The sequence below is a fragment of the Channa argus genome, chromosome 1 (genome assembly GCF_033026475.1).
Source record: "Channa argus isolate prfri chromosome 1, Channa argus male v1.0, whole genome shotgun sequence".
Classification (NCBI taxonomy): Eukaryota; Metazoa; Chordata; class Actinopteri; order Anabantiformes; family Channidae; genus Channa; species Channa argus.
Window position 1 is genome coordinate 18917425 of NC_090197.1, and position 144179 is coordinate 19061603.

The 144179-nt window shown below is 39.3% G+C and overlaps 2 protein-coding genes across 6 annotated transcripts; both read left to right on the forward strand.

The window, feature by feature from the left end:
* The first annotated feature begins 17878 nt into the window (after positions 1–17878).
* On the forward strand, positions 17879–62757 carry col8a2 (collagen, type VIII, alpha 2). Of its 5 annotated transcripts, XM_067505075.1 has the most exons (5): positions 17879–18659; positions 19081–19160; positions 19477–19553; positions 52089–52276; positions 57428–62757. In XM_067505075.1, the coding sequence occupies exons 4-5, from the start codon at positions 52114–52116 to the stop codon at positions 59326–59328; spliced, it is 2064 nt and encodes a 687-aa protein (XP_067361176.1). In that variant the 5' UTR covers positions 17879–18659; positions 19081–19160; positions 19477–19553; positions 52089–52113; the 3' UTR covers positions 59329–62757. The 5 variants fall into 5 exon arrangements, with proteins under 5 accessions (XP_067361176.1, XP_067361168.1, XP_067361184.1 ...); XM_067505067.1 differs by lacking the exon at positions 19477–19553; XM_067505083.1 differs by lacking the exon at positions 19081–19160.
* Positions 62758–64010: 1253 nt separating this feature from the next.
* On the forward strand, positions 64011–86297 carry ptp4a2b (protein tyrosine phosphatase 4A2b). Its single transcript, XM_067505106.1, has 7 exons — positions 64011–64167; positions 81079–81371; positions 81710–81818; positions 81904–81996; positions 82088–82218; positions 84409–84483; positions 85036–86297. The coding sequence occupies exons 2-7, from the start codon at positions 81367–81369 to the stop codon at positions 85145–85147; spliced, it is 525 nt and encodes a 174-aa protein (XP_067361207.1). The 5' UTR covers positions 64011–64167; positions 81079–81366; the 3' UTR covers positions 85148–86297.
* Positions 86298–144179: the final 57882 nt, after the last annotated feature.

The following is a 144179-nucleotide window of genomic DNA, read 5'->3' on the forward strand; positions in this document are numbered from 1 at the left end:
TGACAGTTTAATTATGGCGAATGGTGCTTTTCCTCCTCTAGAATGAAAGCTATGTTCCCACTTGAACATGGCAAAAACGCTGTTAAAATCACTTCTTCATCTGTAATGCCCAGGTTCAAATACAGAACAACGATCCACATGGATACAAAACCACTAAACTTTGTAACAGTAAAGTGTGAACCTGCTTTAAATGAACAACATGCTCTCGTTAAAAGAATAGAAATTGTTATTTGTTTGTAATATTACATTATAAAAATGTTCTATAGAAATGAAATTTCTGTGTGCTAGCAGATTAATCTGTGCCACAACAATTATAATCCATAATGTATAAAAAATTAAAATGGAATGCCCAATATAATTTATGAGAATACTGTCACGTTTCTTGATAGCAAAATGTAGGCTATTTGTCACTAATAGTTTATTTTAAGGTTGCTGTACATTTTACACCAGATAGCCTCCACAATGCAGAATTATCACCGTGTATTTAGGATAGGCTCAGTAACTATGAACAGGATTGGCCAAAGTTGCTTTGTATGAGATTGTATAAGGTGCAAAATGGTCACTGGAGGCACACACATTTTTATTTTTTTTTACACACATATATTTTCTTTACAGCGACTATTGAAAAAGCATTGTATACAGATAGGAACCAGGTAACGGCCTCAGAGCCGCATAAACCCTTTCTCATTGCTAACACCAAAAAAAAACAAATAAATGAATAGTAGGCAGCATTACAGCTTTAAGTACTTGGCAGGTCAGATATATGCTAATACTATCCATACAGTGTGGACAGACCATGCATTTCTTGTCCACCAAAGTATCTGATCTTGCTGTAAAATATCCACATATTGTCACCCAGCAATATTTATCCTTTCATGGTTATGGTTAGCCACTCACAGCACTTGTTGAAGTTTGGAGACACATCACGGTCTGTTTTAATACAGAAAACGTTCACAATGACTTCAGACATAACATATTTATTTACACTTACCCCAAACCACAATCTTTCCCTAACCTTGCCCAAATTGCTTTTCTTGCCTTAATCTAACCACAGACAGGACCGTAGATGAACTGCAGTCTCTGGTTCAACAGACGAGAGCTTTGTATACCGCCATCCACCCCCACCCAGTCCTGGTGACTCTGATGCTTTTAATAAATGTAGCACCTCATTTATTTAAAAAAGTTGCTTTTGAAAGCAGTTCAGCCAGCAATTATGTGACCACCACAATATAATTAGGAAAGTGTTTCATAGTAAATGAGTACAATTGCCATGTGACAGGGCTGGAATTTGTCTCTGCTATTACCTAGGCTATGCTATAATTAGTAATATATAACAAATACAAATTTAAGTACCGACCATGTTTGAAGGTAACAAGTTAAAGCGGACTATTACACAATCCGTAACACATCAAACACACAATGCTTGCACAATCACATAGACTGATTTTGCAAAGAGAACTACACAAACATTAGCTTTTATGTGGAAGTTTTAAACTGTGTGTGTCTGTTTTTGTGTATTTTGTCAGTTGCAGTAAGGAATTTAAATAGTCACATGTGCAAGTACTGTATGTGCAGTGACCCAGCTCATGACTTGAAGTCATAGTCACATAGTAATCATATAAAAATATTTCTGAATAAATTTTTTACAAGCCACATACGCTTCACCATGAGACAAACTCAGACAGAGGGTCTTACAGAAATACTGTCAGCCAGTCAGTCATCCAGGCAAACAAGAATGCACACTCACACCGTTCCACGAGTTAAATTCACTAGCTGACCCAATAATGACCTTTAGAAGTATTCTCATTATTGCTAATGCAGACCGGCATTCCTGTAAAAAAAGGTTCAATGAGATTGTGTAAATTCAAATATACACATATTTTACAGCCTGCTATCGGATCCACATGTCAGGGATAATTTAGGAGAGAACACACTTCTACTTTGTGTATCCCTATGACATGTTGATTGTTACAATTAGGTCCTGTTCATGTGCATGGCTCTTGTTAAGACTGCTGACCGTTTATGGTTTCCGGCTGAGTACACAGGTTCAAATATTTTTTTATTCTTATTTAAGGGGGAACATTAAAGACCACCTCTGAGGCCTTGCCGCAGATGGTCCAATGATCCCTACATTGAAATAATTGTACCCCTTTCCCTCCTTCTCCCCTTCCCTCTCTTGTTCCTTCTCTGTATTTTGTCATTTCTCCTTCCAACCAGCAAATCTCAGCTCCCTGAAAGCCATAAAATGAGTGTTTTAACAGAAAACACTGGCATGTCTTTGCACTCCTTCAAAGGGGACTTTTCTGGTGTTGGAGACAGTACAGAGACTCCACTCATGTCTTGTTGGATATTCTTAAACACATCTACAAAGATAGAGGGGTTGGATATTCACATAGCGACTCCAAAGTATCGCCACAGACACATGGTACATAGACACAAGATGTGAGTAACAGTCTATAACAAAAAAACACAACAAACAAACCAAAAAACAACTCACCTCTACCTTAATGGTCTTGAGTGTGAACATTCCCAGGGCTCTGATTAGAGCTGCACTCTGGCGCTGTGGTTCCCCGGAGGTTGGGCGCTCCAATCTCTCTAATGAGAGAACCTTCCAGCCTAGACATTGTGGGCTCTGGCTCCAACCTCCAGCCCATGCTGTTCTCACCACAAAGAAACAAGCCAAGTTATTCACTGATTCCTCTCTGACATCCGTGGCCAAAATGTCTCCAATCCCATCCTCTTACTGCCACCACTCTCAACTTTCTCTTTAATACTCATCTTTCTTTTCTTTTTGTCTTTAAATTTCTGCTTTCTCTCCTAAAATGTGGTTGTTATTATGACTCAGAGAGCACATACTTTTCTATTGTCATGGGTATGAGCCATAGAAATAGAAAATGTACGGGCAAACATCTGACATGAACAACTTTTAGTCTAACTGACTCAATGATTCAAACTCTTACTGGAGAAGTCCTCCAAACTAAAATGTCCAAATGTTGTTTCTCACTTATAAGGCCCAGACAAATATGTAATGAAAGAGTGCCCCCATGGAGGCAGTCATCTGTGGAGAATGTACACCTTTGGCACCAGGCACTAAAGTAGTGGGTACTGTCTATTATAGTTGCACCAAAATGGCATCATATATTTTGTACAGTTTTGCAACAGTGGATTAGTTGGGTTTGGGCAGGGAGTCACATGGGATATGTTTAGGCGCTAAAATAACATGGTTAGGTTTATAACAAAACAAAAAGTTGTTTTACACTGGTGTTGAACTCATTTGTTCTGTGAGGAAGTATTTGCTTTGTTTAAGCTACGTGAAGCTATGTGTCACGTTCAATTCATGGGCTAGTCATCAGCCAACTGTCTGATGGTGATTCTCTGCTGCTGGGGTGTTTAACAGCAGGACAGTCTCTGCAGGACCATTGATGTTTACACAGCATGTGATAGCTCAGACATTGGAGTGTAAATAACATGAGTAAATACTCATATGAATATAAAAAACTAATATGAGTAAATACAGATACTATCTGTGCAAACAGCACCTTATTACGTGTATTATTAAATACCCAGGGTCATTAGCCAAACTTTTGGCACACCACAAGAACAGGAACACAAGGGCACGAAAGGTGACTTACTGTAAGATAACAAATGGAAACCAGAGTACTGGATAGTTGGCCATTTTCAGAACCACATTATGTTGCATTCCAATCAGGTTTTTTACACGTGCCCACCTCTTTCTTTCAACACTTTCCCTTAAATTTAGGAAAGAGGGGTCAGGGTCTTTTTTTTTTTTTTTTACCTCACTTTTGTTCTTTCGAATGAAGAATTTGTGCAATGCTTCTCAGGAATCCTACCTTGTTGACTTTAGTTTGGGATAAAAGGCAAAGCCCTCTTCTTCTTCATAGCTGATCTAAAAGGTGATTAGACCAGACTCAACATGAGCCCACGCAAAACCCAGCACACTGTCTCCTACAGATTACTCTACGTTCCTGCCTGTTCCTTTTCAATTGAGGCAACCCAGGTGAAGAGATAGATGAGAGGGGAGAAATTAGGGGAAGAATGTTGGTAACTTGGTGGTGTAAGAGGGGAGGGGAGTAAGAGATGCTGACAGCATTAACATGCTCTTTCTGGACGTGAGGCTTATGTGCACTGTGGCTCTTTTCTCTGTAAAGTGGGAAAATATGTTGGAAAATATTGATCACTTTGAATAATTTCACTCTGTGTGAATTAGATTTTGGTCATTAGAAGATACTCTAAGGTCTCTGAACGTCTGACATCATTCTCTGTTGTTGGATACATATTGAGCCATGAATTCAATTTATTTTTTCTCATGATTGAAAATTTTTTCATTTTATGTCAGTCACCTAACAACTTTTATCTTTGGACAAAACTGGGGAAATGTTAAGCACTAACCAGGTCAGTTGAACTGACTTTTATTTGTTAAAGTGATGGTGTTAGGATCTCTGTACAAGAAGTTATTAGAGCATGTTTGGCATTACACTGTATGACAACAATTTTTTCGAGAGTATGTGCAGCGGATGGTAGGGAGAACATGCAGAATCAGAGAAAGGCCACACAAAAGTTACTTTAGACGACATAGCTTTGGCCTCCATTACTGTTGTGAGGAACTGTGGAGATATTATGTAGAGAATATGTCCATTAACTCACACATAACTATCACTAGAATAGGCTTCTTCCATCTTAAGAATATCACCAAAATTAGAAACATCCTGTCTTAAAGTGTTGCTGAAAAACTAGTCCAAGTCCTTTGGAGTCCAAGTCCGGCTTCTCATTGACCATTTCAGACTCACAAACTGGTTGAGAAGCTGCTATGTTGTTGGCCTGCCCTCACTAGGAGCAACTTGTTTAAGGTTCAGTGTCTTGCTCAAGGATGATTTGACATGTGACAGGAGGAGCTGGGATTTGAATAAACAACCCTGGGATTGATAGACAACTGCTCTACCTCAGTCGCCCCCAGTATTTTCTGCATAAAAGTCCTGAGTTATTATGTAAAGTGTAAGTTTATTGAACTGAAATCAGTACCAGGAACACATTTAAAATATGACTTATGCCTACCCACATGCTTTGTTGAAGCTGTTTTTGTTTCAATTACAAACTGTGCCAATGTGATAGCTCATGCTGAACTTTTTAGTGGGCATCAATGTCAGGATGAACCAAGATGAACTCTTAACTTTTATTATGACCAACAGTTGATTTTGGTAAGGCATTTTTGCTCCCTTGCTGCTTCAGTATTCTTTTTCTCCCTACACTGTAATTACCCTCCCCCTCCTTCTAACCCCTCTCCCCAAAAACTACCATCAGGAAGCAGTAAGTAAAACTGGTGTTTTGAAATAAGGACTATTTCCACATGCACCATACTCTGATGCATGGGTGAGAGAAAATTGTGATTGGCTTACACGGGCCAACAATAATATTGTGTTTAATCTGGATATCATTACATGCAAAATGAGCAGGAGAAATTCAAGGGCACCATTGTTTGCCTCAGCCATTTCTTCAGGGGTCCAGTGTTTCCTTTAGAAATCCAACCCATGAGAGATGTGGAGGTGCCACTTACAGTACTAGGACCAAATGAAGAAGGAAGAACAAGAATACAAAAGACAGAAAGAGAGATAGTGAGACAGCAAGGGGCAAACTATCTTTATTTAACTTCTAGAAATGTTTTACACGTCTTTACAAAATGTACAGTATGGGTGGGTTTTGTCTTAAACCATGGATGATCTCAGTTTTTATGTGCACTTGAAAATACTTTCACACCAAGTGAACCTTTACTATTTTTGCCCCCAATAGTGTCAAACTATTAAGAACGTCATAAGTCATTAATCAGTCACTGGAGAATAAAAAGGATGCAAATTGTTTTGTGTTTCGCTAAAACTTTCCCTAAACCTTACACACTGATGTGTTGAGCGAATTTAGAAGTTAATTTTGAATAAGCAGACCATGTATTTAACATTATTTGCTGACCACTTATAAAATCTGTGGGTGATACTTTACATTTTGTAAACATATATAAATATTTGTCAGGTAAAACTGAACCTGGGACTAGTTGTTTGTTGTTGTTGTCAACTTGTCAAAGGTCAGGAGAGGGAATGTGAAGTGGAAAACCCAGTTCTTCTTGGCACTTTGTTCTCACGGATAAACCACTGGGACACAAACAAACTCTGCTTCGCTGTTTTGCTGTTCTCATTGCCTCTATCCAAGAGAATGAATCAGAGCCAAGTGCAGCAGTGAAGACACAGGTGTAGGAAACACAGGCAGGGACAGCTCTAGGTCAGCCAACCGCCCATTTAACCTTTAGCTGAAACTTTTAGTATTTAAAGCCACAAATATCATCTTAGCATCCCCTTTGTGAGGGGAATTTAAGTTAGTTGCAGCATATCAAACGAAACATTTGATACTGTACCATTTTCTTAAATGCCACTGTGTAAAATAGAATTTGAAAATGTCTGAATTTGGCGACTCCCAGTGGTAACATTCAATGAGACACCCTAGCAGACATCAATGCACGCAGTAATGCTAACATCACCATTTTGAGCGTAGATATTTTCCCTCTGGATGTTTAATTTTTGTGAAATTCTAAATTAAATTTAGGAATGGTTCATCAATATGCACGTAGCACACTAAAATCTGTTATTTATGTTTAATTAATAAATATGAAGAAAACTAATTTTCGTAACATTACACCAAACAAAATCAGTAATCTTCAGTAATCTTTTCATAATAAAATGTGAAAGCTTTAAAGATGAAACTCAAGAGTTCTTCTTCTTTTCCTTTCGGCTGTTCCCTTTCAGGGGTCGCCACAGGGAATCATGTGCCTCCATCTAACCCTGTCCTCTGCATCCTCTTCTCTCACAACAACTAACTTCATGTCCTCTCTCACTACATCCATAAATCTCCTCTTTGGTCTTCCTCTAGACCTCCTGCCTGGCAGCTCCAACTTCAGTATCCTTCTACCAATATATTCACAGTTTCTCCTCTGAACATGTCCAAACCACCTCAATCTGTTCTCTCTGACTTTATCTCCAAAACATCTAACATGAGCTGTACCTCTGATGTCCTCATTCCTGATCCTGTCCATCCTCGTCATACCCAAAGAGAACCTCAACATCTTAAGCTCTACTACCTCCAGCTCTGCCTCCTGTCTTTTCTTCAGTGCCACTGTCTCTAAGCCGAACAACATCTCTGGTCTCACCACTGTCTTGATCCCCTTTCCTTTCATTCTCGCTGATACTCCTATCACACAACACACCTGACACTTTTCTCCACCTGTTCCAACCTGCTTGCATTCGCCTCTTCACCTCTTTTCCACACTCTCTGTTGCTGATGAAGAAAGATGAAACTCAAGAATTAAACCCTTTTAACAAAACTAAAAGAACACCTTGCCCAGCTGTTTACAGACTAGCCTGTAGTATTAGCTCATAATTAACTTTTATTTATATATTTAAGCCTACACGTAATGCATATTTATTTTCATCACTACAGCTGTACTTGTATGTTTACAGAAAATTTCAGTAGCATGTACAGTAGCATTACCATAGTGAACCCAGCTGAAAGCACAATCACCATCTGTTAAAGTAACATGTTTCCTGTTATTGTTTGTGTAATCCTCCCTTAAGCATATGCATTGCTGTAGCTGTAGTTGTGTGTTTGCTGATGCTTTTATGGTAAGTGTCCCAGTAATGTATCCCATCAAACAGGCATAAATGCCTTAGTAAATCTTGTCCCTCATCTTTTGATTCATAATGCAGCATTAAAAAAAAGCTTATACCTTTCTCTTGGTTTGCTACAATGTGTATAAGATTTTGTACTTTTCTCTGTCTCTGTCTTGATCATTCTTGAAAGTGAGAGTTTTCATGGAGGTTGATGTTTAAATACTGTCAGCTTGGTTTTGTGACCAAATCTTTTAAACCAATCACAGGACCGAAGTGGTATTTTCATTCACACCTGACTGTCACATCTGTAGATCCTTTAAGGAATGATGTGTTTTCATTTCTTGTAAATTTTCTTGTGAATTTTTCCTGTAATGTGCAATCCACTGCAGGTAGTGGGCCAGTTGTGATTAATCAAAATTTACTATTGCTTGGTCAACAAGGCACTTTATCCCAGTTGTTAAGAAGAATTTGGTGAAATTTGGTGTTTTTCAAATACAAAACTTTTATGCACCTTTCCACAAGGGAGTTACAGTGATCTATTACACAGAAAAGGAAGACAGGATCAGCTAATGCCCTTAGTCTTCCCACCCCCTTAACTCCTCAGAGAGGACAAGAGGAAGAGGAAGGAGGAAGAGGGAGCTCAGAGAGGGTAAGAGTGCCACGGGATGTGATTAGACTGGACCTCCCATTTATGATTTCAGTATTACAGGAACTTGGTGCCAGACATTCCCTCCATGGAAGGAATGCCTTCCTAACCAGTTCCATGTGAATGGTTTAGGAGGCAACCACAACCCTCTGGTTGGGTTGAGGGCTCAGCCTTTAAAACACACACCAATGGAGAAATATGTAGAGGATGAAGGGCAAGAGGCTGGGCTGGAAGGAGAACAAGAGAAGGAGAAAGATGATGAACAAAAGGTCAGAAAGGAGTGAAGGGTTTAACCTGTGGTCCACAAAGGAGACATATTTCCCTACACAGTGTTTGGTCAACCATGTCTCAAAACCTCCATGCATTCTAGCTGCCACGCACATAAATTAAAATGGAATAAAATTAGAGAATACAAGAGATTCAAATAAAGTTACTGATGTGGCTTCCAGTTTCATACAAAAACAGGCTGATAACTTTTCCAGGACAGCATGACTTCAGCTTTACAAAGCAAAAAGAGAGAAACAAAGCCAGGTTAGCCCCAAGCAAGAAAAGAAAGACTATTTATATGAAATGTGCTGGCTTGTCACAAATGTCAGACATATTACATATGGGTATATTTTGTTTGATGTTTCATTGTTTTGGCTGCTTATCATGCAGACATCAAATGCAGACAACATACGCAGGTATTAAATGGCGTCATAAAAGCCCCGCATTTTGTCTGTGTTTAAATGTGAGACTTTATAAATTCCACTGACAGCATTTGTGACAATTTTACAGAATTGCACTGTAATTGTAACACTAACAAGCCATTAATATGTTGTTATTCAAAATGCTTGTTATCCCACGGGAAATTGGCCTGGAAAGAGCACAAGCCCCACTCCATCTCTCTGCAGGTTATTTGCATTTTATAGTTCAAGAGTAGCACGATGTTGGATGCAAAGTGTGAACGTGTGTTTGTCCTGGAATTAATGCTGGACTGGATTATGCTGCTGGTGATTTTGGCCACATGAAACAAAATAACAGTGGTTTTGTTGTGTCCGGCAGCAGTATCTGCGCATGCTGTGCAATAAAAGGCAGTGGTTAACAGCAGGAAACGCAACTTTACATGCACTGTTAATAAAGTATGTGTCTCTTGTATTCCCCTGCTTATTTTCTGCTATTATTTCATGCATTTAGAGCCCAGTCTGTGTGTGTTTTCTGAACACCCACACACACCCAGACAACTGACAGAAGTCACAACCTTGTCTTAAGATACTGGCCATAGCTCCAAAAATAATGTTTATGTGTCTGTCTCGGTAAGGAAAAGCCATGCTTACTGCCAGCAGCTAGTCAAAGCAGGAAATCAATGGGAGAAAATGTAGATGTCCTGCACATGTTCAAGCCTAAACATCATCCACATAAACACATGGAGGTGTGTAAACAGACACAGACATGTAGAGAGAACAACCTGTAGCCCCAGGCCTGATACAGGCAGCTGTAATTGAGGAAGGTGATAATTGGTTAAGTGTTGGTGAGCTGCTCAGCTCTGTGAATGATTTGGATGTAAGGTGCAGAAAAAGACATGCAGAGGATAAAAACCATTTCCAGGTCAAAACAAATGGTGCCACTTTCTGCCTTTATTTTAACAATGAATCTGTTTGTATTTTTGCGAGGAAGAAACAAGAAGGAGCCACATTAAGTTGTTGAAGAGATGACAGATTGCACAACCTCAACTCCTCAGCTAGTAATTGCTTTGTGCCCGTCTATTATGTGGAAGAATATTTACAAAGTAGCTCCTCAACAATTTTTCGCTATGGAAATAAACCACACTTGCTGTTACCATGGTAACCATGGTAAATTCCAGGGCTACTGGGCTGCATTATAACATGTCCACATTTACCCTGTTTCTGTCCACCCTCGTCTCTCATACTTTCAACACATTTTGTGGTGCATCTGTATCTGACTCTTCATCCATTCATGCATGTTGTGCTCATTATCTAGTAGCGCCCTGATCCAAGAAGCTGGTTTTGGTCTTGTTTGCTCACTTGCCACCTCCATGGGTGGTCCTTGCTACAGTTTTTCTGCTGTGGTGTTTGTACAGTTCAGAGGTCTTTGTTTTTCTGGCTCGTCTCCCCATGCTAACCAAAGCTGGAGGCCTGCTGCCTGTTTTCCTTTACATAGCTACACATCTGCAGGCCTTCGAGGAGAAGCAGGGCAAAAAGTTGAAAAACAGACGGAGGGTGGAGAAGCAGAAAGGCAAAAGAAATGCAAACGCACCGGCTTTAAAACTGAGTTGTCACTTTCTCCCCATAGGTGGATGTATGTGAGAGTTATTGTTAGTCCTGCTCTCTGACATAAACTGTGGTTTGCTGGCAAAGGCTTGGCACACATGTTGACAGGCTCATTATTTATACTACATTTTGACAGCTTGTTTTGTATATATACAGACCGACACACTCGTATTTCCATCCTCGTGCCTCCCTGTCTTCTCAGTTTCACAGGAATAAGTCAACTTAATGAATTTTGTATGAAAAAACAAGTGTTTCCCCATAGGGTGTGTTATGGATCAAACAGTCATTCAGTCACCAGTACTTTATGGCTAATTCCCCCCACTCTGAACAAGGTCATATTGTTCCCTATTTATACTCCCAGAAAGATCAAGGCGAAAAATGATCCCTTCCGACAGTTAATATTTCTAAATGTCTCGCTGAGAGCCAATTTTCTGTTATTCAAACCGGTTTCCCAGATGCATTTATCAAGACATATTAGTCATTCAGAATTTGAAATGCATGATGAGATATCCCCAGACTGTGCATGAACTGAGCTCTGAGACAGTAAGTACAATGCAATTTCTCTGTTTCCTTGGGTTTGGAGGATGGGTGGTGGGACACGTGGAAACAGCTGTTTAGGGAGGAGGTTCCTGTGAGCATCAAGGTCGGGACACATTCACAAAGCTAGACAGGATGCCAGGTGGGACAGGGCACCAATATATTGCATGTTGATGTAAGTGTGTTTGTTTAACAGAATACTTGAGTATGTGAATGTCTTTTTTTTTACAGATAGCACAACCAGGTCTTCACAGTGGAATCGCAGTGGAGTTATTTGGGTATGAAGGGGCTGTAACACAAAACAAACAGTCCTGGAAAGTTCTTTAGGGTCAGCTAGTGGTCAAGTGAGTAGATGAGTTTGTTTAAAATGACAAAACTTAACAACAGCAAGTTTGACAGGTCCTCCAGAGGCATTTGTAGTGGGAACAGAGAAGCTACTTAGTGTGAGCATAAAGGTCAGGGAAATGATTGCTGCCACTCAGCAGGTCAAAACCCAGGATCTACAAGTGTAATACTGCTGGAAAGTGGGCTCTTCTCATGGGATATTGCAACCTGACACAAAGAAGAGCAGCATAATATGTGAAATGGTGAAATAATATGTCCTGAAAATTAAGAATAGTTTTAACTGTTCTGACATAAAACATCTGACATCTCTGCTTAAGAAAACAACCAGCATAAACATACTACTACTATTTGCCATTTTTCCTAAACCTAACCATGTTCATTTAATACCTAAACCTAACCACTTCACTGTTTTAATTCAGGGTTTTTCAATGTTTTGCCACAATAGCATTCTGTTAGGCGTTGCTTTATGCTCCTCTAAGAGATAACAGACACTTAGACAACTAGTGGGGTTGTTTTAACAAAAGCTGTGGGTCCTATGAAAGGAGGTGGACAAACAATTGTTCTCCTGTGAAACATGAAAGAGTAGGGTTGTAACGTTCTCCTAAAACAAACAAGAGATATATGATATGTCTTACACCCTAATGACATCTAGTGGCTCACACCATGGCATAGTACAAAGTTTGTCGGGAGGCAGGTTAGGTTGGAGGATTGCCCACAAAACAGAGGACTTCACACAGCAGAAACACGAGAGTTTGATGTATAGAGGGTGGATACAAATTACCTCTGTGGGCTTTAAAGTTTGAGGACTTGTTGTGGAATTATCAGATAATATTTTACATGTATTATATTATACACTGTACATAATTTAAATATATACCTATTAAGGTGATGCACTCGATTATTAATATATGTTTTTATTCATATATGCAGTAAAAGCATTGTTGAAATGATAAACTGGTCAATTGAGGGTAATTTATAGGCAACGAGTTTGGTAATCAAACAGCTCTCTGATTGAACTTTGTCATATGTGAACATTTGCAGCTCTGCATCCCACTGTGCTTATCCTGCTGCTCTTTTCAAAGCCTGGTTATTTATCATGTTTATTTGGTCTGCTGTCTCATTTCAGACAGTTTCACAATAAAAAGGATTTACAGAAATTATGAATCTAGTGACAACAAATATGCATATTCTTATATCAGATATTTAAACTGCTACCTCTTACACCAGCAGATATGGTCTAGAAATAAATTTTGTGAGCATAACAACACAAGACATACACAAAAAAATATCTAAGCTAAACATGCTTGACATCTTACCGTAATGAATGTCTGACAGTATGTGGTAATTAATGGGCATGGCACCACGGCAATCTGGTATATCAAGATAGTTAGATCATAAAGACAAAGAGTTTGTTGTGAGAGTGCTTTGGGTAACTCAGGTGTGACACTGAGATGTCTCTAAAATCACTTGCAGCCAACTCTTTATCTTTTTATTTTATCTCAAGTAATAGACCCAATTAAAACCTCAACTCAAAAGGCCTAATGTTTTCCCGTATAAACATTCATTCTTGAGGGTTAAGACACCCATGGAAAAACAGTGCCAGCACCTCATTTCTAGTTGGGGTGGAGTTTTGGATGTGGAGCTGAGATCTCTAAACTCCAGCACTTGACTTTATTTATTCTAACCTGATTGTTTGGGTTTGGGAGTTCTGTTGCTCCTGCTGCGAAGGAAATTGCTCTTTTGCCTGAGGTTGTGAAACGGAAAATGGTTTTAAAAACTATAACAAAACAAATCTAAATGTTTCTTTGTCTCTCTTTGTGTTTGTAAAAGAACGTTGTTCTCATTGCCCTGTTGGGGACTGGCTAACTGAGACGAGTCTGTCAACGAAGGGGGAAAAGAAAATAGAATTTGAATTGCTAAATAGATGGTGGGGTGGTGAGCTTAAGAGTTGAGTACAGATCTCAATTGTGTTTTTATGTTTGCGTGCAAGTGTGTTAGCCTTTACAGAAGATTGACAGGATATTGGTTAGAAAAGTAACTTAGAAAATCACATTTGCAAAGTGCCTTTGTGTTTGTATGCTGCTGAAAGAGGAATAATTAGGTGAGTTTTGGGCCTCACTAATGCCACACAATAGCCTCATAATCTGGTAAGTTGGCTTCAACTCAAAGCATCGACCCTCATTTTGGAGTCCCATCTGCTCACGCACACATCCCATAACCTTGACTTGCAGTATAGTAGATGTGTGTTAACATATGCTGATGCATAGCGATGAAAGTTCCTCAGTTTGAGATACAGCAGCCCTGTTGGACTCTGGAAACAATTACCATCCAATATTCTTCACATCTTCACATTCTTTCATTCCACCACTAGCTCAACTGATTAGAATCTCCACTGGTACACTAAGAATAACCTTAAACATGTTCACACAAACTTGACCATTTACTGTTTCTAACCATACATTAAAGTACAGTAGGTGCTCTTGCTCCATCTTTCATTACAAACCTTCATCTTTTTCTCAATGCACACACACACACACACTTCATTCCAAACTGATGATTAATGACCCTAAGTCTTCCAGCAAGGACCACCCAGGGTCAAAATAACCTGTTGTAAATACAGAAGCAGTAAAATACCATTCAGTCGCCACTCTTCTATTTACATGTGCTCGCAACCTCTTTTATGTGTGTACATGTGTGCATGCACATAGGCAAAACAGGTGGACTAGTTACCCTGGAAACTTTGAAAAATGGGCACTGCATCCATTTGTCTTGTGTGTGTGCGCACATATGTGTGTGTGTGAGATGAAAAGTGGAAGGATTTTCTCTGCTGACACCTTTCTGTCCTGCATTTCTTCTTTGCTTTCTCCTTTTCTTCCTTTCTCTTCTCCTTGATCTTCTCTTTCAACAGACGGAAGAATTACTCTGGCTGTTCTCCAATCTCTCTGGAGAGCTTTTTCCCAGGGTGGAAACACTACCATCCTTTTTCTCTTCACTGACCACCCCCCCCCCCCCCCCCCCCCCCCTTCACTCTTTTATCAGTGTCAAATGATTACCCAGGGGGAAACTGAGTACTGCAACAATATGCATCAGGTGAGCCAGTGGAAGTTCAGCCAAAAACATCCCCTCCTTTACCTGTTCCCTCCATCCATCCAATCATCCATCCATCCATCTACCCTCTCCTTCTACTCTCATGCCCTTCCATCACCCTGTCTGTACTCTAAACCCTGTGCCACTCGAGTGCCGTGGCAAAGCCCCAAGTCCATCTCAAAGGAATTTCCGTGTTAAAATTTATATCAGTTTCAGAGGCCTCAGGTTTTATCTATAGCACGTGAAAAACTGAAACTTGCCTCTCCTTCTAGCATTCACTTTTCATTCTTTCTTCTCGTCTGCCTGGAGCTTATTTAGGTCTTTCTTCTGTTTAACATCCCCACATCTACTCTTTTTTCTACTGTTTTCTTCATTTGAGTTATGCTCCTCCGCAAATTCACTTTACTTGTGCGTTATTTCTTCTTTCCCGTCCTTTCCTCCCTTGCCATCCTTTTTTCGTTCTCTTTAATGGCTCTGTGTAGGCACAGCCTGGTGAATGCCAGGCATTCCATTGTAAGGTTAGAGCAGACAAAGGTGGACCACATCACCTGAGAGAAAACAGCCTTTTGAATCATCGCCCGAGGGAAAGAGAGGCTGGTAGTGAAGAAAAAAGGGAGGATAACAGCAGAGAAGAAAGGAGAGAGATGGAAGAGAGAACCACCTGTCCTCTGCTGTCCTTGTGTGAACCTTCAACTCTGACCTGTGTTACTTGATACTGATGCCTTGTTTGAATAAAAGAGGCTTAGCTGAAGGAAAGAGCATTGGGTTTAGGTGCAAGCTTCCAATCCAGTTTTGCAAAGTGATCTATTTAGGAACATTTAACGTGTATTTCAGATTAAAATCAGATTAAACACTGTCAAAACCATATTAGCTTGTACTATTAATGCAATAACTGCCATACAATATTTCACTTAGAGAGTAGACACTTACTCAAATAAACAAGGTCATATTCAACCCCAATTGAAATCAAGTTGGCAAACAACTCCACCCTTCAACACACTCCAACCTTTCACAAAGCTCACCCACGGAAAATACAACCTCAATGCAGCCCCCCCAAAAAGTCCACCCCACCCTACACACACCACCTTTGACTACAACAGACCCCCATAGGCCAACACACAGCAGGTCTATGTTTGCTGCCGCCGGGTGTGGTGTATGGTGGAGTGTATCAGTGACGCCAACCTGCCTTTCACCGCTTATTTTGGGGCTTTTGACGAACATCAAGGGCAAAGTCTGTGCGATGTAAAAGGCTGCTGTTTGTTTTTATTCTTACTAATGGAATAGAGTGAGAGGGAAAAGTAGAGTAAAAAAGGGCAAACTCATGATGACCAGGTGTTTTTTCCCTCTTCTCGGGAATGTTTCACCTTGTAAAAGCATGGGAGTGGGAGGGGACCTGTGTACCGTGCTGAAGTGAATGGTTTGGGGTTTTTTCAAGGGGTGTGTGCTAACCAAAAGGTTATGAGTGAGAATGAATCTGTGTTGTGTGAGAGCAATACAGGGTGAGCTAAGGAGCCAGAGGCAGAATTCTTCAGTGGAACTGTAACGTACCCATGAGTGGAAGAGGTGGAGACTTTGTCATGTTTGTGTCTGAGCCTCCACCATCCAATATTTTGCCTCAATGAGCCCCAGATATTACTTCTGTGATCAACAACACACACATGGTTATGCAAAAACACACACTTAAGGGATGAATGAATGGCAGGTCTGACTACCACACAGGGCTGCTATTGATGACATCATCGCTAGGCATCTGGTTACTCCACCCTCCACGCTCAGAGAGCCTTTCACTCAAATGCACCGTAACTCTTTGACAGACATAACCCCTATTGCTTATTTTTTTTTAGATTATTCACTTTAGCCGGCTCCAGTCCCGAACAGAATACTTTTCTGTTAAATCCTATTGCACAATCAACAATCGGGCAAGTATATGACGGATCATATGAGTATATGTTTATGACTCAATTCTGTGCTTTATTCCTTCAAATCAATGTTTAATCATTTTTGCTAATCTGATGTTGATAGAATTTCCTCAAAGATATCAAAACAAACACATAGTACTGCATCTGGGTCATATCCACTTTAAGCAGTCACTCAAATTAAATATATGCCCTTTATTTAGCCTATAGTTCTCATAGCCTGGTATTGGTTTTAATGGTTGGTTGACCCTCCCTAGATGCAGTCTGGGTATATTTATTAGTCTGCATTGGCAAAAGATGAATGAGCACGATTCAGCAGGACTGCCAGCTGTTGATAACCAGCTGGAAATCATGCAATGACTAAAGCAATGATTGTGTTGATGCTGTCGAAATGAAAAACAATTTAATAGATCAGTCCAAACTGGCACAACGTGGTGATGTGTAAAAACTTAGACAAATGTCACTGAGCTTTTTTGTGATTCTTCCCTCTCTCTGTCCTCTACTTGGAATCGCAGTCTCTATCTGATCCCTAACTCAGCCAATGGCTTAGTCCCAGTGGGTCTTTCAGGAAAAGGCTAGGCCAGCTTTCCTCTGGCTTATCCAATCTCAAGCACAGAACATCTTGCTCTTCAAGGTCCACTACCAAAGTACAGGCCCAGCTAACAGTCTGCCAATTAAACACTGAATGCTAAGCCTGTACTGGTATTACTAAACCTTTTTTTCAGTTGGAAGTTACTCTGTGAATGATAAGAAACGACTGTAGCTTATCCAGTTTGTTCACTAACGTCATAAACATGATTTCTAATTGCCCATTTTGATGAGAATTTATGAGTTTTCCCTGCAAATGCATCGCTCATCTTCAGTGTAATGTCTATATGATACATTGTGTAGCAATGAATAGATAGGCTGTAGTAGTGAAATGTAAACCAATGTCATTAACTGCCGAGCTCTGATTAAACCCAAGAGGCTGCTATCATGTAATGATTATACGCAATCTGCTGCAGGTTTTGAGTGACAACACAATGCCCTTTTATCTATTACATCTGTCCAGTGTTATGTCATCTACACAGACTACTTATTGGTCCCTGGAGCTAATTGGCAAACTGCAAAGTTTTGGGTTAAACTCTGGGGTGTTTCCTGTCTGTATTTAGATGATTTGATTTGTGAGCATGTTTGAAGGTATAATTCCTTGCAAGGTTGCATTGGCAAGAAGAAAAAAACGAGGAAGGCAAAACATGGGCCAGTGAAGCCTCAGAATCCCCTTCTTCTCATTTCTATCTCTTCATTCCCTTCCGTCCTCTTCATCCTACTCCACCCCTCCTCAAGCAGCTGCCCCACCCCATCCGGCTAACTCCCCTCCTTCCTCGGCGTAGCCAGCCACAGACACTTGCTTTTTGTATGAAGGGGCTTAACCCACCAAACAATCCTGTCTGTCTTTCCCAAAATAAACCAGTGAGAGAGCGATCATCAAGTAATTTAGGGAGATTGTAGCAGCGAGGTGCACAGCCCCTGGGTTATAAGACCTGTGAGTGTGACTGCAGCTGGCTTGGACCCACAGCCTTTAGCTCAATATACATTGCCCTGCTGCCTGCCTGCCTGCCTGCCTGCCTGCCTGCCTGCCTGCCTGACCGACTGAGTCTTACTCCACTGTTACTCTCTCTCCCCCTCTGTCCTGCTCCCTCGCTCCTTCCCTCCTACTTTCCACCCTGGAGAGCGAGAACGCACAGTTTAGGAAGGTGCTCCTCAGTCCTGCGTCTGGACAGCTTGAAAACGGCACAGAGAGGACATTCCCCTCTCCTTTCATCCTTTGCCTCACTTTCACTATCTCTACCAAGAGACACATGGATGGACTTCTTGTTTTTTTGCTGAAGGCAGATATATAAAAGTTAAACAATTTGCTCCACCTGCAGTTGAAAAAAATCCTAACTGTTTTTTTGTTTTTTTTGTTTGTTTTTTTCGGCACTTTTGAGCAGCACTGGACCAATTCAGGGTTGCAGCTCTTTAACCAGGAGGACGTTACTCCTCTTTTTTGGCTGCATGTTCACTGAATATCTGATCCCATCACACCTCATGGGAGACAAGCGTGGCTAAAACAAGGAGGGAGGTAGAAGACAGACCCACCTGAAGCTCAAACCTACTGTTGCCCTTACTAAGTGCATCCCCTGCCCCTCAGCCCTGTGAGGAGAGAAAGGTAAGTCCTACCTGCCCTCTTTTTTCTTTAGGGTTTGGCAGAATCCTCCTGTCATCTCTGTACTTTTAGCACATGTGGCTGAAATTACTGTGGCCAAAAGAAACAGAAGGGATGAACAGGAAAGGAAAAGAAATTTATAAAAATATAAAACAGGCGCTGCAATATCTTAGTCATGGGACCTGCATAATTCTTCTCAGTCCTAAGCTAGTTCACAGAGTAAAAAGTTGCTGATTGTAAAGCACCAGTACAATTTGTTCACCTACCTCCAGCATATACTTATGGACAGCGTATGGAGACTGACTCTAAATTTGAAAGTTAAGGAACTTTTATTGCTGTACTTTTGAAAGGGATGTCACTCTGCTCTAAAAGTTTTGGTATAAATCATGGTCCTAGAATCTGCTTTGTGCATGTACGTTTTCAGGTGCTTGTGCCAAGACGCTGTTGATGCAGCCATACCCACTGACATCGCTGACTTCTGCTGATGATGTTAAAGTAGGCGTGGTGGGTACTGGGAGTGTGTATCGAGCTGGGGCAGTGTGGTAGTGGGAAATGCACAGTGGGTTTGGCTCTATAACAGACATGCTCCATGTGGCCATGTGGATGGATCATGTGAATGTAACAGCTTGTTGGCATGGACAGCAGCTTGTTGATAGATTTGGCAAACAAAGCATGTAATAATCTTTATATTTTGAGAGGAATGTACGACAGTTAAAGAATAGTGAAAATCGACACACTGGACTTATTTTTCTCTTCTCTTCTCTTCTCTTCTCCCTGCTGCTTCACTCTGTCCATCCACTGTGACGCCACTGGCAAGCAGCACTGCATTCCACTGTAACGACATCCCTCCATCACAACACAGAAAGCTGAGAGATAGCCAGGACTGTGAGTCCTCAGGTATCCCGCTCGACAGAATAACAGAGAAAGACAGATTTAAAGACATGTACAAAAAGGAAGGGGCAAAATGTCCAAAAATAAAGAGATCTAAAAATGCATTAATCACATTTTTCAATCACATGTGTATCAGTGCACAAAGTAGAGGTAGAGGGGGACAGAGAGAGATGGAGGAATAAAGTGCCAGTAAGAAAAAGCAAGACGAAGCAGAAAGTCTGGAAGAGACAGTGGGCTAGAGTTCTGAAATCCCAAAACATTTGGCGGCATCCCACTATTTCACTGGCTTTTTTCAAGAAAACTGGATTTGCATTTGCGTGTGTTTCAGTGTGTTGGTGCACGTGTAACTACACATGCATGCTCCTGGTTGACTGAATGTGTGTGAGAATCAAAATGTGTTACACAATCTTCATGGTGAGTGGCTGAATGGATGCACACTAAAGCCTGAACTCTTCCCCCCCCTGGCAGTGAGGCACGACAGAAGTTCTCAGGTCTGTAGTGCTGCCGGTGCACAGCAGCGTCTTTACAGCTCTCAACAGCTTTCCTGTTCAAAGTAATATTTGCTCATAAAGTTCAAGGCCTATCCAACAGATTTAGTGGTTTCTAGTTGGCTTCCCACCTTCTCTTTATTTCTATTAAAGAACCCACAGGTAAGAAAATTTATGCTTTTCTCTTCTGCTGCCAGCATCACTGGCTTTTTGCTTGGCAACGCCTCACACATAGGCCATGGCAACGTTTGGCTGTAACCACGACAACCTTATACCACTAACTGGGATTCTCTGTTTTGCATTTGATGGTGACTGGTCAGCAATTTGGTTAGTGGTGGTTACAAGCAGCTCAAGTGTGAGTGGGATGTTCATAACTGTGACAAACAGCCTCCAACCAGCTGGCCCTTCACGCCTTTGATACAATGTGCCAAATCATGACTAACTATCCACAAACAACAGTCATGCTGAGTGCACAGTGTCACACACATGCAAATTTTATGCTCTGAGCAATGCAAACATCTACAGAGATTGAAAACCCCTTCCCAACACATACACACACATTTTGCACAGATGAACACACTCACCCAGACCATTGCCAAATCTACTGCTCACATAGGCTCTTGGCTTCTTATGCCAACTGCAGTTACTTTAAAGGCCAGAATGTGTTGAACTGAGGATTTCAAAATTAACATCCGCTCGTTCAATTTTGAAAAATTAAAAAAGTTAATGGCCATTTTTTCAGTATGTAATCAGTCCTGTCTGATGTCAAGGTTAAAAGAGATAGGAGCAGCTAAAAAGAGCCTTATTTTGCTTATTCCTGGTGTGAAAAATATTCTCATCAGACAGGATGAGAGCATTTTTTTCAAAAAGCAGAAAGCATAACAAATTTAAGTGTTTAAATTACAAGGAGTTTGAACTTGTATTAGCTGTAACTGTCTGACTGTGATAACTTCAGTGTCTTTTTTTCCCTTTAACTTGTGAAATGTTGTGGCCACAAGGGGGCACAATACCTGGCCAATAACTGGCACATAGACAAACAGACATGCTAAAAACACATGGCACCTTGGAGTTTAGAGTTTAATCGTTGTTGTGTTTGTGCGTAAATATCACAGCTTTTTGAGTCACCTGAAAAACTGAATTCTGCCCCAAATTTGCCCATAACACTAACAATATTCAAGGTAGTTCTTTTTGATCATTATTAGTTACATCTGTGACTAAATAACAGGCTCAAGCTGTTACAACACATTTCAGGAACATCTGAGGTATGATGAAGTCACAGTTATGTCCGTATTGTTCTTTAAGGATGATTTTAACAATGCTTAAACCTCGACATTGTACATTGCCAATTGGTTCTTTAGTGTATAACTGTATATGCTTTTTCATATGCGTGTGTGTGTGTGTGTGTGTGTGTGTGTCTGTGTGTATGTGTGTGTGTGTTTGCACAAGAGTGGCCGAACACATGTGCCTCTATTATTCCGACTCTTATGCCGTGTTAACAGGAAATGAAGGAGAATGCCACTCATTCTCAAGGAAAGGCAAACGCCCATTTATTCCCTTACTTTCCTGGAACCCAAACACCTTCAGAACACACACACACACACACACACACACACACACACAGACACACACCCACTCACATTGTTTATGGTCCTTTTGTTTAATAGGTACATTAGCATATAGAAGACATGGAGTGAAAACAGGGCACATTTTAAAGACTTTTCCAAGCAAGTGTGTGTTTTCTTAAAGTGCGCTTGTAGTCTGTCATTACAGCCCCAAACTCAAGCACATAACGTACGTGACTCTAGTGCACACATTTTATGCACAAGGCATGCTAAGTGCTGCTCCTTTTGAATGAAGAATTGCAATGAAGGACAGTGGAAACAGAATACAGGCATTGGTCTTAATTAGAGCCTGGACCATAACATTCAAGAATAATAGGCCAGATTTCTTTTTCAACTAAAAAGGAGAGAAAAAAGAGACACAGACAGTAAAAGACTGAAACATATTTTTATGCGCAGATGCATGAAGATTTGTATCTAATCTCCCAGTACTTCCCTTTGCCTCATGTGTTTATACTGTCTAGGCTTATTTGCACATTGCCAGTAGTCATCTTGGCTTGGACATGCAGCTGATATATGTGGAAGGCAGTCAGCTATACAGCAGATAGTGAATCCGCACAAATATACAGCCCTCCAGAGTGGATGAACCAGCACATTATTAATCAGGTCCTTGTATTGAAGGACATTGTTTTGGCTCTTAGCTCTGTATGAGCCAGAGGACAGAGAGAGGAGGTGGAAGTGGAGGAGGAAGAAAACAAAAAAGTGTGTTTTTGGAGTTTTCCACTATTCTAATTTTGTTTTGAGTGAACTGAAATTTTGGCAGCTTCATTTATTAATTTCTCTTTTTCTGTGTTAGTCTCTGTTTATGTCTCCATATTTAACTGTGTTTCCCACTTTATTTCTTGTCTGGGAGCAACGGGGGGGCAGAGAAAGCCAGGGAGATCAACCGTTGGGGAGGCTGGGCAGACGCCCCTCGTTATTTTTCATCCTGCTCCAATTGATTCTGTCAGCAGCAGTTCTGTCTTAGATGGGCCTGTAAGCTTGAAGGTGTTTGACAAAATGCCCTCTACAGCTATCAAAAGGAACTTATCACAGACACAAGTATGAGACACAAGCAGGAGGAGTTGGAGAACTATCATCATTTTATTACCACTTTTTCCTCCTTTTAACATCCCCACTTGTTTTTACTGTGCTCAAATTGCCCCTGGTTCTTGCCTTCTTTCGGTCCATCCCACAGTTTTTTCCTGGTCTAGACTCCAACCCCTCTTTACTGGGCTCAAATCAAAACCCCTATGGTAAACTTCAATGCCAGACCTCGCGTTTAGTCAGTGAGGCCTGAACAAGGCGCAGAAACTAATCCACTAACAAAACAAGTATTGAGCAATGCTTCCTGGAGTCCGATCTATATTTTTCCAATGGTGTGTCGCAGCTGCTCATGTTTTCAGAAAGTCTCCAGAAGGAACAAACACAAACTAAAGCCTCAGTGTTCGTGTAGCACCATTGCTGTTCTTAGTTAATGGGATGTGAAATCTTACGTTCTTCATCCGAGGCGTAATTTTCCCTGGTTCTATTTTTTTTTTATACAAGGAAACAATAGTTACCCCGGCTGGTTTGAGGAACTGTTTGATGAAATCCAAATGATGATTGTTATAAGTTTGGCTGGCTGTGAAGAGCAAATGCTTGTATGCATGAGTGTACGGTATATGTGGTATATATGGGGTATTGTTTGGTGTGTTTACAGCGTGGACTTTGGTACCTCTCATTTATTGCCCCACAGTTCAGTGTCTGGCAAGAACTTTTGATGGGGCTTCCAAAAGCAGGACGCTGGGCCAGCTCTTAAGAGGGGTCAACTCCTCAGCATAAAACTCATATTATCCTTCTTTTTATCTTGTTACAGTCATACGTACCAAGCCAACTGTTTATTTTTATGATTTTCCTTCAGATGCAGTATGGATACATCTCTCTCTGATGGGTCAATATTGAATAAGGGATTGGAAAAAGCTCTTATGAGACCAGACTTTGTTATTGTTCAGTCTGAGCTTGATTTAGACATGTGCTTGATTTAGGTGTTTGTAATAAGAGAAAAGAGAAAGGGGTTATTGTGTTGTTATGGTCCCCTTGGAGCAGGATGATAAAAAGCATTTTACTTCTCTGAGCCAAAGTTTCTGAGTAGGAAATTGATGCTTACTAAATGACACATGTATTTTGTGATCACACACGGTGGAATTTTCCCCAAGCTTCAGTAGCAGAAAGCAACCTCATATCTACCATTTATCAGCAAGTTTCGTTCCACAAATTACCTCATCGTTAAACATGCATCAGCTAAAGGAATAGTTCGACAAATAAAGCTTTTTTGATCCACAGTAATCAGGGTCATATTATTTTTAAATCTCATATGACATTGTTCCAGAAACAGAAAGCTCGCAAATGAAAAATATTTACAGTATATGATATCATATATTTGAAGCATTATTAGATTTTTGTCCACTTGGGGGCAGCAAAATGGGGTTTAATGTGATGCAAATACACTACAGACATACTGTAATATTTCCACAGAAGTAACTGTCCACCTGTAAAATACATAAAGAAAGGCTGATTGTACCAGCAGCCATAATTACCTAAAGATGTATTACCATTTGGTGACATCTACAGACTGTAGTTATTATAATACTGCCTGTTTTACGGTAAACATTTTATCTAACCCTTACCATGTTTATATAGTGCCTAAACCTAACCAACTAACTAAATTGTTACGTTTAGATAGTTGTAATTCAGTGTCACTTTGGTGCCTGATGCAATTTCAACAGATACCTACCTACCTAAATAAGGGTACTGTTTCAGTACCAGAGTGTAGGGGCAAACAAGTTTTATGGGCATAAAGGCTGGAGGACTTGTTGGTCTACAAAGTTCATTATTTATTATTATTTCTAGCAAAAGCCTGGAAACACATTGTTTGGAACTATAATAGAAAAATCTTCTTTATTGCCCAAAGGATTCAGTACATGGGCAGGTAGTATAATATTCATTAGTGCTGAACTGTAATGTGGTCAGACTTAATCCAAGATGTGTTTTAAAAGTTAACTGAAGGATATTGGTGAATAATGTTAATATATAGCTGTGGTTCATGCTATACTGTTCAGTATCTTGACCACGACCTTTAATCCAGCCTTATTCACTATTTAGCAGCTTATTTGTTAAAAGTCCAGTCTCCCTCACTTTCTTTGCAGGTTCCATGTGAAGATTAAGACATGTTTATAAACTTATATTTTTTCAATGTTTTTAGCATTGAAATGGAGCAAAAATTGCACTTGTGCAATAAAAAACTGATTCTTAAAAATGATTAACTGTTCATTCCAATGAGAGAAAAAGGCAATGACTTAAAGATGTCCCAGGAGACGACATCTACTACCCTTATAATGGTAATGTAAATACTATTCAGCATGATGTGCAATGGAAACACACAAGGCCGTCAGTGTGTTTAAAGTCCTATTACATATAAATCACTCTGCCAGGTCTGCAGGTGCCCGCCACATGATCATGAACATCTATGAACACTCTTTCCTCCAGCCTTAAACAAACTAGCAGGGGTTACCAATCTGTGCCCAGATAAACACCTGAAATATAGTTTGGCTCCAATGTTTCTCAAAGAGCTACATTTATAAGGAATTATATCCTAAAGTGGAGTTTGGGTTTGTACTATGCATTACATAAGCCGCCTTACACATTCAGTGATGCAATTTCTGTGCACACTAAAATAGTATGTTTATTGAGCCTAATTCCACACAAAGACAGTAAGGAAAATAAATGAAACCATTACAAATTGCAGGGCCCTGGTTCCCGCAGACTTTACTTTTAAATGATCTTGGATTAGAGATTTAATCCATTCTGTACAGCCCACTGAGCAACATGTTTCATAATTCAACACTCACGGGCATTAGCATACAACACAATCAGCTTTTGTACTAATTATTTCCTGTAATCAGCAGGAAAGTAGTGAAATGAAAAAGCGACTTTGTGTTCATTCCAGGTCGATCATGAGCATTGCTCCGCTAAGTTGGTTTTATGTTGTGTGTGCATGGTCTTAACTACAGCAATCTTGTTTCTGTTTATCCCTACACTATACTGTATGTAATGCTTCCCAGAGTTAGACAGGAGAGGCAGTGCTGCTTGGCAGCATTCCCACGTGCTTAAAGAAGCTTTGAAGAAGAATTATTTTGTTTCATCCTTGCAAGACAGGAAGGGTTATTGATCTGCCTACAGAAACAATTTAGGATGGATACAAGTGGAGTACAGTTTCATTGAGAATGTTTTAGATGCTGCACACTGAAGCCTTAGATCAACAAACACAAGAATAATTGGATGACAGCCTTACTGTTTGCCTCTCCATCACACATTTCCTGTGTTTTGTCTGTCAATTTAAACTTAAGCAAGTATGAAAAGATTTTCCTTATAAAAACTGGTATTTCATTTAGGGGTGCCTCATTGAAAAATTGTTAAGCAGTTATACTTACCTTAAATATGCTAAATTGTACATTCCATGTATGATAATTTGATAGATTATTGTACGAACACAGCTGTGTTCATAAAGCATAGCAGAAGTGAAGGTTAAAGATTTACATGACCTGTTTAACAACTTGGATGTTCTGTGAATGATAGATTGCAGAAAAAGCAGACGGAAAGACCTGATGTTAACCATGCAAGCCTGTGACTGTGTGGACAGTTAATGTTACAAAAGTACAACCACTTCTGGGAGGGTATCCTTTGTCCAACCAACACGATTCTTTATTAAGGAGGGCTTTGAATCAATTGCCACTCACTTTCATGTGGTTTGCAGATGGCCACTTTCTCTCACAACTTTTCCTTCTTTGTCCTCTTTTAGCCGCCAGGAATAAGTCCTGTTGTGCAGCCTTATTGATAATTTGATCCAGAGAAGTGGTCATTTCCTAACAGTGGGCCCCGGTCTGCTCCACAAGCTGAACCGACAACCAACCCAAAGGAGCCAGAGCTGGATGGCTCCTAAAAGTGGGCAGAAACCACACAAACCCAAGTTTTCCTGACATGTGGTGAAAGTGTGATGAGTATATGGGAAACATCAGGAAGGGTTAGAAAAGAGAGAAGGTGATGGATCCATTTGGAAAAGAAGGAAAGAACAATGAAGTAGGACTAAATGAAGATAGGAGAAATTGAAGGAGCGGTTATTGTGGGGAAAAGGCAAGCCGAGGTGAACGTACAAGAAAAGATCTGAAGGTAAAAGAAGCAGAAAAGAGAAAATAAGCTTTGGTCTGATGAACATGCAGTTTGTAGCAGCCATGTGGCGTCTTTGATCTGGCTGAAAATTTAAACCAGTGTCAACAGAAAGATGCAGGGGCCATGTGTGTGCTCTCAGACACAGATCATTCCTTCATGAATTAGTCTACTTCACTTTGCCACAACCTCTTTGCTACTCCAATGTTTGTTTACCCTGTTGGGAACATGGGCTCATTTCTTAAGTTGAGCAACAAGCTCAGTAATACCCCAGAACTACAACAATCAGCTAAACCTTTTGTGTAATTAATCACTGGAGAAGGCAAAAATCGGTGTAGTTTTGAAGAATAAAATGCTTTATGTGAGTCAGATGGTGCTGCTTTAATATTCTGTAGCTTATTCAGCAGCAGCCGTTTTTCATGCAGCCCTTCAATATAGGATCCATTCACTCTACTCCAGTCACTGACTTCCATTAAAGGGCTAAGGCGTGTTCTTTATTTCTCATAGACTGGAAGGAAGAGGGAGGGATAACAGGGAGACAGAGGAAGAGTCGAGGATGCAGACATGTCCGCCAGTACATCACAGTGAGAGATTGTGTCCAGAATGATGTGTCCCTGCCATATGACAGCCTGCTGATTCAAACCTCATGTTGGGAGCAGAGAGGCAGTGAAGAGGCAGAAGAGTTAGAGGTTTGCTCACTGTGAAAGGGGTTGCTCATATTGATGGACCTTATCAGAAATCAAAGGAGAAGCACATACAGTTAATCCTGCTCGGGGAGTGGATCGGCTAGAACATTTCGTCCTCTTTAATGCTGAAAGAGTCCAGCTGAGACAATCCAGGTGTAGCTACAGTAAGTAGGGAAAGGCACAAATAGCCATCCACCCTCACATGGAAACAATGAGAAATTCAGACCCCTTTAACAGGGAGGGTGTGCACACCACTTCCAAGTCAGCACAGTACACTGTTACATTGTCCTAATGAATTAAGGGCCTTTCCCCAGTGAGCTGTATTCAGTATCCAGATTTGCTAACATATCTTTCATATCTTCTTCTGTTCCCATGGAGATTTCTGTTGATTACAGATGTTGTGCTGTTTTCTCCAGTGTTTTCTTTGTCAAAAGGTATCTCCCAGTGGGCAGAAAGTGATGATAGTCATATAGTTTTAATGCAGAAATATTTCCAGTCACAAACTTTCTTCTCTAACCATTAGGCTTCCACTGTCATTACAGGGCTGGGAAGATATTATCAAATATGGTTCAACAGTGTAAGGAATGTTTTCAATATGGCTACCATTATTAGAGGAATGTTCTAGGTGAAAATAGCAGAAAGTACTTCTTAAGTCAATTGTAACACTTGCACACACTTCGAGAGGCATATATAGGGGGACCAAAACTTCATGAAACAGAAGCTGAGCTCCGGGTTTTCTCACTGCTGCTTTCCTTTTTGATCAGTTGTGCATATCAAACAAATGGGGGATCAAAGTTTAGGAATGTACTCCATGGAGTCTGCATCGATTAATCTTCTAATCTACTCCATGTGACACTCCTCCTGCCTTCGTCCTTACCCATTATACTGCCCCATTATACTGTGTGATTATTCCAAGAGGAGGGGAAAAGAAAAGCATTAGCTGTAATGCTGCCAGGGTCCAAAATTGTCCAAATATTTCAAAGCCTTGCCAGACACAACAGCATATTCACAGTCTCAGCCTGTCTGTGGAATCCGTTCTGTCTGGCACATTTTGATTCTGTCCTCTGTTGTGTCCTTTTAGCCATTTTGACATTTCGCTAAGATACTGCCCACATGTCTTGTCTGTCCATTGTCAAGGAATGGCATGACAGCACTGTTGTTCTTGTGCATAGTTTGCAAAACACATATAAGCATCACCCTTGTTCTCATGCAGATGCAAACTTTATGAATCATTTTCATATTCTTAGCTCCGTGAGGAAGGAATCTTATCATGCATCATCTGTAACCTCAGATGAACTTCATCCTATGGCCTCACAGCATTTTCTTTCCCTATGTTCCTTCATTGGTCCATCATTCACTCTGCAGAGGGCGTCTGGTATGTGTCTGTAATCCTTTTCAGCACATTTTCTTTTCAGCAACAAGACTTCAGACAGTTACACAAAGTGTCTGGAGGGTGAGAGCATATGCACACATGCTTCGACATGCAGGCAAAGCAAGTAACGGTGACGTTTGTCAGCTGAGAAAATCATCTGATGTACAGATATTGATATTAGGACTGGCCAAAACCGGATTAGTTTCTTAAACATGTCTTAGAACAAAAATCTTTTTTATTCTGTTGATTTATGCTTTTGGAAACCTAGTTTAAACCCAGATGGAAGGGTTTTGTCTTTAGTATCAGTCTAGACTTCATTTATTTACACATCTGTGCTTGTGCGATAAGCAAATTGTAGCCATTACCTTATGAGTTTGAGAGGGCAATTGTTGTTTTGTGTTTTTCCCCATGGTGTGGAGAAAGAAGCAGAGGCAGAAAGGGAAAAAAGGCACACAAGCAAAAATGAGTGTGACCACTGTGGGAGATGTGGTGAACATCAAGAACTGGGGTGGAGGTGGAGGTCTGGGGGAGGGTTAGATGGGTGGGTGAAAGAAGTTTGGCATCGCTAATGGAAATGGGGTCTGGAGCCGGCACACTCATGCATAAACACATACATGCACACACTCAGAGGACAGACGGCAGCACCCATCATTCAAACAGCATTTTAAGGGCCATATATGTCATTCCAATAAAAACCACAGCCGTTATAATACGTTGTCCAGGGGAAACAGAGGGAGGGAAAGTTACGGCATGGGCAGGCCAGGGGTAAAGGGTTGTAGAAAGAAAATGCAGGAAAAGTAAGTCAGACAATGTTTGTTTATAAGTCTGTACTTTGAATCTTCTCATGTCATTGTGCTTCTTTTCTTTTTTGTGCAAGACGGAGTTGAGTTGTCTAGTCTGGTAAATTATTTTGTTATAGCAGAAAGGTGTGAAGAATTTACATACAGTACCTGCCAGTCTTATCTGTTCTCAGTTTACTTCTTCCCTCAACTAAATGTAAGACATTTCCCACCAGTGTAGTTCTATGGGCTTATACACTGTTATTTGTCCATATTTGTCCATAGTGCCCAAATACTGACCCAGTGGTGGTAACATTTTGCCAGGAAAGATTTAGCTGTACATTTGACCTCGTGGAGCACACGCTTGTATCCATTTACTGTATTTACCCCTGTATTTATGTGTAGCCAATCACTCCTATGCTGCTGTTGTTTGACTTAGTCACTCAGTGAGACCCCAGACTACCCTCAGATAGAAACCTCCTCTGAAAACATGGCAGAGTAGACCAACGTGTAACAGGAAAGTTGGAAGAGTTTGTCTGTCTGTCTCACAACCTTGAATCTCCATCCAAGGCTAACAACTCCATATGCAGAGTTGCATTCCGACGACTGTTATTTCGGCATTATGTCTATTTGCACTATTCTCAACTGAGGGGCTGTGAAAAGCCATCTAAACACAACTCTCACATACCACACCATCCTGGCCAGTTGGTAGCATAACCAAGTGAGTAAAAATATATGGCGCAGAGAGTGATAGCAATGTTGGATAATCACTCCTCTGTGACTTTATGGATATTTCCTAATTGTGTCTTGATTTAATGTCTCCCATTGTTATCATTTCCATCCAGCATCCAAAGCATGAACATTCTAATACCGGTTTCCCTAATCCTCTACCTTGATTTCAGAAAACAGCTTTTCTGTTTCCATGACAGTTAGGAAATCAGCTTTCTCGAAGAAGCCGACTGTAACCTTGTCACTTAAGTATGTGTAAATGCACTGAATTATATATATGCGTATATATATGTATATATATATACACACACAAACACACTCACACACCAGAAATGCACAAAAACACCTATATGTACGTATGCTGCCTCACCCATACTGATGTGCTAAAGGCTCAGACCTCAGAACATTTTTACAGACAATTTAAAAGCCTTTGATTTTAAGAACATGTACTAGCTTGTTCTCATTTACGCCCCCACTACCACAAACCTCAACCTCGACATACACCACCTCCACCTCCAATACACGTATAGTTTTCTTAAACTGCTTTCAGCATGAGGCGATGTCTCCTGTCCCCATCTAGTTTTGCATAGAGAAAAGAAACACACAAAGTGTGTTGGGGTTTTCACTCCTACCTCTTTAAACCTAAGTAAACATGCTAGCTTCCAAACCATACAAAGTCGTGCTAAAGAGACGCGTCAGATGGGGCCTGGGGTTATGCTTTTTCAGCAGTGGATATGTGATTTGAAAGGAAAGAGAAGCTTTGTGGGTAATTTACATACGCGGGAATTTAAGTCATTTTGGGGTCGTTTATGGGCTGCAATCTGCTACTCCTCTGGCTCTGAATTGAAAATCCTGTTATTTTATAATTTCCTTTGTTCAATAGTATTGGTTCACTGGATTTCTTACATTAGAGAAAAATAGAATAGAAACTTTATTGTTATTGAATGCATATACATTTAAGCCTGTATATTACTAAGAAATTTGTCTTCTGCATTTAATACATCCCCCTTCAGGGAGCAATGGGCAGCCACAGGCAGCAATCGTGGAGCTAGTGCTGACTGTCCTGCTCAAGGACACACCTGGTGTGTGGGCTGGGATTTGATCAGGGAGGCTGCCAAGGAAACAAAATGAAGGAAATATGTTAAATATGTATTTGAAATGGGAGAGAAAAGGGGTGACAGACGACGGAGACAAAGATGGAAAGATGAGCCATACAATCTGTTTCCATTGTGTAGTACATACCCTTAGAGCAAAGATGATGTTCAACTGGAAAACAATGGCAAAACTTCTCCATCTGGTTGTAGTTTGTATCCAATGCCAGTTTTAGTGGGAGTGATATGGAGACCTCCAAGGGGCTTAAAATAACAACAGCTCACAGCTGAGAAGTCTGGTTGCATATTTCCAGCTACTGTAGCAATAAAAACACAGACACACACACACAAACACACACACAGACACTGTTCATACAGAGTGAAATCCATGAGCTATTAAACTGATTAAAGTTAGGGGAATGAAATTAGGGGATGACACAACTGACAAGATATTGAAAAGACACTTAAATTGTGAATTTGTATGATGTGACAAAGAAAATGCATGACATGTATTGAGCCTGTGGTATGTGTAGTGGGGTAATATCCCAGGGTCATTTAATAGAGTTTGTTTCTCCACACCTATGGAACTACTAGCGAGCCACTGAAGTCAGGCGTCCTATGAAAATATTTGGTGGAATGAGAGAGGGGGAGAAGGGGGTGTGGGCCAGTCCTGAGGTTCATACCTAAAGACAAGCGTGTAGTTTGGCTACGGCCTAGGATTTCCATTAAACGGCAGGTTTAAGGAACAAGATAATTGCTCTAGCAGGTCTCCAGCCTGAACCCGCATCGCTTTCTCTATCTCTGTTTCTCATAGAAACACTCTAGCCCATGTCTCACAGAGTCTCTCAGAAGTAAACAGAATGTGTTTTCAACTTTTTTAAAAGATTAATTAAAATTTATTTTTACCTATGCAGCATTTCATACAATAGGCTTTGCTTTTGTATTTGTATATATTTCATCACTAGCCATACAGATGTGAACATCCCCATTGTTATATTCTAATGAATATTTGAATATTTAAAACTATTGTAAAGCACTAAAAACTTCTGTGGGAAGTTGTGACCTCAGTGTGCCTGAAACTTTTTTTATAGACAATTATATGGCTTAAAATCTAAGGCTCTCAACCTAAAAACGCATTTTCTGTGTGTTTTTAACTGCGATATGCCTTCAAAGGTTTTATGAGGTCAGCAAAAGAAGGAGCCAGAATGTGGTGTGAAAACGGGCCTGGTAGATTCGGAGGACTGGTTGAGGCTTTCTGCTGATGCAAACACTCCCCCTGTTGTTCCCTCTGTGTTTCAATGATGGCAAGCTACATTGTGTGACAATACTCCCAAGTCCCTTTTACAAATGGGAAGTGATTGGAGTGGGGCTGGGCCTCTTTCTGTCCAGTGCAAAGTATGGATGATGTTTATCCGTTTTTGCTAAATATATCTAAATATCTCTGAGTTCTTATTATATTTTGAACGTCTTCCTTTTTAACCAGGATCATTCCCGTGATGACTATTGGATGGATTGCCATAAGATTTGGTACAGATATCCATTGTTTCGTTTGTTAGAACTTCCCTGGGATGAATTGCTACTTTGGTCATCTGTCTAGTTTGATTTGTGACCATGTACTGGCAAAACATAAACCCTTGAGCTGTATTTTGTGCTTAAGGCTAATTAATGAATGCTAGCCAGTAAACATATCAGTTAAAGTAAGATAGTAAATATTGTAAAAGCCCAGAATGTCCCTAACATAGGTGTAAACTCTTACAGAGTGGTAATATAGAGTACATACTTATTTAGAATTATTTTCTGGATTCATGTTATTTTGTAGGGAAGTAAGTTATTCTGACTTTTTTGAGACATCTACTACTCTCCTTTCGGCTTATCCCGTGTGTTCGGGGTCGCCACAGCGGATCATTGTCCGCATGTTGATTTGGCACAGTTTTTACGCCGGATGCCCTTCCTGACGCAACCCTCCCCAATTTCTACCGGGCTTGGACCAGCACTGCATCGCTGGGGAGGGGACTTTTTTGAGACATCAAAAGCACTTTAAGATTTTACAAAGTTAACAAAGTTGGACAACCTCTGGGATATTTTTAGCATATTATCAAAATTGTCTTTCAAATTAGGGTAAAGACACTAAAGGCATATCATCCGCATTAGTTTGTCTGACAGCAAATAATGTCATAAAGTAGAGGCATGACACTAATTTGTTAAATATTTATTAAAGAATCAAAGGATATACGTAAAAATGTCTGGATATCTTGTGATCTGAAGACTTAACTTTAGTTGCATTGTCTTCTGGAATAAACTTAAAGCATAAGAAAACAAAAAGGTCACAGTCTTTGATCTAAAAAAAAAAAAACTGAACTGAAATACCCCTTTCTCTGTATTAGGTAAAGAACCCGCCCTGGGGTGACAAGGATAACAAACATGATCCCTGAGAGAGACTGACATTATATTTTGACCTCCTGGCTATTCAAGCTCTTCCATAATTGGTGACATTTCCTAGGTCATGGTAGGTCATAGGGCATGCACAGTTGGAATGAAGGGGGTGGTGATTTTCTGGTGTTTTTTTACTGACAGGTGCTTAGCTGGTGTGGAGATGATGGTTGATAAACATAAAAACAGACAGCAGGCGGGAGGTTCAATGGGATGCTTAGTCCTTTCTTCTACACTACCACAGGTTACATTATTCCCTAAACGCATACTTTTAAATTCTTCTAGAGGTGTTAGAACACGAGGCAATGAATGGATAACAGGATTTTTGCTCAAGTGAAACAAAAGCCCTCCTTTAATTCCCAGCCACCTTCTGTCACTAAAACAGAGCTAGCAGTGGGCAGACAGAGGACAAACAACTCTGTGGATCAAGCACAAGCTAAAAGCTGTGGCAACATGCTGGGCTGCCCCCTACCACACAACCCTCCCCTCACCCAGACTTTAATCTTCATCCCACTTTGTGATCAAAGATGGAATTGCTAATGTGGGAGGAATGGAAGAAGGTGGCTAGAGGTAGGAAGAAGGGATGTAATGTGATGGAATCACTGGAGAATATTATTTGCCAACGCTGTGTTTTTTTTTTTTTTATGAAGCTGAGATATGTATTCAAGTCTAAAGATCAAACAGTGCACTGCTTTTTATGTTTTCAGAACACAGTGAATGAAAGAGCTGAGGTTTCCTGCAGTGGTTTCCTCTGTGTCATCTGTGGGCTTGAGCAGCTTTCCCTTTTTCGGACTACCTACAATATGTTTCCTTATTTTCTTTCTCCATTGTCAATCCAGTTCTTCTCATTAAGCGGCTTTTCTTGGTTCGATAAAAGTCCCTTAATCAGTCTGTTGTCTGTTATCTTCTGCTCTGACTGGTAAAACGCCATACAGAAAAAACTCTGGGCCATGTACGTCTGCACTTTTACCTTTTATTTCCGAATAAAATAGAAAAGCTACCTCTCCAAAGCATGAAATAAATTACTGAAGAACTGACTCACTCAGAGTCTGTAGCTGTTGAATTATCAGGTTTTTAACAAAACAACACGTCTGCTGTGTGTAAAATTTGACAGATGATTAATGAAAGTGTATTCCCAGAGGAAATGGCACATTTTCTCATCTATGATATCACCCACACATGTGCATATAGATTGGAGGCATCTGTCTCAGTAGGGCAAGATCAAATAGTCAGCCTCATCTGAGTCACTGTTGTCAGCCCAAGTTATTCCGGCCACTCCTGGTCCAGTGCACTCCATACTGCACTTACTTGGAACTTTTGCAACAGTTGACCAGGAAACTGACAACTGCTACGGTAATCACACCAATATCTGTAATGTAATGTTCATCTGAGATTTCAGCAACCTGGACAAAGCATCTGCATTGAAATTAGTTTTACTTGACTGGTATTTTATATCGTATACAAAGAAGGGAAGCTGTGCAATGCAGTGCTGTTCCACTGAACATGGGCTATCCATTTGCATATGAGCAACATGGTCATTTGGCCGCAGTGAGATAGTCTTTAAATTTCTCTAAGACTGCACACTTAAAGACTAAATGGAAATAGATCTATAGTTTTTATGATTTCTTTCCATGGTGTACAAGCATTTACTTGCACGAGCTATCCAGTACTGATTTCAGTACTGTTCCAGTACCGTTCCTGTACTGATTAAGCGATAGTACTGCATCCCCTGTGTGGACATCACCGCTGCCTTTGGCAAAAGCCCTCTATAAACAGCAGGGTGTATAAGTCTCTTTGTTATTGCTCAGACTTATCAGATCTATTAGTTGGTTTCCTGACATCTTTAGGTAGCTCCTGATTTCCACTTTCCGCTGTGACATCTATCAAGGCTTGACAGCACCATCCTCACCAAAGACAAGCTCCAGTTAGAGGTTCCATACACATCAGCTTTATACACATGTATGCTTTATATACCCTCCCCACCGTCTGGTAACAATCTACACACAAGCTTTAGGTGTAAAGGTTATAATCACACAATTAATCACGTAGGAATTCTGACATTTTTTTTACCACCCCCATTGTTTTAAATACTCTCGCATCACTATTGCCTTCACTTCAAGTACAGTGGTCAAATATTCTAAGGCCCATCTGAACATACATCTGATCAGATGCCACACCAGCTGGCTGGGTGCACATATCACAGCAACTATTTCTCTGTCATGGTGGCCTCCGCCCATTTAATTCCGTCATTAGGAACAGGAAGCAAAATTAAATGAATCATGTAATCAGAGGTATAAATAAACATAAAAGTATATTACCAAATAAAAAACCTCCTGTCCTGTGACAGAGTCCTGAATAAAGGCAATCAGCACCCACTTTTCCTCGAATCCCTTCTTCATCCTTGTCATCCCTTTCATTTTGGTGGGTCAGTCTTTTAGTTTTTTACTGTAAAGTAATAACACTGCAAAAACTGCAGTCTTTGACAGTTTTAGTTTAGGGGAAGGGCTGCATATGATTTCATGAAGGTATATTTTTGCATTCTGCCTTCTTTACTAATAATTTAAACATTTATGACCCTTTGTGTGTCATAATCCATAAATATTTTCTTGTTCCAGCATGATTGTAAAGTAATTGAGCTTTTTATGACAGATTTTTCGGTCACTAGTAAGCACTTGTGTACTACACATCTGGCACCCACACAACATCCGCAATCATTAGCACTTCTGACACGATACCTGTCAGAATATTTCTTCTGCTTTTTGTCTCCAGTACTGAGGGGAATATCTGCTTTTTGGGAAGTGGTCTAATATACTTACCAGATAATTGCTGCTGTTTGCTGCTTGACAAGTATCACACATGCAGCCTTTATCTGCATTTTTAGAACTTCTAACTGAGAAATTTGCTTTGGTGATGCACATTTAGTGAGTGGAACATTTGCACCTGTGTCTTGACAAGGCTCATGTTCACTTTCTTTAGTTGTAAATAGATATGTTCAGTTGAGCGTTTAGAAAAAAAAATGCACAATGAACAGCACTCTTTTAGGAGCTACAGTGGCTGTGCTACTGATTTCATTACATCATATTGAGCACAGTGTAGAGTCTTATGAAGTGATGTTAGAGCAAGAAACCAAGCAGTTTAATACACTGGTTGACTCACCATGAAGGCACTGTCGACAATGTACTGTTTTTTGTCAACATCATAAGTTTTGTACGGTTGAATTAATTACATACAGCTGACATCTAATAAACTGATAGAGAATGACTGTGATTGGTTGTTTTCTGTGAATGCAGAGCCTGCACGTCATTACTTTATGTATCCAAGAACCTTTAAATCAGAGCAAATTATGTTGTCAGACTGACTTCTCTTGTAGATTAGTCATGGAAAATGAGAAGAGAATGTAATTTTTCTTTTATATTAAGGAGAGCAAAAATTGAAGCATGAGATGTTTGAGTTCATTTGCATTACATGACATTGTACGTCATGTAATGTGATTTTTATGCAGCCCCATATTAAAGCTAAGTAGGACTAAGAGTGACTCCAGAGATGGGTGATAATTGTCTGTTGGTTTATCACTATGAATAATTCCTTTCTCATACAAGAAATAATGTGATCGGTTGTTGATATAACAATAATCCCTGTAACAGCTTTAAATCGGGAAACATCTAAAGTTCAGACAGAATAACAGCTGCATTACGAAGATGTTTCAAAGGTCTTAAGTATTTTTTTTAAAACATGTGCACCGTGTGCATGCCTTTAAAGACAACATGAGCAGTCTTTCTGTCTGATCTGATTTATTTGCTCTGGATAGGCTCTGTTTAAGGAGTCTGGCCTCCACCGCCTCTCAGCATCTCTCCATCCTCCCCCACTGCTCCTCTAGTGTCAAAGGATATGTCTCATTCTCATGTCTGTAGTGTAAATTTTATTCCTCTCCAACTCTCATATTCCGCCCACCGATCCTCCCGTCCCTTACAGCTGCCAAGGGGAGACAAAGAAGCTGCTTCAGCTCTCCTTTGGTCTGGTGATTATCTAAGCGAGAGCCCATCAATCTAACCTAACTCCAGACTCTCAAGAATGTCCCCTTCTTTTAGCTGCCAGGTCGAAGATAAACACATATCTGATCTTGAGAATCAGCCTTTAATGAACCATTAGATGCATGTGGACTGCTGTAGCCTCCCTCAGTTATAACCTCCCAGACTGTACTACATCATGGCCAGTATCCTGATATAATCTGATAAAGCAACAAGCACACAAATACCACTATTTTAAAACAGAAAAATACTTGTTCAGCATTTCCTTCTTTCCACTTAATTTCAACTATTTGCTACATAAATATAATGAGATGGTTATTATTGCGTCTGGCCTCGCAAAGGTTGAATGTGCAGTTTTATTGGCTCTTGGCAGTATTGCAGGAATTCCATAAGGCAGGTGAACAAGGAAATGGAGTTCATTCAACACTACACAATTATCTGAATGTTTGCTGTTATTAAATGCTCTTTTTGTTTTTTTTCTTCCTTCCTCATGAACAGCACTCAAACCCTACATTCTGGAAAGCAGGCTGGATACTTTTACAGTCCATTAAACATACATTTAATCAACATTTTTTTAGCTTGTTTTTATGGTGGTAGCAGATGTGCAAATATGTACATTGTCTCTGACATTGCTATAAAAGTCACACTTTAAAAGTCATATTTACATTGCGATGTTACTCCAAGACTGAAAAAGTTGACTGACACTGTCTTTAATCTTGGTCTTTTTATCTTGTCTCATAGCAACTGGAACATTCCAGTATGTATCTGAACACCTCCTGATGAGTGGGCCTAGTAGATAAGCGAAGAAGAGTGAGCAGATCTGGTTTTAATATAAGTAGGAGCCTGATGAAATCAATCACACAAAAGGGAACTGAACAGGGAGTCACCCCAATTGCAATTAGTGTCAACAGAGCGGAGGGGTGATGACAGAACGAGATGGAAGGTCAAAGGGAGAAACAGTGTCAGAGAGTGAAAGACAGAGGAAGGGATGTCCTCCTTCCCATCTGCATCGTAAGTTTTTAGGGAGGAAATATTAAGTCAACCCCTGTATCTGTGAGGCACACTTCACTTGTCCTGCTTCAGGCTTGGACTGATTTATTCCTTCTCTCTTTCTCCATCTCACCTCCCACATACTTCGTAGTTGAACAGATGACAGAGGGACAGCCAGGACAAGTGCAGTAGTAACATTAGATGCGATCTCACTGTGTTTCTTGTCAAAGTACTGTAGCATGACATGGTACAACCAGCAGACTGCCATTTTCTTTAAAGTTTATTATGGCACGTGTTTGCTAATATGCGCTCTAATTGCTGCTTTTATTTTTGAGTTGATCATATTGACAATGATCTGTGAACACGCTGATGTCGTGGCCTGGCTGCAGACCTGCAGCCTCTTTTGCTTTTCCGCTCCACAGTGTGCAAATTCTGATTACCGAAACAAGACACAGTGCTTCTGGCAAACCTACATGTCTCTGTCTGCTTTCTTTCCTTGATATTTAACAAACACGTCCATATACCGTAGCTGTGCTGGATCACAAGCAAATTACTGTAACAAATAGCATACTCCATTTCCCTTCTGTCTAAAATCTGGAATATTTGAGCTAATGAAATAATCCAAATCTGATTTCAGATATTTGATAAATTTGTTGGCTGTTGCTAGCATTTTGTAATTTTCTTTTGGAAGACTATTGTCGTGATATTTCCAAGTTTGCATGTCGGCCTGTTTCTAATTGACTGACCTGGAGAACACTTTGTATTTCCACATGAAAGGAAGTCACTACTAACAGCTTACAGACTACACTACTACTTATTGTAATAGAAAACTTTTGAGACTTTCACTGAAAATCAATTGTACATACATGTTTAGCAGGAATGAATAGGGTTGGGGGTCAATACCTAAAAGTTACAAGAATATGTTTAATACATGAAAAACACTGTTTAAAAACTATTGCACAACAGAGTATACAACAGAAAAACACAGATCAACACAGATTATTAGTGTAACAGTGTAATCCATACCTAAAGAAGACATATCTATATTAATATATACATATATATATACATATATATATATTAGTGTGTATATACTAATAGTGTATATTAGTGTGTTATCTGTAGCAAATCATTACAACAAACTGTACACTGGAATTATCATTTCTAAGTTTTGCATTCAGCAGATTAAAATAATTCTTATTCTGCTTGTATCTACGTCACTACATCCAAAATACGTATTTGTATGTATTATTAGGAATGCATACATGTAATGAACATGTGCATGGTCTAGTATATGTATACTGTATGACTTGCAAGCACACAGTTACACGAGAGGCTATGAAGCCACTACCTACAGTAAATCACACATATATGTAGCTGTAATAGGACCAGGCATAATCCCGGCCCTTTCCTCACAACCCTCTGACAGTTCCCAGATCTCCTGTGCTGCTCTCTCATGGCTCTTACAGCCTTCTTACGGCCTGGCTTACAGCCAATGTGCTATACACAGATGGCAGGTATCACTTACTTTTTACATGACCCCATGGGTGCAGCCATATCACTTTTTCTATATGTTTTATGCTAGAACAACAGACTGATTATGACTGCACAAATGTAGCCACCATAAAAACCCATTTATCACATGCTGGCCTCACTTACACTGCATTATACTTTATGGAAGGATGACTGGATAAAGACAAATATTACTTTTTTTGTTCATCTGTAATTTGGGTGCCTGACATTTTATTGTCATTTTCCACTTTACATTCTTCTCTGAAATGCCAGGATCTCTCAGCTTCACAGCCTTTAAAAGTACAAAGACAAAGCCTGGACACACATTAACACACACACGCACACACACACACACACACACACACACACACACACACACACACACACACACAGAGCGATGTTTATTCAGCCCAGCGGTGGATTTTGGGAGGTGTGAGGCCAGAACTGGCAGGGTCCTCTTACTCTGTCAGTGCTCTTAGCCAGAAGCTAATAAAGACTTGCATTGATCCCTATGGGTGGGGTGCACTTCAGGGAGAGCCACGGTCAGAGAGGGCTATGCACTGTATGCTGGTGGTCTGGTTAATATGCGGGTTTGTGTGTTTGTGTGTGCGTGTGTGTGAGGGTGGGGCTAGTGGGGGGGTGGGGGGATTTTTTTTCTGCCTGAACCACCCAAAGGAGAATGATCAATCAAGCCAATGAACAGTTAATGGAGTTAATGGTACTCAACTGGGATTCAAACCATCCATTGAATTTTCATTTAAAGACAAAATCAGCAAATTTCTGTCTGGCAAATAGAGCAAGAATTAGGAAGTTGGGGTAAAGTATCACAGTTTGGTTGTGGCAGTGGCCCAATTGGTAAATTGCCTGCCTACTGAACATAGGGTCAAAGGTTCCTGCCCTGCTATTCCTAACCACATGACGAAGTGTCCCTAGGCAAGACGCTGAACCGGCAACAGCCCATACCCATCCTCAGCTGCGCAGTGCTGGTCCCTAACCCAGTGGAAATTGGGGAAGGGTTATGTCAGGAAGGGCATCTGCTGTAAAATCTGTGCCAAATCAACATGCAAACTAATGATCTGCTGTGGTGACCATGAACTTATGGGATAAGCTGCAAGGACAAAAAAAAAGTTTACACCCCTGTGCCCCAGCAGTTAGCTGAAAGTGCTGCTTGTGTGATCCGATCTCCTAAACCATGCTGCAGTAGGTATTAAATTAAGACCACAAACTGCTAACACATTACTCCAACCCATCCGCCCACACGCTGTTGGGAATGCAGAAACATAATTGTGATTGTTGAAAGAGCTCACAGCAAATGTACTTTGACTCACCCAGTTCCACCTCCTCATCCCCTGATGGCCTTCTGTCACTGTCTGAGCCCTCAAGCAGCAGTCTACTTGCTAGCTCATTTCCTTTTGCTTTTTTTAAAGCCCACAATGCATTCACTCAATCCTTTTTATTGTAGGCTCTCAGGAGGAGCTTGTGTCATCTTGCTATAAACTTCAAACTTCGAATTGGCCAGAGAGAGATCGGTAAACCCGCAGTTACTCAAACCTAGGGGTTTCATTGTGAGTGATTTCCCCTGTGTAGGTATTTTTTGTTTTGTTTTGTTTTAAAATGAAAATATTTAAGGAATAAAAAAACATGACTGTCTAATGACTGTCTGCAAATTAAAGGGGGAATTTTGATACATTTAAAGGTTTTGCTGCTACAACCTCACTGTGGTTAATGTTAGCAAATATTAATAAACTTAAATAAACATTTCCTTGCATTACTGAATAAGTTTGCTATCTTAATTGCAGATTTTTTTTCTTAATATTACACAATAATTCAACAAGTAGTAAACACTACAATAATTTTCTCATATAAACTCCAGACACTGTCTAGAGAATCAGGTCTGGACATTGAGTGGAGTTGTTTTTTTAGGGCTGTGCTCCTACTAAGCCAACACCAAGGATCTAGCAATAAAGAAGAACAGCAGCTGCATCCCTGACATCGGCTTTGGCAGTGCCTACAAATAGAACGTGTAGCTGAACATCAGCTCATAAGTTAGAAGTTAACTAAAAGTTGCCAGTGTCAGACACATCCTCCCTTACTGGAAACACAGCTCTTGATGTAGGGGAGAGGTTGATGCCTGGATACAGGCATCACCATGACACACAGAGTACAGTGGAAAATGTTTGTGTTTTGTTCATGTTTATTGGTTAGGGCTGCTGGATATCACATTTCAGTTGGATTTACTAAAATGTCTCAGAAATCTCACTTTCTGTTTGTCTGAGGAGTTTTTCAAATTAAAATGTTTTCAATAACTAGAATAAGCCAATAGTAGGGGAAGTATTTTAAAGTGTCCCATAGACAAGGCATAAGATTAATTTTAATTATTAAGCAATGCAGCAGTAAAAGTAATATATGGAAATGTTGAGGAGCACTTCTTAAACTTTTGCTCTTGTTCACTCTTTTGCCAACCAGAAAATGAATTACTGTGGATTCACTAGAAATTCCCAGCTAGATAATTTACATAGGAAATGCAGACCATGGTAGAGTGGGATTTTTTTATTCCTTGTCTATTGTCTCCTTTTTTGCTAGTCAGTCCTGTTGCCTGTGCCAGAGAAACCCATTCAGATGGAGCCCAGTCCAGTATCCTCCAGCACAGAGGCATTTCAGCTCCTTCAGGGGATTTGACCAAGATTTCCTGCCCCTTATTAAATTATAATCTCCCTTCTACCCCCCCCCCCTGCTTTTTCTCCATTTTGGGCAGAAAAATAGGCCTCCCTCTCTGTTTTGCTGCCAGCTGATCTGTGTGTTTGTGTGTGCAACGTGCAAGCATGTACGTGTGAAACTCTTTGGCTGCCAATGGAAGGAGCAAGTGAGATGAATGGCAGGGCACACATCTGAAGTGGGTCAACAGGCAGATCAAGAGCTAAAGCTTTACTCTCTGTTCCCCTTTATTTCTTTTCTCTATCTCTCTATTTTTCTTTCTGCCTGTTGTAATGACATCCGTCTTTATGGCGTCTTGCTTCCTCCTACCCTTTATTCTGCTCGATAATGAGATGTTTTTCTCTTCCTTGACATGAGTTTCCATCTTCCACCAGTGGTAGCCTTTGACAGTGTGATCTGTAATGTCTTAGTGTTTTCATGGAGCGTCAAACTGTCGAATCATTTGATAGAAACAGACTACGAAAGGACTATTCTGGGCTTTTCCCTTCTGGAAATTAGCCTCAGCTACGTGCAGCTTGGGACTTTTTCCAGTCCTGGCAAAAAAAGAATGGAACAATTGATGGTGTGCAATTCTTCCAAGTTTAAGTCCTCTTATTTCAGAATCCTAGAACATTTCTCACCTTCAGAGCACTGAATCTAAATTAGACATGTGCACTCCCTCTCCACAAGGGCTTTAATTCCTCTCTACAATCAGCTTTGCCTTTGGATGAACTGTCACCAATCATGACACACAGTCAAGGAAAAAGACATTGTGTGGCAAAGACGCACGCTGTGAAACTCGATACGGAGAGAAATTTGTGATTCATTTGCACAGTGGCTGTTTTCTTTGTCTCAACTTTGTCAGTTTCCTGTGTGTTCCATGGCCTGAGCGTCTACCGCACACTTCAGAGGCCCCCATTCTGGCTGAAGCAAAGCCACCCACCCAGTGACAGGAACAGGGTAACAGCTACTTGGAGCCATGGCACAGAAACGCAAGACATAAAAGAGACTAAGCCCAACCTGGTACATTAGGTCCTATACAGTCTATACAGCCCTGCATACAATCCATAATCTTGGACAACACCACCCTGTCTAAAACTGTTCACTTCTAGATGAGAAATTAGTATAATTTTTACGGTAAGGGCAATTGTGCCACTGTTACCTTTAACTGCAACTGTGCAAGAGTGGACAGTGTTAATTTTACTTCCTGCAGGCTTTGCCATTCCCTTTCACTGGTTCTGTCTCCAGGTTGCTCTTAACCCTTCTTTCTGGACCTTTACTTTTTTTTTTTTTTTGTTTAATTTTTTACTTTTGAAGAGTAACAGAGCACTGAGTGTCTCTACTAGTGGACTTACAGAGGAGAAAAAGCACCTTGCTTGGTCAGGTCTTGGCAGCATACAATAAAAGTATTCACAGCAGCAATGATCGTCACAGCGAGCAGGAGGCTTAAGGGCGAGAGAGTAAGGAGAATGGAGAGAGAGAGAAAAGAGCTGGGGTTGCCAGTCAAGTCCTATGAGGCGAAGAAAGAGTGATTATTCTGATTTACAGGAGATTATCTTACTGTTTTTTTCTGTTTAAGATGAGGTCATCTCCACACACCCTTTAACACACTATCCCGTGTATGGTTATATATTCCAACCCACATATTTCTGTCTTTGTTTTAATTTCTAAATTTTCATATGATGAGAAAATAATAGAAAAGCCAGAAATGTTAACATTAGCTGTGATGTGTGCTTTCAGAGGTCTGTCTTTTTTCATTAAAAAGCATAACATTTATTGCTCTGGAAAGGTAAAAAGAGATCGCCTTTTATGAGATTATTTTTTTACTCTTTCCTCACGATTACCTAATCAGCCTCTCATATTGGGTTTGGGTGCACTGACAGGTCAGGCGGAAACATAAAGCGATGTCTGTGTGGCTACAGGCTCTTGTTTACCCCAATTCTAACCTTTCCTATACTATAAGTCATATCTTGGCAGGCTGGTTGGTCTGGAGGTTTTGCAGACTTACCTATTATGAATATTAATGCTTTACAGAAAGATGAGGTGATAGAGTATGAATCAGTGAAGTAGCAGGGGGCAAATCTCATTCATATTTTATAACTGATGCCTTTGTATTGGCCTGAAACAGTTCCTACATGGGGCTGAAGAAAAAACAAATCTCACCTTGAAAAACACACATGCAACTCTACATGTGTGAGGTTAATAATTCTGACCAATCAGCTTCACTTTGACTGCTTCACCGCTTGTCCCAGACTACATACACATCACCTCTCCACTACTTACACCTTAATCCCTCCCCCCATCTTATGGTTAGCATGTCTGTTTCTCTACTTACTGTAGATTAGTGCCCAGAGGTAACCGTGTTCCACTGAATGTAATCACCAAGAAATGAACACCCTCTATCTGACATTTTCATTTTCTTTCCCCTCTTTGTGTTTTCTTCACACTCCTTTAACCTGTCTCACTACTGGCCCTCTCTGACATCCTTTATTTTCTCTCATTATTTCCCTCTTGAACCATTTCATCAGCAAAGAGTCAATCGCTCCACAGATACGATTCTCTGAATTGATGAGTCTCTTTTCCGTGATCTCCTCTGTGTTTTCTGTATTTTCAATTCTGTCTTTTTACTGATTCCTTCTATAAACATTAGCACCAATCTATTTTAATATCAAGAGTGCACAAAGTGTGCCCTTAGTTATCTGCTTTGCAAATAATGTACATATCATCATTGTTATTACCCAAAAAAAGATGGATAGTGATGGAGCCTGTGTGTCAATGGGTTACTTTTCTTACTTGACCAAAAGTATGTGGACAATTAAAGATTGGATCTAGAGATGATAACTGAATACATCTATTGAAGTTATTGGACAAACTTGGAAAAACATTTCTTTTTGAACCTCAATTACTGTATGGGAAGACTTTCATGTTGATAGAGGAATTTATATTTGGCTGCATTGTTAACGAGCTCATTTCAGTAAAGGGTTAAAAAAGATGGTGTTTCTGTATTTGTAAGTATACTGTTTGGTTTAAAAGTATATGACAAAATGTTTGAGTTGCGCATTTAGTGTAAATCAGCGTGTTACAGTGTAGATTAAACTATTCACCCCCATGTCTAGACATTAAACACTACTAATTTACACTTCACCCAATGACTGTTCCTTAATGATTAACTGAAAAATACCCAAAAGAGAACATAGGAGCTTTTATTCTGGTGGTGGTGGTGGTGCGGAAAGAACAACTTTTTCCTGAGAAGTAACCAAACAAAACCTTCAATACACTTCTGGCTTGTTGGCGAATTAAAGCAACAGATGTTAATGACTCATCATATATGAATTAGCTTTCTGAACAGCCATACTGTTTCCCAAGAGCTTATTTGCACAGTGTTGACTAATGCAGGGTGCATTCATAACCATTAAAAAAATGGACCACTACTTAAGAGTTGTGCCACTCAGGATGAAGGAGGGATTACTTCTTTCACAACAGGTGATTCTCTAAATAATTGGTTCTACCTCACACACACACACACACACACACACACACCTGTTCCCGCTTTCTCCCTTCTCTCGTTTCTTTACTGTCTCAGAGACTAAATGTGTAGAAAAAGGCATACACACAGGCCAGTGGTCAGTGGAGCTCTGTCTTGTCTCTCTGTCTCTGTCTGGAAGTGGTAATTTAGCAGTGTTTTGTCCTGTTCATGTATATTTACAGAGTTTGCTTTTTGCTACAAATCAGTAAAATCCCGGATATAGCTATAGGTCCAAACTATAAATGCAATAATGAATGCATATAAATGTATCAATTCAACTTGTTTTCGAGTGTGTCTTTCTACTCTTCCTTCACTCTGCTTAAAGGTCTTTCTTGCTGTTAAAGTTTCCATCATTTGCTTGTTGAATTTACTAGAAGAGAATTTAAGCAAAAGGTTGTGGCTGGATAACAGTAATGGTCCTTGGTTAAATTTAGGAATAATTACAATCATAGTTGTGGCTAAGATTTGCCAGTATTGAGTGAATTAGCTGAAGTATGTGGTCAGGTTTTAAGCGCAGTTCTCTGTGAGACCTGTGGTCTAAACTATGTAACCATCATAGACTTTGGTTGTTGTTGAACCATTTTGTGTTTTTGTAAAAGTTGACATTATGTGGTACATGGTGTTCAGGTAATGATTCCTCCACTCAAGGAGCATCTCAAATGTTCACCACAAAAATAACTGCTTTCACTTTTCTCCATGACACTGAATTCTCACACTTGGTGTACCTACTGAATAATCTGTCTGTGGCACGTGGTTTAGGAAATGCCTGACAGTCTGGATCCACAAATGCAACGGGAAGTGAAGGCAGAGCACCTTCAACCTCCCCTCCTCAGCGCTGCTGATTTCATTAGCGGGTAGACTGAGCAGTTAGGGAAGTGTGTGCTTGGCTTCAACTCAGCCATGGTGTCTGTGTCTCTTCTGCCTGTCTGAGCAGGCCACTTGAGATGCTGCTGAGTTCAGGTTTGGATGCTGTTGAGTCTGCTTTGGCGGCCTGAAGCCTTTGCAGATTAGCGTTTCAGCTCTGTTCAAATGCCATCTAAGACATGTTCCAGAAAGGCGACGACTGCAAGTTTTGAGTATGGTTTGCGTTCATGACCAAGATTACCAGGTGGTTTGGAGTAAGATCTGTGAAATATATTGTATGTGGGAAAGTGGGACGTATATCTATGCGCTTTTTGAGCACTTGCCAACATGTGTGTTTGTGTTTGATGTGGGTATGGATGGATTATTGAACAGACCTACTGGACATGTGCCCATGAACCCAAGGACTGAGAGAGCCTCTACTCCATAGCCTTGGTTTGAAGTGAAATTTTTGGTTGGAAAGTCACATGGATTCCTTTACTCCTGCTCCTCTATGTGTTTGTAAATCTGGAGTGCCTGCCAAACACATACAATCCTATATTTGTTTTTTAGTTTATATTTTGGCATTACAGCTGCACAGCATACATAGGCTACAGTCACACTTCACTGAAATACAGTAAAATTAGTAAGGGCATTTCACTAGAACAAGAAACTGTGTGGCTTTAAGAACACAGACACAGGCATCTCAAGTTGACTTGAAGATTACCTACATTTGCATAGTGCCTTAGTATTTTATGTATAGCATTTTCTGAGGTGTGGAGGCAATGGCAGGGACCTTCAAACAATATCTCTTAATTTCCAATATGACCAGAATAAACAGCAGCATCTACACTTTACCTGCAAAATGTGACTTTAAACTGCAAAGAGACAAAATTGAAGTTAAAGGAGAAGCAAAATCCTACAAAAAAACTACAAAGACATACAAACAAGCTACATTACTATGAGAACTACTTTCTCATCATTCTTTGATGTGGGTGTCAGACATATTGCTCAGTGACTTGGCAGCTGTCTGAAAGTGGGAACCGCAAAGTGCTGCCTACAAGAAAGTTATGATGGAATTAGTGGTGCCCTATTATATACGAGGGACAAATGTCCTTATTGATGCAAATGTTTTGTTCTGCTGTGAGCTTCCAGTGAATGTGTGATTTGAATTGTTTTCTCAGCAAAATCTGTTTTTTATAAAGTGTCATTCAGCTGTCAGACAAAGATTTTTCACTGTATCTTCGGGTGCTGTTCTTGTTTAACAGCAGACGGAAGCTTTGATTCACTATTAGCTCTTTTATCCTCTCAGATCCAGAGTTTTGTTATGCTTTGTTTTTAGTGGATCAGTTTTGTGTGGAAATAGTGGAAAGTTAATGCATCTGACTATTTTCAAGACACCCTGTGTAACCACTTACCAGAGGTATATTGTGTTCTCATGCATACCAAGAGTGTGTGTTTTGTTATGAGGGTGTTCCTGTGTGTGTGAGAGCATGTCTTACAAGCCAGCCAGAGAGGATTGCGTGAGATTTTTTAACAATGTCTGCAGAGCTTTTCAACAAAAACATTTGATAAACAGATTGTGGAGGTCTCCGAACCACCCGTCTGTGCCCAATTCCTGTTCATGCACAGCTTCTGTGTTTAAGTGTTTGTTGCGCTGGTTCTTATGAGAACCAGCGCAACTATACCAGACGAGCATCCGTGCCAGCCAGCCAACGACCAAACACTGCACTAGCAGTACTGCTTCCTCTTTCTCTTTATTTTGGTTAACAGCTTTATCTTTGCTCTTTTCATTTTTCTTAGATTAAGCTTTGGTGAAAGTTGATCTTTTGTTCTTCAAATAACACAGAAACAAGAACAACCATAAATGGACACCGCAGACACACACTTATGACTAATTACAAAAGTACTAGCTCAAAAACCTAGAGAAAAACTTTGGTAAATGGCTGTAAAACAAGAATTTGACTGCCTAGCTATGTGGTTGCTAAACAGTTACAGACCTGATCCCAGCACACATGGTGGCAATGAAAACCTATTTTCACCACCTAGTTTCAAGTACTTGTGATTTGACGTCTACTGTGAATTCCCAGATAACTGCCGCCACACTCTTCCAGTTAACTGCAGTGTGTAATTTGATGTAATTTTCAAATCAGAAAATGTCAGATAATTTTCTAATTAGAAAATGTCAGTTTATGTCCATGTTACTGCTATGCTTCTCACACACTCTCAATTTAAACTGAGTCACACACACACTCAAAACATGAGTACAACCCTATTTCCAAAAAAGTTAGGATATTCTGTAAATGTTAAATTAAGAGAGAACGCAATGATTTGTTAACCACATGAAAAAACTTTTCCCTTACAACTAAACATGTCAAATACTGAAACTGAAATTGTGAAGATATATATTTTAATTATAAATCCAATACCATCAATTATCTTCCAAAAATTCTGACAGCGACATGCTTACATCTTCATTTAACAATGCACTGTATGTGTATAGGAACAGGGCACAGCGATTCCTTTGTTTTGAAAGGTATTGTTCTCCATTCCTTTTTGAAATTTGGTTTCAGTTACTTGAGAGTTTGGGGTATATTTTGTTGTGGTATTTGCTTTTATGCTGTACTACTTGTTTATTCGATTTACAGCTTTTCCTATGTACAGTGATTTCTCTGACTGCTCTGAATCTTTTAATGATATGCAGATGATCAAATCCCAAAATGATTTTTATTGTCCTTTGTTTTCTGTTGTTATCAGCACCAAAGCTTTGGGCAAGTAGGTACCTGCTTCTCGTGATAGTAGGCTCAATAGATCCTGCATTATAATGTACTGCAATGATGTTAGGTTTTGGTGCAAAAACAACAAGATCGGGGAAACATTCTTGTTTGGGTATAGAAACAACATTGACTAATAATTTAAAATAGGAAATGTACTGATGTGTCTTATTTTAAAGTAGGTGTTTTCTCACCTACTTATCAACACTGAAAATGGGTGTAACAATAACAGTAATAGAAAATGATAATTAACACAGAATGCAGAAGAGATTAAAGATTGAAATTATTATTTGAGATCAAAATTGCAAAACATAAACAGAAAAGGGGGTTTATATGATTGGTTGACATTTGTTGTCTAGGTCTACACCTCCCATAGTTGATGGTACCTAAATGTCCCCTCCAGTCAAACATCAACACATTTCCAAGAAATGTTCTTTAAAAAAATAAAGCAAAAGTCTTATTATGCTTTTCCACAAACTTGCTAAATATTTTTAAAAGCCCATCAAATTTTTTTCGTCTGATTGCAAAAAATCTAAATCTTTGAATGTGTTAACATTGTTGGAGGATGACCTTAATATGACTGATAAAGTCACTTGCTTGTGTCTGATTGATTTGGACCTAATCCTCTTACTACTGTTTCTTTGTTTTGTATTCCAATAGCGTAAGTATATGGCAATAGTCTATCAGTTGCAGTAAATCAGATTAATTAAGATAATTATGTAATATATAGTTTTCCATGGACGTAATTCTCTTGTCTGAAGAAAATGTAACAGTTTGATATTTAAACAGAAGAAGGGTAAAAATGAAAAAATGCATCCCTTATTATCATAAGTCATCAGTCCAAAGACAGCTGAGGAAAACAACTGAAAAAAGAGTTTAAGTGAAACTTTAAGATATTTTACACTTCACCAGTTAAAACCAGCGCTGGACACCTACAGTTGGTCACTTTTTGATACATACTGTAAACACGCCTCTGGTGGTTATTCGTTTGCAGCTGACCACGGTTGTGAAAATATTTAGCAGAAAGTGGTGTGGTAATTTCTTCCTGAAGTAAATTAAATTCAACAGATCTGCCTGTCACAGTTTCTCAGAGGCATCTAAACCAAACACTGCCCCTGCCAAGTACTTAACACATACTGTACCTGTGCAGCATCTCAAAGCAGAGAAAACTTTATATTCGTAGTAAACTTATAGGTTATAGTTCAATGTTTCCTGCAGTTAACACATATCAAGCCCAAGTTATTATCAAAATAACAAAATGGTTTCTGTCTTTTGTGTGAATAGCATGACATACAGTTTTTGTAAATATTAGCAAACCTTTAATCCTTAACATCCTGCACTTTCCATCCTTTTGTGGAAGAAACATGTTTCCCTGCTTGACTTGTTTTCACCAGCTTAGATAGGATGTTGAAATTCTATGGTTGTAGAGATGTGAGATCATTTTGAAATCATGCATCATCACATGACTTTGAAATGCTAAATTATTTCAGGAGTTTTCTCTGGTAAGCATATTTTGTGCTTCATAAGGATTTGCCTTACTTAATATTAATATTATGTTATGTTGGCTGCATAATTGTAACATTTCAAACTTACATCATAATGGTTTCACAACCTACAACCTACTATCACTGTGGGTGCAAAAGCAAACTATGGTTCATCCTGTGAGACCTTTCATGTCAGAAATCTGCTAGTGAATATTCTATTTTTTTGTTGCCTGCTGTAGATTCCATTCTGCAATAACAACAGATTTAAGTTCATATTAACAAATTTCCCTCGCCCTCTTTTTCTCTTGCCTCTAGTTGTTTCTGACACCTGAAGCTTTGGATGCTGGTGACCATGCTGTTGGCTCCTGTCTGTGTGCTACTAATGCTGGGGGGCCGTGCTCTTGCTGGAGGTTATCCCCCCATGCCCCAAATGAAATACATGCAACCCATGATGAAAGGGCCTATTGGACCCCCATTTCGTGAGGGCAAGGGACATTACGTTGGTGAGTAATCCCCAGGGGTATAATGTACTGTATGTTATTTCAAATAACAGCGAAAGCTGGGTCAGCAGAAGTACTCATGACAGTAATTTTGAATTCTATTAATATTATTTAACCCTATGACACTGTGACCCTCTAATATTAACTCATGCATGCACAAAAACTGTAGTAAATTGTTGACTCCTAAGTTGTTTACTACGGTCATTACAGGCCCTGTTGGCAGTGGCCTGAGGATTTGAGCTTTGTCCAACTATTTGAACCAAAGTGAGCATAATGTGCATTATACTTAACAGTCCAAACATAAACAGTAAAGAACAGAGACAAACAAAAACAAACTCCAGAATGAACAATCAGAGGTCTCAAGGAGAAACAGAGACCACAACAGGCTTAAAGCCACTGGTTTAGTGGTTCTCTTAAGGCAGTTAAAGGGCTTGTTACATTATGTGTCTTCTTACCCTCTGGGTCCACCAACATTTGGCAGGTCCCCAGATGAGGCCTAATTAAGACCCGATTGCCCGCTGTTTGTTGAGCTCCACAGGGCCAGTTGTTCTCCAACCATCTGGATGCTGTTACCCCTAAAAACCCCCTCTGTTTATCACAGATTCTTCAGCAGTAGGATGGAGGAGAGAGTGTGAAGAAAATAAAAACAGATTATATAAAAGGCTCAGTGAAAGGGGAGGAGGATAATAATCATTCTGAAAAAATGTGCATTTAGTCATTGTCATCATTATTAATTCTGACATGTGCATAATATTATTAGAGATCCCTTCTTCAAAGCAAAAAGCATTTTCATTTTTAGTATCATAATATGAACGACTCCAGATGTTACATTCAGATCAAATTCAGTGTTGAAATGTAGAATTTAAATCTCTAACAGAAACATCAGATATCTGCTAAAAAAAAATGTACCCCTTGGAAAGTTATGCCTGCTGTAAATAGGATACCTCAAAGAAGTTTTGGGGTTGGAGAGTGAAAGTAGACTCAGTAAGCCTCAAGTGAATGCTTTTACTCACACCTAGTGGTCATTTATCTACATTGCATCATTAATTCTCCTAAAAAGTATGCAGCATGCTAGTATTCATGCTAGAAGTATTCACGTGCTAGTAACTGAATACTAGCACCTGAATATTACCACAGAGTCCTTTATATATAGTGATGTTAGAAATATCAAATGGACTATCGTCACAAAACATTACCCATGATTTTTTCACACGATTATAAGGAATTTGAAGGAAAGATTTTAAATGCATTTCTGTGAGGAGAATGTGTGGGTATACTAGTACATGTATGTTTAATAATATGTGTGTAGTAACTAAGAGAGGTTATAAACTAGATTATAACTAAGCATCAGAACAGCCATACAAAGTAGAATAGATGAAAAATCCAGATATAATCTTACTACTCTTAGATCCACTAGTGGGGTGAAAATGTAGTCTGGTCTGAGGGTGGCACCTCCACTGAAGTAGACAAACACGAAGTCAAGACATGTTATACAAAACATTGATGCCCAGTCAATTCAGTCAATCAGAACCTGAAACATATCATCTCAAATAAGGGTGGATTGGAGAAGAAGTGGATTGGTATCTTCCATTACGATTGACATAAAAATTGTCGCTTATATACATACATATACATACCTATGGAAGGCTGTTTCTGCCACTGGGGGAAAAAAAATCTTGATCCTGTATCTGAAAGTTATGAGTTACTAAGTCAAAATCATGATATAGTTTCTCAGTATTATGAGTTGCTAAGTCAAAACTAATGACTTACTAAGTCAAAATAATGAGATACTATCTCAAAATAATAACTTGATGGGGATAGGACAAGTTATTGCTGTGTATCTCAGGTAGCAGTTCCTGTTGGCCTTAACAGACCTTAACAAAAAGTCATATTGCTGGGGTTTGGGCAGCATTGACCAGGACTGGAAGAGACTGAATATGTTGGTAAGGAGGGTCAGCTCTGACCTGGGTTGCCCACTGGACTCTGTGGAGTGGGTGGGTGAGAGGAGGATGTTTGCCAAGCTGACAATACCTGTGGATGGATGGACAATACCTCTCACCCACTGAATCAGTGGAGACTCTGTGCAGCTCCTTCAGCGGCAGGCTGATACACCCTCAGTGTAGGAAGGAGCGTTAACGCAGGTCTTTCATTCCCACCACTTTAAAACTCTACAACTCAATAGCTCAGCTGAAAGAAAAGTGAATTAAAATTTGCTGTCACTGGGACTGAGTTTGAATTAAACCCGCACTGCAACTTTTGTATTCTATTTTTATATTATATTGCACTATTTTGTATTGTTTGAGCTTAGCACCTTTTGAGTATTTATATTGTGGGAGCTGTCAGGACCTTCTACATAATTGCACAAACCCTGAACAGGAACTCTGGTTTTATTTATGTTTTTTCATTTAATGGGGGCACCAAACCATGATCTCGCTTATGGCACCAAAATGGCTAGAGCCAGCTTAAGACTTGCTAACTCAAAAGAGCAAGAAGCGTTTTTTGTTTTTGTTTTTTTGCTCTGTTTTCCTCATTTGTGACACAAGCAAATGGGTGAGACAAAACTTAATGAACGTCCATACAACTTCAAATGGATAACATTAGTGAGAGCTACTGTAACTATCCAATGACAGGAAGATGTGCACAGTACCTTTTGGTGGTATATAATTACTTTGACTTAGTAACTCATAATTATGAGATAGTATCTCCTTATTTTGACTCAATAAGTCATTTGAGAAAGAATCTCATTATTTTGACATAGTACGTCATTATTTTGAGATAGTATGTCATTATTTTTGACTGAGTAAGTCACAATATTGAGAGAGTTTCTCATTATTTTAAGATACAAGATCACTATCAAACAATTTTGAACATTTTTAAATGTGTATTCTTAGTTTACAAACGTTTCATTCTTATAACACTACATTAAGCAAATCAATTGCATACTAGTGACATAAATGGCTTTTACCCCAGTAATATTACTAAATTACTTTTTAATGTTATTAACTATTTTTATATATTTAATATTGAGCTTTAAAAGGCTGTATATCCTATTAACTGCCACTAGGGGGCAGACATCACCTATGATTGCTATAAGGATTAGAGTTGAAAGTCAAAGGTATAAAACAAAAAGGGAAAAAAGGATACTGCGCCCCATCACTGCCTTTGCTGTTAAGGTCCACACTACTATTATAATCACATTTTTATTTTTAAGGGATCATGTACAATTTAAACATATAAGTTGCCTGTTAATGCATGTCCCTTTGACTGGTACCATTAAACATAATCACAATGACAGATTAACAGCAGACAAACTAATGCAATGCAAAGAAACAAACAGGCTGAAGAAAACATGACATATGATAAAGTAATCAGACTCAAAAACACTAGCATACAGTGGACAACTTATCACGCTGTGTAGGACTAGTTGTTGGTCATAAATATGACAGCTGAGGCTTTTCAGTGATCAGTATTGTATCAGAGGGATGTTATTGATTAGTAGTGATCATATTTCTTGTTTAAAGTGTAGGATCTCAGTTAAAAGACACAAAATGACCATAAAGAGAAACAAAAGATCCAAAACAGACACCAAACAATTGAAAAAACAGACCAAAACACACATCAAATAACAAAAAATGCATAGAATGTTAAAAACACACACACTACTTCCAAAAATAGGAAATTTCCACAAACAGCTAATATGGAGCTTTTACTTTTTCTACGCCTCATTTGTTGTCATAATCCTCCCACATTAGAAGGTGTCAGATTTGGAAGGTTATTTACCACACAACACTCTCTTTAAACATTAAAAAATAAAATTTTTCAGACAGTTACGTTTAGGTTGTCTTCACACCAGATCATAAATCAAAGAGTCTCCAGACCCCTTAAATTTAATTTGGCAGATGTCCAGATGTTATTTACGCCACTATTAAAATGATATTGGATGAGCTGTCCTCTGACCATATATTATGATGAGGAGTTACATCTACTGTTGCTAGATGACACAGTGGAAAAAGGATGCTGAAATTGGCTACGGGTTATTAGGGTCTACAGACCAGGCTTATGATTCTGCTATAGCTGACCTAGCTGTATATTTCTGCACTGTGCTAGGAAAGAATTATGAAAATGCTTTGAATGAGTATACTTCTTTATTGTACACAACAAAAAAATGCATTCTACAAACACTTGAAAAGAAAAAACTACATAATTTGGTTGGAAAGCAAATTCCCTTACAAATGCCCTGATAGTTTTTATATGTATCAATCTGGTGGCATGGTGGAACAGTGGTTACCACTGTCACCCCACAGCAACAGGTTACATGTTTTCCCTGTGCTTTTGGAGGCTTCCTCCGGGTTTTGTGGTTAACTATGATTAGTTCTCTGGCTCCATGACACCTTGCCTGGGGTGTACACTGTTTCTTGCCAATTGCCAGCTAGAATTGTCTCCAGTCTCTTCTACAGAATAAGAAGTAAAACTAATTGATGGATGTTTACAGTTGCTATATTTACAATGCCATTTAAAAAATATAGTCATCTAACATCAGCATTAAGAACTGTTGACCAAAATTTGTTCTTTTTACAGATGGATCATTGTTATAGTAAATAAAATACACTATTTAAATAGTACAGCTGGAAGATTTTAGTAGGTTACTATTTTTATGTAGAACTAACTTTGGTTAATTCCTTAATGATTAAAACCAGCTTTGTTTCTCATAAATAAGTGGAAACATTGGAGTTATTACACACATTGTTCGTTGGTTTTGTTATAAAGTGAAATAAATCTAGACTAATCCACTTCATTAATAGAACTCAATATAGTCATCATAAGCCAGTTACACAGATGAAAGCTAAAATAGTTATATGTCCTTCTACAGTATGTGTATCTATAGCACTGATGATAGGTAAGGTAATGCTTCAACTGTGTTCATCAACATGTTATGGATCATTTTACATGATTTATTTTAGGACACCAAAACAAACAAACGAAAAAAAAAAAAAAATAAGTAATACATTCTTTTTTATGAAGAATTTCTTCTTTCTTTTGAACTCTTTCTTTCATAATTTGTTTTTCTAACCTTACTGAGGTTGATTTATTTTTACTTTCTTGTTTTGAATTACATCATTATACTAACAACATAATCACCTTCTCTTTTCCTAGATATGCCTCCCATGATGCAAGTAAAGGGAGAACCTGGACCTCAAGGAAAACAAGGACCAAGGGGCCCACCAGGGTCACCGGGGCTTCCAGGAAAACCTGGGTTGGGAAAGCCAGGTCTCAATGGCCAGCCAGGCCCTCAAGGGCCTCCTGGCTTTCCGGGAATTGGGAAGCCTGGAATTCCAGGTCTCCCTGGAAAGATTGGACCAACTGGGATCCCAGGGCCTACTGGTGAGACTGGCCTTCGTGGTGAACCAGGTCCTAGAGGTCCTCCAGGACAGCCTGGGCTCCCTGGCCCAGCTGGCTTGTCTCTGAATGGAAAACCTGGGCTTCCAGGTATGAGAGGACCCCCTGGGGCTAGGGGAGAACCAGGAATAATTGGCATTGGTGGCCAACCAGGCGAACCAGGGCCTAAGGGTGAGAAAGGAACTGGAAAGCCAGGCCCTCCAGGTATAAAGGGTCTTCCTGGGCTGAAAGGTAGTGCAGGACTACCTGGTGTTCCAGGTATAGGCAAACCAGGACCAAAAGGTCTGCCTGGATTTCCTGGTCCTAAAGGTGATCAAGGGCTCCCAGGTGATCGCGGAGAACCTGGAGAGGCTGGAGCTCCAGGATTACAAGGTCTGCCAGGGCCAGTTGGGTTAGGAAATCCTGGGCTAGATGGAGTGCCAGGAGCACCAGGTCCGATTGGTCCTAAAGGTGAGCCAGGCCCTAGAGGTTCTCCTGGATTTCCTGGGACTCCTGGTTATGGAAAACCTGGTCTAAGTGGGCCAAAAGGAGACAAGGGCCATGATGGCTTGCCTGGTCCCCCAGGGAACAAAGGAGATCAAGGACTGGTAGGCTCAACTGGGGAGCCAGGTCTTGATGGACAACCAGGACCACCTGGACTTCAAGGCCCAATGGGACTCCCTGGAAAACATGGAATGCTGGGACAAAAGGGAGACCTGGGGCCCCAGGGTCCTCCAGGATTGCCTGGTTTGAGAGGTGACCAAGGCCTGAGTGGAGCCCCTGGAAAACCTGGCATCCCTGGGGAAAAAGGAATCCCTGGGCTTAATGGTCCGATTGGAAAACCTGGACAAAAAGGTGAAGGAGGGCCAATTGGTTTACCTGGGAGTCCAGGGCTGACAGGTGTCCCAGGGTCTAAAGGTGAGGCAGGGTTTATAGGAACTCCAGGCCCTAGAGGGCCGTCAGGCATTCCTGGTCTTCAGGGACCCATGGGTCCCATGGGGCCACAGGGTGTTCCTGGTACAAAGGGTGAACCTGGTCTTCCAGGGGTTCCAGGAATAGGTAAATTGGGAGAGAAGGGATCTATGGGCCCTCAGGGTCCTTCAGGGAAACAAGGCCCTGCTGGACTTAATGGTATCCCTGGCCCTCCTGGGCCTCCTGGGCCCCCAGGTCCTCCGGGAAACGGCCAAACAGTGGTTGCAGGGCCAACAGATTCAGAGCTGGAAGGGGATGAAATACCAGGGGGCAGGAAGGGGTCTGTGTACAATCAAGTTCTGTCTGCCTCTGTAGCACCAGCTTTTACAGCCATCCTCACCACACCTTTCCCTCCCTCTGGTATTCCAATTAAATTTGACAGGACCCTGTACAATGGGCAAAATGCCTACAGCTCTGCTACTGGTATGTTCACTGCTCCTCTATCTGGCATTTACTACTTTGCATATCACATGCATGTAAAGGGAACTAGCCTGTGGGTGGCACTGTACATGAACAATGTACCTGCAACTTACACCTATGATGAATACAAGAAAGGCTACATGGACCAGGCATCAGGTAGTGCTGTCCTAGAGCTGAAGGAAGGTGACCAGGTATGGGTCCAGATGCCTTCAGATCAAGCAAATGGCCTCTATTCTACAGAGTACATCCACTCCTCCTTCTCAGGATTCCTGCTTTGTCCCAGATAACCCTTTCCTTTCCTTCAAACAAGTTCCTATTTAGCCACCTCAGAGCAGCCCTAAACCTAAAATACCTGCAGCCATAATAGAAACACGAAACCCATACAATTCACAATATTATTACCATGTTTATCAGTCTCACCCTCAACAACATCAGCAACAGAAAAAACTAACTCTGTGAATGAAATATGGAAAGTTTTAAAGGCAGGGGAAGGAATTTCATACTGTGTTCTTTGTTAAAAATCCTTCAAATTTGTGTGTTGGGTTGTATTTTATGTTGGTGTTTTTTGTAGCGTATTATTTTAATTATTGTAATGTCATAATTTTATTGTTATTATTTTGTCCTTGTTATTATTGTTGTTGTTGTTTATTGGATTCGAACTATTCAGTGCCTCACTTTGTAATGTGCTAGTAACAGACCTTCCCATGTGACTGCACATCCTGCCCACGCGCTCTGACACCATAAGGACGACATCACCAGCTACTGGGGGTTGATTGGTTCCTCTGGCAGCAGTCACTTGCCCCTTGTGTTTTTATTTAAACCACAAATGGCAATACTGACATAAAGAGCAATACAAAATAGAGAATATAGATAGACAAAAGCAAAACAGGCACTTGGTGCTGTAATACCATTAGGTTTCACTTTTTTCTATTGACCTTTTTGGTACTCTGCTATTTTGAACCTATTAATGGGATTTAATTTTTGTTTGTAGAGAGACATATATTTTGAAAGTTAGTTGGCACAAGCATCTCTTTGATGCTTTTTTGTCTTTAACTTCTGAACTTAGTAGCTCGCCATATAAAATAGTGGTTCTTTGTCTTTCTTATAATTTATTTAACTGTCCAGAAATGCAATTAAAAAATACAACCCAAAAATAAATAGGACTTTGCAGTATTAGAGTTATTTAATTTAATTTACCCTTTTAAAGTAGATCTGTAACAGGATCAATAATAGGATGATGCATTTTTTAAACTCTGAAGACAATATGTATGCATACAGTCAATGTTTACGTTCCATTGAATAGATACTGAGAGCATCTGCAAATGGGCAGTAGGACACAGAGCTGGATCAATGACACGTATCTTTGTATCAATCTGAGTTTTTCCCCTTGCACTGTGAATTCCATCATTGGGTCACAGGCATGCTCTTCCCATGCTTAGACCTTAACATCATTGCTTCCTAATATACTACCTATTAATAAATTGGTATCAGTCTAACAATCTGAGTGAGTACTCTGTGCTGCCATACTACAAGTCATATTCTGACAACTTATTGCAAAATCTATGAAGATGTTCTAAACACATTGTGCTCATAAATGAGATGAATAGATCGCAAATGCAATTCATCCACATTCTTCTTACAGTGCCAATTTCTGTGTGACACAGGCAAATTAGAGCAATTGTGAATAATGTGTGGTTATGAATGAAAAGACTTCCCATTAACTCCCAGACCATTGTGTCAAAAAATAGCTGAATTATATTTTGATTAATGGAACATCAGTGGCTACAAGGACAGAATGTTTGAGTAATAAAGAATGTCAGTGTATACAGCTGGGAATCAGAATCAGTCTGCATTTACTCTATGAATAAGTCAGAGGACTTGAGGCCCACAGGTTGTGAAATACAGGTGGGTAAAATTTAACAAACCCCTGCCAGACCTCTGAAACAGGTGGTGGGCCAGAGGTAAGAGCTACGTATGTATTTAGTAATTTCTGTCAGATGAAGCCTTAAAGATACATGCCGTGCATGCTTGCATGGGCTTGTACATTAGGCGTTTCTGGCTGTCACTCTGTTAATAACTGTGCGTCTGCAATTACGTTAGTGTGTCACATTGCCCCCGGGATTTAGTCTCTGAACACTTCTGCAAAGATAATTAGAAAATTGCATAAAGTTAGAGAATGTTAGAAGAAGCTTACAGTCCTGTTAATGTTCCACAAATAAATCTCACTTAAAAACACTTCAGTCTCTTTTGGGTTTTTAAGGAAAATTCCACACACCCCAGAGGTGCCTTTGCCCAAAGTAAGGGAAAATGCCATGAACAGGCGATGAATGTAATGAATATATCAAAGGAGACAGAATACTCTTGAATTAAACTGGCATAATGAAATGAAAAGAAAACATTTCTGGTTAACACTGAACAGGATATTTTGCATATTGATCCAATAAGTGGCATAATGGTGTGCAATAATTCTGCATTGTACCAACTCACCAACAAAAACACACTCTGGGAACTGCACAAGATCTTTATTAAATGTTTTCAGTAAAAAATATGATTACGAAGTTTAGGGAAAACATTACTGTGATTTACTTATAAAAAAATTTGAGCTTATAGTACGGTCTCCTTGCCTTTACATGCCTCAGCTCAGACTGGATTCCGATCGAACTTACACCGGTCTAACACTATTATTACACTGAATTACGACCACCCTGAACGAGGAATGTCACTGTACAGAAAGACTGTGCCAAATATTGAGCTTTGCAATCACAATGAATGTATAATGTTTGATTTTCATTAGTTTCTACTAACCATGCTGTGTCACTATACATAGACAGACATTTTTCAAGTTGATCTAGAAAAGCTGTGCTAGGAAAAGGCCAAATCAGTATTTCACATCTATGTAGCGCAAACAGTGCACTAGTTTCTCCCCTTTCAGTCTTACAATATGAACACCTTACAACTGCTATGTATCATTATTTTACGTGAGTCTAAGACAGTCCAAGGCTCGTTATGTACTGTATGTTGCCTTTTTGGTGCCTTCTTTTCTTGAACATATGAAACGGTGATGTGAGTTATATGTAGCTATTACGCTCTGTCCTTATGTTTTTAAAGACAATGTCACTTGCTACCAGAGTTTGCCCTGTGTGCAAATCACCTAACAAGTGTCAGTAACATCTATTGTAACATCTCTAATGTCTAAGATGCAGAATTCTTTTACAGTAAGAGTTTTCTCTTTTTCTCCATAAAAACAAACAAACAAACAAACAAACAAAAAACCTTGCTTCGGTTCTTAAGGGATATTTTTTTTTGTTTTACTTTCAATAACTACAAACGGCCATTCCCATTTGCACATGAAATTAATGAAGATGTATTTATACAATTATGATAATTTAATAGGGATGCCAAATCCGACCACCGAAGCCTAGAACGTATAAATGATATTTAACAGCATTGATGAGTTAAGAGCATATACAACATGTAGTTAGCATTCTTGTGCTGTTTGTGAAAGATTATTTGTGGACTTTCATTTTCTACTTGTGTATGCACAATGTATCAGCATATAGAATTTTGGTCATACAAGGCTATTGCGTGCACTCTATGCAATAGAATTTGGGTATAAAATGCACTCGTTTTGATTAAAAATGTTTGTCTGCTTATACAAAATCTACAGTACTTGATTGTATTGATACCACATCAATAAAAACTTTCTTGTATGTTGGTGTCAGACTCTATTTCGTTTTTTTTGCATCACAGATGGGAGTCACTGCTGCATCTCTATCTTTTGTTGTAGTTGTAGTAGTTCTATTAGTTGTCAAGGTCTAGTCTCAGCATGTTCTGCTTGCTACATTTAGTTGAAACACATATTGCAGGAAAGTGTTTAGGTTAGGCCAAGTAATGGACAGTAGAGGGAGATGTAGCCTACAGTTATAACAGAAAAGGATTTCAGGTCTCTAAATATAGGCTATAGGTAATAGGCATAGGTATAGCCTTATGCCATCCTTAAATACTTTTCATGGCAAAATATTTCAGAGAGACTTCAGAAACAGATGATATAAGCCGCCACACACGGGCACACTCTGACAACAAATAAATTACATATAGTTAAATAAACAAACTTCTAATAAACACAGACAGCGTCATTTGGTCCCAGTAGACAGTAGTCTGGCTATTAGAGCTATTTTAAATTTCATTAGATAAAGGCATTAAATCAGAAAACACATATGTTACAAAACAGACTATGAGTGCAGAGATCACATTGTGTGCTTATTTTCTGGAACTGTCGTCACCATGGTGAGTGTCATCGTGCACCCGGATTCTTCTTACGTCATTCTGACGCCAGACTCCCATGGTGCGTTCGCGTGATACCGGTAAACTCGGAAACTTAGCTTAACTTACTTGACAATCAAGTAGAGAAAAGAAGATCACTTCAGGAGAAGAATCTATTGCCGTCGTACTTACATATCGATACAATTACTAGACGAATAAAGCAACTATTACTAAAGTACTACTGCTGCTACAGTCAGAGTGCAACGACAGAAACGCATATTCAATTCTTATTAAATATATCACTCCAATTAAACCGATATCCAAAGAAAATAACATTCAGCAATGATTACTCCATAAACATTATGAACAACCTGACGTTTACAATATAGTACGACAATATAGTCGGAAACGCAAGGAGAAAAAAACCTTTGTTTGTTTGTCAATATGAGAGTCTGTACCTTGCTGTGTACGTTATCTAAATTACATTAATTTTCCATTAACAAATAAAAAACAACGGCTTTCGGCTTGTCCCTTCAAGTGTCGCCATAGTGGAACGTATTCCACGCGCTGATCAAGCAGGAGTTTAGACGCCGGATGCCCTTCCTGCCGCAATCCTCCCGCCATGGTAGCCCTATTTACAAATGACATTTTCCAAATTGACTTTGCTAATCTTTAATCTTTCCGACAGTACCTGAATGTCTCAACAAACGGAGGAGGCGCCTCCTCAACAACAGTTCCAGATCTCCGACGAAAATTCAAGCTGCCACATTGAAGAGGAACAAAAAGGCGACCTGACAGTGGTTTCTGCACTCCCTCCGCTTTCTCTGCGTAGTCACGGGATTTCAATGTTCATCCTGCTCTTTGTAAGTATTAAATAACTTGACTAACCAAGAAGTGATCTCTTGGAACCTTTTCTGTGTTTTCCTCCATCCTCGCACATGGTTACGACACCACAGATCGGCCAGACCCTCGTCAAGAGTTGGGTTGCAAATGATTAGATTGCTAGCGCAGCCCATGGGGCTATAGTAATGTTACGAGGGAATGGCTGAGTAGAAGAAGCAGTAAGTAACGTTAACCACGCTGACATGAGCTCAGAGTAACCCTTAGACAGTTAAAGCGTTGGCTACTTAGCTTAACGCTATACAATTCAGTTTTGTATTAACTACAAATATCAGTCTTTGTTGTTTTGCCAATCAGTTTCACCCAGCTCCAGACGAGTTGACCATAAATCAACGAGTGTTGGCGTATCGCTGAACTAGTTAACTGTTGCTAAATGTTGCTGGTAAAAGGCAAAGTACGGAGCTGAGCTAAGTTAGCCGTTTTCGCTAGCTAAAGTAGCAGCATTAGCTTTGCTATTAGGATCACGGCTGTTTCCTCTAAGAATAAACCTCTAACATAATAGCTACAAGTTACATCAGCATTATCTGACTATGTTTCACGTGTAAGTCCAAACACAGCCCACCGTGTGCTTTGTAACGCCATGGTAATGCCCAAACTGGATGTCGTCCGCAGTTTCTTCAAAGAAGAGCTAACGTTAGCTGTACGTCGAGCTGATGTTGTATCAGCAGAGGCTGGGTTTTTGTTGAACAACATCCAACTAAGCAAACGCTTTTGGAAGGGTTGTTACAGCTGTCTTGGCTAATGCACACCACAGTAACCCAATTATGGTGGCGTTTAGCTTAAAATACAAGGGGTGGTGATGAATTTCATTATTGCCTGCTTATGTTGGTCTTTGGCGGTGATCGCGACAGACCACGGCAGTTGTGCAAAGCCTGGCTAGAGGTAGCGTTAGATGGCGACTGGGTTAGCTTAGCGGTAAGTGCCTTCCGCCCTTTGTGACAAATCTTGTCCTACAGCATAGTTGACCCATTTGTTTCTTAACATATGCCAGGATATCATTGCAACAGCAAAACAACGACATTTCTTGTTTATTGCTTGATATTATGTCTTCGGTGTCGGTTTTGTGTTGTAAAATGTGTGGCTTTATCGTTGACTATGCTCTGTTTGATTCGCTTAATTCTGAAGGTTTCCGTGTTGAAATGTGGCTAACACTGAAACTAGCTGAGCCTATAATTTCGCCTTTTTAGGGTTCCTAAAACAAAAAGCACCAAACCATTCAGTTTGCCATGTGGGCTTAAGTGAAATGAGGAAATGCACTTTGGGAGGAAGTTGACTAGAGCAGCTGTGACACCAAAGGCCTCAGCACATTCCCATGCCTCTCAGTTTTCAATTTATGACCTTTCAATGGTTTCAGCCTGCTGTCTACTGTAAATTCAATTGGGCAGCTTATACAACCGAATGGCTTTGAACATTTATCCACCTACCACCATGGCTATATGAGTCAATGAGTGACCGGTGTAACAGGTAAGGTTATTATACATTCCAGCATATGAGTCATTGCAAGGTGACCTAACTTGCATTTAGAGAGTGTACAGTATAAGATGCAATACAGTTATCAAAACAAACTGACTTCTGTTAGCAGTAACAGAAGTTTATTTTATTTTATGCAAACTGCATAACTGTACCACTTGCAGTAATGCAAACAACACACACTAACTTCAAACAACACCTTGCGTCTTTACGATTGCCTGAGACTCTTATGTTGGAAGTAGGTCACTCATAGTGGTGACCTGCTTTATACTATAGTTAGCTGACACATGAGACACGGCTCCACTCATTGCACTTAGAGCAGTTAGAAATTCTAACTAACATGCATCATTATTGTAAATTTGGCTCTGTATGTTTCATGTTTGGGACAAACGGTAGGGGCTCAATCATAAGTTGCATATCAATTTTTGTTTTATGTTAAAGTGTGATTCTAGACGTTATGGCAACTGACTGTCTACATACTTTCTTACACCAAAAGGGTAGTTCCTCTCTCTGTAAGTGACAGAAAAGCTATGTGATAAGCGGGGAAGTTCTCAGCCTTGTTTACCGTAACTGTGAAAGGCGAGTCCAGTGTACAGTAACACGACACCAAGGAGAGTTACTGTGGGAGAAGAACACCTATGTTGTAGCCTGCTGGCATTAAGCCCATCTAGCCACAGGGTTGCTGTGAGTGTTGAAAGGTGAAGTTGAAGAGGTCCATTCTACAGTGTCTGGCTTAACAGATTTGGCCAATTTAAAATCCAGTTATGCCCCTGGGTGTCTGGCTGTGCTGAGAATGGAACACAAGCTTGGGCTTACTATGTGTTTGCCTTCTAAGACCCCTGGCTACCAAACTACTTTGCTGTGTTGAAATTATCCTAAAGTGAAAAGCTAGGCTCAGAATACCCACACTTTGTTTCTTCTCATTTGAGTGTGTTTAGTGAAAAGCCATATGTAATTATGCAATAGTAGGCACCTTGTATGTTTTCTTGTGCTTCGTGTGTTGTGTTAATGAATCATGTGCTGGTCTACATGGTGTTCGTTTACTGTTGTTGCCACAGTGCTAGGATAAAGCAAAGGCACAGACTCTGTAGTACTGGCAGTGGCTGACAGATTGAAACAGCTCTTCCAGATTGTGCTGCAAGGCTGCCTACTGAAACGATAGCAACAGGTAGGAATAGGATCTTCCTTTGTTAATAGTGTTTACAGCTACAGCTGCCAGAGCTGCAGTTAGCAGGGGAAAATACAGTCCTTTGACAAAACATGCTATAGTAAAGAGTCTTGTTATTATTAGAGCTGTTGTTGTAGGCATATGTAGCTGCTTGCCTTTGCAGATTCAGAAATTGTACTAGATTTTAATGCCTATAAGCAAGAAAATGCTGGATTTTTGCAAATGAACGAGCTTGTTATTTTCGTGTTTCTCACTGGAGTTACCTTTTTCTTTATTTTGATAAGCAATTTATTAAACTAAATGTGAAAACCACAAACAACATATACTCAAAGTCATAGGTTATTTAACCTTTAATTGGCACCAAAACAGTTGCCAATTAAAGATGACTAAGTGTATTTTATGCTTGTAAGAAGCTATATTTTTAAAAGGTTAAAAAAAAAATCTCAAATCAGTGTATGTATGCTCCCATTTATCCTTAACACTGACCCTTGTCAGTGATCCCGCACCTCCTGCTGCTTCTTCAGCTTTGCTCTGTGAATGTTTAAAGAGAGCACCATTGCTCTTTTTTCTGATCTCTTCACAAGGGACACCAAAAATCCCCACAGCAGCACTTGTTGCTAGTGCTGAGATAATTGTTGGTATGGCAACAGGCATCCCGTGCTGCTGACAGAGAGCCAAGTTAGTTTCCAAATGTCAGAAGAATTGATGTCATAGTGATACACTGGACCTCTCAGCAAAAATGTGGGCAGACATTATCCCATCTGGGTCAAGAAAATGTACTTTAATGTAAATTACAGGTAGTCATTTAGCAGATCCTTTAATCCAATGCAACTTACAACTTTGGGGTTCAGTGTGTTTTCCCAGGGACCCTTTGACATTTAGCCAAGAGGAACGGGAGTCCAACCACTGACCTTTTTGGTTTTTTTTGACAACTGCTCTATCAAATGAGCTATAGGTGCCCCAAGATAAACCTATATTATATCGTGTATATTTTGGACATTTGATGACTTAGTTCAACTCACAATTTAGACATAACTTTTTCTATATAAAACTAAGTCTTTGCTCTATTTGCTAATTTTCATTTAAAAATCAGTTGAAGCACACACAGCCTATGCTTTATGAATGCGTTGGCAAATAGGTAGAGGTACGGCTCACTGCCATGGTATATGTGTACATTTGGGCTGTCATCCTGGAGCCGATTTAAGGATTGTGAGATGAGATTATGATTTATCAAAGGAGCTCAGAGATGGATGAATATAGTCCCTGTGACCCATATTCCAAATTAGAGAAAAAACTGGTGCTGTCAAGATATTGCAGTGATGTTGAACAACTATCAACCGTTGTGATTCATCTTAGTATATACAGCTACCTTTTAAAGGCACATTAATACATTAGCAATATCTATTTTCCACCCTGTGGCCATAGTCAGCAACATCCCCAATCAATGATTTGTTAATTGTTAACATTTATGAAATGATTTGGTTATAAAATGTTCAACGACTGAAGTTATGCATTTGCTGCCAGAAGTAGTAACTCACATGTTAAAGAACAGGTTCAGTTAAATGTAAAGTTACGTGACTTATCAGTTAAACACAATAGCCAAACTTTACTTTACATTACTTTACTCCCACTAACATCTGTTCCTGTTCAATGATTGTTCGGACAGAACATTTCAAAACAAACACAACTTGAAGCCTTACTGTAGAACATTCTGTCAAACTAAATGAGCATTAAATAACTTAACAAAAATACTCTGGTGTCATGATGAATTTGTTTGATCTAAGATAATTTGCACACCCTACCTTATCTACATGATGTGAGTAATCTGTGTGTTGTTCACTGTAGCTAATATTAGTATATGGATTCATTAATAGTATTGGTTCATTTTTTAGGCCAAGAACTCGGTAGTTACTGCCACTTGTTTAATGCATTTATACATAGGAGCGAGCGTCATTATTACATTTCATTATTTTTGTATTGATATTTGAAGAGTAAGTTAGCAGTAGTCATTTCAGCTGTCTGGCGCTCACATCATGGCCTGTGTTAACAAGCAGCAGCTCTGCTTCCGATGAAGTTTGGCCTTAGGATTAGCCACAGATAGCCTTATTTAGCTAAACCAGAAAGCTGCCAGAAAACAACTTTAAGATTTAGTGATCATCAACTTGACTGAGTGAGCACAATATCCGCCCTGTCACTTTGTTTTGCTTTTGTCAACAAGGTGCTCCACACCCTAAAATGTTTTGGTTTTACGGTACATAGAATGTGTTGTGTATGTGACAACACAATTATCCAATTTTATTTTGGTGCATGAGCCTATGCACACAGAGCACGCTGCTCTGTCCTTAATTGTGAATGGGCGTATTAATTACGCTTTTATCAGGCAACTGCCATGGTGTCTTTTTTTTTTTTTTTTTGAATATTAATAAATGCATGGCTCTGATGTGCTGCAAACAAAACAGTTTGCACTTTCCAGCAGCATACTTTTTCTGATGTTATGCCTCCTGTATGCACTGACCACTTGTTGAGTTCCTCCTGTAAGAACACTTTTGTCTCTGTCAATCTCCCGCTGTGTATAACATGTGAAACACAAATCCGGGTAATGTGCAGAATTGATTTCTCCTGAGAGATTGTCCAAAGTTATGTGAATAAGGCTTATCAGAAGTCTGTCTGATTTACAATTTACTATACTTTAGCCGTTCTTGGATACAGTTTGTTGCTAGTGAGTGACATGAAGGTCCTGCATGCACAGTAAACCCCCAGTCACATCCATTCTTAATAAGTTTACCAAATGTTAATGGTGTGTAAATATTTTGACACTAGAAAATGATGAATGGTGAGTAAAGTCAGGTACTCTGTTGATACCTTTATGGTGAGTCCACCAGTGTATCAAACAACTTAATTTCCCCCTCCAAAATCACTTGGTGAATTGGAAACAGTTGTATTGCCAATTTTGTTGCGCTAAAAGAGTGCTGTTTATTAAGCAAAGATGAAATTAAGCACTGTTACTTGCTTCATGTTTGTCCCTATGCTCAGTCATCAGCTCTACCTCATCCTGCCTTGGTAGAGAGGTGTTCAAGGAGCATTCAAAGCATAGCCATGGCCTTTCAGCTATCAGCTGTTTATTTATTTTTTTGTATTTTATACTATCAGCTATATAGTTCATGTTTGATATGTCCTCTTCCTGAAGTGCATTTCTGGCAGGAAGACTGTGTTGAGAGTCTATCTTACTATTTTTGGTTTATTTGTCAGCAGAGAACCAGTTTTTGTCAGTGTTTTAACTTTTTTTTAAATCTTATTATGAATTGTCATTGAATTGTGTCTCAGTTCCTCTTTAAAATGTAACTGTTCATATGCTGGTGTTTCGTTTGAGTAAAGTGACATTAAAAGTGCAATAAGGCCATAGAGAAGACAGAACAGGCCTTTGTTCTGACAGGTTTCCCTCTTATATTCCTTTTTCTAAGGTACTCGGCCCTGGTTTCTTTCAGTCCCTTCCAGAGATGGATCAGTTTTTGTCCCTATTGGCCCTGCCCCTAAGCACTATCGTATGCCTTTGATCACCATGCTGTTTATCAGTGCTCACTCAGAGGCAGCAAAGTAGTGTGATAAGTGGGCTTTGCCATGTGTGAGTGCATGCACTGGGAGTGTTCATCTTCTCATAAAAATTAAGGAGGTTGTGTATTGTTTTATATCGGTTAACCTTATATCGCAACAAAAGCTTTTTTAAAAACAGTTCTGCAATTACAACAATTGCAGCCTATTTTCTTTAAGTTGAAATGGCAAATTTAAACTTAATTTAACCTTTAGCTTTCCTTGATATTTAGTGCAGTGCAGTGTTCCACACTGAAAATTGCAAATGAAACCCTGACTCTTTTTGCCATACAACAGTGTTCTTTTTTTAAGACTCATTCACACCTCAGTACAACACTCATGTTGCATCAGTAGTGCTACACCATTTGTCAGTACAGTTACGTTTATGTTCCTCTCCTTTATTGCATTCTTCTTTTTGCTTGACTGTCACTGTTTTGTGCTGACAGAGAGCTTGCAAGCAGGGGTAGGCTTTTGTCATGAATCTGAAAACTCTTCTGAGAGATCAACTGTGGCTGAAAGAATCTTGTTGTAATTCTACAGAGAATCTTTTGGTTTGTAGTGTTACATTTAGGGAAAGTAATTCTGTAGCCTACCTCCAACCTAGATCTATGCTGGACCAAAAACCGTATACTCACACAAATTTAACTGGAGCAAGAGGCAAGGCTTTAAATTTATTTTCTTCATATTGTTAAGTGTTGCCATTCTGGTTCAGTTTTTGTCAGCAATGCAAGATCTTAGTGTTATTGTCATGGTCACTAAACATTATGCTTAAAAAGATTTAAAGATTTTCCATAAGAACATTGTTAAATGTTTGTGGCTTATCACCACATTTTAGTTTTGGACTTAGTCTTCCACCACAGAAATGTGTTGCTCAATGGTTTTCTTTAAGTCCATATTAAAGTGCTACTTCCCACAATTGGGAATCCGTATATTTTATGGACCTTTGGTAAAATCCCTGGGAAAAATTCTGGTTTATTATTTTTTTTAAACCGAGACAACCACAAGTTTGAGTCAGACTGTCTACCTTGAGACAGGTAAACGTAGACAGGGGCAGTTGTGACTCATGTTGCAATTACAGGGCTCTGATTAGGTGAGTATCTCTAGAGAACAGGTAGATTTATTATTTTTGCTTGCATTCACTTATTTCCCCTCTTTTGCTCCCTCGTGCGTACATGCAAACATACTAAAGCTGCTTTCAGACAAACTGCACATAATTTCTAGATGTGACCTGGTTACTTTAAATCCATGTTTTTTAAACGTGGTTTACAGATTAAACAGAATAAGCAGGTTCCTTACTCCCTTCCGAGGTGTGTGTCAGCGCAGACTAACAACACAATGAGTGGCAGACAAAACTGAGCACCTTTCACGTCGTAGACTGAATTGAACGACTGTGTGTAGAAGTCAGACTGTTTGTGTAGACTTTTACTGGCCATTTTATGCAGAGTTTTGTTGTAGTGCTGCTCCGTGTAATGATCTCTTTTAATTTGACTCTTCCACAGCACTGCTTTCCCTGTCTTTTGTCAAGCACTTTTTTGAAAAGCTGTTTAGAAGCAAAGTTATGTATATACATGGCTGAGTAAAATTGGTGTTCTCCAAAAACAAAATAATAAATAAATATAAAAAAATAGATCTTGAATCAGCTTTGTCTAATCCCCTGGTTACAGTAACCAGAATTCTTATTTACATGAAAATGAAAAAATGAATTGTTAAGGAAGCTGATTGAAATTATTCTTTAATGATATAGAGTCAGTCATTTTCTAAATGAATCCTATTGTTCCCGAAATATTATGAAATCATCGCGTCCCTGTCTGAAGAATTTCGTTGTAATGCCTACACCATTTAGAATAATGATGACATGTTGGAATATGGGTATCTGACATGAGCCTACAAACACTGCAAGGCTCTGCCAATAGACATGATGCCGATTAGGTGTTGAAGAGCAGGGATCCAGGTGAATGATAAATAGACAATGATCCTCACAAAGCTATGATCAACTCAAAATTCACCACCTTTTCCATACCGTCATGGCAGGTGAAGTAAAGATTCTGTTCAGAGGATATTTATATGACAGATCTATCAGCAACAGTATTCTTAAGAAACCCATAGACTCAACAATCCACAAGTTCACAAAGACTCTACTGACTTGTACTATCCCTTTCAGCCCAAGGCTCCTGTTTGCATATCCAAGGAGTGCAAGAGGCACAGCAACAGTTTGGGCTCTTTGCTGGAGTTCAGATTTGCATGCAAGTTTCCATCTTTCAGTCCGGTCTTGTCTAGACATGCCCATGGGATTTTTCTTCTTACACTGGCTAAACTACTGAGTTTAAGTAAAAGCTTAACTATTGTAGCCTATTATAGTTTTGTATGTGTGTTTACTAACATGTTTGTCATTGTGTTTTCAATTATGACTGATTGTAAGGGCTTAATGTGCACCCTTTATTCCTTTTGTGTGTACTGTTTGTTGAATTCTGTGTCCACCCGACACTGTAACCCACATTAGCCCTTCTAACACCGCTTGTTCAAGGTGGGATTATTGCTGCATTTTTCCATCATGCTCTTCTGTATAAAAGAAACAAACCCAGGATAAGGGGCCATTGTTGACTCTCTGGCAATGAAGGAAAGACTGGGAATTGCACCTGTGGTCTGTGGAAGACTGCCTTACCAACTGAACTACAGCCGCCTGGTTATAGGTAATAATAGGTCGCAGGGGCTCTGATGTGCACAACTCACAAATATGAACCACCATTGTACAAAGTTACGCATCAACAAACTGAATGGTTAATGTCACAAATGTGGAATCCACATGGAAAAGGAAATAAAACACAAAGAAACTAAAGGGAGACACAGCAGCTAGAGGAGCAGCTGTCAGATGTGTTCAGAAAACATACATACGTTACCTATTTTGTTCTCCTCTCCTCAACAATTTATTGTAGTGATTGCTGTATTTCTTTCTGCTTCATTTTTAAGTCTACTTGTGTCACTTTCTAAACACAACACTGCTCCTGGTGACCATTTATGCATATTGTTCAAGTATAACAATAATACATAAACATCTCTGAACGTAATATGCATACGTTTACGTACGTGTAAAAAGCAAGAGCATAATTTTGGCTTTAGGGTTGGAGTCAGGTTTGAACCATGTGACACATGACTGGTTGTGCAAGGCATTCTTAGGCTGTCAGTGTCTAAGCTCTTGCATGTCATAGTGTTCCTTTGAGAATCTCAGTTTCTCTTCCAGTGTACATATTAAGACATTGCTTGAACAAAAATTTATGACCTTCGTAATCATTATATCCTGTTGTAAATGTACGTAACTTGCAAAAGCACATCAATACTCAATGGCTTTCAGCTTGTCGTTACAGTGGGAAACCCTGGTTTGGCGTCTTTTTTTTGTTTGTTTGTTTGTTTTTTACGCCGGCTGCTCTTTCTTTTGCAAACCATCCCGTTTTGTCCGGGCTCGGGGACGGCACCAAAGTCACCCTTGATGGCTGGGCAGGGCCAGACCTAGTGGGGTGGAATTCGAACCCGTGTCCTTCTGCATCCCAACCCTATGCTCTACTACTGAGTCACCAATACAAATTTTCCTCGATTGTTTTTAAAATGATATCAGTATGCACTGTCCAACCTGCTGTCATTCTGGACATCATGTTAAAGAACATACTTCTTTAACTGAGAGGCCAGAAGCCGTATAAAGAACACTGGGGTGGCCTTATGCCAACCTTGTTTTATTGTAAATAAGCAAATGTGTCATGAGCCCCTCTCACACATGCACTGGATTTGTGATACTATCCTTTTTTTTTATTATTATTCAATAACAACACAGGACAGGACATTGTAGTTCTCTGTCTTATCATATACATCACATCCTCATCTGAGCAATAACTCCAGAAATCAAGGGAGCTCCAGAGGCTTAACTTACTTTCTCTTGTCATTGTCATTTTGTGCCCTCTACTCTTGTGAAATTCACTTTAGTAGACCACACCTCAGCAGAGCATCCTGCCAAAGAACCATTACTGCAGGAGTCTGGAAAAAGTTCATCAGGTCCATTTTATTGTTGAAATCCACATTTACCTTTACAGTCTTGTGAATTGTAGAACACATGCATTTCATTTCTGTTCCCGAATTGTTTCTTAATTTTCAGCAAATTGACATTTGTTAAAAGCAACCCTTCCCCCATGTGGACACGTACATCTGCCATAAAAGTATAAAAGAAACACGTGCGAAGGTCTCCTAACATTGTTCATATGTGAACTCTGCACAATGTGCATCTAACTGCAGTACACAAGGATCTCTGCTCTAAAGCAATTTATTAGGCCCCTTGAGTCTTGGATTGTGTCCCTGGAATACATAAAATTGTATTTTATTATGCATGACATATTTCTTATCTTGACTTTCGAAGGGCTTGCATGTTACATTTCAGAGTCCTGATTTAAAATACTCGTTAAAAACTAAATTTAACACAGGAATTACTTTCCATGAGATACACAGGTCTTGATCTATGGAATGACAGAGGCATTCATGACCACAGGGTATTCCAACAATGCCAGACTGGTAAACACTCAAAGCTTAATATTATTTGCATTTTAATACTTTCATTTGGGTACAATTTACATGCAAAAAAGAGCTGAAAACCAGTCATGCCGGATGTGTCATTTTATTATGCAGCTGCACCTTCACACAAGGCTAGTTTCTTGTTTTTCATAACTGTTCAGGCTTTCACCTGGCATGTGTTTTGTTCATGCCAGGACTCACATGAATTCACGTTGAAGTAAACTCATTACAGTGATCATTGCAATCGAAGAGTGATTTTCCTAATTTGTTTTGTTTTATTAACAAGGAACAAAAGACTATCTTGACACTTTAACAAAATTAGTTTAATTAGCTTTCAGTTATCATTGCAGTTTTCCTTCATATTTTAAAACTGACTATCAGGCTAACACTCTAATATCCAACACATACCCAAATGCACCCAGTTAAGCACGTACATCTTTAGCACCAGAAATAACTCTTGTAGAAGTTAAGTCAGTTTTTCTCCTCATATTCCAGGGTTTGTTTAATATAGGTGAGTATCGAAAACTTGTTCGTGTGAGCACACAGCTCCAGGTTGAGATGGGATCAGTCTACCCAACTTATCAGTAGCATTGACATCACTGCAAGGAACTAGCTGGACCATTAAACAGGTGTGATTCTAGTCACAGCTTAAATTTTTGGGGGCTTTTTTTCTTTATTTTTTCATTGTTTAACATTGCTCATCCATTGTTATGTCATCTTGGTAGTTTTTATTCACATCTTAACAACTTTTGTTCAGCTACTACTATTACTTTGCCACTGCACGCTTTGACATTTCCAAGAAAATCTGTTATCTCCTATTTGGCACTCTGAGAATGAAGACATGCTCCTGTGATACATAGCCCAGTTTCTGTTCCCACTGATTTATGGTGTCTTTAGGTTGCTCATCAGTGGTTTCCTGTAATTCTCTGTACTAAGTTTGGGATCATACAATTACTGTAATGGGAATATCTTCTGTCATCTTTTTATGCAATGTGTGTATTCTTTTTTATTTATGTATTTTATTTTTTTTTTAATGAACACACAAATCTAAGTAAATTGTGTGACTAAGACATAAAGAGGAAAACATGCAGTTGGTGTGACGAGCATCTATGTACATGGGCCCATGCGTGTCAGAGCCTTGATCTTTCTTGTTTAGTCCATCCTGCTCTCACCTCAAGGAGACAAGTCTTTACTCCTCCTCTCATTGTCCATTCTGCTATGGATGAAAGGCATTCCCCCTATTCTTGACTCGGCTCCCACATAGCAAATTAGTCTTCCAGCTGTTTCAAGGCAGTACAGTCTAGTTGTGCCCAGTGTGGCTCCAGACAAAACAACAGTAAGACTCAAGCACAACCTCAGACCACCAGACAGTGTTGCATGTAATACTAACATCTTTCACAAGGGGGGAATAGGATGGACTCAGACATTCCACATTTTGTGTAAAGCTTTGACATTTTGCCACCATGCCCTTGTAGTCTGTGTGTTCAACGTCCAGACATTTGGGCTGATTTGCTTGTGTTTTTTTTCTTTCTAACTTTAGAACAGCTTGTGGTAAATGTATTGCCCTAGCCAAATCATGATCTACCAGAGATGTCCCAAACTGAGGATCAGTGATTGGGCAGATAGACACATATTTTAAATAGGTATTGGTTTACATATAACTGATCACATGCAGACCCTTCCTCTATTCTCCCAATACAGTTCGTAACCCGAGGTTGCCTTCTTTTTCTCCCTTTACTTTTGTCTAAAATGAAGCATCATTCTCTGCTCCAGCAGAGAAACTATATTTTATTTGGCTCAACCACAATGTTTGCTAACCATACTTGTAACAAATAAATCCTGTTGAATGGAGATGGTACAAGCGTTTTTTCTTTTTGGGTAACACAGCAGGTATTTAACAAATAGAACACAAACTGAAAGAGGGGTTGTGGTTGCCACATGTTGTAATTTCCTTGGAAAAGACAATGACTCCAAGCAGTAGCATGTTGAATGGCAGCTGTCCTAAAAAACAGTTCGCCATGGGATTAATAATGTATTTAATAAAAGTAACAGAATGAAACAACTTCTCCCAAGTGGCTGAAGCGAAGGCAACACCGCAGCAGCAGACTTTGGACGTTACTAATAATGAATAGGATCTAACTCATTTCAAACACAAATCTGGTCTTTAATACTTTACTAAACATAAACGCTATGTACATGATATGAATTGTCAATTTTCAGTGTATGGTAGAGATGATTGGATAATGATGGTGACAAGACACTTGACAGGTGGCTACTCAAGCTGCCCATGGCCTTAGCTCTACAATTATGGTGTCCCCTGGCAGTATAATTCTTAACACAGTCAAAAGCTTTCAATTAGCACTCCCACTCTAGCAGCTCTGTCTCACTCAATGCACTTTAGCTGTGATAACTTTACAACTTCCCTCGGCAGTGTTAGGATCTATTGCTGCAGTTATAAGCTTTCTCGGTTTAAAATATCAAATCTTATACGATGCTACTGTAAAAATCTAATAATGAACAGCTGCAGCATCACTTACGTTAACAGTTGATTATGCATTTCATTCAGTTTGCCAAAAAATCTGACATGGCAATCCATTGAATTGTTAAAAAATGATGACTTAACAGTTGCACGACACCCGGGCCTTGGTTCCCATTCTTTTACAACTTTATCATCTGTTTAGGTTTGCATGTCCTTTGCTGTTGTGAGATACCACAGTCCTTATCAACTAGTACTGCTACTCCCTGCTCTCTCACACTTCCCACTTCACTCTCCCCTGCTGTCTTTTCTCCTTAGTCACTGGAGATTTCTCGAAGAAGTCAATTGATTTGAGGACTTCTACCCATCATCTTGATTCTGTCCTCCCTATGCCCCTTGCTCCTCTTGCAGCACTACCCGAACAGTAGAACATGTGATGAGGAGCAGGGTACCAAGGGAGCATTCTCTGGGCCACTGCGTGGGTCTCGTTCTTTACTGTGACCTTTCCCCTAGTTTAGTATATATAGCTTGTGCATAGACACACATTTACAGAAGGCTCAGCACGCATTTTGCTTAATAGTAGTGATGACCAAATGAGTAGTGTGTGTGTGTGTGTGTGTGTGTGTGTGTGCGCGCAATGGCAATATCTGGTCACTTAGGGTGAAATGAATAATTGAAATTTGAGGTTTTGTAATATTCCGCATTGGTGGTTCTGTCATATCAAATATACTGCAAGTATTTGCCGTATAGTAAATGTATATAGACTTGTTACAAATAATTTTAAACCTTTTATCTTGGACTTCTAAAAATGTGAGCATTATTGTTCCCGGCTTTTGGATAATAAAGAGAAGTTGAGTAATTGATAAAATACCCAGTTAGTTAATCTATGATCAAATTTATTGTTAATGATCATAATAATGATTTCTAAAGTTTAAATAAATACATTCTCCACAGAAGGATACCCATTTGTTATGAGTCTTCAACTTTTTAAGGCTTTTGTATACACTAGTTCTTGTTTCCTGTGTGGTTACACATGTATTTGCTTCAACAGACAGCTCTGATGTGCATGTGTATGTGTGATTTGTCCTTCCTGCATCTGTGTGTAACTGCAGAACCAATGTGCAAATTTCAGAGTGATTTGCATGTGTTCCCGACAGTGCCACGGTGGTAAGATGGAAGACTGTGGCAAGCGTGATGTTACTGCATCATAGTTTTCTTGTTTCCATTTTGACTTTTGTCTTGCTTAAGACAGGAGCCCTAGATTTCAATTTGTTGCGATCAACTGTGTACAGTTGATTAATAGGCCAGCCTTATATATTGTCTGAGATTGGAGCAGTAAGTTGGACTTAGAATTTTTAGCCTTATGAGGAGTTGATGACCGTGAATACTGGTGTGTTGGAGCTTATAGTTCCATTACCTCAGACTTCAGATGTGTATATACGCTGATGTGTTCATGTGCTTTGGTAGAAGAGCACACCATTAATGCAACAAATGGTTGTTCAGGTGAGAGCACGCCCAACGTCACCAGTCCCAACGCTGATCTAATGGCCTGTACGTGAATTTTGTTATCTGGGATGGTGAGGTTCATCTGGCTTTCCAAGATAAAATTTCAATTCCATTGAGAATTTCAGTTTAAATTTCCAATTGGGAACTGGCTTCCCAGTTCCAATGAAATGCACCAATATTCTCATGCAAACTTTGCCATATAATAGCGACTGTTCATGCTGCCCACCTTGGCAGAAGTAATGTTTAGTTCATGCATGCTGTTGTTAACATTGAACTGTGCTTTGGTCTGCTATTTTGCCTTTTGTAAACCTAGTGCTGGCTGCATCTAAAACCCAGTCTGTATGAAGTCACTTTGTGCATCTGGGCAGCCCTCCACAATCCAGTTGCTTTTCATTTTTAGCATAAGCTCTCATTGTGGTGTCCTTGGCGTGTCTGCTGGGTTTTCTGTTGTTTCACAGTTTCTCCTATGTTGCAGTCTGTCTCAACATTCTGCTCCCCTTTTTAAGCATTTTACCTGGAATAACCGCACCATTTCACCCCCATACCATCCATCCCATTTCTGCAGCATTAGACACTGATAATAACAAACCTTTTAAAGTCTGGTTATGCTTTGTCCAACCTTCAGTTGTCTGCATGCAGTGATGCCACATTGAGCTTGGTACTGCTCAGAGGTGGTAATTAAAGGCGTCATAGAAGATCTCAGACATCATTCTAGGGGGAAAAAAAAGCGTAGAGGCTGTTTTGAGTGCCCTTGTGGCTGTTAAGCATAAAAGATGGTCACAAGGAAAGAAACTTAAGAGTGGGTTGATGCACGTCTTTGACAGTGGCTCCCTTGTTGGCAGTTATCTGAAAAGATAAGTGACAATGAGTTGGTGTGGTTTTGAATGGTACATGACTTGAAGAAAAACATTAGATGTCTCTGACTTCTCTTTTTTTTTTTTTTTTTTAAAGCCAGACTATACATTAGGCAGGTGGAGTTGAGACAAAATAAAGTTGGTGTATACAGCAGTACATCCTGAGTACATTTTGTCTACATGAAATGGAAACATTGTCTCAAAAAGGTGAAAGAAGGGAGCATGGGAGTGAAATGCTGGGACTGTTTGAAACTTTGCCCACCATGTAATCCTCACCTTGTGACTACTGTCTGTGACACAGTGCTAAAGTCCAAGCCCTCTCTGTTCATTTCCCGCCCACTACCTTGTGTACGTAGTTGGCATATTGACAACTGGCTCTCGTCATCCACTTTCCCTCTAGTCTTCTTTTTTCCCCTTTCTCTTCCTGCCTCCCTCATAGATTGCTCTGACATGGTTCCAGCCGGTTTATGGCGGCTGACTTGGCACAGTTTAACTAAGTACATTCGGCCTCTTTTACAGACCAGACATTACCTGTTCTGGAAGAGACCCTTGTAAAGTGTGTGTGTGTGTGTGTCCTATAGTGGGGTTCAGGTGACAGGCATTGGATTGACTGTGATGTTACCCAAAGTTGTTGTCAGTTCAGAGCAAACTAAAACCTAAAGCAGGAAGGTTTAAACTGTCAACATTACCTTTTTTTTGTGTGTCTGGAAATAAATGCTGAAAGATAAAAGTTTAGAGCTAAAGCTGTTTTTTCCCATTGTGGCTATAGGTTTAAGTATCCTGCAGCTTACGGCAACATTTTTCTGTAAAAGATCTGAGTAGGCTTAACAATCTGAGTGGAAAATATGTCACTATTGTTTGTAATGACAAGTACAAATTTAGCACAACTAATTATTCGCAGTTAAGGGCCAATAATTATCCCAAATGATCAAGGTTTCTGTAATAAATAATTATTCAGTCTTATATAAACAACAAGCAGTCTCAGCTCAGTCTTCTTCTTTTTTCATTACCAGAATAAGAGTTAATGTACTATATTTCATTTATATAATTTGGTTAAATCAGCAGCCGCAATGAGTTGACACTTTTTTTTTTTTTTTTTTTTTTTTTTTAATGAATAATGTCTCTTGTAGTTTGACTTTAGTTAGGTCTCTTTCACGTCAGTTTTTTAAAATATATTTAAAGGCTTAACTGTTTAATTGTGGATAATGTTATCAAATTTAGAACCCTGTGATTTTAGTCTGCACTTTTCCCTCTTTCGCAGGGTTTCTGTGTTGACTTGAGCCGTACCTATATGGCGTGTGTGAGCGGAGAATTTTGCCAGGCACAGCACCTCACCTCTGTGGAGAAGTGAATCGGCCGCCCCCCAAGGGACTACGCCACCGAGAAACCTCCCTGACTGCCAGCACGCTAGGAATTGCTGACTCTTCCGAAGACCCGCTGGGACATTGCGTAGTCCTTGGCCCGACTGCCCTGACCTGTCCAAACCAATACGAAAAATTGTTGCTTTCCACTTTCTCCTTGAAAAGCCAATCACAAACAACTCTCCTGAATGGGGTAAACTTATTGGATGACTCCTGGATAGTCTCTTCATCATTTCCCCCTTTTTTTTTTTTTTTTTTTTTTTTTTTTTTTTTTTTTTTTCCTACATCCTACATTTTTTGTTTTTCTTTAATTCGTTTTTTACATCCCAAAGTACTGTACCCCCTTCTGTATGTACGTCATCCCATAATTGAACACCTGTTGTCCTCCTGACCCATCCTTTTCCACGGGTTGTCATTTTTATTTATTCTCCCATTTCCTGACTACATAAGTCACTTAGCATTTTTTTTGCTGACTTCTGAGCCAAAAGTCACTTTTGTTTTATAAGAGTATTGTATTGTAATTTTTTTAAGCCGTCTCGCTAACATGAACCGCCCCGCTGCAGTCGAGATTGCCTACGAGTGCATGAGGTTCCTCATCACCCACAACCCCACCAATGCCACGCTTAACAAGTTCACTGAGGTATGTCTTCATCTGTCTGTGTATTTGTGTGTGTTGGTTCTATAAGTCCTCTTCATCTAATCTACTGTCCTTTGACGTCTCCCAGGAGCTGAAAAAGTTTGAGGTGAACACACTAGTAAGAGTGTGTGATGCCACCTATGATAAAGCTCCAGTCGAGAAGGAGGGAATACAGGTCCTGGTAAGAGTTGAATCACTCGCACATTTGTGACGGCCTTTTTTTATCATATACTCAATCCTTCGCAGTTTAAAACTCGTTTTCTCCTCTCTAGGACTGGCCCTTTGATGATGGTGCCCCCCCTCCCACTCAAATTGTGGATGACTGGCTCAAGCTGTTGAACACCAAGTTTCGAGAGGAACCTGGTTGCTGCATCGCTGTGCACTGTGTGGCTGGGCTTGGCCGGTAAGTGACTAGATGTGTCTGCCAAAGGATGTAATAGTAACTCACAAGACAGCTTTGATCCACTGTTGTATGTTCTCTGCTACTTACTCAGCTGACCATCTCTAGTCACAGTGGCAGCAGGCTAGCCAAGAGATCCTGACTTTTTTTCACGGACACCAAATTGGAAGAAGCAGTATACAAACTATCGGCTTCACTCCTGTGTAATGCAGCCCATATGACTTCATCTCTCATTCTTGGTTTCCCCTTTTTTGTTAGTATTGTCTGGTTAGTGTGATGCTGGTGTTTATTTGTTGGACCTGGGTCTGTTTTATCTTCCCTTCAGCAAAGTGACTCAGGGATATATGGACCACATGGAAGCATCCACACACACACACACACACACACACACACACACACACACACACACACACACACACACACACACAGACCGAAGAAAGTATTCACAGTTGTTTAAAACAAGCTAGTTTAGTCCTAATCTTTCACTTGTCTAGGCCTTCTCTCAAACTTCCTCATTCCTTTTGACCACTTGTTGGTTCCTTTGTTTTGACCACACAGCTTAGGCTTTGCTGCACTGTACCTGTACTTCCGTCTCGGTTTTTCTGTGACTCATCTTAAATACACACTAGTGAGTCATTCACATCTTGAATGGTTGTCTTCTCTTCCTGCTCCTGTTATTGCTCTGTAAACAGGCAATCAGGAGGTTTATCCTATCATTAGTGACAGCAGTCTATTGATGCCCTCTGCAAACTAGAAAAAGTGAATAGCAACTGTCTGTTGCTCATAAGGCTGCACAGACAATGTGCAGACACACATGTTATATTGGCAGAGAAGTGTGACAGTGCATTACAAACACTATATGCTGAATAAACAATATAAGTGTGAAAAGAAAGAAAGCAGAAGGACATGACATGGACAAACTAGTGTGAAAAGGTCTTTCCTCACCACAAACTCTCAATAAGCCAATCAGTTCTCAATAGCTTCCAGCATTTGGCATTACTGCAGCATTCCAGAGGTTGTATAATTCCCAGTATTGGTTAGACTGGCATTTTCTAAATTCATGTCTTATTCCTGGTCCCGTGTTTACTGCAATCATCTGGGTTTTTCATAGCCTTACAGTTTGTTCTGCTTTACACCAGGCAACATTCTCGTTAGGCCCTTGGTTTGAAAGCTATGTGTGGTGGTGTTGTTTGTCCTTCTTTTAAACAATATTCTCACCCCTCCTTTCACACTATTGCAATTTGTTTTTTCTTTCTCACATACTGTTCCTCAAAAATTGTCAGTAAAGCCCCTTTCAGACATGAACTCTAGAGGATGGGGTCCTGACATTGTCTGGAGTTTCCCTATCAGACAAGTAACCCACATCGGGAGATAGTCCGTGTGAGATGCATTCTCACTTGTGAAGAAATACTCTAGGTAACTGGCCATCTCGTGCCGCCCGTTGTATTTTTTTTTTGACTATTTTCAGGTCTGCCCTTACTGTCAGAAGTTCACTGAGTTTGTTGTCCTACTAGTTCAACATTGTAGTGTTCGTATGAGTGAATGAGTTTTTCACCTCAGTTGTTTGTATTTGCCTGGGTTTACGGCAGTCACGGGAAACGGACATATTCAGTGACTCACGGTGTATTACCTCCTCTATTCACAAATGTGCTCTGGGAGGAGACAATCCTGACTTTGCACTAGGGAGCTGGGTGGACAAAATCCGGGTAATGTCAGGGCCAACAGACTTGGGTGTTTGCTTTCAAACATACACCCACCCCAGAGAAAGTCTGGAAAATGTCTAAATTCCAGTGCATGTCTGAAAGGGGCTTAAGAGAACAACCACTAAAGAAATGCTCTGTCAGCACTAGGGATTGACCTGCCAAACGATTCAGAAAGATTTTATATTTATTTTTTCTCACTTTATCTCCTCTGGTGAGAAAAGAGAAGGTTGTCTTACTGTAACTTATCGCATATGTGTGTGAGAGTGTGAGGCTCAGGGTGTGAGTACGGTGCCCCAGCAGGGAAACGGTGACCTTGTGCACCCCTGTTGATTTCCCAGGCCAGTTTCCCAGGTTTAAACCCCCTCCTCCCCCTTGTCCACCATATTACTGTGGAACCATGTGAACCTTGGCATTTAATCTTGTCTTCTTTTCTTCCATCTTCGCCCCACTGTCTCCTCGAACTGGTCCAATGGATTTCTTTGCCACTCAGAGCTCCAGTCTTGGTGGCCTTAGCCCTTATTGAATGTGGGATGAAGTATGAGGATGCTGTGCAGTTCATAAGGCAGTAAGTAGCTTCCCTACATTTTTTACACTAGGATTTTCATGAAACTTTATTTATTTTTTTTAATGTAAGTTGTATGCAAAAAAAACGGATAGTAGTAATTTGTTTGACTTAACTTATGAATTTTGGCATTTTTATAATTTACAGTCTGCAAAATAGTTGCTGAAGAAATAGTTGAATGTCTTTGCAACTACTTATTTATTTCTCCCAACACAAAAGTAGTTGAGAGAAGTAATTAATGAGCATCAGTAGTGCTGTTTGGGCGATTTTGTTGCCTTTGGACAGAGCCAAGTTTTCTTTTCCCATTGCCAGAATTGTTTAAAGCAAAGCTAACTGGGTGCTAACTGTTGCCTTATATTCAACAGAGTGGTATTGATTCTCTCACCTCCCTCTCTGCCCAAAACTGACGTAAATGTATTTCTCAAAATGTAGCACCAGATATTTAGTCACTAAAACCATCACTATAGAAAACATTGGAGTGTGTTCTTTTGTTCTGTTTTTGTAGATATAATTGTCTTACTTTCTTGCCTTGTTTCATTCTTCTGCATTTTATAGGAAGAGACGTGGAGCCTTCAACTCCAAACAGCTTCTTTACCTCGAGAAATACAGACCCAAAATGCGTCTGCGGTTCAAGGATACCAACGGCCACAACTGCTGTGTGCAGTAGGCTGCCTGTTAGTGCATGGTATTTTTTTAATGCACATCTTGTGGGGAATCCTCCAAAAAGAGGCGATTAAAAAATGGAGAGTGCTATCAGTAATTATTGTGATGATTTGTTAACACTGAGTCATGGTTAAATGATCAGAGAGCAAGCGAGTGATCGAGTGAATGAATCCAGATCTGGGGATCCACCAGCTGAACCAATGAATGGAAGGTCAAAGCACACAGATAGGCCCGCCTCCCGGTTATACTGTTCAACCATGGGCCAATATTTTAACTCAAGTCCATCCTTATTTTTTTATTTTATTTTTTTTTTGTTTGTTTGTTTTTCTCCCTCAGTTGTAATCATGGGATAACATTTTTCCATTTTGTGAATTTTTTTTTTTTACACAAAATGTTGTGATAAAATGATGTAATGTTAAATGATATTCAGATTTTTATTTCCATTAATTGTTAATATCATTAAGCCAGAATAATGTAACTTTTAAAACATTTTTAAACTTTGAACACTTTGTTATTGTCCATTTTGGTATTGCTTTTTTTTTTTCCTCACAAAAACTCAAAAGGTTCACCAGGAATGCAGTAATGTTTTTCATTTACCCTTCACTTGCTTAAAGTCACTTTCAGTTTAAGGATTCACTGAGTTTGAAAATGTCTGAAATATTTATTCACAAGATATGCTAAGTGTGGCAGTTATGAGTTTGGCAGGGGCAAGGACACTTTGTTATCCAATAGTTTTTTTTTTTTTATTATTATTCTTTGAGAGCCATGTCTGTTTTTCTTTCTGTCTTTTTTTTTTTTTTTTTTAAATATTGTTGGAGTGCAATAATTAGTCCACCTCAGATACGCCCACCAAACCCTGCTGAGCATCGTACAAACACGCACACACAGACACTCATCCAGACAGGTAAACAGAAAAAAAGTGACATCTGCAACAGGTACTTCTCCTGCTTTCATTCATTCTCCCCAACAGGGCTATAATAGGACTTTCCTAAATATGCATACACTCATACACCCACAGTGTAAGATCTAATTTGAAAAGCAAGGTGGAGAAGAAAGAAAATGGTCAGTTTTTTTTATGATTCTACCCATTTTGAAAACATCCCCAATTCGTATTGGTTCTTTAAAAATAAATAAATTGAAAAACAAAGAATAAATGTGTCTCTTCTTTCTGTTTCAGTTGGAGTTAATTAATTAAATAATATTGCAGGCCTTCAATCAGTATTCTTTTCCATAGTGCTTTGGACAAAATGTCATTTTCATTCTGTTTTTGAAACAAAAGTACAATGCCATCACCTTGAACTTTGTGATAAACACCCTGTGTCCTAGACGGTGCGTTCTCATTAGGGCTGTCAGTCAAAGTGTGCCCTACATGTCCTTTCCCCAGTGGATAGTGACTCAGCACCACGTGGAAGGCACAGGACACCAGGGTACTGAGAAATGACTCACAGCCACAACTGATGATCACGACTTCAGTGATTGCCTGAACCAATTCAAAGTGCCCCCTCTGCTGTTTAACGTGTGTAATTGCAAAGGCAACCCTATTAAAAAAAATCAACAGGTTCAGAAAGTAATGTATTAAGTATATAGTTGAACGAAAAAGATAAACCTATAAATCATGATGCCCATTTTACACTAGCAAATGTCTGTGGTTACTGTCCTGTCCACCCGCAGTGTGACAGTCCACAAAGTGGTTAAAGGTGTGTCTTTGCAAAGTCTAAAGATCATAAACAGGGCACCCAGCTGTCAGGTCTGGAGTATGGTGGTGGCTCAGTGTTAGAAGGAGGAGGAATGTAAATGGCTGTTAATATGGTGACTGAAAATACATTAGGTATAAAGTATGGACAAAGTCCCACACCATTTTAATTTTGAGGCTAAAAATACACTCACTGTTACGTGAGCAGGATGGCACCATCGGTTGTTAGTAAAGACAGAAATCCAATCCATTTCTGCTTGATTAGTACGTTCTGCAGCATTCTCATTTAATTTCCCAATAATACCTAAAGAGCTGTGCACCGTGTAGCAGAAGGTAGATAATCATAGCACAGCAAAGACAGAAAATGTGGACTGATTTATGCTGTAATATATTTCTGTTTAAAGATTAGAAAAACACCCCCAAAACTGTAGGTTACAGAGATTTCAGATGCACTTCGTAGTCCACTTCAGACTGTCTCTGTGTACCACGATCACCACCAATGAGAGTCATTAGGGGAACTTAATGGTCGAGTAACTGATGTGAGCCAGAAGACAAATCGGTTCTTGTCATTGTCATTATACAGTGGGTTCAAAAGCCAGCTAGTTCTTTTCTGTGTCACTCCAGTATTTGTGGAGGACTCATCTTGTGCAATGCTAAGACATAAAGTCTGGACTCAAGTTCTACCTTCCTGGACATTCTGCCCTGTGACTTGGACTCATCTCAGCTGGGCACACACTTTCATTGAGAGTGGCAACAGTGCCAAATAGTCTCCCTTTAAGGACCATTTCTACCTCTATGAAAACAACTATTCTGTACACATCAGCAGGTGATTTGTGTACATCACAAACTCAAACTTGTTTTAAATAATTAAAATATCTATAACCTACACCTACAGTATAATTTCAGTGAATCAAGGTTTGTCAATTCCAGTAAATTTTTGTCATATACCCAGGGCTTAACATATCTTTTCCATTCTACACTGTGAATGGGTTAATGATAAATTCAATGTGGACAAGAAACAATTTAAGGGATATTTTCTTCCTGTTGTATATACAGTGAGCACAAGTGAAATAACAGTCAACCTTGAAATGTAAGGGAGATACCAGGGAGATGGTTATTTTTTTTGCCTGGAGCAGGAAATTTGCAATACTAGAGGAACAATGTGTATGTCTTCTGCTTTTCCTTTGGGCTGTTCCCTTTCAGGGTCACCACAGCGAATCATGTGCCTCCGTCTAACCCTGTCCTCTGCTTCCTCTTCTCTTACACCAGCTAACTTCATGTCCTCTCTCACTACATCCATAAATCTCCTCTTTGGTCTTCCTCTAGACCTCCTGCCTGGCAGCTCCAACCTCAGCATCCTTCTACCGATATATTCACAGTTTCTCCTCTGAACACGTCCAAACCACCTCAATCTGGCCTCTTTGACTTTATCTCCAACACATCTAACATGAGCTGTCCCTCTGAAGTCCTCATTCCTGATCCTGTCCATCCTCGTCACTCCCAAAGAGAACCTCAACATCTTAAGCTCTGCTACCTCCAGCTCTGCCTCCTGTCTTTTCTTCAGTGCCACTGTCTCTAAGCCGAACAACATCTCTGGTCTCAATGGTCTGGTCTCACCACCGTCTTGAACACCTTTCCTTTCATTCTCACTGATATTCTTTTATCACAAAACACACCTGACACTTTTCTCCATCCATTCCAAACTGCTTGCACTCGCCTCTTCGACTCTTTTCCACACTCTCCGCTGCTCTGAACCGTTGACCCTAAATACTTAAAGTCCGCACCTTCTTCACCTCTGCTCCCTGTAACCTCACCATTCCACCTGCGTCCCTCTCATTCACACACATGTATTCTGTCTTACTGTGGCTAAGCTTCATTCCTCTGTTTTCCAGAGCAGACCTCCATCTCTCTAGATTTTCCTCCACCTGCTTCCTGCTCTCACTACAAATCACAATGTCACCCGCAAACATAATAGTCCACGGAGATTTCTGTCTAACCTCATCTGTCAGCCTGTCCATCACCAGAGCAAACAAGAAGGGGCTCAGAGCTGATCCTTGATGCAGACCCACCTCCACCTTGAACTCCTCTCATACCTGCAGCCCACCTCATCATGGTCTTACGGCTCTCATACATGTCCTGCACCACTCTAACATACTTCTCTGCCATTCCAGACTTCCTCATACAATACCACAGCTCCTCTCTTGGCACACGCTTTCTCTAAATCTACGAAGACACAATGCAACTCCCTATGACCCTCTCTGTACTTCTCCATCAGCATCCTCAAAGCAAATACTGCATCTGTTGTACTCTTTTTTTACTCTTTCGTTTATGTTCAACTATATAATTAATACACTACTTTCTGTAATCACCATTTTGCTCTTACAATCCATATTATGACAATAATTATTTTTTATTCATTACTTTTCATTGCTATACATCCCACCAGTTTATTGTACTTTTTTTACTCATCTGCGGATTGGTTTGATTCTTTTGGTCAGATTTGTGTTTGTGTGGTTTTCTTTCTTAACATGAATTTTGGGAGAAACATATTAGATAAATTAGAAAAGAAAATTAGACTGAAATGAGAATCCAGCTTTGAGAATCAGAAAGCAGTACGAAAGCAAGCTTTGAGCCGTAAAATTTCTTCTGGGATGTATTTTTATTGCAAGTCGATATGTCTTTGTTTAATGATCTAAAACACTGTGGACACTGGGGCACATATTGTATAAACTTAACATGAGGGTAATAAAGTATGTTGTCACTTTTTTTACACTTGAATTCTCCACAGCCAACAGTAGCCAACTATTAAACACCAACAAGACTGTTTATGCAGGAAATCTAGACACAGTGCTATTTCCCCAGAGATGTTTGAAATGCAACTGAAATCACAGAACTTGGAATTTGAAACTCGCTCACACTTTCATACAAGGCAACACAACATAACGTAAACACTTTTGAGTTATACAGAGAGAATTACAATTTATTTGTATTTAATAGTCCTAAAAAACTCATACTAAGACACCAGCATTTCGAATATGTTTTTTTGCCATTTCATGATTTTAGACAATCAAGATCAAAGAATGAACTGTCACGCTATTTTGTTATTATTATTCAGATTGATTGTGTTTGTGTTGCCAAACTTGTACATCAGGCTCCACTACTGTTGTGTTGATTTGCTGCAATGTGTCATTGACTCAGGTTGGCTTAAGGGCCACATGACAACAAACAGTGGTGCAACTTCATGTGTACCTGCACTGTTGCATTGTTTGCAATGAATAAGTGACCGAGCCGGTCTACACAGTCACCCTGTGACTTTTAACTGAGTTGTATTGGCACTGAAGCTGGTTCCTGCTAATTGATTCTGTGTGGGCTTGTGTGCGCATAAACATCAGTTTTATTGCTAATTTAAGATGTGATGTTTGTTGTGTCCTCTAGTTTAGGGATGATGTATTCATGTAGGCACATGTGTCTGTCTAAATGCTATTAAAAACTTATGACATTTACTGTATACATATCTATATATATATGGAATGTAATGATAATGTCGGAGGCTCCGTGAAGTTTCATGAAAAAAAAGGACTGTATATTACATACATCAGGTCAGGTGTCTAATGTAACATTTAAAATTCTACCTTTATAAAGGTTATGCTTTTCTTTTTGTTTGAGGCTTTTTAGCAGAGGTTTTCATTTAACCTTATGGTTATTTTTCTGTTTGGATTCCTTGAATTCCAGAGCAATACACAGAAAGTGGTGTTTCTAAAAAGTGTCTACCATTTACTATAAACATGCTGTACAAATATTAATCACCCATTACCACAAAAGGAACATTATGACCTTCAGGGAGGCAGGACTGTTGAAAGTGACCAGTTTGAACAAGGAGGCAGGTGTAGATCTGTAGTCTGTCTGCAGCGACAATAGTTTTTGTTGTTGCCACATTTACATTTGTTTAGATCGGGTATCATTGCTCAATCTGTGTCTATGTGTATTAGAAACTGCAAAGTCCTGAGCTGAAAATATTCACTACATAACATTAACTAAGGGTTTCAGTGTAATGCTTAGTACAGTGTCTCCTAAAGAGTCATGTGACATCCATAGACTTAGTAGTACTTCTATCTTTGCTGTAAAGGACGCAGAGGAAAAAAAAAACAGAGGTTTAGATTTTGATCTCCTTCAGTATTCTGCCATTTCCATAGCTGATCTAGGCCATGCTACTAAGCAGCCAACGCTGCAATGTGCCATTGTGAATCGTGGCCCTTTAAAAATGCATGTTCGCTCTTGGCTCTGTATCTTTAATGAGGTGTGTCTGAAATATTTGATAGCCTTGTGCTCATTTGAAAAACAAATACATTTATTTTCATTAATATTTGATACGGAAATGAATATATGTAAAACACATACATTAATTAGTCTGTTTTGATCAATTGTCTCTGTCTGATGCAGACCAAGTATTTCCGCACAGTAACTCCCCACAGGCTACACTGCTGCATATCATTCTCTGGTGCTTCAGAGCAAAACCATTTAATTTTCAAAATGGGATTTAGCATCTTTTAAGACTATCCACACTCAAAGAAATTATCAATTTTCACTCAGCAGTGAGGCAGAATTATAAAAAGGGACGTTTGTCACATTAAAATGTATTGCTTCAAGGATAAATGAATAGGGATGTAAAAACCACAAATGTGGCATTGCAGATAGTAACTGTGACAACTGAGAACTGACTTTGCCTTGGAGACTCACAAACACTGCTGTATTGTCAACTGAGGTTACACAGGACATTTTATTCTAAATTTTAATAAAGCAAACACATGCTGGGCATTTTAGAGGATAATTGCAGCCTGAGCAGATTAAAATTGACCATTTTGCAGGCAAACGCACACAAAGACAACAATAAAGGATTCAGTTTGTCTCCACACGACTGTTATTCCTTCGAGCGCAGTGACTGTTCACATACAGCAATTAAACATTCACATTGGGGAAAAAATAATTAATCCTTTAGTAAAATGACGAACATTTCCAAAGAAAATACAAACATTTAAAAATGTTTCTGTTTTCATGGGCTTAACAAGTGCTGTTTGAGGAGTTGTTTGGGGAAGACTTGGTCTCATGACTCATAGGTTTTGCAAGCCGTAATCACATCCTAATGTACTCTCAATGTAAGTGCCATTTAATGAAAAGCTAATTTGAACATTTATCTGAAGCTAAAATAGTCTTAGAGAAATCAAGTGGAAGTTTAAAGGAAACAGGAAACAAAGAGGAAACAGCCTCCTAAATAGAAATGAACTTTTGAAGAGAACCAATTGATTTGTGTAACTCAGGCTGCTTAAGCCCCATTAGCTTCAGATAAAACATTTTACTGATCACTTACACAGACAAACCATAAGGAGTGTTTTAAAAACCCGGATGAACAGATGAAATATTTTAGTAAACAAACTTTCATGTTCTCTAAATATTGTTTCCAGAAATATTATAGACCTATCATTCAAACTGATATGTCTTTCAGCACCTCCATTTTGTCAACTAATTCAACATCCTTGATCATTGTTTAGACTGCTACTTAGATTAACCTTTCATGTTTAGCATTTTATCTGCCTGGATATTAGATATATTCAAGACCTTTCATGTTAACTGTTAACTAAACAAACTCGTTCTTGGATTTCCATACTTTAGAAAGCATTGCAAAACAAACAGTGTGATGCCTCATCTGCCCACCAGATGGTGATGGAGACCTATATGAACGGCATAGTTGCACATGGAATAACCACTAGAGTGCAGTACTAGTACACCAGTCTCTCAGATGCCACTGGTGAGCTGCAGTGCTGAGAAGTATGATATATTCCATCTGGCAGCACCTTGGACAACGCCAATCTGGTGAGTCATTCTGCCACTGTATTCAGGATGTTAGGAATCAGCAGCGGAGGCCGTGCAATAATTAATAACCATATATTTAGTGTTTGTGGATAAAGGAGAGGGGAAATGGAGCATGTTTAACTTCTCTGTGACTCACCCTTACTTAACTCTAAGGGAGGACTGCACCAAGGAAAATGCGCTTCTCTTTGTACAAATGGAGCTGAGTGCTCTTTGACTTGGCACATGGAAGTATTTAATTTTTACAAGTTATAAACTGGAAATTTCTGACTCCTTCCCTGCAGATGACACCAAATTAAATCAAAAAGATCAATGGCTTTTGGCTTGTCCCTTCAGGGGTCCCCACATTAGAACATGTTCTGCCTGTTGATTTTGGCATTAGTTTTTTACACCGCATGCCCTTCCTGTTGCTACCCTCCCAAGGTGGCCCTTGATGGCTGGGTGGGGCCACGCCTGGTATATCAGATATTGTCATTTTTGCCATGACAGGTTCGAACCCGTGGCTTTCTACATCCCAACCCAATGGTCTACCCATTGAGCCACCAGGCCCCCACGACACCAAATTCAAAGTTGTTTGTTTATATCAGCAAGCTCTCAGATGTCTTGCCAGAATACCATGGATGCTTATTGAAAAAGAGCTGAGGACAGGGGAATCGCATATTTTAAAGATTCTTTTATGCGGAGCACTCGTTTGGCACAGAACAGCTTTATGTGGGTGAATCTTATTGTGCATTGCTGCTTTCTGCCCTTGGCTCCATCACTGGGAGCCCAGCCAGTGTTGATGAGTGTGAGTGGATAGTGAATGACAGGCCAAGACACTGCCAGTCAATCAGCAGGGTTGTCTGGTCCCACTCCTTCTCTCCCTAGGGGATAAGATATGTGTCACCCTCCCATGGGGCTTCTCACCACGAAGCTGCCTCCATCCTCCCTCTACTGTGCCAACTGCTCCCTGCGTAACTGTGCTTCTCCTTGCTAGTTTGTCTACTCTATTCCCTTTGACTCATCTCTGCAGAGGTCGTCTCTTCTCGACTCTTCTCTGCCTACATCGTTCTTCTCATCTTTATTCACCCGTTTGCTTGTCAGTCCACTGCTGATTTTCAACACCACCTGCTTCTTCATTTACAGCTTCACCCTCTAACTCCCCGTGGAATCATTCATTCACTTTTTCACTTCTACCCCTCGAAAACCACCTCTTATTCACTGCCTTACTCTCTTCAAATCTTCCTTTTATCTCAGAGCTGGTAAAAGACAAAAGCTGAAGCAGCAAGTAGACAGCAGATGAGTGGTGTGTGATTGCCATTCAGCTGGCTGACCTTCATTTATTTGCTCAGTGAAAATAAAATAGCGATCCAGAGCCGAAGAGAAGGGGGGCTTGGTTAGGCCAAAAGCATTTTTTCTCCCTCTCTTAATGCACTCAGCAGCAGCCATATCAATAGCCCCAAAGCAGCCCTGAAAGACCAATGTATCCTGGCACAGCATGCGTTAAGTGGCTGGTTTAACAAGCCCCGCTACTAATTGGCTGTGTTTGAGTTTTCTGTTCATTAGCGGTTAGGGTCATGCTATTCCAGTAGACAGGGGAATAGGGGGTTTCTTTTGTTTTTAGTCTCTGTCTTATCTCTCTCTGTGTCTTTTTTCCTGTCTAACTTTAGTTATGTCCATCCCTCAGATTAGCAGGAGATATTTTATGCCACCAGAGCTGAAGCTCCACTTCATAAAGTGGAAAAAGTGTTATGCAGCCGCATACATATCTGCACATTACATACACTGTCTAATTAGCAGCTTTTCCTCATTCCTTTACCATGTTGTGAAGAAGTAAGACAGTGGAGAATCAGCTCTGACCTTTAGAAATATGTGAGCACTCACATCCACACATATGAATTCAATGTAACAAATTGAAGTACAGCTGCGTCTAACAATGATGATTTACTGTTTACAGAAATTCTTTCTTGATTAATCATTTGATCTTAAACTGTGAAAAATCCAAAAATCCTAGAAGTATTTAGTGATGCCATCAGATCTCTTGTTTTGCCCATCCACTTATTTTTTTAGATAAAAAAGTGTGACATCCTATATCCAATTTTAGTTAGGAAAATGGCTTATACGATTAATAGAATATCAAAATAGTGACCAGCTAATTGCAGTCGAAGTGTCTCTAGGCAAGACAATGAACCCCTAACAGCCCATTACCATCCTCAGCTGTGCAGTGCCGGTCCAAGCCCGGTAGATATTGGCCAGGGTTGCGTCAGGAAGGGGATCCGGATTAAAAACTGTGCCAAATCAACATGCAGACAATGAGCCGCTGTGGCGACCCTGTACTCACGGGATAAGGGGAAAAAAGTAATTGTAATCTCTAGAAACATGGATGAATTACTGACTGGGCACAGGCCAAGTGGTCTGAGGGGTCAGGGAGCCCTGTGACCGTTTATATTGCTTGTTTGAAATAGCTCAGTTAAAACAGCTAAAAAGACCCAAAGGAAATTACTTAAAAAATATGACTTTGAGGCATAAAACGACCACACACAGACAAAAAACCTTCAAAAACAAATGTAAAATATATCCAAAAAAGGAAAAAAAAACTGTTTGTGACTCAGCCTCTCAGGCTTTATGAGATGCATGTTCATAAATGTTTCTACTCTTTGAATGAGTCCATATGCAATTCTCACATTTCCATCATTGTTAAACTTGACAAATATTAATTAAAATTTACACCCTGCCTTGGTGGTTCACTGGTGTTTCCATGACAGATCACCTTTTTGAGGTCAGCTGTCAAAACAGTCTTTGCAGAGGGCGTCAGTATCCTCAGTGTAATCTGTTCTGGCAGACAGCTGATCCCTGCTGAGTGCAATGGCTGCCAAGGAATGCGGTCTGAATGCCAGCGCTTCCCTCCAGTCTCTTGCTGATAATGAGCGAGCCAATTCCATCTCTGGGGTCAAACTGCTAATCAAAACAAAGGCAATTGCTATTCTTCTGCAGCATGCAACAAACACTCCACCAGCTGACTTACAACCTCGCTTTACAAGACCATGTCTCTGGGATAGTCCTTGTTTTGACTCACGTGATTCAAGCAAAGTTTACTCACAGTAAGGGTCACATTACTGACTGAGTCATTCTTTCTTTTCAGGGCCGCCCTTTTCCACCTTTGACTCTTGGTACAATGCTTTGCTTGTTGACTGCTGCCGGAATAATATTCCGGGAAGTGGATGAGAAGGAGTTGGAGAGGTGATCACATCATTATCTCAAAGCTACTCTCCTGTTGTGGGCAGATCAAAGTGGAAATTCTGCAAGGTCTCAGAATATGTGCACACCACATTGCTGTAAAGAAGGATACTCAAATGTCGATGAAATGAAAGCTCTCTTCATTAATAGATGAAAGGTTGTTGGCCTAACTCATCACATTGAGTTTCAAAAGGGCTAATCAGGCCCAGAGCAACCCAATTAAAAGTTATTATTGCAATATTGAGTATCAGGAACATGTATATGGATAGGAGTAATTTGTCATTTTGGGCTCATGGATTATTTGCTTTCATGCTAATAATCATTTCTTCCTGTTTCTAGTCTTTATGCTGGAATTTGCTAACCAGCTGCTGGTTGTATCAATAGTATTCTCAACTAAATCTTGGTAAGAAAGAACGTGTACTGTATTTATTTCTATCCTCTATCACTCTTTTAAGGTCCCACTGTGTGGCTACACATTCTGATATAAAACAAATATGTTTTTTTTTTCAAAATCTCTTAAATGTAAGAAAACCACCTGAAAAGTTGTAAGCGAAGGAACTCAGATACTTCATCTAGTGTTCTTCACTCTCTAAGAGAAATACATGCCGTGAATGAATCACTTACAGAACAAAGTACACTAACCTACTCAACTGTGCAACTTTGAAGCAAAGTTATTTAAATGCAGACTCGACTGTAGCTGGCACAGTCGGAGGTGCACGTTGAGCTCATCAGTGTGTGAGACTGAGGAATCTGCAGGAGCTGTGCAGCTTCTTGTGGTAGCTGTGATCATTAGTGACGTCTGGCTCCTCACAAGATAAAAGTACAGGCACTAATGTTTTCGTTAAGTGACAGACATACATCTGCCTGAGAAAAAAAACCTTTAATCTCTGCAAAATCTCTCTTTTGGTTGCATTACGCATCCTTAAAAGAGGTTCTGACAGCAGAAACCTTGTCAGCCTGTCAAGAAAAACACCTCTGCTTTTCTGTAATGTTTGTTACTGTAAGTTGTCCATATGGTGGCGATTTGTTTTATACTTTGTTCAAACCTTTAAACATTCTAAACCAGGTTTGGCAATATCACATTTTCATGAGTGCAAATCTGGTACTTTGGGCGCAAAAGTTCAAGGTTTATAAAGAGCTTGTCTGTGTGTAATTACAAGCCTTAATTTCTGCATTGGTCGTCATTGATTGCTTTCCTTTGCACCTCCCTGTCTGTGTTCACTTTTCAGTCCACTTGCACGTGTTAAGTTATTTTTATCCCGTCTGCAGGAAAAAGGCAAGAGACGGTGGCATTTGCTGATTGCTGATACTGAAGGCACCACATGTAGCAGGACTTGCATACTTAATGCCAGAAAACTGGAACTCCGATTGCAATCACAGGGATCGAGCAAGGGAGGCTGTGGGAGGGAACAAACAATAATACTTCCAAATACAACAAGTGTAGTTTACAGAGGGCACCAGAGACAGGGAGTGGAATCGGTGAATGGGAGGCCACCTTAATTGACAGCTGATTCTACATAGTGGCATTCCAACCTTTCCTGGTTTGTTTTTCCTCTCTGCGTGCATATACACGGTGATCCCCAAAATGCATATACAATTCATCTTTGTTTCTGCAGCACAGCCCATATAGAAGCATTGTATAAGCCTATTTAGCATTCCAACCATTTGCTGCACTGGCAAACATGCACCGCTGTCAAGATGTATGGCAGGTTTACCTGTCGGTCGAGGTAATAGGAGAAGCCGGTGAGGAAATCAGAAGGTGACACAAGGTTGAGGAATTGATGAACTTGTCTTCATGCAAATACACTAGTGCAGTGTTCTGTGTGTGTTTCCTCAAATGGTAGCATTGGAGTCAATTATCCTAACAAACACCAGGATATGGGAATAAACAGAAGAGGGAAGAGAGGATACCTGTGCGGCCTTACATGCCTACCTAGTTAATCTATGGAAAATGTGAGTCTGTCTTTGCTAAATAAAGCTCCATAGCTCCATAGTGTTTACTGTTAGATGACTGCTCCACATTCAAGGCCAGACACCTAAGGCTTTGTCTTCAGCTGTCTCCAATACTGAGAGGAAGAAGACAGGAAAAGGTCTTGGGAAAGGTCTGGCAAGGGCTTGGCCTCTTGTAGCTAATCAGGCTCTCTCTCCAGGCTGCTTGTCCATACAAAGCTTTTGCCTCAATCTGACTACGGAAACTTGTTAGGACATAAACTCCCAGTGACAAACTGTGTAGTTACCCTAGGCAAGTGCACATGGAGGCCTGTGCATAGTTTGCATGCAGCACACTCAGTCATGCAAAAAGACAACATGACAACCAGTGGATTTTTTCTATTTTCCTCACGCTACCTTATTTGAGCATTCCACGCACTCCCTGGAAGACCCAATCCTCCATTCTCTCTACCCATTTTCTTTCACAAGGCTGCAGTCTATTCTCCTGCCCCATCACTAGTAAAGCTAGAGAGGCATGGTTGAACGTTAAATGACAGTGTTCAGAGGCCCTACATCCTGAAATGCCCTCAGCATTACCTTCACAAAGGTGTGGCAGACTGTGGCTGTTGACTTGATCGAGTGTGGCTATGACAACTGTAATTATCTGCTGACAAGCCACATATCAGCGTCTTTAGTAACAGACCTTTGAGGAGAATCTTCAATTCACCCATGGAACATGATTACATGATTATTTTGCAGGGAAATTCAATCCTGCAAAAGCATTGGCTGTTGTGTGGAATCACACGGGGGCTATCTTTGTTTCATCGAGCTGTGTGAAAGAAGTCCAATGTAGTACAAGTTTGGAATTGCATAATCGCAAAGCACAAAAGTTTCCTTTGCTGCTGCAAGCGCCATCACTGATTCCATAAGCGCTGCAGTCAATAAATATCTGAGACAATCTCCGCCTTCCACCCTTATATCAGACAGACTCTAAATCCAGTCTGGGATGAATTCACTGCTATCTGATCCCTGCTGTCACATTCTCTGCAACACACACACATCTCAGTACACACACCGTACCTACCCAGCTTGCATGGTTACCTCTATATTTCATAATGCGTCATGTTCCAGTGTGAGATATGGTCCCTGATTTCATTTATGTGGTGCAATGGTGGCTCTCTTATCTGTGCTGGAGTGAAATAGCTGTGGATCAATGTCGTTAATATGTCAGTCTCAAACTGATGGAGTGTTTACATGCTGTAGAGAGCAAAAGTGAAGCATTTGGAAACTGTGTTGTTAAAGGAAATTTTAGATAAATGTAGACATTTTTTCTTGTTCTGTCTGAATTTGATTGGGACTTAAGTTCCTTCGTTCCCTCTGAAGTTGTGGCCGCTAGGTTGGATTGACTGGTGTCAAATATATGTGAGGATTTAGGCTTTGATTCTTGAGATTTCGGTAACAAGGACTGCTCTCAAACTGGTATGAGTTCCCAAAGTTACAGAAGTTTGTGGGACTACAAGATCTGATCTGCTTGTTTCGGGGCAAGTGTAAAGCAGGGTTGGTGGTTGGATCACAAGCTTCTCCTTTTGACCCCAAAGTCTCCTTGGGCAACAAACTGCTGCACCCTGAACTTAGTCTTTATGTTTATTTTGTGCTTAAAATCACCACTGCATGTAAAAATTGTACTGAATGTATATAAATATACTTATTAATCTAACCACTTAATTATTTACAAAGCCATTCACATGCACCCTTTGTTTTCACCGGCTTGCTTGTACTTAATAGGCATATGCTATATTTAATTATCATTATGCAGCTTTGTTCGTGCCTGGGTTTGAATATGTATCTGCTTGGTTCATGGTGTGTAAGTGCTAAGGCTCAAGCCAGTTACCTCCCCATGGCTCTATCTGGCCACTGAAAATTGCCCAGATAAACACAACCGGTCCACTCAATTCAATGTAACAAATATTATTACAATTATGTCCACAGTTGTTAAGGTGGAGGTGCTGTTACAAGGTCTTGTGACCCAGACTTATTGAATAATTTCTAACCAGTCCGAGAAGTCCAAAATCAGGGATGGACTCCAGGGACTTATGTCTGTCCTGCCCTATGAAAATGACCTTCCTCCAATACTCTCACAAACTTTCAAGCTCCCAATGGTGGCATTAGCTAAGACAAAATACAAAACAAAAACAGGAAAAGAAAGAAAATAAGCAAAAAGAAACCAACACACTAAATTAAACATGAATTCTCTTTCTTCTCTTTTAGCAGAGTTGAGAGGGAATAGGAATATCCAACAGACGGCGATTCAACTTTAATTATGTGTAATTGTTAAGTTACATAGCATTTTTATTTATTCTAATTTCATTAAGACTAAGACCTAAAGTGCTTTGTGAACCACTGTAGAAGACTGACAACTTTAGTGCTTTGATAATTAGGTAGCAATATCAATACAAATTCAGATAAGTGTTAACAGTGGTACAGAAAAAGATCAGCGTTGATGAGAGTACTGATGAATATGTACGTGTATGTATGAATGTGTAGTATGTGAAAACCTAATCATACTACAACACTAATTCAAAAAGTTGGGACGATGTTGAAACTGAGACATTTTACCATTTCATGGAAAATATTAGCTCATTGCGAATTTGATTACAGCAACACATCTCCAAAAAGTTGCAAGAGGGGCAACAAAAGGTCAAAAATGGAGGAGCATTTGACAACTAACTAGGTTAATTGGTAACAGGTCAGTAACATGCTTTCTAGAGAGTCAAAGTGTCTCGAATGTAAAGATGAACAGAGGTTCATCAATCTGTGACAAACTGCATCTAATAGTTGTGGAACAATTTCAGAAAGATGTTCCTCAAATTAAAACTGCAAAGACTTTGTAGCTCCACCATCTACATTACATAATATCATCTCTGTGCACAAGGGACAAGGCCAAAGGTCAAAACTGGATGCACGTGGTCTTCGTGGCCTCAGGCTGCACTGCATTGAAAACAGGAATGATTCTCTACTGAACATCACTGCATGGGCTCAGGAACACTTCCAGAATCACTGTCCGTTAACACAGTTCACTGTGCAATCCACAAATGTAAAAATGGGACAACATTCCTCTCCTGAAACCCCACCAACTAGTCTCCTCACTGCCCAGATGTTTACAGTTTTATTTACGTTTAACACATCGTCCCAACTTTTTTGGAATCGGGGTTGTAATTCCTAGTGATTCGTGTGAACATACAAATAATTGCCTGTTGAGCGTAGGGTATATTTTTAATGAACATGTTTTAAATTGTGTCATAGAAGCGAAGCTGTGAGGCTCAGGTGAGATGTGAATCACACTGATTTTTGTAAACATTTTCACTTTGGCATTAATCTGTGTGAAATCATGAATTTTTCTTTGAGATTCCAGTTCTTTTTTGTCTATTTGGTTCATCTGTATTAAAATTTGTTTCGTTTTTTTAAGTTTAGTTTTATTTTGTTCTTTTATCACAGACAAAAATAATACATGTCAACCAGCTACAAACTACAGCAGAGACAACACTTTCATGTCCTTTTCAGCCCTATTTGCAATTTCATTGAGACAAGTTGTGTCTAATTCCGAAAGTTCATAGGGCAAAATGGTGTTTGGTTCCAGTCGGCGGGAGTGTATGACAATCTTTATTCTTTCAAATCTTTAGACTGCTGCAAATCACACAAAAGTCAAACAGGATAGAATGCAATCAGTGGGTATTTTATTAATCAAAATACCTCAGGATCTTAGAGCTCCCTTTTCTTTTTATATCAAATCAAATTATTTATTTCCATCTGTTATTGAATGCTGTGGGTTTTGTGCTGCTGTTGGCTTTGTGTTCAGTAATTGAATCTGATGGTCTGGTCCAGATGGAAACTTTGTATTCTGTGAAACAACAAGCTGAGCTGTTGGCTTACGGAGATAGCGAAGAGAAATCACAGACATCTACGCAGCCGTCCCAACCTCACCAGCATAACTAATCATCGCACAGCTTACTGCCTCTCATCAAAGCAACAGAAACATGTAAGGGTTTTTAAGTCGACTGTACTTGAAGCATTGCTGTGCATCAATGTGTTTGCCCAAATATAGACCAACGCTATATATACTTGCACTAAATCAGTCAGCTAAAATCTCTGTTCCAGTCGGAGCTCGACGTGAATATAAACATCTGGGCTATCTGTCAGGATCAGCAGTGAGCTTACAACTGGATCAAAATCACATCCACAGTGTCTGAAATGTGACAGAGTGTCAATGTGCATTTTAGCTAGAAATCATTTTGCTTCATACAGACACTGTATATTCATATCACTCCATCATAGTTACACTTAAAAGATCTGTCGCAGCTGCTTTTTGGTTTCTTGGCATTTTATACTCCACTCTATTCACTACTTCTCTTCTTGCTCAACATAAGCAGTCCACTTATTCCCTAAGGTTAAAGCAAACTGTATAATAATGTCTCTGAATACCAGATATGGAGTTTTAACATTTGAAATTATTCCATAATTTCGGACTAATGCGTGACTAATAGCTTTCTTGCGCTTTCCGTCTTTCTAGCCTATCTCGTCCCCTCCTTCCTGCTTCACTTGGTTCTCACTTATTAATAGCCTGTTTTCACTCCTTCGCTTCTGCAGATGGTTCAGAGATGTGGCGAAAAAACATCGGGAAAAGGCAGGGGATAAAAAGCTGCCACTTTGCTAAAGGAAGTTTTAATTGGAGCCCAAGAGAAAAGGGCTTTTGGGTTTTTTTGCAAATTCTCTCTGCTCTCTATGGACGAGATGAGCAGCAATCTAATGACCAATAACGTTAACCGGATACAGTTAAGTTGACAAAAATTTAAAACAGGGAGGTGTCTGGGGCGTTTATGAGAAGTCTGCGTGTGTTTGTATTTATAAAACAGTGGGCCTTTATGTAGGTCTTATGAAATCAGTCATGGTGTTCCACTGTCACTCAAGATTTCATCATGCAGTCTGAGATGTCCCAGAAGACTTGGATGGGGCTAACTGAAGAATAATATGTTATGCATGTAAATAGAAATTAAAAAGCATTGGCATGAATAAACCATGGCTGGATTTCACTACAACCCCAGAACAAAAATTATTCTTCAAGTCTTTGGGAGTCATTTTTAAATTTGTCTCCCCCTCTGTGTCCCTTCTCAAGCTGTTGTCTCACTCCCTTGGCCGCCATTCCACTCTCTCCTGTCTCTTTCTCATAGTTCATTCATACTAGTACTGGCTCATGTTGAGTTTCAGGCACAGCCACAAACTGCCAGCAGCGCTCGGCTTAAACTCTAAAGAAATGTCTGTCAAAAGTCGGGTGAGCGGGAGGAGCAGTGCATAACAACAATGGCGGCGGGAGTGACCTCTTGACAGACTGACATCACCAAGAGTAATTGCCTGTCATGTGCCATACTGTTTCACATTTCACATGAAAGCCCCTTGTTATTCATTTAAACTTAAGCTGGGGTGGCCAAGGTCACTGCACTCGTTCTGCAAAGAGAGGGATAATTGAACGCCACACCTTCTCTCTGGACTGGCGAAGGATGGAGTGTCAAGAATGACTGGAGGTTAAGAAGAGAAAGACATTTGAATTTGAATACAGGTTGATGGCGTTGGTGAAGTGTTTACACAGTAAGTGTGTGGGTTTGGGGTGACTCTTTCTCCCGATCGTCATTTTCTCTGATGCTCGCTCAGTCCCTCATCTTTCTCCTTCTTTACCTCTCTCCTTCCAGCCCTGCAAACAGGGAAAACCCAAATTAGATGGGAGACTATCTAATTAGACTTAATCTGGCCTACTGACCATAGTGACACCCACCAGTCCCTCATATTGCTATTAGGATTTTTTTGTAGGATAATGTTGAGTTAGCGTCAAATATACACTCAGCACATTTGCGCTTTTATGTCAAGCTTGGTTTTATTTAATTTATGTGCGTACATCAATTGTGGCTGTCATTTTACAGTATATTCATAGTAAGTTCATATAGTAATGAACTTACTTTTTATTTTTATCTCCATATAAACATGAGACGCGTTAAAAAAATGTGAACCACTTAATAGACAACACTTCATACATTCACTTAATACCGAATGTTGTCTATTAAAAATAAATAATTTGAACATATAAGACGTGAATATCAATGGAAACATTAAAGAATGTGTGTATTTTATATTTAGAAATGATATATTACAACCTCAAGCCATTCAGTAATAGATGTTTTAAATAGTCATGTCTAGTTGAAGGCCACGGACATGAAAAATGTCTGAAATGTTGAAAGTGGATTAAAGTGTTACAGAATATGCTCCCGTTTCTCTCTTGGATTTTTGTTACTCTCAACACCAAACAGAAGGCAATGCTGAATCATCAGACTTTAGAACAATATTAATAGTGTGTGTGTTTACAGATTTAGATTAAATATCAAAGATTCATTGCTGTCTGATCATTTAAGTTGCTTTACCAAAAGCTCCTTAAATCATCAGAAAAGCAGCTCTGTGTTGGGGTCCACACAGAATACGTCTAACCAGAGCACCTCTGTGGACTCAGACGAACCTTGCCTGCACAATCAATACTAAACAAGTAGTCACATGCATGAGTCAGAAAAATATTGAATTTTCTTCCCAAAAAGACCCTTTTTTTCAGGATGGTGGGTTTTTTTTCTTAAAGTGTAGACTGAATCAATTCAACAAGAATCAGTTTGTACAAAAAAACTGACCTGATTAAAGTAAAAGAATGTGTGTTTAATCAGACCTGCATGAGACAGATGCTGCTGATAATCACCCTGTAAACCACTTGTAAGTGTGCACAGTACAGCTGTATTATTAATGAGAAACATGCAAAAATGGTGACCCTTCAAGATCAGCAAAAACACAATGTAAGGAATATTATGTACATTAATTAATGATGAAATAGTTATCTGTGATGAGATACTCAATAACAAAGTGTGAGTATCCATGTGTGACTAAACAAATGGCCTGGAGAGACACAGGACAGCCGTCCCTGTTGCAGCCCCCTGCCAGAGCCAGAGGATGTATACAAATTAACGTAGAACCTTCAGCACAGGGAGAACTTACCAAATTTTAGACTGAGATAAATCACTATCGGTATAAATTATTAAAAAGAAATATGTATTATGTAAATTTAAGATTTTTATTATTATTAATATTGTTATACAAATATTTTGTAGTTGCAATAAGTCAGATCATTCCAGCACAGGATGAATTTTTACTTCCCTATATTTATTCATGACTTTGTGAAGTTACAATTTGTAATTTATTTTTTTTTGTTCAGAATATATAAATTTTGTAATTTGTATTTGTTACACTAAACAAAGACATTTTAACAGATTATTAATGCACAGTTTCTTATCTGATGTTTAAATTTAAAATTTACCACCTATTTTATTCTAAATTTGTCATCATTCTTGCATGTGTGCTATGATGACAAATAACTGCACTAAGTGAAGTCCATTCATTCATTGTTACTTACTGTCTGCGGCAATTTTGCAGAAAAATAATATGTCCATCTGCCTCATCCTAAATTAGGCATCTGCCGTTGTAACCAATAGACACCTGGCATTACCATGACCTGTATAGAAAAGGAAAAAAAAGGCAATGCAAGGTGAAATGTCACGTATTATGATTGTAATGATCACATGTGGAGGTGTTCCAGCTCTGGTGGAGTATGTTCCCTCAGCCAGGTGTAAATGCCATCTATAAAGTGTGACTATATGTTAAGAGAAAGAATCCACCCAACAAGCTGAAAGGTCACCTCCTCCTATTAAGTCAAGCTATTTGAGTAAAGCTACAAGTAGTAGGTCTGGGTTTAAAATTAATTTGCATATTAAGATGCTATTAAGAAGTTTACTTAACAAGTTCAAAAAGCTGATTGAGTGTGATGGTTCTTCTTGGCAACAGTGTCAGCTGTTTATGGAAATGACACTAATGACTCATCATTAATATGGTAATGATTTATTAATGTGAAAATCTTTTCTGATCTTGCAGCCTTTTATATGGTTATTATTATTTATGTTTTTGCATTTTGATGATTGAGGGAGCTGGAGAATGGGAAGAAGGCAGGGTGGAGAGAGCAACGGTTGCAGAGGTGATGTGATAAAAGATTCATAGTGCAGCAGAGCCCAGGTCAGCTGGGGCCTCTACAGCCTTTCTATCTAAGCATCAGCAGCTTATCCAACTCTTCATGTGGAGGTTATCAGAAAGAAATAAACAGAGACATATTGTAGACAGACAAAGGCCGTCTGATGAGGATATGTTTATGACTTTTACAGTTACCGAATGAAATGCACTTAAAAACATATAATGTTAACGTTAATTAGCTTAATGTATGTTTGTGTCTCATATTGTTTCAATGTACAAATAGTATATCAACTCCTCTGTGACCTAAAACCCCCTGTTTTTGCGTCATATAGTGTACTCTATGTGTGCTGTATGGAAATGCCAAAAGTTGCACATGGCCTTATTGAGATAAGAGCATGTGGCAACACTCCCCACCTTTAGCCCATAAAGCAGTGTTTCTGACAGTGCCAATGAATATGTTACCGGGTCGGTGAGATTAAGAGGGACAGGCAGAGCGTTCCATATCAAATCAGGCGGAAGCCATTTCCACCTCTGCCATACATTTATCTTCCCGTGTCAGGAGTTTTTTTTCCCCCTCCCCACCGTACTCTCCCTCACACTGTCAAAACAACACCCTTGGCATCTATTTGATTTCTTGTATATTGCTCTTTATTCACTCACACTAGAGAAGCAGAGAATTAGAGTATAGGGAGAGAGGTGAGCGATCTTGCGATGAGTTAGCCATGATTTATTATAGTACAAACTGCAAAAAAGACCTTTCATTAGTCAAACTTTTTTTTCTCCAAGAATGGTGCAATGGTGATGTATTGCCGACATTACCTCCTCACTCTGATTTGATGTTGGCACAAGCAGCCATAGTGAATTTTGTTTTCAGGTTCTTTTCTTGGTGGTAGAGGTGGGAGAAAATGTGCTTCAGCATCAGTGAATTCTCCACACCTATGTGGTATTTTTAGGGCTACAAAGGCTTGATGGCATACAGGGAGAAATGTCATTGGTTTTTTTGTTGTTGTTGCTATTTTCAGCACCAGTAAGAATGCAACGCCAGGCTTCATGCACCATAGCAAAGAATGGAGACAAAAGTTAAGTTTGACATTTTCTGATGAAAGGGAAATGGGATACTGCTGACACTATGTAAAAATGTATATCAAAATGTTTGAAAATGCACCTAGCGTTTCCTTTTTCATTTTTACTTATTTGAGGTGGGTGGTAGGGAGCCTGGGAAGAGACATGAGAGAGAAGAAACACAGATTAACTTTCCTTGTAAATATACTTCAGTTGGTCACCATGGAAATGACAAACGTAGTTTTCACTTAAATGGACACCTAAAGGGGATACCAGCTTTTCTCATTAACGACAAAATGGCACTCTAGGGTTTTGTTTGCGCCAACTAGTAATCCGTGTGCTCTTCTCGCATCTAGCATACAGCCATGGGTACTTGTGAAGTTGTCTAGAGTTCTGCAGTTGGTTGTGAACAAAATCAAGCACGCCCGCCAAGTTGGAGTACGCTTTGCGGCAGGAGTACTCGCTTGCACTAAGTATTCTCTTCAGGTGTCTCTGACTGATGAGAAAATTGTATTTACTGCCAAGCACTGAATGACTGGCTTTGTATTTGAGGCCAAGCTCAAAATACAGCTCTATGAAAGGCTCCATGTCCCCTCCATTGTTGTCTTTTCATGGTGGTTAACTGACCTGGGAGACAGTTTTTTGTTCAACCATCCGTTTTTTTCTCTCACATGTCCCTTCCCAGGCGCCGTAGGTTGATGCTACAGTATAGATGCAGCTTACCAAAAATATAATTTATTGGAAATCAACACTTTTTTGTTGCAGAGGATTTAACAGTGTGTGCATGCGTACACGTGTGTCTCCACGTGCTTTTTATGATTCAATTCATTGTGTTCACATGTGTATCCCTTGAGCATATTGCATCTCTGACCACGATCAAATATCCATGATGTCGGTGTTGCAGCTGTCATTTTTGATTACGCTTAGAGGTCCTAACTTTGCCTGAAGCCGTGTGCGTTTTTACAATCACCTTAATTCTTCTGATCCCACTCACTGTCCGTCTCTTTATTACTTTGCAAATGTTAAGCAATTCTCAGTGGAGCTGACACTGCTCATGTGTATTCCATTTTCAGTGAAGGAAAAAGGATGAAGAGGAAGAGAGGACACTTTGGTGTTGTCCATTGAAAGACAGGGAGAGCTTTCGGGATGAGGGGAATATGCACAAACGGACAGAGTTTAATCATCCCTGTTGGACTGGCTGTATATAGATCTGATAGATGCTTTTAAGAGGATTGCTTCAGTAGACAGCAGGCGTCTAGACAGCAAAAAGAAAGAGAGTACATGCATTGTCAGAGATTCACAAAACATTGCTAGTTGAACGAAGCGAGGGGCAGTTCACTGTTGAGATGTACTGAACAGGGGTAAGAGTGAAGTGGTGCTGAAGAAAGTCCCAGTGGCCTTTTACTAGTTCTGAAACACGGCTTTTATTGTTTGCCTTTATTGAGTAGTATTCTGAAATTGAGGTGCTGGGCAATAGCCATGGAAGTTACCAGAATACTTTAAACTGCAGTGGTTTTAAGAAACAAACTCATTAATTTAATGATAATAATCAATTTTAGTAATTCACCTTTTACTGTTTTGACTAATCAGTCTATGATGTAAATACAAGAAGCAAGGGGGAGAAACTGCTTTGCAGGTACGCAAACCCACACTCAAACTGCAATGCCCTGTGTTTTCTGACACCTGTGGATGAAAGTTAGCAGTATATCTTCTGTTCACCACAACATTAAAACCCACCAGGTGGTAGTAAAGCTGGGGGTGATCGCATTTCTGGCCACCAAATAAAGCAAAGACAGCATGTTAAACTCCAGCAATGCATTTTTCAATAGATTCAAAATAAATATATAAATATATACATATTGCTTTAGGGCTTTAAAGGTGCTGGTAGATGAATTTTGTTAATTCCTGTTTCTTTCTGTTTCCAGTGTTAAGCAAACTTGCTACTTTAGTTTGTTTCATGTAGAGTCATATGAGTAGCATTGTCTTATCTCATGAGATATTTCAAAAGATATCTAATAATTAACTAAAACTACTGCTTTAACAATTGAATGCTGCCACGTTTTGCATTATAATAGCTTAAGTTATTTATTAATCTGTCAATCATTTGATTTATACATAAAAGGATTTTTGAAATTACTTAATTTGTCACATCAGACAAAACAAACAGAAAAACAAAAAATCCATATACTGTGTTTATATGCAAGCAAATTTACTATGTACTATTCAGTAGGCTTCCTTGCTTAATGCCTGTTTCTGGTAGTAAAACTATGCAGTTTAATGTTTGGTTTAGTATGTTTGGGGAAAGACTGTGATTACTAGTACTGACATGAAAGCACTGAAGTGTTTGTTAGCCTCCGTGGAGGGAGAAACCAGATAGGAAAGAAATATTCTGTTTTGAGTCTTGGGAGCACAGAAATCTTGCATGTATCATTTAATTCTTTGTAATAACTCTAAGCAGGCATCTATACACAAAGCCTTTAGGGCAACGTACAAAAACAAACACACATGTTCACGGTAACAAGTTGGGAGCAAATAGACGTACAAGCAGCCCTTCATTTTCTCTACTATGTGCATATAAAAACTTGTTTTACTGGTATGTTTTACAGAGAACGGAGACATTAATGACCACAGCGTGTTTTTCTGGTGATATAAAATACACTCTACTCTCAATGTGCCTATGGTAATTACTCTTCATGAGACAGAAAAAAAACACTTTGATATTGATTATGCTCATATTTCATTTTCATCTTATGAGACATCTCTAGAGGGAGAGAATAAACTATGCTGGCAGATGAGCAGTGCGTCTTGAGCAGACTGTTTTTCCCAGCAGGCTTTGAGGTAATAGATCCCTGCTGCAATGATTAGTGGAAAGGACCAGGCCTTATGGCAATGTTCACAGTTATGCACACACGCCAACACAGATCCACAACTATAAAAAAGGATGCTGAGATGCTACAAACAGGAACAACAAAGTTTCAGTCTGGGCAGATGACCACACTCTGGGAATCAGAAAGAAATGTTTTTCTGACTCTGACATGCTATTGATTTATCTGCTTCCTTGTGTTGTGGATATGTTGATGATTGAGCTCTCTGAGTCCTCAGGCAAATCGATTCAGTTTATTAACAGTCCTGTACATGGCACATGTTTTTATGACGACAGGAAATGGTCTTGTTCACTTGTTACAGTTTAACAAAACTCCACTAGAGCTAAAACGTTTAAACAGATCAGCTAAAAAAAACAGAACATTAAACTTGAATAATTATGCTAATCAAATAATCTATGCTAATTACGCTAAAGTGGCAGCTGTTTTCTTAGTCTTCTGTGATAGTAAACGGATTATCTTTGGAGTTTAAACTTTTTGTCAGGTAAAAGCAGAGATTTCAGTAAACTTACTCACCTTTTCTGCAACTTTCCACTGCGACTTTTAATCAGGGAATTAAATTTGGTTCTGCTACATATTGACAAGTGAACTACAGTATCTCCGAGACATCTGACCATCTTCAGTTGACTGATCAATACTATTAGAGGCAGTTGACAGCTCTGAAAAGGACCTGCCAAAAATGAACCTTCAATTTTAAAAGTTTGTGGTATCTAACAAAGTTCTTGACGTACCTATATTTATAAGTTTTAAGTAGTAGCCCATTTTGTATATAAAAATAAGAATAGACCATTTAACATGCTGTCAGCTGGAACACTTTGGTTTCTAACCAATCTGTCAGTGTTAAAATCCATAGACAGAGATTTAGTGGCATGTGTGATCCTCAAGCCCAAACCTCTTCAGCATTACGAACATAAGTGACCTTTACTACAAGTGCTTTTTTCATTAGTTGCGCTATAACTGGAGTTTAAGACATTTATTGTGAATGACATTCTAGAAATGTCATGTCACTCAAGATTTCCGGGAGGCTACTTTAAGATCTTGCTAAGATGATAGTATTACACTTTCTTTAAATGGTGCTACTTAAATCATTGTTCAAAGTGCATGACATGTTTTGATAGTGGATTTAAAATGAGGAGCGAGCTACAAATGCAAAGTCTAACTAAGAATAACTACAAATCTTATCACGATATTTCTTCTCATTCTTTCTTTTTGAAACATTTTATTACATTTCACCAGCCTACTCAGTAATAGCAGTTGGCTAAATTTGGCACATTGAAATCATGTGGTGACGTTAATGTGATTTGTCCCTGATGAATACATAAGGTGAAAGACGCAAGAAATGAAGTGCACGCACATCAGAAAAGAGAAAATTGCTCAAAATTGCTTAAGAAGACAATAGTACTCCAACAGGAAGAAAGATTAGGCCCTAGTTGGAGGTTGATGGTTTTTACATCTTTTGCAGAATGAGTCAGGAAATGATCACGTCTTTGAGAAGCAGCAACAATAATGAGAAGGGTTGAGAATGTAGTCACATGTAAAGAAAGTGACTTTTGGGTTTATTTTTACTGAGCACTTAACTACCATCAATGGGACAACGTTGTAGTAGGTGTTTAGATTGGAGGACTTGTGTGCATGCTGAAAAAAAAATTACTAAAGATTGCTTAAACCAGTGTTACATCTAACTCCACATTAGTCTCCACCTCACTGTGTGTGTCCACAAACGGAAAAAAAACCCCAAACTGTCACAGGTTTTGGACTCTAGTTTTCTTTAGGTTTACTTTCTACTCTGGGCTTTTATTTTGACAAAAACAATCCAAAAGTAAAAACACAGGAGCAGAATTAACATTTCACCAGCACTAAACAGTATTAGTAAAGTAACAACAGCGTATATTAACTGGTGGTTGGGAATTTGTGCACAAAACTGTTGGAACGCTCTGAGGTATATACAATCCAACAATTCATACATTTTCTGAGACAGACTGATGTTTGTGAGGATGCACACGGATGAGCCGATGAAATGTACTTCACCCTTAGGGCTTCGCTGACCCAGAAACTATAAATTTAAATCAACCTAAGAAACTCTAATGTATAATGTTCAGCAACCTTTTTAGCAGCTCTAGAAGCCAGTACTTTGGTACATTTGGTGTGTTTTGATCAACGCAAAAAGCGGTGCTCCCGGCATCGTGTTTGTATCCATGAATGTCTATGAAATAAATCCTGACACATCCAATAGACACTTCACTAAAAAGAATAAATACAAGCCTTAGGGTTGCAGTAAAAGGCAACACCTGATAATGACCAAAAGAGCAGAAGTCAGTACAAACTCTGTAGAAAAGGTCATAACAATCAATCCAAAACTTGATGAGAGATTTTACTATAGGTAACTGACACCACATGAGCCCACACTGACGACACCTTCCCTACAGCAACGCTGGCTAAAAACTCCAAAGATTGATTCATTTTGTCGAAACTGACTCCAAAACAGTGAGTCATCAAAAAATGTCAGAAAAGCCAGCTCTATGTCAAATGTGATGAATCATCCACGTCGTCATTACAAACCCCCAGTTGAAGAATGTCACGCGACTGTGATTGAATCATTTGGGTGCACACTTATGAAAACCCATGTTTTTCAATGAGATACTTGTAATCAAATGAGTTCTGATTATTCCATCACAAAACAACTAGGGATGATAACACCATGTGTCTAATCTACAGAGTGGAGTGGCTGCTCGCTCTCTTTTCCTTGCTATCTCCCATTCCCTTTCTTTCTCTCTGTATTTATCTTTCTCCAATGCTTTTTTTTTCTCATTTTGCCTCTCTAAATGAGTCCCCTCTGATGTCTCTGACTAATCTCAGGATCACGTTTCATTTCCCTATCCATTGCCGTGCTGTCTCGCCGCACCTCATTCTATATCATCTTCCGTTCATCATTAATTCATGCGATGCAGCGCGGCAGAGAGCGCCGAGTGATACACTTCAACCATCACAAACAAGCGCAAATATCTGCACTCAGCAGGAATGATCTGCGTCGACAAGACCTAAAAAGAGAAGTGAGTAAGGATAAAAATGTGTTTACCATTTTTATTTTCATGTCAAAAGCAACTTTTTTCATGTTTCATCAGTTCTTATTTTGGTATTTACTTTAATCCTCAGTTTCATCAGATAATATTTCATAATTTTTGATATTGCAAAGCTCTAAGGAACATTTGAATGCTGAGGTGTAGTGTACTGAAAGTCTGAAAATCACTGCACTACGACTCTTAAACTAACATAGCAGTTTTTTGAAAAAGGAATGACGCAGTTGTTTTGCATGAAAACCATCAGACTTCCAATGTCTTGCTTCAATTTTATGTCTAAATTCTAGAACTTTGTACCTACTAATGAGAATGAAATATTTCACAAATCACCATAAGCACATGGTCAAAAACGACAGCCAACTAGGGACAAACTGGCTTATAATAATCATGTGCATTTAATGTACACCAGTTGATTTTATTTGTCCACTGACACAAATTCTTAGTCTCTTTTATTTTGTCATGGCAACCAGCATGACTTTTCTTCCCAGTTGAGGAAAAACAAAAAAAACATTTGTTAGAGCAATATGTACCAGCGCACACAAGCGAAACGCACACACTCCCTTCACATCATCAGAAAGCTGGATGAGACTACAAAATGCTGCAGCCGTCCCAGATTTTCGATTAGCAGTTTATGTAAAATTACAGCTCAGACGAAAAGCCCTAATTTGAGTGTGTTTTCTGATAAGTGCCTCATCAGCTTATCACGCCCTCTCCCCAACACAAAACCCAGACAGATTTTGGGTCACGGATTTGTCTGTAACACTGCTGAAAGTTTGACAGGAGCAACCCGAGTGCTCATTGTGCTCAGATGGAGGCTTGTCCTTGAAGTAGTGCAGCCTTCCAGCGCATTGAACAGATTTCATCCCCAGAGGACAGCACTGCCTCTGAGCACTTTCTGCTGGCTCATGTCCCCATCGGTGGACACACAAGTTCTGGCAGGCTGTTTGTCAAAATGCCACAATATTGAGTGTGCCTATAGTAATGTGTTCACCCAAACTGAGTTCCTCGTCATTACTTTCAAGATTACAATGATCATGGATTAGTCTGTCGGATTTGTGAGTACTCTCCTGCTTTTATACTTTTTGTATTAATATGAAGTTCAAGTACTGTGTTTTTTTTGTATCATGCCTACAAAAGGCTTTATGTGTCTTGTTCAAGGAGTCAGCGTAAAGATTTACTTTCTTCAATGGCACAAAGAAACAGTGTGAAGGCTTACAGACTTATGCTTCTATGGCTTTCCACCTCCAGCCACCTCATATATAACAAATCCTGCTGCCCACATCCATTAATACTGCATGGCATTTTTATAACATTACCACACCTTACTCCAGGCTCATGCTCTGGATAATACAGAGGCCGCCCCTTAAAATACCACTTACATACACAATCCTTTAGAGAGAAATCATGATTACAAACAATTGCTTTTAAATGTGTACTCACGTTTCTCTAGTATTTTTTTTTTGTTGGCTTTTATACAATAATCAAGCACAAGTGCATCCATTTTACACTCCACTGCAATGTGTTCTTTGTTATGTTGTGAGGTGCTTTCATAAGATAAGAAAACACTTAATTGCGGCCCATTATGGAAGACTCAGGTGTTAGTACAGAAGAGCAAGATTACTGTAAAAGTTAGAAACACTAAAATAAAATAACCCCAGAAAATAGTAACAGTGATGTTATTGAGACAAATCTATGCAATGCGGGAAATCAGTAATTGTGCTATTTTAGTTTGCTACGATTAGTGGAAAGTGTCAAGTCAGAAGGACAAAGAATATATGACAGAGCTCCTTCACACTCTGCAGTTGGAGCAGCCTGCCACTGAAGATGCTGCTCAGGGGTTTGAAGGTTTTGTCTATAAAGGATAAAAGTCTGAGCATTGTCATCCTCATCCCCCACCTCCTCTTCTCCTATAGATCCTATAGTCTTGAAAGCACTGGAGAACATGATCATCCCCGTGCTTCCTGCCTCCTTGAGGTATGAGAGGGATCTCTTAAGACGGTAAAGAAAGTGCCATCCACCATAATACATGGCTGGTAGGCAAACTGCAGTGAGTCCATACTTGGTCTCATCTTAAGTCAGTAATGTCAAGCCTCTCCAGAGTCTTCCTTAAGATGGGATGTTAAGGCCACCAGTCTGCACTCATTTGGCCTTTGGGGATGTGCACAGTCTTTGGAACTGGTACCAGGCCAGATGTCATCCATAAAGCTAGTACTCTCTCCAGCCCCAGGCTCTGACTGAATATATCATGGAGTACTTCATACAGTTGCTGTGCACAGGCCTTGAGCCTCTGGAGCTGATGCGATGTGGACCTGCAGCCTTCCTTGTCTTCATTTTTTGGAGCTCTCTCCTCACCTGGACCACAGAGATAAAAAGTTGCATTGGGCCAAAGTGAAGGATGAAGGAATGACTGCACTGAACTAAAATGGGTTTGAGCAGAGGGGAGGTGAGTGAGCTGTAAGGAGGTTAGAGCCACAGTCAAGTCTGCTTCAAAACATTTTATCTTTAACATATTTACAACATTAACTAACTATTTCAAACATCAAATCAAATGGATCAGACAGATGGTTTTGTCTACCATGCGTCTACTACACATACTGTACAATATGCACAAGTGTCTCTGAATATAGCAGCACCTAAAAGGATGGATGTATTTCCATGCAGACTAATGATTAATGCAACTGCTTGTTATTTTGATACAAAAAGAAATCCAAAAAATCCCTTTGCTTTCTTGTCCAGAGCTAAATGAAAATGCTGCCTTTTTTATTTGGCCGAATAGACTTATGATTTCAACAAGTGCCTGCAAAATATCTACAAATGAATTTACCGTATGTGTTTTTCTCCTGTCCATCCTTCTGTTCAGCAACACCGTAGCCTTATTTGACTCAAGGTTACCTAATGTGAATAGTTTCATGGCAACCTCAATAATGTAACACTGCATCCTTTGAGCTCTCACTTCTTCTGCACGCAGCTGTGCCTATAGCTTGAGGAGGAGAAAAATAGGCACTGTGATTAGTGCCCAAGGTAACACGCTGGACAACTCCATCGCTTTGAAAGTACTGATAAAATCTGAATGACTGCCTCTACATATTATCAAGCCTTGAGCATGTCCTTTGTTTGATTTCCATGATCATAGGGACTATTTCTAGACATCATCTCTAGGCTTGAGGTATGTTTTATTTTCCACTAGCATTTGAAATATAGTAAAACATGACTTGCAGACTAAAGAGGAGAAAAAAGCAGTGAGGCTAGAGGGTGACTTTTTAAAAAAGAACTTTCTTATGTCCTCTATATCCACTGCATCTTAACAAGGGGAGAGAAGTTTAAATATATGCAAATGAACGGACCAATCAGGTGCATAATGAGCTTCCTTCCATAAGCGGTTACCAAGTATGGAATTTACCTATGCAGAATGGACAATCCAACATGGTTAATATGTTCATGTGTCTGTTAAAACTGGCTCCTTTGGGTCTATGTAGGTATAGATTCAACTGAATTTAGCCCTAAATCCTGATTAAAACATTGTGTTTAAAAGGTGATATGTGGCAACACACCACCTGTGATGTTTTAACATTGTCCCACAATGTCTCGATGTCTTAAATATAATGTGGATAAGCGCTGAACAAAAATTACCGACAAATAAAATTATGTCTATCCAAAACTATGTTTTTTTTTAAACAGTAATGATTGAGGAACAATGATTGAGGAACATTTCAGTTAATGCACTGCAGTTTTATCAGTGACTTCTCTCTGGACGTACAGTAAGAATCTTTTGTAGTGATAGTCAGCTATAGAAAATTACTTTAAATTTCACTTTGCTGTACTTTAGCCAATGAAGGATAAGTAGCTCTTGGTGAAAGGGGCCTTAGGCCAGATAGATGACCTCATGTGAACTTTGTTTTAAATAATGTTAACCTCATCATTAACTGAATGCTGCAGAGAAAGATGTGAAAGCCAGAGTTGTGGGCTGTTATCTTAAAAACATTTGTCCGCAGGTCATTTAATACTCCCAGGATCATTAATGGGAACTCGCCATTGGAAAGTGTCCCCTAACAACTCCATTAGTCTTCTACCACTTTTTGTTTGTTCCTAAACACACATATTTTTAGTTTGTAATTTGCCTAATCGTCCATAAACAATCAGTCCTGTCCCTCAGGAGGGTTGGACTCTGTGCAGTGTGTTTGAACATTTTATTGTTATCGCATAGCTCCAAAAAGAAATGCTCAATTATCCAATCAGCACTTTACCCCCTAATTCTTTGTTTTTATCTTCTGTTTTTATCCATTTTTCAAACAGCAAACGCTCCCCTAACCTGTCCTTGAATGCATCGTATTCAGTGCTGGATTACACTTGCAAATAATCACATTATTGCCAAAGACTCCCTATGATAAATAAAGCATTTGTGCATGTCTGTGAATTTGTGCATAAAGATTGTCCTATTATTTTAATGAACATCTGTCCCTTTTGTCAATATTGCTAAATTTTGCACCTGCCTTTTTGCAACCTACCTGTATTTTGCCATAACACTGCTACCGGGGCCAGTGACAGTAACTAATGAATAAATATAAATGCATTAAAGAGATCCTTCTGTTGAAAAAAATAAGAACTTCATTAGTCAGGACAAATGCAATTGAAAGAAACTAAACAATCAAACAACTTTGACAGAATTACAGAACTATGCATTTTTTGCAGCTGTATGCAGAGCCACTGATAACCCCAGTTAATTGTCCATCACTTGGCCAGAATGGTAATGAGCAGCTAGCTGGATAAAACTAATTTCTGCCTCAGTCATGTCGCAAAGTTCAGCCAGTGACACACAAGGAAGAAATGATGTGTAATGGGTGGTGAAATAGTGGGCTAAGAGTAATAAAGGAACAGGGACAACTCACTTATTTTACTGCAGAAAAAAGTTTCCTACTTGAGTCATTGTATATGTAAACTATTGACACACTATGTAGTTTGACTTATACCACATCCAAATTCCATTAAAGGAAATATAGACACTGTACATTATTTGGTCAGGGCAAATACTTTTTTTTATGACATCATAGTTTATTTTAATGCTTTTACATTGAAGGATACCAAGGTACATATCTCACTTTTAATTGCTGGTGGTGTTGACTTATCCTTTTCACTTATTTAAGGTTTACGAGTTAATGCTGTGGTGTTTTGTCACCTTGTTTGCTCATTTGCTGCTGCCACAGCTACATCATGAGCCCCGCTGTGACATTTTCAATATGTTTACTTTCTTTTAGCATTTTTATGAGTGCAGTGCAATGTCACATGTAATTTCACATTTTCACATGTCAGTATTTTTTGATCCAGTTCCCAGCTGCCTACATACAACTTTGTCAGTGACAGGCACTAAATATTCAAAGAAACCAAATACATTATGAATTTGGTTTATATTAGGTAAAACAAGTTATAAATTTTGGCATTTGGAGTCTTAGTGCATATGTTATTTGCTACATCTCAAAAAGTTTTCATACCGTTTTATTCCACATATCATATGATGTATTTTCAAGTACCAAACATGTAATTGTAATACACGAATGAGGTCTTTGATGCTGTCTTTTTTGACACCTGAAATTTACACTCTGATGTGTCAAGGTCAATGGGTTCGTAGATTTATTTGTTTTTAGTTTTTTTTCCCCAGAAAAATACTGATCATAGTGTGGAGAGGTGTTGATGAAGTCCCCCTGTGACCCAGTTTGCTTGACCAGCAATGGCAACAGTGCAGAGATATTTGCTTTTAAGGGTTTTTGAGCGAATTTCTATTTTCTGCTGGATTGGTGCTTTTTCGAGCATTCTCAGGGTAGAGACCTGAGCATAACAGAGTAGAGCAAAGAAGCATGCTAGCACGAGCTTAACCTGCATATTCTGGCTTTAAAATACACTCACTGGCCACTTTATTAGGTACACCTGTGCAATCTAATGCAATCCAATACCACCCTGAATTCTGCTATGAATTCTACTTTTAGTTGAAACTGTCAAACTGTCAAGAAAAAGTAGAATTTATGGCTGTATTGGATTATACTAGACTGTACAGGTGTAGTGGCCAATGAAGTGGTCAGTAATAGTATAGAGCAAAACTAGTTGTAGAGATTTTTATTTTTAAGTCAAGCTGAACTGTTTGTGTTGGGTTGGATTTTCCATAAAGAAAATAAAGTCTAATAAAGTCTACTTTTTTTAATTTGTCCAATAGATGGCTATTTTTACTTTGTGAATGTTAATAGCACACAGTGAGAATAGTATTCACTTTGGTCACCACTTTAACGTAAACACTGTAAAAGTAGCGAGAGCACTCAGTACAAATACTTCATTATAAGTCCTGAATATAAAACCATATTTAACTAAAACTATGTAAGTTTTATCAGCACAATGTAATTAATAAGTATGAAAAATGAAAGTACTCCACAGCAAGCAGACTAATGGTCCGTGTCATTGGTACTATTATTTAACTTCTGTATAGCAGTTTTTTAGGGCTGTGCTAATTTAAACTTTCAAGCTTTATCCACGGCTGTACATCATATTCTATAAGATTATCTTTTTATATGTTATTTGTCCTTTCACAATCCCAAAATCTATTTTGCAGATGATCAAATGGGTCCTTGATTAGATTATTTTGCTTATAATTTCCTTCTAAAGTATTATTGTTTGATTCAAGGTTCGAATGAAAAAGTAAAATCATTTCAATGTAAGCAATCTAGAAATTAGCAGGTATAGTTGTCAGATTAATGAACAGTAGTAGATTGAAACGTGCACAGGTCCTCAGGGTGGCCAGAGGCAAATAATAATGATATGAAGAATTATGTTTTTTTTTAAATGGTGGACATTATTTACTCAGTAGTCATGCCTGAGATATAAAAACACTGAGGATGGAAGAACCTTTATGGAGATATGTTTGTTATGCAGTGTGTTTGGTGCAGAGTGCTGAGTTCAGATGAGGATATGTAGCGGACAGCTGCAAAGCCACGGAGCAGGAACAGCAATTCAATAGACAAAGATAAAAAGGAAGAAAGGGATTTTACTAACAAAGATCACTTATGCAGCAATTATGCAAAAACATTTTCTTAGACATTTGTAGCTCTAATTCCTTGTGCAATTAGCAACTTGGATTGAGGCAAATCGGTATATTAATAATATGTAGCTATTTTTGGTGATCTAGTTTGCTTTTTATTTTATTCTGCTGCAACCTGCAGTACCTGCAAGTGTTTATCAGGTTTGCAGACAGGAGAGATACATTCTGTCTGACCCCCTTTAGAGTTGGTTTAAAACGTTTTGTGGGTGACCTGCAGTGGCCAAAGCTAAAGTGTAAACACCGACCAAAACACTTGCTGAGGTGACCACATGGAGTAGATTTTGTAAGATAACCACAGATTACAGAAGTCTCCCACAAGTTCGATGGCCCTCAATCCCCCGGTCCGATGGCCCACCTTCCTTACTCGCAGTCTGACAGCATGCCACATGCAGCCTGCGAAGTGCATTCTCAGCTACGGTATGCTGATGGATTGACTGTGTGTCATATTTGATGCAGCACAAAAATCTGGACACAAGTGGTCTGCTGGACATCTTGAAAATGCATAAACACCAATCTGCCACAATCTGTATTATATTTTTGGTTTTAGTTATGAGTGCTCATAATCTTTTTCATGAATAAACAACTATGACCAGATGCAAACCTGCGGAGCAGGTGTGACATTTGGGCATGTACAGATGGAGAACGAGTGGCCAATCAGATGCAAATTAAGTTGGGTGTTTGATTATTCTTGACTCTGTTTACATTAAGCTGTGTACATTCTAAAACACACTTTTCGTGCTAAAACAATATGCATCCACTTCTGGTTTCTGCATTCACGTCTGTCTGCATTTAAATGCCAGCATATGAGTAATTCTCCTCCTACTAAACCTGCTTGGAGAGCTGAAAACCAAGCTAGTGTTTTCACATCTACACACTCCAAAGGCAAGTTAGGAAAAGCTCTGTTTAAGAGGAAAAAATACTGTTGTTTGTCAGGACAAATTGGTGAAACAAAGAGCGATAAACGGTGCATGTGATTTACATGGTCTAATGTATATGTGTTGTTGAGCAGGGAGAACAGGAAGACATGCATTGTTTTGTGAACTTAAGAAGACTTTCATGATATTTGGCTTCATTTGTCAATGCTGCAAAACTTCAGCTTTCCAAACACTGACTGTATGTGTGCACTGCCAAAAAAAGAGATGATCTCCCAACTTCTTGAGAGACATTAAACTAAGCAGATCAAGCAAAATATGACCTAGCTCTCTAACCTGTGCTTGAGCAAGCTTGTTCTACAACTTCAGTCGAGCCCTTTCACACTGACAGTTGACCCACACATTTCTTCGGTCAGTTGCACAACAGAATAAAAAAAGAATTTTTGCTCAGTCTGTGTGACAGTTCAAATGGCACTTCTAATATAGTGTAAAACAGAAAATAGGGACTTGCGTTAAACGTACCTCACATTTAGTTTCTGTGGTACTGGGTGTGTTTGGAAACTTCTATCACTACTACCTCTCTATGTCTAGGATCACACAAAGCCCCCAGTGTACCTGGGCAGTACAGGAAAACCTGAAAAACAGCATCCCAGGTAAAGGACTAAAGGTGATGGGGTGCTTGGGAGAGAACAGAGATTTCTTTTTTGTATATTTTCTTTTTTGCAATCTGCAGGCAAAAAAAGTCTCAGAATGATGCTGTATCAGATGCACATTGTATTTGTTGTTGTGATGTTTTGCATGTTTGTTACTATAGTATGTAGTCATACAGGGTCCAGGTCTTTGTGTAGCTGACATGTCAGAGTGGCCATGCACTGTGGTTGGGAGGAAAGAGTATCAGGAGCACAGAGGGGGAGCAGTGAGTGAGTATTTGTGTCTCAGGTGCACTACAGGAAATGAAAAATGAAAATGAAAAGGGGAAAAATAATGGAATGCGAGGAGCACTTGTCATAGGAGGCGGCTGCCATTTCTGACGGGAAATTAATAATGTATTCTTGCAAATTTGCTGTGTTATTCTGGGTGTGGAGGATTGGATGATCACTGCTACGGACTAGAAGAGGGGAAGAATACTGATCAACTGTGGGCAAGAAGACAGGAACACACATATATGAATATCTAGTACAAGTGCACACACACACAGTCGATCCAAGTGCATCTGTATATATAAAAACACAAGCTGCGTTTGCTATGCACACAGCGGTGTATGCATTTGTTCTTTTAATTTCTGCAAACTACATATTCAGCATTAATTGGCTGTAATGGAAGATATGTTTTGCTAGCAATTCCAATAAATAGAAAATATTGATTTGGTAAATGCAGCAGGTCTCCAAGGACAAGTGAAGAAATTTAGAGTGATGGGATACAGGAAACAAAGATTGATTAGCAGAGGCGTGTAAATGATTTTTTGTTGTAAAGCACCATCCTACATCTTCATATATCGAGTAAAATCATCTTTTGCATTTGCAATAAAATTGACGCTTTCCCTCTTTATCCTCTCCAGACATATCTGAAAAACAGTGTTCTGAGAGAAGACAATTTGACAGCACATGCACAGTATGAATGCTAACCCACTCAAAAACCAAACAACCTGCACACATGTGGACAATCATTGGGCTTATCTCACTTTCATAAGCTCCTAAATGTGTCTGGCAGCCATCAGCTGCATGCAGACAGCTGCGAAGCCATATCAGTCATTTAATAGATGCTTGAATAAATGGGAACGTGCGTGTACACTAAACGGAACACAGCTGAAGCTATTTATTACCAAGGCTGTGGATTTACATTCAACTCTGTGTTAGTTGAATATTGCTTTCCTGAGCATGGAAGGTCAGCTCTCATTGCTTTGCTAATATCCTCAGGTCCTCTTTTCATCTTCGAAGGCATTTTCTTGTCCCTCCCATTGCATTTGTGTGTGCATGTGCATGCAGGAGCTGTTGCACTGTCTGTAAGAGCTCTTAAGGCCTTTATGTTCAAATCAATTTCATGGCTGGCTTCATCACAGCTCCACGCCTCTTACATATATCAGGTACATTGCCGTGTAGTCATGAACAAAGTGGTCGTCGCAGACACCAGTGCACCGCCATCGACTTTGCCAGTCTCTCACATGGTTGCACAGCTTTCGCTCTTAGCCTCATACATGCAGGTTCATATTTGCTCCCCCGCATTAGTTGTGTTTTCATTCTGTTCATTAGCAACTCTGGTTTTCATTTCCCAGTAGGCAAATGTCAGCCTCCCCTGGCTTTTTTGTGCTTTTTCTTATTTCTTTTTCTGTTGCTCTCCCACTCCATCTCCCACTCCAGTTTGATGCGATCCATTCCTCAGATGACTGGCGAGGTGTTAAATATTGAGTCCTACTGTCAGAGGCTTGTTGCTTTCAGGCACAACCATTCAGGCACAGCCTTTGCTTTGCTTTCAGTTAATTTTTCTAACAAAATCCAACCTGATTTAAAGAATAAGTATGTAAATAGAAGGTGGAAGGGACAAACAAGACAAGCAAAATGGGTTACAACATGGTATTGCTATTGAACTTAATGGACACCTCTATTAATTATTGATATAGATGCCTTATTCCATTTTCTAGTCTCTTATGAGTCATAAAGGATGACTCAATCTGTTAGGCAAAGAGAGATCAAGGATGGAACATAGAATGACTTTCACTTTGATGCCCCCATCATCACAGTCACAGAAACATGTACAGTGTGGACATCAACCATCAACTGTAGATATATTATGTGCTATGCAGCAAACAGCCTTCCCGTCAAAATTTTAAACTGTTTTGTGCACAAATGGGTAAAGACAAAACACATTTGGAAGGAGTTTATGTGTGCAAAACACAGGAGCAAAAGTAACACAATGTTGTTATTCACATTTAAAACATGAGCTATCCTTTAAAGCCTGCTCCTAGAGATACAGTACCATGGGCAGGAACATCCCCCTTAATAAGTGGTTTGGGCACAACACTATCAAAGCTTCCTCACTAATGCATGGGCTGGCGCTGTTTATGCTGACAAGACATCAGCCTGATGTCTCCAGACATGTTATCTAACATAATCTACCTGGATATGTGGCTGGGAAAGACTGAACCAAGTAGAATCCACACAGTGTTGTTTCCAGCCCCATCTCTTCACCTACAGAAAGCAAAGACATATTTCCTTCATTATTACTGTAATTGTTATAATGACACATTTTTATAAACTTTAATGGTTACTTTTAAACTGAAAAGAAATTGTTTATGCTCCTTTCTACAGTGTAGACACTTGAAAAACAAATGACTTCAAAGGCATATGTTTGAATTGATCTGTGGGTGTACCCGAGGATTTAGATAGGAATTTAGAAATCAGGCTGATAGCATATTGTCATATGTTCAGTTGTTTGGCCACTTCAAAATGTGAGTACACCTAAAAAATAAATTGTTGGGTAGGCACTTAATCTGTAGGAAGCTGGATCTTACCAGAAATAAATTTGCACCACTAAAGAAAAAAGTGTCAAATGAAAGGCCAGCGGTCTTAACGCCATGTCTGTGGAATCTTCTTACTGGTTCCATTAGTGGGCAACCCATTGATTTAATTTCATCTCTGTTGCACAGAGTGCATCCCGGGGTTACATGTGGCATTTGCCATTGAATTATTTAACTAATTTTACAGATAGGTCATGCTGACAAGGTTTGTCCATTTTCCTTGTCTGTGTTGCCGGCATAGAGGGAAAAAAAGAGAAAGAAGCAGGCGTGGATGATTGGCTTGGTAATTAACAGTGAGGACTGTTACATCGCTATATGGAACAAAGTGAGTTCGAAATGTCACATGTCATTTTTTGTGATCGCACGGCTGGAACACACACACACAGACACAAGCAGATCCACAAACTTCTTTTTAAATAATTGGCTGTTTAAAAGTCAATCGAAGGTTTTTGTTAGTGTGTCACAATTCTTTCTGTGAGCTAAGAATCAGGGATGCACAGCACGCTTGATTTTTTAATGTCTGCTTTTGTCTTTTTCTGACCTTGATAGCCTGTATAAATTTGTACCTTACAAAAAAATGGAACAATACGTTGCTTTGTTACTATTTGGATCAGCAGTGTACAGCAATGTGTGCTTTTGCAGCGGCCTTTGATTAGGACATCACAGCTTTCTTAGTTGCCTTTGTTATACTATTTTGATCTTTGGCAACTCAGACAAACAGAAAATGAAGGTTCCTTAGCTTCATCAATACACCAATACACCTGAGGTAAATACATGCACATTGCTGCAAATTATAACTCCAGACACTTGACAGATTTGTAGGGTGATGGTCAAAAACATTTAAAAAGATCTTGTGATTACCAGCTCAGGGCATTTTCTACATTTTTAATGTGAATAGTCACTTTAAAATTTATTTCAAGTCACTCACAGCCATTTCGACAGAAGAGACGGAGCATAAACATCGGAAAGGGTAAAACTGAGCTCATTTAGTGTTCCCATGTGTATGTTGTGCAAGCCTTGTGACATTCACACTGGAAGAAAATGGAACATGCTGTAGCTGATAGGCATAAATTTTGTGTTAGATCTGAAAATATACAGAAAATGCTTTACAGAAATAGATCCCAAAGCCCAGACTGTATTCAGTTTTGCCACCACTTATACTCAATATGTACCTCCACATATTATGCACTCTCATTGACAGCATTTATGGTATTAATGTTGGCATCCTTATTTAGCTCCAGGTATATGTGCGTATACATGTAGTGAATTAGATCAGACTTCAGCTAAAGCTAAAGCTTTATTATTTAAGTAAGACAAATGAATGTGAAGTCAACTTGAATCAAATCAGTGACTGTTGGTTTAAACAATAAGAAATAGATATGACAGTGTACAACAGCAGCAGGCCATAAATTCATCATTTTGTGCTTTGACACATTACATTTTGTAGTGGTACTTTAAGCCTGACCATGACTACAACAACACTCAGTTGCTTTGAAATTAAACTTTAAAGCTTTCCCAAATTCTCAGACTGGAATTCAGATGAGTGTCACTCAAAACATTGTATTTTATCCAGCCTTTCCACCTAGAGTTCCATTCAGTGGATTATTATTAAGTAAAGCTGGCATGTCAAATTCGCTTTACTTGATTTTTACACAAAGGATATTTTCATTTGGCCTGAAGTATCACATAATCTACTTTGTTAACTGTGTCTGTCGTTTGAAGGCAACTTTTAAAAGACAGAAAAAAAATAAATTTGGGGTGCCCTTTTGGATTTACTGTCCGTTAAGTCAAATCAAACGATAAAATAAACCTAGACTGTGGTCTCCAGAATCGCCCTTTGACGTATTTCATTTGTTTGTGGTGCGCTTTTAAGTTGAGATCACAAGAAATAGCATTTGTGTAATTTGAAATTAGTCCTTTAACCAATCACATTGCCTCATCAGAAATGCATTGTACATCAGTTCCCATCCCATTTTTCTTCTGTTCTTTGTAATTAAAGCACATCCTCTGATAGATGGTGTAAAATTATCTTCCACATTATGAGATCCATCAAGTAGATTTAGACTTTCAAGTTTCACATTTTATTCATTTGTCTGATGCTCTTATGACTGAGCTTCTGTAGCAGTTTAATTCCTGCATCGCTAATATTACCAGCAATCAACATTACATCCACACACTCCTGGTAATGCAATAATGATAAAACATTTGTGAGAAATGGTGCCACATTTAGCAAGAGGAATGATGAAGGTTGTGGCAGAGGGTGGATGATTGTGTAATTGTAATGTCACAGATAGTACATGCTATGGGTTAGTCACTCCTCAAGGGAGAGGTGATTGGTGACCACCGTTGGCTTTGCTGAACGGTGCCATGTTAAAGGTTAAGGGCTACTAGATACTTACAAAGAACCATCTCACTGTCTGGGGTAAGTTAACCTTTGCTTCTTTTTATTGATTCACCTCACCATAGAATCCATATTGATTTGCCCTATGGACCTTCTGGAATAAGTGCATATTCTGTAAACAGAGCTGGGGTGCATCATAAACACACACACCCAAGCAAAATTTAATTTTATACCATGACACATTCACTTCGGTATATGATTGTTGGGCGCAGAAAATGAGGAGGCGTTTCCCCTGACACTTCCTATTAGTTTTTATGAAAGGGAAGAAGAGTGCGGATGAGGTGATGCTTCTCCTGTGGGAGGCAAGATGTTGTGGTGCAAGCATGTGTTTGGGCTGACATGAGATTGACAGTATGAGTGGTTGCCTGTGCTGATGGGTGTCACTCTTACTTTCCTTGGCCTGATGCAACTTGTGTCTCACTGTGAAACTGTGACAACATTTTGAAAAATGAAAATGAAATAAAAAAAATAAATTGAAGGCCAGGAAAGCTTCATATCTTGTGTTAGCAGCCCCTTCTTTGTGTGCCACCTATCATCAGTAAAACAACAGTTTGAATGAGAGCTTTAGCAGTGGGAGTTGTTGGCTTCCTGCATTTAATAATGTACTATACGGAGACCAATTGCTTAAATTCTCCAAAATGTTTACAAGTTATTTTTTTCTGTGTTATTTCTGATTCATTTTGATACTTTTTATTGCCCTTACTGTATAATTGTCCTAACTAAAAAGTAGGTTTTGAAGCTTAAATAACAGATTTGTTGGCCCTTTGAGGCATTAAAACAAGTCAAAATCATCCTGCTAGCCAACAGCTAACTGAGGTACAAGGCAATAGATTTCACAATGGACCAATGAGCAAACACTGTGCTTAGGTAGTGCTCATAGGGGTTTATTATCCTAGTGTTTCATTGCAATTATTTCAGATGGCTTTTAAACCTACATATAAGAAAAAAAAACTATATAATATTTAATATGCCAAAGTATTATATATCCAATGCAGGTGTTAATGTCAAGGCAGGTGTTGTGGGAAATTGGTGCCAGCTAGTGGCCGTAGCAAATAACTCTGTGGAAAGGTGCCCAAACTGCAATTGGTGATGAAATTTAGGGTCGACAAAGTCTTTGAAGGCAAAAAGGGAGGAGTTGATTTCAACGCACAGGACTCACCAGAGAGAGGAGACACCAGTACATGTCCTATTTAATATCATTAGTCAGTGATGTTACTTCCCCTATTTTTGCTTCTGCTTCTTTTAACAGTCAGACATTTTGTGCATTCGGTGCTGAGTTGGACGTGTATATTGGCTTTATAAGAGCATTACAAGGAAAAACAAGTTGCCTACTACTAGCATTATTAATACGTAGCATGGGCTAAACGGTTCTGTGGAGTTGAGGGACCTGCACAGTTGGATGATTAATCTGTGAATTTGTTACTATGAGTGACACTCTTCATATCTTATATTACTTGATACTTTCTTAATTTCTAAATATTGCTTCATCCAAATTTGATCCTAAAGAAAATAATGCATGTGTTCTGGTGACAAGAAGACGCCCAGTTTCCTGCAGTCTCTTTAAAGCAGCACTGAAGTATTTGGCAATTTATTAGATTAATGTTATTAGTTCTACTTAATATAAAGTGTTAGGAGGACATTTGAGAGTAATCTGTTATCCAATTTCACAGGCAGTCTAAAACGGGCTCTTGGAATCTCTAGTGTCTCAATCTGCTCCTCCCTTTTGCTCTAATCTCCTCTCCTCCAGCTGGAGCCCGGGGAACAGGGGAGCTCCAGTGTCACTCTGAGGAGGAGCTAATCTGGGCACGGGCCGCCCAGGATCTGTGCTCTGGTTCCAGGCCAGTGCTCTTGGCTAGCTCCCGACCCCAATCATGAGGCCTGCTCTGCTGGAAGCTTGCTTTGGTCCACAGCATGGTGATGCAGTTGTGGATGGAGGGGTCAAGAGGAGAGATGAGGAGGTGGGGAACGAGTAGAGGGTGGTACAGATATAATAGATGGATGATGAGGAAAGGCATGATGGTGGCAAAGAAAGAGATGTATTAATCTTAAGAAAAATGAACTGCTCAAAGGGAGGTAGGCGAGAGTGCTTGAAACTGAGCTATTGGCAGGAAGAGCATGGGCAGTCGTGACTCTGTGGATTTGTTGGGATGTGGGGCAGAGAGAAAGAGGAAAGGCAGAGAAGGGTTTAGCAACAGAAAGGATGGCAGTTTACTTTTTCAGCTAATTAATTAAATCTGACCACTGGCTGTTGTAAAGGAGCTGGTATCATGAGACACATAGTATATTACTTTTTGGAGTTTTAGCATTACTTTTTGGGAGTAGGCCTTTCTTTGGAGTTTGGATAAACAGCATGATGTTCCCCCTTGCAGGGCAATTATCTCAGTTTTAAATTGAAAGAACTCTTGATAGTGATAGCGTCTTATGGTTTTGAGGCCACTTGTTTTAGATGACAATTATTCCAACTTTATCTGTTGGTATCATCACCATAAATATGGGCCAGTAGCTACCTGCTCCACATGCTAATTACCATGAGGTTGTGTTATTGGTTTTGCCACAAAACACTTATAGTTAGGCCTAGGATAGGAGCATAGTGCCAGTATGTTATAGAGAAGTATTTCAATTATAACTAGGGATTGATACTGACTTGCTATTCAATGCTACGATAAAGCTCCAATCAGCAGATTCATGCAAGACATCCCCTGACAATAGCACAGGCAGTACACAGGTAGAAGCTGGAATCTTTTAATCAACCTTTATTTTTCCTAATTTGCCAATAAACTGCCAGTCCGGACCACCAGGATTAAGTTTCAGAGGCTACATTTAGCTCACACTGCATGTTTTGACAGCACAATTTGGTTTGTTAATTTAAAGCATGTGATGGACAGTTCTAATAAAAGCACAGGTCTATAACTTAGCTTAACTAATAATTTCATGGAGAAAACTTTTTCAGAATCAAGAGTCAGAATACGTACAGCCCATGTACATTTTCATGATTTATTTTAGTATCAAATTTATTACAAAAACAATTTTTTGTCCTCAAACCTAAAGTGCCTCCTACTGTCTATGACTGTTACATTTTTGAAATTACAAAAACAAATGGTTTGAAATACGCACGACACTTGATTTATTTTTCAACACACAAAGAAAATTATGGAAATGCATATGTGGAAATTTAATTCCCACCTCAACATTTCATATTGTAGCTCCAGCTTTTGATTATTGTTTTACTTTGCAGAATTGTAGTATTTTTCCTCTGCTGCCAAAGGCTGATAAGAGATCACAGTAGGATTTTTCTGCATGTTATGCTGTGAAGTAGATTAAGAATCAGAAAGGATTAAATGTGAAGGTCATTTACAAATAGCTTTGAGGTGAGTATGAAGTGTTAGCGGGAAGGGAAATTAAATTCCATCAAATATTCGTCAGCCCTACTGAAATAATGGGTGTGCTTGCATATTTCCCATTATTTCACTTAAGAAAGTAATGGGAATTTCAAATTTTCACCGTGTAACCGAAAAACATCTCAGACTTGATTTTTGTGGTGTTAAAATTGTGGTTCCTTCGAGGGGAAAAGGAGGGAGAAGGGCGATGCCAGACATCTAAATACAAAGCAGAACATTTCCTAGACAGGGGAGCAACCAGGGAACCAAAAGAAAAAAGAGACACACAGCGAGGTAGGAAAAGGATGGAAGAATAAGAGGAGACAGATGAGTTTCTGAAATGAGTGGAGGACATTGCAAAGAATAATAGTGAAATGTGGGGTGGATGAAGAACAGGATCCCCTCTTCTGTGTGATCACAGAGAAATCAAGGTGGTGCAAGTTCACAAGCACAACAATAGAATAGCTTTCCTTTCGATGAAACATATAGAAATAACAATTTCTTCTTGCTCAGCAGCATCCCTGATATTAGGCGTTTACTACTATCATCTATAGGGGAAACCAATATTCAGTCCCTGTACTGTATAATACACAGCTTTAAATGTGTGTCGGTGAGGCAGCACTGCAGATTATGACAGGCACTGGCACTGTGAGCTTGGGCTGGCTGGGCAGCTGGCAAAGCTTAAAAACCTCTACAGGTGCTTGGGCAGATGCCTGTATGTGTGTGTGTTGGTGTGAGCTTTATCGGGGTGTGAGACAGCATGCATTTCCTGTATTACGATGAGATTGCAGCAGGCGGTCTGTAGCAAGCAAGGCTCACACATTCTGCAATATGCACACATGCTCTTTCATCATAATGTAGACTAATATGGTAATAAAAGCAAGCACTTCTACGAAAAATGTTAGTCAAGCAGAGCTGGAAGGACATGGCACTTGAGCATGAGAATGTGAGCGAATATATTACAGCAATGATCAAAAAACAAGTTTGTCATTTCTGATCTTTGCTGATGTGTTTTATTTATTTATCTATGAGGGTTTTCACCATTAAGGCAGTGTCGCACTTCCAACATACAATCAATACTAAGCAGATCTTGTTGTCTGCCTGAGATCAGGCAAACATTAATATCAATATGCTTCTTTACAGATGGCATAAGTGGCACTGTTATTCATCTCTGCATCACACATTACCTGTCACAAATAGTAAGCTACACACTTACAACTGCGTAAAAATGTTTTTGCACATATTTGTTTCTGTCGGAGCATGCTCGTTTTACCAAAATATTTTTTTGTTTAATCAATTCCATGAACTCATTAGAGGGAATTGTGTAGTCAGAGATCAGAGAGATTGATCCATACAAAACAAGGTCAGTTTAGTCTTACCAAAGCGTGGCCATACAGGTGCGATGAGGCAAAGGAGATCTCAGAGGAAATCAGGAAGAAAGTAGTAAGAGCACATCAGTCTGGGGAAAGCTATAAAATCTTCTCCAGACAATCTAAGTCCTATCCATCCTCTGTGAGGCAAATCATATACAAATGGAGAACATTCAGCATGACTGCAGCTCAGCCTAAAAGTGAATGCCCTTCTAAAATAACCTCAGGAAATGGAAGAAAGATGATAAATCTGTTTAAAGTCGACTCAATTGTAACGTCATAAGATTTGCAGACCTCTACATCTGAGGTAGGTGTGCCTGCTTCAGTAATTAGAAGGAAACGTAATTAACATGTTATTAAAGGGTGGATTGGTAGAAATAAGCCTCTTGCATAACAATTAAGCTGCCCAAACCAAGAGCACCTGAACAAGCCTGAAGCTTGGAAGATGCCTATTTGACCTGTATGGCTCCATATCATCACAAGAGCTTTTTTACAAAAAGAAAATAATAATAATACCCATGCTGGTTTGTTTATTTGTAATTTTTTTCCTACTTTGTGCACTGCAGAGAATCATGAAATGTAAGATCACATAAGCTTTTGCCTAAAAGTAACTATCATGATGGGGATTTTGACATTTTTGCTTTGCTTCCCTGCACATTTAAAAAGGAATTAAACCTGGAGTGGGACTTAACTAGAAGAGTTAATCCTGTTTTAATAAGCCACTTCCTGCAATGCATTTTAAATAAAGATTAGTTTCTGCGTAACTTTGGTACTGATCTAAAAAAAATAATTTTAATAGTTAAATATTTCAAACTGGCAAAACAGTAGCAAAATAAATCGCAATATGTTGATAAACACAAAATAAGTTCAATACTTTTGTCAAGTCTGACTTCGGCAGTGAAATGAGCTTCACTGTTTTGTCAATGTGAAAATGACAGATCCATCATAATTATTGACTGTGTTTCTCCTCTCAATAAGGACAGCACTGGCTGCTGGTGCTCGCTGGGTTTGAAATAAGACTAAATAATCTGTGTCTTAACTGGCAGAAAGTAATATCTGTAAGTTAAAATTGATACTTTTGACATTTTATTACTGCTTGCTTTTAACAATGATGCATCTGATCTTGTGATGTAAAGTTTATTGTCAAACATTAAATGAAAGATCAGCTCCAGCACATTTAGTAGCTCTTCTGTAGCTTTCAGTCTTACAACTATCCTATCTGCTGGGCAATTTGACATTAGGATATAGAATCAGTTTGACCAGTAAAAAGAGTGATGTGACTTAAACAGCAATAATTTAATACTGGTGTGAAGAGCAAAGTAATTAATATTATTTAGATAAATAAACAGCAGACAAGTTTCAATATGCAATGGTAATTTTGAATAGTGACTTCTGGTGAGTATTTGCTTTGTTCAAACTTTTGCAACTATTCAGGAATATTAGCATTTCTATTAGTGTGTTGACTCTAAAACACATTAAAAAAGATGAACTTTTATTTTTACAATTGCAGATAATCGGTTGGTTTATTCCCAGCCATTTGGCAAAGCAATAGCTACTTGTGACTACTAGCTGCAGAAGTTTGGTTTTGTCAAAAGCTCCTAAAAAGCTTGTAAAATGAACACTGAGTGTAGAATATTTTAACCTCTACTCATACATTTTGGGTGTCCTTCTGATTGTGTTTCATTTAGAGAGGCCTGATGAGGCAAAACCTTCAAACATTTCACGATAAAAATGCAGATCAATTACATTAATTCTACAGATGTATTATGCAACCCACCCCCAAGTGGTAAACCATGGTTTCAAAGTTAAAGCTGCACTAAAATGAATATGTTACCTGTGGTAACAACCTGAACTGACACACTGGAATAGCTTTGATAAGAATTTAGCCTCCCATTAATTTTCCAAAAATGACAGAAAATCTGACATTCATTAAAAGGGTCAATGTGACTCTAAAAGCATGTATATTTTGTTTATTTTATGACCAATATCAGCTTTGTGTAGATGAAGCTGCAAAGTAAACCTGAAGCTAACCTGCAAGTCTGATATTCAGACCTAGCTCAGCCGTGGGCTTACTGTTAATATCCATAACTGTTTTTGACATTTTCTTAGCACTTCAGTACAGCACAGGTGTCATTTACACTTCTAGATATGGTAGAAAACAAAAAGGGGGATATCTGGCTAGAGACATGTGCGCTCATAAAGGGCAAAATGAGTGTGAAATCATGAATGATCTCACACCATTTCTTTGAGCTTTTCTGGCAGTGGGTTAAAAACAGCTTTCTCCTCCGAAATCCTATTGTGTCATTAAAAAAACAAAATGAGTGACATACTATTTTTAGATCATTTTGTACACTGGAAGTTCTTGGCTGTCATCCACACATTGGAACAAAAAGGAAAAAAAACGATGACTGCACTTCTTGCTTTCAAATATAGGTACACGTTTACGTACTTTGTTAGGACTTTGCCACACTGCGAAGCACTGAGATAAGTGCGTTATAGGTTTTCTCTTCCCAGCTTCTACAGTTACTAGGACTAAGAAGACTTCCCAGTGTATTCACAGGGCCATGACAAGGTGTTGACATGGTTTTATATACTGCATATTCAAAAAGTTAGCACAGACTCTTCAGTCTGATTGGACAGAACTTAGCCTGAACTTAACCTTGCTCCAAGTCAATCTAATTATCACACTGTCAAACATGTTACTTGCTTGTTGTGGGGGGGCACAGTGCATGAACTTGAGAATATAAGAAAAGAAACTATGGTGACAGCTTACACAGAGTGCAGAGGTCCATACATTGCAATTTGGAAGTGTCAAAATGTCAAACTTGTAAAGACTCATTGTAACATAAGTTGCCAAACTGCTATTCGGAGCCATTTCTTTTTACAACAATCTCTTGTCACCTTGTTGTCATTTCTAACACAAAAGTAACATTTCCTAAGAACATTTCAGGATGCTATTACTTTTAACTTAATGAAGCTGATGATGGCAGTATGATCCCTCGTGTGACAAGTGCTGATGGAACTGTCACCTTCGTTGACAACATCTGTGACTGACACCGATGTCAGGGTGTTAAAAACGTTGCATTGTACCTTCTGCATAGCATATGAAGAATGTTCGCTAAAGAAATTATAGTTTTTGGCAAGGCAGTTGTAGCTTTTAATTGTGTTCAGCATAGTTAATTTGATGCATGGATTGCACGGCAGATGGTGCTGAATATCTCAGATCACGTGTATGTGCGGTGTGGGTGTATGCTGCTGTATATATCTTATCTATAGACGTCTGTCCTAGATATTTCCTTTGCTGCACAGGTGTTGACAAGATATACACCAATTACCTCATGTATGGTAATTACCAACTGGTACCACATTATGCAGTGAGTAGACACACTTTTATTTTTTCATGTTTTAAGTACATTATATATATTGTCCTGAATCTGTCTTAAGGACAATTACCTACTCTATTACTTAGGAAATAAAGCACTAATTGTAGTCACTAGTTTATCTTTAACATAGGCAATATAGGCACATTAAGATCACAACATGATTGTTTCTTTTCATTTGCTTTCTTAAAGTTACAAATATAGCACTTAAATTAGGGTCTGCACATTCTGAGAGTGTCAGGCCAATATTTAGGGTCCAAAACACCCAAAGACACTGCACTTAATGTTAGCTACAATGCTAACATAGCCAGCAGTAGACTGCTATCTTTCAGAGACTCAAAAAACTTGGGCTGTGGGAAACGGTCGCTGTTTCTCAATATGCATTCCTCTCTGTACTTATGTTCTTGTGGACTGAAATGTCACCAGTCAAAGCCTAAATACTGTTCCAATATAAAGTTAGCATCTAACCATGTACAGATCAAATACTTGTTGTTCTCACTCTGCCTGTTCTATTGAGGATGCTTTGGGAGCAGGTTTGTGTGGACTTGCGGCAGACCATGTGCAGTCTTGGCGGAGAGTTTAAGATAAGCTCAAAGCGGATTAAAAATTCATCCTAGTATTGCTATATCACAACTTTATCCAGTTTTAATATTTTTTCCATGTCTGAAAGTACCCCTTTAGAATTATAATTTGTGGTCTGTTTGTACAAATTGTTTCTTTTTGTAAATCTGATGGGACGTTTTCAGCACTGTTAGAACCACGGTACAACGGTAAGCTGACTGCAGCCCAGCTTCTCAGAGGATCTGAGATAACATCCCCGGTCATCCCAGGGAACAACAGACTTATTCCAGTAAACTATGGTAGTTTTACCATTAGCTCGGTTGTCAATAACAGTTTTTGATATGTTATTATTCCCTTTGGAAAACACACAAAAAAAAAGGGCTGTATGAATGAAAACTTATGTAGTGCAGTGTAAATTGCAATGTGTTTAATAAACAGACCTACAAACAGCATGTTAGTTATTTTTTTATCTCAAACACTGTTAGTTGTTTTTTCTTTACTGAAAAAGTCAGTTTCTGTAACATTTTGATTATTTTGTCATTGTACATCAACTGCTGTCGAGCTGCGTTTAAGTGTAATCATCAGTACTGAGCTAAGCTGCTGCTGTCACTGAGAATGCTGCTGCCCCAATTGTAAATAGTTCTTCTGAGTCCGGACTCCAAGATCAAATTTGCCAATTCCGAAGTCCGGATTTGGCGCACTCTGTATTGATAAACACCCAACATTTGGTTTACTGTACATCGGAGCCGTGATATATAAAATAAAAAAATGTTAAAAAAGGTAAAAAAAATTAAAAAAAAGGTTCTAATAATCAATTACAACAGCATCATATGATAGAAGTATCATCAACAGGCCCATTTGCTCACTTTAAATCCTCCAGACAATTTGGGACAGGGGCTTGTGTATGACATATTAGCCAAATGGTAACAATAGGCCATGTTTTAGAATGTGCAGTTTGATCTGTATGTAACACCTCAAGGACTTAATAGAAATACTGTAGTAGGACTAATTTACAGTATATGATTTTGCTCATTGAGTTTTTATTAGCTTGTTTGTTCTGAACCCAAACATCAACTCAGTTAACTGCTGCTTAAGACAGAGAAATGCTACAACCCTTTTTAGACGTCTGGCCCATAGTTGGATCTCGTCAAAATCTTGTTGGAGGGAGGAAGCTCATTGTCTCAGTATTCGTAGTACACCTTCCTTAGCAATAGGACTAGTTCGGGAGCTTATCAAGAGTAATGTAGACTCCGCAGGAGAGGTGCCACATAATCTTAACCTATTCTATCTATCTATAACCAATTAAGCTCCGTTAAGGAACTAAAGCTGGTGATCAATAATTTCTACTAGGAACCTCGGTTACAGTGTGTAACCATCAGTGTTTTGTGATACATTATTAGTTTTGCATTTTCTCATAGATCTAGTTTCTTTAATGTTAACCTCGTGCAAAAAGCAAAATGAGTTATAACAAGAAGACGAAATGTCCACTCCAACTTCCATCCTGAATTTAGGTATATATAGATGTTTAATCAGCTGTTTGATAATCTTGCTGATTAGCATCTGTTGCACATCTTAAGGTGGTCCACAAAATCAATACCATCTCAGCAAAAACTATCTAAGTCAAGTCTATCATATGATAGGTTGATACTGTAATCATTTCCAGGTTTTGTTACAACCTTTATGTGCCAGCGTGTACAGTCTATTATCCGGTACACATCCCGACCGTGTTCTCCACAGAGGCATCTTATTTACAGAGTCATTTGTCATCCGTCACTAGCGTTAAAGTGCAGGGCAGTGGGCTTCACGATGGAGTAATGAAAAAATGCTGTGTACAGGTAGTTTTTGTGGGAGTTGTAGTCTTGTAGTGCCACATTGCAATTATTACTTTTTAAGACTTCAATTGAAAATCCACGTGTTGGGTGTCAGGGTTTAATCTAAGAAAATCTTAAATTCAATAATTCAAGGAGGAGGGTTTTGAATTCTGTTCTACATTTTATGGGAAGCCAATGGAGAGAAGCTAGTGAAGGTAATGGTAAATGGTATATAGTTGCTTATATAGAGCTTTTATCCAAAGCGCTTTAAAATGTTGCTTCCCATTCACCCATTCACTCACACACCGATGACGGTGGCTGCCATGCAAGGTGCTCACCTGACCCACCGGGAGCAACTTGGGGTTCAGTGTCTTGCCCAAGGACCCTTCGACTTGTAGCCAGGAGCGGGGATTTAACCACTGACCCTGTGGTCCATGGTCAATTGCCTTACCAAGACACCATGTGTCAATACCATGGTTGGTATTGATACCAAGTAGTGGTGAAAAAAATGAAGAAATTTTTTCTTTAAATTTGTTCACAGCATTTTCAGATAAAAATTTGCTGTAGTGGAATTTTTTCCTAACTGCTGTATAGTCCGTTATTGTAAATTCAAATGTTATTAGAAAATAGTCAGACAGAAGAGAATTATGATGAAATACTATTAAATTATCATTTTCAATGCCATATGTAAGGACAAGGTCTAACGTGTGACTAAAACAGTGAGTGGGTAAATTAGAAGCACTGCTCTGGCAGTTACTGTCAGCATATACATGAATGTTAAAGTCATCAGCTATAATGACTTTATCTGTAATAAGCACTAAATCAGATAGAAAAATCTAAAAATTCAATCAAAAACTTGTAATAAGGGGCTGGAGGACACTACACGATAACAAATAATAGTGGTTTAGGAGTTTAGGAGCGAAAGGCTAAGAGTAAGGCTCACTTATGAGTTATAGCTATGTTTAGGTTTACGGTTTATTGATAAGCTAGAATGGAAGATTGCTGCTACTCCTCCACCTCAGCCTGTGCTTCTAGGAACATCATAATTAATATGACTTGGGGGGTTGACTCATTTAGACTAACATATTCTTCCTGCTACAACCAAGTTTCAGTAAGACAAAATAAATCAATTTGATGATCATTTATCAAGTCATTTACTAACAGCGATTTAGAAGAGAGAGATCTGATATTTAATCCACATTTAATGGTTTTGGGTTTTGATTCAGTATGAGCAGTAGTCTTAACTTGTATTAGGTTTTTATGATTAACTGCCCTTGTGTTCATTTTTAGTTTAAAAAGTTTAGGTGGTCCTGGAACAGACATAATCTCTAAGAGCAGTGTGGTTAAGATCATAACATTCATCAAAATAATAAAATTCTCTGGGTGACAAATTAGAATCCATAAGAGCTGCATTTTGTCTGTTGTTAGCGTCAGAGTCTATAAATATCTGAGACTGTTTATACCTGTGGATGTGGTGTGCAGGCTGAGGAGTCTGGAGAACCAGCCAACACCGCGACCCAGCGTGGGAATTGGGCCGGAAATGAAGAACCGTCTGTCGGGAAAACTCCCCAGTGAGTTGAAAACTTACATGAAGTCACGTTTAAGCAACTCAGACTGTTGGCGTTTGGTGTCATTTGCGCCAGTGTTTATTACTACTTTTGTTGCAGTTGGAGATGTCTTTCTATCAGGTTTGGAATTTTCTCCGCTATGTCAATGACAGTGGCTCCAGGAAAACCAAACTTTTAGCTCATTTTAAGCGGATTTCTCTAACGATGGAGTCGCCAATAATCAGCATGGTCGGACCGGGAAGAGGGTGCGGTGGAGAGGTGAGCCGAGGAGCAGCATGTGGATTCCTCTCTGGAGGCGCGGTGTTGGTGATGGTGGCACATCTGGTCTGCCGTGAAGTCGGCCTTTCCAGCTCCTCAAGAACAGTGAAACGGTTATCCATCTGGACCGGGGAAGGTGGTCCAATGGACTGGTTGACCAGATGAAAAACACGACGTCCGATGTCTCGTTTTAGCCGGGATCCAGACCTCCTGTGTTCCATGTGTTTATTCTTGTTCCATGTAGCAAGAGGTATTAAGAGCTGCGAGGTGCTTCGCTTGTGTGGTGGCAACATTGGGAAACCCCAAGATAAGTTTTTATTTTCTTTTTTTCTTTCTTTCTTTTTTTTTTTTTTTTTGCTTAGTTCGTTTTCCAAAAGTTTGATGGTCTCTTGCAACTGCGTGAAAACGTGTACACAGTTTGCACACACCGCCATTTGGTAACTACGGAAGTGACGTATTAATGTTGAAAAAAAGTTTTTCAAGGCAAATTTAACCAGTTTGGAGTTTGAAAATAATAATCACAGCATGCCCATCATTGAATATCCAGAATTAAGAGCATATTTTATCTCAGGGAATACTGTAGATAAATCTCAGGGAATACTGTAGATAAAAGGTAATAAAAAGTAATACTGTAATAAAAAGTGCATCCAAAGGCCAGTTTACTTTGGAAATGTTTTTCGATGTGTTTTTGTAAGTAATCACCCGTCTCAAAGATCAACGGCTTTCGACCCCTTCAGGGGTCTCCACAATTGGCAGAGGTTTTACAATGGATGCCCTTCCTGCTGCAACCTTCCCATTTTTATCCAAGCTCGGGACTGGCACCAAGGTGGCCCTTGGTGGCTGGGTCGGGCCGCACCTGGGATAGGTTTCGAACCTGCGGCCTGCTGCATCCCAACCCAATGCTCTACCAATGAGACACTCACTCCCCTGTCTAATTGGACTAAATTAATTTAATCAAATGTAGTAATCCACACTGTGCATAAGACATGCCCTTTCACAATAGAGGTTGTTAAATGGCAGTAAAAAAACAAAACCAATGAAACAAAACAGCACATGCTTTTACTGTGAAACACACCAAGAGGGGAATCCTTACACACATGTTAACTGAATCACATGATATTCTGCCAAAACAGTGACAAAATAGCTAAAAGGAAAATGTATTGTATACTTGCAAAGTAATTTCAGTTGTCCACACTGTACATCTTGTTCTTAATTGCATTTCTTTTAGTCATCTGTGAAGTGAGTGTAGTTGGTCTTTTATCTGTTCTAAATCTGCTGTAAATGTATAATGATATTTCACCCAGAATGGATTTAGGGTTCTAAAATAAGGTCACAGAATCCATATACAATGCAAATGCATTTTACCGCCTAATACAATTGTCCTCAAATATAATATGCTTTTTGCAATAAAACATTCAGGGTAATACTGAATACTAAATGTTGCTTCATATATATAATGGATTCAAGAAGAAATTCTTAAAGCCCTTTAAAAAGCTATGATTTTTATTGGTTTCCCTCTATTTACCTTCTACCAGCCATCTTTCAGCTAAAGTGTTTTGTTTTTCCTAAAATGGAAAATGTTAACGCACATCTACAAATGCTCCTATTCCTGTAGCGTGTGGAGGATTTCACAGAAGCAGAGACATCTCACATACCATAGAAGCTGACAGAGAAGAAAAAATCAGTCTGCAACTATCTGTGTGGGTGTTTGCATCAACACAGTTGAACAAATATTCCAAAAAATAGTGTTTTAGTGTGACTTTATCTGTATCTCTGGAGGGATATTACAATAAGTTATTAGAGGCAGCTAAGTCCAACACTGCTTGGGTGAGTCTTTTTTTACTCTATGTATGTTTTTGTCCCCATATCCTTCAACATCTGTAGTAGGGTCAGGATTCAGATTGGCTTTGACACATCACTGTTGTTGGATTACTACAAAGATAAAGAGACATTGAAATGAATGAATGAGCAGAAAACTGATATTGTACATTTTCCCTGAGTGCTGACAAATGAGTATTGTGGGCATAAAGGTTGGAGGACTTGTTGCCCATCACATGTAAGGGTGCTGGTTGTACTTAATTTAGTGTTTACTCTCTTTGAAAATGATTTGATTGATTTCTTCTCAAGCAATTGTATACTTATGCTTCTGAAATAACACAGGTGAGATGTATCATGGACATACTTGCTTATTTACAACATCAAAGCATATATATATATATATATATATATATATATATATATATATATATATATATATGCTTTGATGTTTTCTCCTTGACTTAGATTTTTGCTTGCCTTGTACCTCACTTGTAAGTCGCTTTGCATAAAAGTGTCTGCTAAATGTAAATGTACTAATTGGTAGAAAATCTTGTGTGTAGGTTTAAACTTTTCATTCACCAGAAACGTTAACATGAAATCGTAAATTACCAAGACATGTTTGAATTGTACACGTAGGTTGCAAAGAGTGATTTTCCCAAATGATGCACAGAGTCAGAGCTTCTATTCTCTCTGATAAGGCAAAATAATACCTAAGTGACTGAATCGGCAGTACTCAGCTTGTGAAGCTTAGCTCACTTTGTCTATAATCCTTTATTCTTTTTCCACTGGTCTTGCGCTGTCTCAGTCTGACTAGAAAAGTAAAGAACTTTTGGAAGCTGCACTCTGAGCAGTCAGCAAAAATGTGTATCAGGCTCAGTGGTGAGTTTCTAGCCATAGGTCAAAAAATTTCTCCTCAGTTTTTGTCTGGCTCAGCCAGGGAGTAGAGGAGGTCAGCAGAATGGCATCAATCAGTAAAAAAATGACATGAGACAGTGTCATATTTGTTCCTGCAAAGGTTGCGATAAATTGCTAACTTGATAACCCAGCATCAACAGTCAGAGGCAAGAGATGTTTTCTGTTTTTAGTGGAAACGAAAAAAAAAAAAAGTAGGTCAGACAGTCCTGAAACATCATGATGGATTCAGCACAGGATCAATAGTATCAAATTGCTGCTGCCATGTGGCAACAAAGGTGTTATTGCATCAGCATTCAAGCACTGTATGCTCAAGGCCAAATAAGAGAACTTGACAGCTGAAAGAGCAAAAAAAAAAACAGACTTCGCCAAAAAGAGCAGAGTAAAGATGGAATTAATTCTTTTGAAAAGTTCACAGGCACATGAAGGTCAGTGACCAGAGTCTACTTACCATGTGAGCAACACTATCCAGTCAGCAATAGCAGAGCTGAAAGCATATTTGATATTTAATCAACTGTTTGGTCAATTAATTTTAACTGCTTAGATTATAATTTGTTGAATTAATTTATCAAGAGAATTTCCTGGTTGTCGCTTCTTAAATGTGAGTAGCAGATAGATTTCTGTATTGTGTTTCTATTGTAGCCATGTTTGTAGTATTGTTTTACATATGGAAATGTTGGTCTGTTGGTTAGTCAGTGAAGCATCTCAAACAAAATCACACAGAAAACTAAGTTGACATTCTGTGATCTGTGAGAAGAGAAGTTTCTTTTTAAAACTTTATAAGCAGCACTCCTTCACATTAAGGTCCATTTTTAAACATCTAAAAACACATCTAAACGCCAAAAAAAAACTTTTTAAATACAATTCATCCATTATCTTAAACACGAGGGAGTGCGGGAGCTGAAGTCAGCTGTCGGGATAAACCCGGGAAAAGGTCACCAGTCTATTAAAAATGTTTAAAAATGAAAAAAGTTCCATACTGTACTACTAATTACAATAAGTAACACAAATGACATGAAGAAGAGAGTTGACGAGCCAGGATATGATATCTAGAGTGTGGGAAAGAGGATTTATCCTGCTTTGGCTTCACAAATGAAGTGAAAACAGCACATCAGAAAACTTTTGGGTAGAAAAAAGGAAAAACTCTTATTTGGGTAGCAAGGACAATGCACTAAATCTAAACTCACTTTCAAATAAGGGACTCAGAACTGGACTGCTAAACTAAAAAGGCATTGCGTTTTTATTGTTGAGAAACAATAGTTGTTTTGTTAGTTAGTAATTAATAATTTAATAGTTTTTTGTTAGCTGTGTGGCTTTCACTTCTAAGTCAGTATTTAGTGGTTAGTGGCCTGTATACTTAAATATGACTGAACTAAGTAGCTCATTGTATGCTGTTTACTAGTGAGTTACTGTTTTACAGTAATGTTCTCAAATGTTCTCTCTTTGATCTGTGTTGTTTTTCATGGTCATCTTCAATCACTTTGACCCGGAATTATGGCCTCTGGAGAGGGTTCGAGCCAAATGAAAGTGATATAATATAAGAGCAAAGGCAATCCAAATAGGGTTTTAGGTAAATAAAGAAAAATCTTGTTGGTAATGACTCTAAGTATCCAAGCCTCATTGGGGAACTGGCTGTCTCTTAGCAACACCAGTGTTGTCGGCGTGGAAACCTCTGGCAGATTGGAAGCATTATTCGCCAGGGCTTAATTAGAGGGGTAAAGATTAGGCCAAGGTTGTCTTAAATTGAGTGATGTTTGTGAATGTGGGTGTGTAACTGCATATATGAACATGTTTTTTATAGTCTGCATAATCCAACATGTAAAGATAACTGCATATTCTGTGGTGTTGTTCTCCAAAGTAATAACAGTCCCAGTGTTCCCTTTAGTGTTGTCCTTAAACCTTGTTATTCATATTTAAAATGTCATTTTAGGTTCATCTGAAATTTAGTACCATTGGCTCACAATTCTTAACCTTTGAAACTTCAAATAGAGGTGGGAAGGTCTCTCACAGAAGAAACTTTAAACCCTTTTCAAACTCTTTATAAGGGCTTCAAGTGGACTGCTGACTCCCACAAATCCAGCATATCCAAAACAACTTTCATGTGTGAAAACCAGTTTTCACATTTTGGTTTCAGTGGAGATTCATTATGTTCTGACTTCACTGGAGAGAGCCCTTACAACACCTCTTTCAAAGCCTGAATAAAAAGACCAAAATGGTTTTCTATAACCTCTCTATGTGCAGTATCTTTCCCAGCAGAACTTTTTTTAAAGAGATGGTATGATGGAAAACACA

Coding starts and splice junctions, on each gene's coding strand:
- ptp4a2b (XM_067505106.1), top strand. Junction 81,997..82,087: donor AGGAGGGAATACAGGTCCTG/GTAAGAGTTGAA, acceptor TCTCCTCTCTAG/GACTGGCCCTTTGATGATGG. Junction 84,484..85,035: donor GCTGTGCAGTTCATAAGGCA/GTAAGTAGCTTC, acceptor TGCATTTTATAG/GAAGAGACGTGGAGCCTTCA.
- col8a2 (XM_067505075.1), top strand. CDS start 52,114: ATGCTGGTGACCATGCTGTTGGCTCCTGTCTGTGTGCTACTAATGCTG. Junction 52,277..57,427: donor GGGCAAGGGACATTACGTTG/GTGAGTAATCCC, acceptor CTCTTTTCCTAG/ATATGCCTCCCATGATGCAA.